This window comes from Candoia aspera, chromosome 7 (genome assembly GCF_035149785.1).
Source record: "Candoia aspera isolate rCanAsp1 chromosome 7, rCanAsp1.hap2, whole genome shotgun sequence".
Lineage (NCBI taxonomy): Eukaryota > Metazoa > Chordata > Lepidosauria > Squamata > Boidae > Candoia > Candoia aspera.
The window spans coordinates 49,859,979-50,004,157 of NC_086159.1; the positions used below are offsets into that span (position 1 = coordinate 49,859,979).

Consider the following 144,179-nt stretch of genomic DNA (forward strand, 5'->3'; position numbering starts at 1 on the left):
GAGAAATTACCACTTGTCCAGTTTTGATGTAGTATCAAAGAATATCCACAATTATCTGAAAAGGCTATCCAAGTATTTCTTCCTTTTCCAAAAAACGTATCTGTATGAAGCCAGATTTTCTTCATATACTTCAACTAAAACAACATGTCGCAATAGATTAAATGCAGAACCAGATATGAGAATCCAACTGTCTTCTATTAAGCCAGATATCGAAGATATTTGCAAAAATTTAAAACAATGTGACTCTTCTCATTAATGTTTTTATTTGTTAAAAATAAAGGGTTTTTTCATGAGAAATATTTTATTCATGTTAATATCTAATGGCTTTAATAATGTTATTTTTACATGATTCAATAAATAAATATTCTACAAATGCATCAATTTTAATATTTAATAAAGTAAATCTCAATAAATATAATCCATACAAACAAAAGCTCTTTTGGGGTCCTCCATAATTTTTAAAGTGGGAAGCAATCCTGAGAGGAGAAAAAAAGAGTTTAAGAAACACTGAATTACAGAAAATTGGTAGCAGTTGAGGAGAGAAATAGAGTTAGTACTCTTGGACAAATTAGCTTTAATGGGATTTGAACTAGATATTTGAGTCTTGAGTGCATTATTCAATTCAAGACAAGGGGACAAAAAACAATTTTAGTTGAGTCTCTTTGAGATTTGATTTTTTAAAAAAAATGTCTATTGACTATAACAAGGAAGCTTCCATCTTTGGCAGATATCAATGAAAGTAACAGGGATGGTAGACATTTTGAGAAAATTATCCTTATCATCCTTCAACTGATTACCTTCGAAATTTACCTCTTTGAAATATTCCTCCTTGCACCTCAGAGATAGCAGGAATGAGAGAAGGATAGAGCAGCAGACCCAGATTTTCCAACAGAAAGCCTAAGATATGCAGGAAGAAGTGTCCTATTCTAATTCAGAAACATAAACATTCATAAAGTATTTAAAAGTACTGCCTTTACCACTTACTTTTCTGGAGCACCAGGTTTGAGAAGACACTGAAGTATGACCACTGCCTTTGACCTTGAAGGATGATGTGCTTTTTTGCCTCTGATCAGTGGGTTTCTCAGTGCCAAGAAGATTGACACAGCTGATTGGCAAGCTTGGCCTCTCTGGGGAGAACAACTTCATCACTGACTTCAGTTGGATACCAAGCTGGGTAGGCACATTGGCAAAACTTGGTATCTTTAAGGAGCACTCAGATGAATTAGCACTGACTTGCCTTTATGGGAAGGTGTAGCTTGTTGCCTCTGATCACTGAGGTTTGGGGAGAGACTGATTGTTGGCATAACTAGTTGCAAGCTTTGCTCTTCCGAGGAAGGACCCTCTTGTAATTGGAAAAATGTAATTATGTTAAGGATGTGGACTGCTGCACTAGTCTATATTAGTTGGCTCATTAGGAGAAGCAGTAGAAGCTTGTGGACAGAGTGAGATATAAAGCCACAGAGATAGATAGGTGCCAGAAAAGGAGGCTGGCACAAAAAAGTAACATTTGTAACCTTGCTATTCCTTTTGTCAGCACTTGTAAATGTGAATCTGGCACCCATACATTCCTAGCCAAGCAACCTTAACTGCCACAGTCATGAATAATGTAAAAGTAAGGTTTGACTCACTGGTATGTACCAAACTGCTCAGTCTTAGGACCATATTTAAGTTGTTGAATGCTGGGCTTTGTTGGCAAGATTAGCATAGAAATGTAGTTTTCCAGCAGCATAAAAGAAAGCAATGTTAAGACTTGTGGCTGGCCACATTAACAGAGCTAAAGGTATGTCTGAGCAATTCTTTAGATTTGATTCCAAAAAAGTGCTAAGGAGCACCCAGAGACATGAACATAACACCTTCTGCAACTCTTTAAATCAGCTGCCCCTTTTTCTGGGATCACACAATTACCTTCCACAACTTGGTGGATAGCTTTAAATATGCAGCTGCTTTAAAGAGTGGAAGGCAGGCACCATGTTTATTAATTAAATTTATATCCCACCTAAAGCTCAAGGTGCTGTACTTAGTGTTTTCTTCTCCTATGAGGTAGATTGGGTTGAGGGAAAATGACTAGGCCAAAGTCACCCATTAGGATGCCACAGACTAGAACCAGAGTCTCCCCAATTTTTGTTTCAACATGTTAACATCTCACAACTGGCTTTCTGTCTTCATGCCCTACAATGTCTGAAGCACCTTTCTGAAATCAAATCCTATGTACTGTACAGAACAGAAAAAAATGGATGAAACCCAAAATATAATTAGTGTTACTACTATAAAAGAGCTTCATTAGGCACAGAGTTGAATGAGGTGATCACTGATTGTGCCTAGTAATGGGTTGGTTTCAATAAAAGAGTATTGGGGTTTCATTATTTTTTTCCCTTTAACATGGCTGATACTGTAAGTCCCATATAGAGATCAACTTTACTATTTCTTTTTGGAGTGTATGATTTGATTTGGTCAAAAGGAGACAAGTAAAGTTATTAAAAAGGAAATACAGGATTCCAGTTTTCAATGAGATCTAAATGCTATCCATGATATTCTTGTGAATGGGTATTTAGACTAATTTAATCAGGTCATATATGTCTTTCACATGCTTTTGCTGAAACAGCTTCCCTTCTTTACACTTGCCAGGTTTAATGTGTCCTCGATAATGTAAAAGTCTAATTATATGAATATACCACATGAATAAGTATTATAGCACTGTGGCAGAGTGAAGTTGAGACAGTGGAACATATTTTTTGAAACTGTTCCCTATATAAAGAAATATGCCCTGCTTTTATTGCCCCCATTATTATGCGTATATTAAATGGGATGAGGAATCCTGCCATTCTTTCTCTCCTAATAGATCATTTTTCCAATATTTCTTTAAAAATAACTAAGTATTGTCTGACTGCCAATGGTGTAAGGCAAGGGTTGGTTAATATACTGAAATCTACTGAGTTTGCATATTAGAAGTGTATTCTTTTAACATTCCCATCAAAGAAATTATTGGTAGGGCAGAGAAATATAGTTGCAAAATGGTTCTTTTTAAATTTTAAAACTTTTCTATGCTGCATAATTTAATGGTTTAGGTAGCCTTTTGATTGCCAAGGTTTTTGATTTGTATTCTTATTATATTATCATTGAGCATTGGCTAATAAAAGGATAATAATAAGTAAAATCAAGTCAAGCTCAGTTTTTGAAGACCTCATAGATACATGTATGTAAATTTTTTAGCAACAATATGGAAGCAATTTCTATTTACTTTTCCCAGGATATTTTTTACCAGCTTCCCAGTCTGGCCTATAGACTGATATTTCCTGGTGGACAAACATGCAAAGAATAAAGCTCCTACTTATCTTTTGGAGATCATCCAAAACTGGCAATAAGCAAACAAAAATTGTTTTATCCATATATTGTATTTATGCTTTCAAGAATTGCCCCATGTAAATTATTTTAAGGCCTCATTTTAAGCATTTAGAACAGTTAATGCTACAACAAAACATAATAAATTATTGCAATGTTATATAGATATCCTGCATAGGCATAAATTGAGGAACATTTTAGTATGAATTAGAGGATAGTATTGTATTAATATACAGTTTGGTGTAGTGGTTAAGGTACATGGCTAGAAACTGGGAGACCATGAGTTCTAGTTCCACCTTAGGCACAAAGCCAGCTGGGTGATCTTGGGTCAGTCACTCTCTCTCTCAGCCCTTAGAAGCAGGCAATGGTAACCCTATTCTGAAAAACCTTGCCAAGAAAACTGCAATAACCAGGAGTCAAAAATTGACTTGAAGGATATAGAGATAGATACAATCTTTTGAAATATTAAAATAAAGGATAATATTATTTTAAAATAAAAAAATAGAGCTCCAGGACTTGGAAAGCTGCATGGGCTTCTTTGTGTTGGGTGCATCATAATCCAAAGAAGAGATGGATGCCAGGAATATGCTTTTTATGTCCTCCTATTGACATTCCTAATATGCTTGTCAACTCAAGTTGGTTTCACAACAACAACAAAAGTCATTTGTATTACATTTGCTTTGATGGATTGATTAAGTGAAGTATGATCATGGACCTTTTAAAAAAATCAGAATGGGCATATTTTACCACTTAAGTTTTGATATGATCAAGACCAGGTGATTGATTTTTGAGCAACAAACACTGGGCTATTTTCATCAGTCAGGCAATACCTAATATGTGCACATCTTCAAGTGATTACTGGAATTGTTACCCTACAGCCTTAAGAATAGAAAAATCAGTGTCCAAATCAAATCAACACTGGTCAAGTAAAGCCTACAGTCAAAAGGATTTAATATGGACATGTGACACATGAGTTAATTAAACTGATATGAATTAAACCAGATTTGATTTCAATAATCTCATCAGTCCTATTTGAATTATCAAATCACCATACATGTCTGCATATATTTGACTCCATTTGTCAATTTAATACATAATACAATTTAATACATAATAGATAAAGATTAGTTCAATTACAATGCTTAATTATTTCTCTCCAGGAAGAATGTGTTAGCCAGGGATGATGAGAGTTGTATTGTAACAGATCTGAATGGCACCAGATTAACCACAGTTAGCCTACTTCCTGGTATCAAGCAAACAATACTTTTAGCTATTATCTCAGAAGCACTAAAGCAACAACTTGCACAAGGCTTAGATTGCAGAGACAGAAGATAAGGTAGCTCATAGCTAAAGTTTTTATCTTATATTTACACCTTATGTCACATTAAACTCTGCTCTCACTCTCAACTTTCCTTTTTTGTTCAATAGGAATTAGCTATTTCATCTATCTGTAGAAGAAACAGGAAGAGAAAGGTCATTCTGCAGACTCAGCTGAAGACCAACCAGCAATTTTTATTTCCATTCTTTGTAATCATGATAAAAAATACTAACAATATTCACTGTAAGTATGATATTAGATCCTGTTTTCCTTTTACTTGTTTTACATTTCTCTCCTCATCCCCTTTTCCTATCCTATGTCTTTCAGGTTGTGCACAAGAATACTGGGATTTTATTTGTCCTCATCTCTTATCACTATCTGGTAGCCTTTCGAGCAAAAGAGGAAGATCTAAATCAGTGTTTCTCATGCTGCCTGGGAAATTCTGGGAGTTGAAGTCCATACTTCTTAAAGTTGCCAAGTTTGAGAAATACAAGTTTGAGAAATACTGATTAAATGCTGAAAATTATCTTTAGATGTTATTATGCTCATGTTTTTCTGAATATATGTATTTATTTCTATTATTGAATATTTTACTGTATCTGGCCTTATGGCTGTAATAAACAATTTGATTTTATTTGTTTAAAATAAATATTGCAAATAAAATACTGTCCCAGCACCCCCACTCCAGAAACAATGTAGGTAAACATTCATGGGGCCCAAGGATTTGAATTCTTTGTTTGCTGTTGTTTTATCACCATTCATTTCGAAGTGTAACTCCTCCTAAAAATATGTATCATCTTTATCTCCCCCTCCCCTCAGGCCTCACCTTATTCTCTTAGGCTTTTACATGTAAATTTCCATTTTTAATTTAGCTTTGGCCTTGCACGGGCACATTCTGCAGACTTGATTGGTTTGTTTTTCCGTATATGGTGCTTTTTTATGGATGTACAATTTTCTTTTCTCCAAAGTGAAATGTTTTTCTGTAAAGTCCTGTGAAGCTGTTTTGACATAACTTCCTAGGATTTGAAAGCTTTTCATTTCCTCCCCACTGTGAGTAGCAATGATCATGTATCAAATACTGAGCGATCAAGAGAGGTGCGCTTGGGGTCTTGGCAGTTTTCATATTAGGTATTTGCATACTCCAGTGCTGCAATCAGACACATAATGAGTTAGAACTGAACTTCTGATGCATTCCTCATTAGAAAGAGGTTGAAAAATAATTCATATTAATCAAACAGCACCAAAAATTCTTTCTTCATCTCCTTCCCTCTTAGTATTTGAGAACAATAACAACACGTAAAGTGTTTTTCACCATATCATAAGTATTTCATTACTTTTAACTGAAATAGCACATTATTCAGTATGAAAGCCCTGAAGATTTAAAAAGTAAGTACAGTAGTGGAGAAGGTTATTTAAACAGACATGTCTGGCTCTACAGTTTTGGATTGTTGAAACCCGTAAAAATCCAGCTGAACATAAGTAAATTGAGGCCTAGAACCAAGGCAGACAACTCCTTTAAATATTTCTGGTCCACAAGAAGAGCAGGCACTGAAATGAGCAGGTCATTTCAGGGATGGAATTTGGAAGGATGGATTCAAGTAAGAACCTTCATTTTTGAGGAAGGTTGTTGAGACAGTGATGGCAGATAAACCATAGAGCATCCTAGATGGTGGATTATCTGAACACTTTTTAGTCAGAATTCAGGACTCGGGTTGGGACAGAACAGTACTAGGTGCTCTCCTTGATGATCTCTTTCAGGATCTGGATGAGGTGAGTGTACCTCTCCTGGTCATTTCAGATCTCTCCGTGGTCTTTGATACCATTGAACATGGTATCTTACTGGATGTCTTTATGTCTGCCTTTCAAGTCAAGCAACAGACACCAGAAAGATTCCAAGAACGTTACTTTGTTGTTGTGAGATCTAATAACAGAATCCTGAAAGCTACTCCAGGTTTCTTTCTGTCCCATCTTTACTAAACAAAATCAAGGCAGAGTTATTTTGAACTTCTCATGCTTACTTTAGTCTCTGGACTCTGAAATTTCTTGTCCAAGCCCCTCCTTAATGGCTCTTTCCTACATTCTCCAAGATCAGTTCTAAGTTTTTTTTATCCTTATGGGATTGGTAGGCAACCACTACACTTGAAGGAGCAGATTCATGGTTTGGGAATCCTTTTAGACTTGAAGCTCCTGTTAGTACAGCAGTAGAAGCTGAAGCTAGAGGAGCCTTTGCTCAGCTTTGGCTGGTGTACCAGTAGCAGTGTCACCTGGTACAAGGCAAACTCAGTATAGCAATCCATGCCCTTAATACCATACAGTTATATTATTGCAATGTGCTTCACATGGGGCTGCCTTGAAAGACCACTCACATGCAGCAGTAAGTCCAAAATACAGTAGTCTGTGCGATAGCATCTGTCGTTGAAAGGATATTACACCTACACACTGGCTACCAGTTAGTGTCCAGGTGCTATTTAAAGTGCTAGGTTTGATCTATAAAGCTCTTTAGGACTTGGTAGCTGGATACTATAGGACTACTTGATCTAATCAGAATTAGCCAAACTTATTGGGTTATCAAGAGAGAAATTGTCCCTAGTGCCCCACTTTAAGGAACTAAAGAAAGCTGAGACCAGGAAGCACAGCTTCTTGATAACAGTGCTGGTTTGCTGGAACAGTCTCCTTGTAGCGATCAGGCTGGCTCCTCTTAACTGCGTCCAGAAAAATATAAAAGGAGAACTGTTCCAGAAGGCATTCTAGCCACATTGGGTCATCTCTACTTTTATTTTTGAGTTGTTATTTTATTGTTACTCAGTTTTTATGACCACTATGGATATTTTAAATTCTTTTTCTGTATATCTTGTTAACCATCAAAAGTCATTTGATTAAGATGGGGTACAAATTAAACAAATAAAAATAATCAATAAATAGTTTTGTAGCAGCAAGTGTTCAGAAAGACATTCATTAATTAACATTACTTTCAAAAAATGCTTTATTTAGTTTACGTCTAATACATTGCAATCAAAGTGATAAAACATTACACATAGGCAAGTATTGTGCTGAATCAGACACAACTTCAGATAAATGTTGACTTCTCCCAGGGACTCATTTGAGCATCTTCTATTTTTATTATTCTCTTTGAGTATAAGTAAGTAACATCCATTGGTACATCCTGGTATCTGTGGTGGGATGAGTAGAATGGGATGATTTACAAAAGGCAAGAGGGCAGTCATGGAAGTACAGTTTGACTGAAACCATACCACTTTTGTATATATGTGGTCACATAGATGTACAAAGGGGCAGGCCTTGCTGTGATTCCCCATCCTGTCTTTGCTGACCTTCCCTGTGGACACTTTTGCTGGTAGATCCATGTATTGATCTGGTAAGTGCAAATAAAGTTAACATGAGGAAATTGCCTAACTAATAAAATTCTACAATATCCTGAATCATATAGCAGAGTTGTAAGGCTCAGAGACTGTCCATCGAAAAAGCCTACTTAGCACAGAAAAAGATGCAGTCAGCTGCTTCTAATTTAGGATTCAGTAAGATTAGGTCTTCACTTACATGTCACAAGACAGCCCTTTATTAGATGAGTGTTTGGTTTAATTCCCCAGCTTGGTGTCTAACACATATATTGAGTGTTCAAGTTTCAGAATTCTAATGGGTGCCAGGTTAAGACATGCTGCATTCAACAGTGTTCTTACACATGAAACTACTAATTACAGCTTTTATTAATACTGTCAAATATTAACCAAAAGTTGTGATTCCCATTAAGCTAATGACAAGCATCTTACCTTTTTATTCTAGTTCTACACAGGAATACTTTATCTCTGTATCTTCACACTATTCTTAAGACTACAATATTCCTTTTTGACTGACAAGTGAAAACGCTTAATGCAGATCTGGTGAATGTTCGTCTCTTGTGGTTTCCAGATCTTGTACATTTGTTTTACTGGCAACAATAGCATTTGACCCATATTTTCACAAGACTATACTATACAACCTGTGTAGTGCTTTTTGATGCTATTTCCAGCTCAGCTGGAATTCTACTATAGCAGGGTGTATAAGCACTTTCTAGGACATCTGGAATAGAAATTCACAGCAAACTAGAAATCTTTTTTTTCCAATCAATTGTTTAATATGGAATCCAATAATTCTTCATTAAATATCATGTGAAATATACAACTCATTGCTTGAAAAAGTTAATAACTGGATAAGACAGAATATTTCAATAGGCAATACATCTGAATTGCAATTCTCAGATATTCATTAGGCCTCTACCACGTCCTATACATTTTGAAGTATTCATGAAGGACATACAGATTGCTCATGGCAGTCAATTCATATATAAACTAAACTGCCTCCGCAAGTTACAAAATATTTCCAAAAGTCTTTTCCTTTTTTGACTTATTCTTCTGTTTAGCAGTTTCCACTAACTGAAAGGACAAATTGCCTTGCTATTTAAGAGTGACGTTGTTGTACTTGAGTCTTTTCTATGGTATGGTATTGAATTGCTGAATCATTTTTAATGCTAGCGAGGAACTCTGTCTTGTCAGCAGCACTTCTTGCAGAATTCTGTAATGCTGCATTGCTTCCTTTCATCAGCAGGTAGCCTTTATGTTGCTCATTACTTAAAGGTGGGGCATATTATAAAAGGTACATCTTCCTGTTATGGCAGTAATTCAAGATGTTATGCTCTGCATGGTCACTTGATAGCAAATTCAAATTAGCTCAATTTACTTCTGAATAAATTGAGTTATAATTTGGTGAGAAAAGATACGAAAATGAGCCATAGGCCATTGGTGGCCACTAAACCCCACCCATCCCTTGCTAATTATGCTACCAATATTTAGTAACAATTCATCAAAAAGAAGAGGTATGATTTCACAGAAATTTCTGTAATACAATATTTAAGCTTTGTGTAGGCTTAGGACACCTAAAACAAAACAAAAAAAGCAAAAAAAATCCAGACTACTACAAACTGAAAAATAACAGATCCAGCCTTGGCAATTTGAATGACATGATGTCATTGGCCTGCCCTTGGAGGTCCTCAGACACCAATGAAAATCTATGGCCCCAAAATGTGTATTTTTAGAAAAATATTTATGGCTTTTGAAAATTAATTCAAAAGCCATAAATCAATTCTCCATGGCATAAAAGTTAAGATTCCTCTCTTAATTTGCATGAAATACAAGTAGTAAATAAATTCTTGTGTTTGTTTTCACCTTTGCCCCCACTATGCTATTCCATCCAATTCAGGATAATCCTTCATTTGAGATCTTGCATCTTGGGTTGGGAAGAATAGGAAGAAGGATAACTGCAGGATGTGGAGAAAGAGATACAGCAAAAGGGTCTGGACACTGGAACAAATGTCTGAGTTGTTCTGGCACAGCTAGATGCCAGGGTACTGTTTGTCGGAGAAGTATGAAAATGGATGTGCATGAACAGATTATGTCTAGGCAGACAGATGGAAGACTTTATGAAAAGAATATTGAATCACTATAGTTTCATTATAATTTTGGCTATTCCATATCTCTCCTTGTTGTTCCACTATAATGTTCACAATGGAGATTAGCAACCTGCAGTTCTCAAATAATGTTGAGCCAAAACTCCTAGAATTCTACACTATTGGTCATGCTGGTTGGCATGCCTGGGAATTCTACTTCAACATCTGGAGGACCATACATTCTCCACCTCTGCTTTAGAGCCACTACAGAGGAACTGCAAATGACAACAGGATTTATTGCCATATGGACATCATTTTTGCTTCCATCTATTTCAGTCGACATTCTATGCAATCACCTTCAAAACAAAAACAACAGCTTGCAAAACATTTACATAGTAGCTCTGAAGCCAGCTCAGTGTTGCCCCCAGCACTGTTGGGAGTAACAACCTGCAAAAGATTGCTGTACAATTCTGTAATTTACAAGAAGGAGCATGTCACAGATACATCCTCACAGATACATTCTGTGTAAATCACCTGACAATTGTAAACCGCCCATAGTCGCTGGGAATCAGGCAGCATATAAATTTAATAAATAAGTTGTTGTTGTTGTTGTTGTTATGCTAACTCCAATGAGGGATCATCATCATCATCATCATCCTAACTCTAATGAAAGTACAACATCATCCTAACAACAATGAGGGTACAACAGACTCTGCCCCAAGCCAACACAGGGTCATTAATTTCCATAAAAAAGAAACAATTTCTAAAAAGCCCTTGATCAAATTCCTACCTACCTTGAAACAAATCATTCTGAGAAATCAGAATTGCATGGCAGTTGTTCCCCCAGGTTTTTTCAAGCAAGGGTCTTCAGAAGAACAAGGTCAGTATGCAGTACACCTCTTCCTCTCACCCAAGGTCTAGCTTACAGCATTTTAAGGGTCTGAAGTAGAATCAATCAGCAGAAGCAGTGTTTGATATTTGGCTGGGTAAGGAAGAATTAGAATGTGTCAATTTTACTGTGTTTTTTACAATAATTCTGAAGTATATTGAGCATGTAAGTATCCTAAGTAGCAAGAGCATTCTGAAACGAGAGTTGGCTCTGTTATATCATATTTACTGACCATCTGCACTTGCTGTCAAGAATCCATAGCCAAGATAACCACAGATGCTTAGATGCTAGGCTGCATCCTATTTATATATGATCTCTCCATCAAGTTGAAAATGCCAAGAATATTCATATTTGTTCAGACACATCTTACCTGTTTCCTAGCCTGACACTGAGTATACCCATGCGAGATATCCCTTTTGAGGTCACAGACTTCAAAGTGTTCTGTTTGGGACAATACCATTATGTGCCTCAGGTATCATCAGTTTGGATTAGATTTTCAGCTACAAGATATTTATTGATATTGAGAAAAAGTTCTAAGGAAATAATTGGATAAACAGAACGGGGATAAGTAAACCTAGTAGGCATCTTTGGAATTTGGAGAACATATTATAATTTTCTCACACAATTGCAGTCATGAGGAAGCTTGGATATAGTACTCACAAAATTGCTCTTCCCAAGGGCCTGGCCAGTCACAAATCACCCATTTACTAGGCAAATTGATGTGACCTGTCTTTATTTTTATTCTCCCCCCCCCCCATATGTTTCTTTATTACTCCAACATATCTTTGTCTTTTTCTGAGCAGCTGGAAAATATACTTTCAAATAAAACAACAGCCCGCAATTCTACACCTTTCCTACTTACTAAGAATATCTTGTAAATATCAGATTTATTAAACGCCAAATGAAATGGAGTGTTTTTAACATTCTCGATGCTCCATCTTTTTTGTATCACAGTGATCACCACCTGACCACATAACACTGCATGTTCAGCAATGGGGTGACTTCAAATCAGAGTGAATATGAGCACCAATTACTATATAGTTTCCACTCCTATTTCAGTATGTCCTGAGGGATATGCATATATAAAAAATAACAGATCCAGCCTTGCCAATTTGAATGACATGATGTCATTGACCTGCCCTTGGAGGTCCTCTATGCATAGATTGGACAAAGTCAAATTTTATTAATATGATCAAAGGTCAGCAATAATAGATTTGACAAAACATTACAGGTTTCTTGGCCTTATGAGAGTTTGCTTCTGGATGATGCTGGTGCATTATCTTACAAGTCAGTTTGGTCTAGTGGTTAAGGTGCTGGGCTAGAAACCAGGAGACTGTGAGTTCTAGTCCTGTCTTAGGCATGAAAGCCGGCTGGGTGACCTTGGGCCAGTCACTCTCTCTCAGCCCAACTCACCTCACAGGGTTGTTGTTTTGGGGAAAAGAGGAGGAGGGAGGAGTATTAGGTATGTTTGCTGCCTTCAATTATTTATAAAAATAATAAAAGCGGGATTAAAATGAAATGAAATGAAATAAAATATGGCAACAATAATTTTTATTGTTGCCGTTTGATAAGGCTCATGTTTATTCAGCAATTTAAGGGAATCAATATATATTAATACCAGGATGGGCCAATAATCTATTGGCCGCATATGCACCAATGTGTAAATACAGAACTGGATTTTGTTGGAAGGTAACATTTTGTTTTACTGGCATGTTTTTAATTGTATTTTAAGCTGATGTGCTTGCATGCCTTTTATTTTTATTACCATTAGCTACCTTGAGCATCTTTCTGATAGAACTGTGGCATATTCACTAAAAGTCGATGTATCTGATATTTAACTAGTATTATGGGCAGTGACAAATTTGATAAATAAATAAATAAAAATAAAATATCCCGTCAGTGTGCCTGAAAATTCTCATACATGTGAGATGGGTAAAGTGGGGTTCCACCGAAATAAATGTAGATACTGGTGCTTTCTAAATTATATAAGCATGATGTGGAGTTCTAGCTGAGCAATGAGGTGGCCATGTTTGCAGATGACACCAAACCATTCAGAGCAGTAAAATCTAAGAGAGATGCTGAACAGTTCTTAAAGGTTCTTTCCGAACGGATGAGTGGGCTTTAAAACAGCAAATGCAGTTGAATGCAAACAAAAGTAAAGTGAGGCATGATGGCACAAGAAATATGAAAGCACACACACACACTAACACCAGCTGCATATGTTATACAAGAGGTACCTAACCACAGGTGGGATTTTCACTGGTTTGGTACAATACCTTTTTCTCAGCTGCGGTGGAAGGAAGATATAGGTAGGACCCCGCCCAGAATGACTTGTGCCCTTTCGTTGTTGGGCAAGTGAAAAACACTAGGTACATCTTCCTCTCCTGCTCATTTTAAAGACATTTGTGGTATCCTTATTCTCTGATTACCTACCAGGCTGTACAGACTAATTTTACATCTCCCCACTGTTCTTTGACTTCAGCTCCTCTCATAATATATAATGTTGCCAAGTGCAGTAGTATGCAAAATCCACCAGGTATTTTCTGTCAGCTAGAGCCAATAAGGCTTGACACAGTTCAAGCCTAACTATTCTACTGCTGTTGTTAACCTCCAGTTAATCAAAACCTTCAGTTGTACAGGTTTTTGTGGCCACAGCTTTTCATTTTAGCTTTTAAGAAGGCCAATACGGATATTGGTTTTATAGTAGATGTGTAACTTTTATCTCTGTCTTTTAATAATATAGTCGTTGTCCTTGTAGATGTTTTATGTTGCTAATTTTATAACCTATAGGTATTAACCTATATATTAATAGTATCTGCAATATAAACCCGTGGTCCTTTAGCTCTGTTCAAAAGATATGAAAAATGAGCCAAGCTCTCTACCTTCAAAGGAAGTGGGGATGAGTTCCCCAGGTCTATCACTTGTATTATTGTCTACTTTTTAAAAATGACCACCTGTAGTAAAGGACTGTCCTCAGTTGAAAATGTTGAGGTTTCCTTAGTCCAAGGGAGAGCTGCCACAGTTAGGAGCTGTCTACTACATATGATTGCTCTCTCCATGTAAAAAGTAACATAAATAATAGTTCTAGCACGCTCATTCCTACGCCATTTTCTGTTCATGAACAGACTGTATCTGATTTTCATAATGCACAATAAGGGCTTTTATATGTATATATAGATGTCTGTGTCTGTGAATCTATACATACTTATACACGCATACACAGAAATATGCATATACCGTCTTTTCCAATGTCTTCAATTTTTTTCCCTTCTGTATTGATAGACTCATGTTATTCATGAAAAAACTTCAGAATACTTCCTGGTGTTGGAGTTCAGACTACTGTTTCCCTAACAGAAAAAAAAAACAGCATTAATATTTCATTCTGTCTTTGCACACTTGTAATTTCTTGAAAATAAACCTCAGGGTAACCAAAATAAAAGTAAAAAAGTAAAAGCAGAAACAGCCAAAATACAAATTATGGATGGAAAAATAATGCAACTTGTTCCAAAGTAAATTTAGTGTCAGACAGTAAATCCCATGAAAGAGAATCTGACTCTCAATGATTGGGCACAGGACTGCAAATTTAGAATGATGGAAATTGACCAACTGTAACATGCCATGACATTCCACCTTTGTTCCCCTTTTAAATATCTTAAATCCATGTAGTAATTCCAAAAAGGTCAGAAAATTGAATAATCACTAATATGTACAAATATTAGCTATTATTTATAGAAATTATGAAAAAATAGTATTTATAATATATAATATGACATTATATGAATACGATATTCATATAACAATAATTAGCTGTAATAATATGGAAAGTTTGTCCATTCATTCCAAAGTATCAGCTTGTGAGGGACAAGAACATTATATCACTTCTATATTTGGGCAATGCAACATGATGCTAATTTAAACTATGGCTGTAAAGAAACTGCTGCAACCAAAGAAATGTATTATCTTCTTTTGCTGCTAAGACTGCAACTTTTTTTCATAACGTGAAAGTTTGAACATTCTCTTATTATTGTAAAACTTGACAACATTTAATTAATATGTGCATGTCATTTGAAAAAAAGATGCAGCATATTTGCATAGAAATAACTATGGCAAACTGAAATCTTAAATATGAGCCATTTTAATCACTGTCTTAGACACCATGGTAATTACTTCTCATTGACATATTTGAAGAGCTTCCTTGCAGCAATTGAATACGTTTATGCCAATTGAGATTTCCTCTAATGAGATGAGATGCATGGGCATATTTTTCAATGCCCCCTAATAATTAGTAGAAATTCATTACTCAGTGTTTGCTTAAGACCTAACAAAGTAAGTTTGTAATTACTTATAGCTTAGAGCTAGGTAAATATTTGATGTGATGGTTGTGAATCAGCTGCTAGTGATAGAAGGGCCAGCCAATCACATTTTTCTTTAGCCTTTATTCTAAGCATTACCCACAAAGAGAAGGACTAATCTATCTCCCCTTGTCATTCCATACTATCAACAGATGGTAGAAGAGACAATGCCCATAGGAAACAAAAACTCAGCTAATGAATGCTCTGGAGAATAGATCTCCATAGGCAATTGTTTTAGCAAAATATTAAGAGGTCAAACTATTTACAATATCTTGGGAAACTTAATGGAGCAGAACAGAAGATTCCCAAATTTGTTTTAAAACTATCAAGTATAAATATTGAAGGAAAAGAAATATGGTAGAGCAGGGAAGAAATTGTGGTTTTAGAATGTATATTTATTCCTTCTCTTGCTGTGTTCTCATATAAAGGGCAGTGTATTATGGTGTTGTTATTGTTACATGAATGTCTTGCAGTGGATAGTCTAGTAATTGAGACAAAACATATATCTATGTTTTTCACTGGTAGCTAGAAATACATTCCTGAGTAGTTCAATGCTATTGGAATTCAAAATGAAAAATGTACGGAAGATATTCCATCTTCATCAATGTTTCATAGAGGTGTGCAAGAAATTATGATTAGTTTTGTTTCTTGATGTCTAAGAATAATATAAGGAACTGCTTTAATGTGGAGAAGACCAAGAGTCAATTAAGTCATAACGTTCAAACAGCAGATCTCCAACATATCAAGCAGATACATTGCTAGATTTGCTGCTGAGAATGGGGAATATGATTTAAGTTTTAGCCCTCGAAACTGAGGTAAAAAAACAGGTCTGTTCAAATCATTCCTAATTCAATTTGAATTGAACATTCAAGATTCAAAGAGAGTATGATTCTATGTGAGACTGGGTTGAAATTTAACAGCCAACCAATTTAATTGAAGATTTGACTTGGAAATATCTGCATATCTCCACAAGACATAACTGGAAAGTATCAAAATACCGCCAGCTGTTTCTATATAGTAGTTTCTTTTGAAGATATTAACCCAGCCAAGTATCTGTCAGTTATTTCCAAGACTTTTACCTCAATATTTTTTCCTCCAGCTCCTCTTCCAAAGCAGAGATGTAAATAATGAAGAAAAGAGTATCCAGAATGTCCAACAAAGAGCATAAGTTGTGCAGAAAGTATTGTACTCAATTTTTTTATTGTTCTCCTTGCTTTTCTGGGGTCTGAGATTTACACGATCCCTTGATAGCCCTTGTGGAGTGGTGAGCTTTTCTGGCTCTGATCTCTAGATGTTTCAGGGGTGCAGGAGGGCTGGGATAGCTGTGTCAAGCTTGTGGCTTGTTGGCAGTATTCAATATTAGTTAACAGAAGCAACAGAAGCCATCAGGTGCAATGCGACGAAAGGCCACTGAGTTAGGCAAGCCGTAGAAAAAGAGAAAGTCACATCCATTGCCTTGCCACCCTAAAAAAGGAACTATTGCTTAGACCAGTGGATCGTTGTCAGGAACTGGCATGTTTGACCAAACATCACATACCAGGTGATCAGCCTTGAGCACATGTTCATGCTTACAGCTGGGTTAAGCAGTCCCTAAAATATAAGCTCTATTAATCCAAGTTCTATTGATGTTGTAAAGAACATGGGGTTACACATGTTGCTTCTACCCTTGATGATACAATGGACTTTAAATCACCAGCCTTGTCCTTGGTTGACTTAGACAGAAGCCACTTGACAGTATGGGAATGTGGTAACACATATAGCAATACATAAAACAAAGCATTGACTTGTACACAACATTTCTCATAACCTGTTCATACTTCATGACTGAACATAATAACCATGGAAATCGGAGGGATTGGTAGAGTGGTATTTCAGAGCAAACAAAAGGATCAAAACCTGAGCAGATGTTGTATAAAAGTTTAATTGTTTTAATATATTTTCTCCAAACAAAATTTCAGATTTCTCCTGCCTTTCTGATTTTCATTTTACTTATTTATTTTTACTATAATGTACTACATTAAATGTGATAATGCTGGCTGCCATAGCCTCACAGTGGTTTACACTAAAGAATAAAATAGACTTAATGAAAATGTTACAAAAACATTAATGTACACTTTCAACCATCAATTTTAATCCTTACTGTGAATTGTCTCACGTACTTCAGTGATTAAACATTGAGGTAAGAAGATAAGGAGCCAGGCAAACCAAGGCAACATGTTCCCTTCCTCCATGGTAAGATAAAGACTCATATCTACACACCAGACCTCAAAAGAGTGGGTTTCTACAAACTCCAAGGGAAAGTCGATCAGATTCATAGGCTTGAAATCCTGAAGGAGAAAAATTCCTGGGAAGGATGGAATTTCTATGAAATGAGACATTGGAGGTACAATTGCAAACAATCCCCACAATAAGTATAAATAAGAGAAATTTTGGCACAGTTTTCCAGGGCTGATCATTTTTTTGTCAGCAAGAGAGTTCAGTTCTTCCTCTGCCACCCTTGCCAGACCTGGCACTCCCATTGCCATGGCTTGGCAGATGGCCAGAAGAGAGTTGACAGGCACTGAACTGGGAATATGTTGAAATGGGAGATATACCTGCTCACCACACAGCCCTCCAAAGCTTGTCAGGTCTGTTTTGAGCTGCGTTTAAACACAGGTTGATTTCTCTTTTGGAACAATGCTAGATCAATGTTTAATGATAACATTAGAAGGCTGCTGGCAGCTGTGAGGGTAGTGGGTTGATGGTCATTGCAAAATGTCCCCATGCCAGTCAGCCATTTACCAAGAACCCCCACCCCACAGACTGGGTTTTGACAGATGACTTATACCCATGTTTTTAGCCATCTATCAAAACTTGCCTGCTCCCCCACGTTAGGGAAAGCTACTGCTGGCAGGAAACTCATCACTTTCCTTAATTTGTCCCACATTAAAGTACCACTTGCAAGCCTTGTTACTGAGGCAAATTAGAGCTCAGCTATCAAAGCAATGAATTTGTGCTGACATACTGTTCTGCCAACTCAGGGACTGCAGGAAGGCACATTAATGCAGCCGTGAGCAAGAGCCCATAGAAGTCAGATGTTTTGCTTTTTCTGCTGATCTCAAGAAAAGAAAGGACGAAAGCAAAAGGTTCATAGAACTTTGTCTTTCTACAGTCAAAGGAAATAGCTATGGTAAATAGCAGTTTTTAAGGCCAACTGTGCAAGCACATCTTTTGATTCAAGGATAACTAATGCAATTGACACCAAAAGTTTACTCAAAAAGCCATTGTTTTAGGCTTATTGAAATCAATCCCCAGTCCATACTGACAGTTTTGCTTAATTTTAGTAAATGATTTGGTATGCTTTATTAAGAGCCAGTATATTTCTGAAGTTTTCCTTAAAAAGACAAATAATTATTAATGTTCCCTTCCAGGCTTAAATTGGTCATACTTTAGTTCTTTGGGGTTATGCATTATATATAAAATGTCCATTTGTTAGCAAGGAGCCTCCATAACCAGTGTGATAGTTACTATTGGCAAGACAAGGATTTATGAAGGATGGCATTGCTGTCGGCAATACTGTTTATCTGCATGACACTGCATGTCACTTTTGAACTTCAGCTTGACATCCTTAAAATTATATTTTCATCAATCTGAAAGATCAAGCTTCCTCAGCTGGCTCACTTGGGTCAACATTTTGCAAGTGACTGGATTTACTATTTGAACTATAAACCTTTTGTGAATAATTTTATGCACTGATGTCTGATAGCCCTGAGGCACAGATCATGGTTTTGGAGCCAAAGAAGAGAACTCAAAGCAACATAATCTCCCTTTCTGCATATAGAATGACTTATCCCAAAGAGATTCCTCATAAGGTTGATTTTTAACTTGCTTGTTCAAGGATTGATTTGCTGGATTTTAGGCACTTTCAACAGCATGCTGGGAATATTTCCATACTTTATTTTTTTTTAAAAAAACGCTACTCATAAATTTAAATTTTCAAGCTGTCTGAGCTGCCTAACAAGTTTAATTGATACCAGGAATAATTTTTAAGTGAGGAAGTTTTAGGACTGATTCCCAGCTATCACCATTTATATGCTCAGCTGTGACAGGAATTTCAGATGAAGAAACAGTATATGAAAAATGCTGTTTGCTACAGATGACTGTAGTGATCAGTGAGTTTCAATGTTGTAATACCTGCTGCTTAAAGATGGATGAGAAGGATGACACAGTTGGATATTTCATTTTGAAAACCATGATACTGACATGCTGAGCTAGAACTTGTTATAGAAGTTTTTGCTGGAGATGGTGCTTTGAAGAGGAGCTATACTCAGGGGAGACCCAAGATAGTTTATTGCCAGAAACACAAATGGCACCCTCTCCCCAGCCCACATGCAGCTACTGATTGCACTGGAAGTTCTTCAACATCAGTGCTGGGACAGCTATAGCAAAAAATTCATTTAGGGAAGGCTGGAAAAATGTGATACCACCAATACTACTACCACCAATACTACTATTACTATTCTACCTTTCATCCAGAAGCCCAAGGTGATTTATATGGGGATCTCCTATCCCAAAGTCACCCTGTGAGTTTTCATAACTTAGGGTGGACTTGAACCCAGTTTCCCCAATCTTAGCCCAATGCTTCCACCAATACATTATGCTGTCTACAATGAGAAACATCTAGGGAATTAATGAAGGCTGCCACTACTGCTGTACCCTAAAATCTCCACCATGAGTTAGTTGCTATATTCTGCTTAAGGGTAGGACTAGCCCTGCAGGACTAACAGATCTATGCTGCAAAAACTCTGGATGATCACTAGGGGGCAACATAGGTTTTCTGTATCTCTTTGCTACCATCTAGTTCACCTGGATTTTTAAAGATCAGGTCTGATAGCTGCCTCTTCTTCTTCTTCTTCTTCTTCTTCTTCTTCTTCTTCTTCTTCTTCTTCTTCTTCTTCTTCTTCTTCTTCTTCTTCTCCTTCTTCTTCTCTTCCTCCTCCTCCTCCTCCTCCTCCTCCCTCCTCAAATGTTCCTCATATTTAAACTAAGACATATTGGTTAGGGATTTAGCTGCTTTTCCCATTCAGCAATGATCAAAGGTGGAAACTATAGAGATATCAGCCTGACTTATTTAAAATCATAATTTAAATAAATTATCATTGAAACAAATCACACTACTCTCCAAGATACAAGAAACCACTGCTGAAATAAAATCCCTGTCCCACAAAACTCATGACAAATTTCTGTGCTTTATGGAGAAGAAACCACAAAACACAGGGATAGGGATCTTTCTTTACCATTTTCATATTAGAAATATAATATACTCAATCTTTAAAAAGGGCAACTGGCAAGAACCTGCCAATTATTGTCCAATTAATCTGCTAGATATTCTTCTAAGCTCTATGCCAGACATCTTCTGAATAAATTAGAAGATCGGGAGGAAAAAACAAAACTCTTTCATCTAGAACAGGAAGGGTTTCAAAAAGAACATAGCACAGTACGTAGATCACCGTGCCACTTTGAAGGCCCTTGTTCAGAAATATACCAGTGTGCATACAAAACAACTCTATGCCACTTTTATTGATCTTACCTCTGCCTTTGATTCCATTGACAGGTCTCAATTATGGGAGAAACTAGCTAGGACAGATATCAATAAGCACCTTCTTAAACTAATTATTGAACTACAGCTATAGAGATATAAGACAGAACTAGAGTAAGAATGACTGTAATCTTGTCAGACCCTATTTTATTGGAGAGATGAGTAAACAGGGCTGTTTACTTGCTCCCTTCATATTTAACTTCTATATTAATGATATTGTAGTGGCCATGAAGTCACAAAAATATTGAATGTAAAGTTTCAATATTAATGCATGCTGATGACATAGCTCTTATTTCCTGTAAGAAAATTGGCCTCAGAAGCTTACTGGCCAGACTAGCTGTACTGTGAAAGGGAAAAACTGAAGATAAATTATAATAAAACAAAGATAGTTTTTCACAGAAGTAATATTAAGCACAGATGGACAATTAATGCCCAACAAATAGAGCAATGCCCCTCTTTTAAATACCTGGGATCACCTTCCATAAGCCCATTTTATGGAAAACACATTTATCTACTGTCTTAGCAACTGCCCAGCATACAGTAGGTGCTATTCGGACATTTTTATATTCTAAAGGATGGCAATTGGTAGCCTCTGCACTTAAAATATTCCAAGGCAAGGTGATAGCCCAGATGTTGTATGGGGATAAGATCTGGAGGTTGGATTGGAAGGTCAGTGCCCAATTGGAAGTAGTCCAAAACAACTTCATAAGAAAGATCTTGGGCTTCCCCCAGGGTACCTTTGCTGCCTATTTAAAGATGGAGGTAGGGTTACCTTCCATTGAAGGGGCATTATAAGAAACCAGAAAGCCTTCAAGAATCCCATCTTGCCAGACTCTGTTTTCTCCATTACACAGCTGGGAACCAATGGCCTAAACTTTTGTCACCCATCCTACAAATGTATTCTCTACCACCTTTGGGAGAACTTAGATCTTGGAACAGAGAAATATTAGAGATTGGCTTTTTGAAAGGGATGCCAATAAGGATGCCACTGCAGTACAATCATCTAAATTTTCATCCTGGTACCATCATTATAAAAAACATAGAAGCCTCTCCCAGTACCTGGTTAACATAACCAGTGCTTCACTGAGAAGGGCTTTAACTTCCCTCCGCCTGCAGACTATGCCCTCCACATATCTCAAAGGGAGATTTTGTAAGCTCCCTGTCAAACACCTCTGTCCTTGTGTTGGTCAAGTGGAGGACCTTATCCATTATGTCTTCCACCATCCCATTTGCAATAAGATCAGGGCCAAATTATTAATGGCAGGTGAACTCAAGGCCTCCAACCTTGAAAAACTGAACCATCTTCTTGCAGACATGTTCCCAATTGTCAGCAACCAAGTTGCTACTTTTGCTCTGCTGTCATTTAAACTTAGAAAGAAATACTTAAGTTCTTAGTTGTAGCTTTGGCTTTATTTTGCTGTAATCTTTTTACAGTGAATACTTCTTTTATTATTTTCTTTTATAATTTCACTATTGTATTGTTATTTTATTGTATTGTAGGGCACGTCATATGTTCTGACCTGTGGTTACAACAATAAACTTATTCATTTACCTACAATATTAGAAATAGGATTCTTTTACATTAGTAGCCACAGTCCAGAATGCAGAATTAATACTGGGAGTCTCCCATTATTGTCCACAGGAAAAAAATTCCCCCTTGTGTTCATAAGGTTTTGTATCCTATAAGCTAGTTTTTCGCAACCTTGTCCACTTTAAGATGTGTGGCTGGGGAATTCTGGGAGTTCATCCATACATTTTAAAGTGGCCAAGGTTGAGAAACACTGCTATAAGCAATCATAGGAAGCTGTATGTGGAGCTCAGCCAGGCTCTCTTAGAATGTGGGGCTGGGCTAGAGAGCTTTCTCAATTGTCTGGGACTGATGTGGACTTCCAGCACAAGAAAAGATGAAAAGCTGCGCATCAGCCTTCTCGGAAGGCAAACTAATGCTGACTATAGTCCAAGGAAATGAGGAACAGTAATTCAGTTTTAATGTCTTAGTATACTGTCATTTAATAAATATATGATCATCACACACATTTTTATTGTCATGGTGGTTAATCTAAGTGTAAATTGCTTTTATGATAGTTATCAGCATTCCATCCTCAGAAAGAACAAGCATGCTGGGCATATATTTGTGTTTTATAAATATTAACAGATGCAATATAATTTTTCCAGAAACTATTTGTCATATTTTTGAGCTAAATCATTGATATAACCTTGCTGCTTTACTATGTTCAGAACAGATATTCTTATGCTGAAGAAAACTTTTCTTCCCTAGCATCTTGCCTCTTTGCATACAGAAATATTTCCTGCCTATATAATTAAATTATTTCCTAAATTATTGTCATATAATCAACCTTTAATTAAGCCAGTTAGACTAGTTATCAGAATATTAGTTCTCAAAAGTACTTTGAAAAGTTTTGGCTGGGGTCTTCCCCTCCACCTCACCCCCACACAAATATATACCAAATTGCTTTTCTGAATAGCTGATTTCAGTAAAATGACTCGGCATTTCTATTTCGGTTATCACTACATTATCTCTTTATATTGTTCAAAAGACATTGAAACTCATTAACAGGTATGTTAGAAAAGCAAAGGCTTGAAATTACTACATATTATGTTGATTCATTGAAATTTAAATATTTAACATTTATCAATTAAAAAGGACAAAAACAGAGTTTTTAACATTCCTTTTCTAAGATGTGCATTATTAATCTTTTGTTTACCATGTTTTCATCATTCTTGTATAATAGTTGATGAAAAACAATACATTCCAAAGATCATCACAATGAAAGAGTTACAGCTCTAAAAATAGAAAACTATGTGTTTTTAAATAAATTGATGAATGGCAAAGAGACATACAACTCTCAAATCTGGTTGGGCTCTTCCATGAATCTACTGCAGATGCAGGCAAACTTTTACAACCACTGCCATGGAAGGGGGACCTTGTGCAATCACAAAATTATTCTGGAGTTGGCAGCACCTAAATCAATTGAATTGAATTGAATTGAATTGAATTGAATTGAATTGAATTGAATTGAATTGAATTGAATTGAATTGAATTAAAATGTCTACCATGGGAGTGTGGCATTTATCAAAATAGTCATTTATCATAAGACCAAGAAGGAGAGAGAGTTCCCTGAGCCCCCTTTTAATTCTTCAAGATATGCCCTACTGCTTCAGATTACCTTTATATTTATTTTCTGATGGGTGAGCCTACTTCCAAACAAAACACTGGATTGTAGAGCCATTGTATTTTATAAGAATAATTATTACTGTTCTGTGGGGTCTAGAGGGATCCTTCTAAATACTGGAAGTTGATGCTTTGCTTTGGAGTACTTTACATTACTGTTCATACTGTTCAAAACTCTAGGAATGAGGTTAAAGTCAGGTTGGTTCTGGTTGACTCTTCCTGATTTATTGCCTTTGGCATGGAAGTGAACAAAAATCAGTAACATTATGCACTTCCTAAATGTTCAGATATGGCAGTGATATCATCCTTAAAAGTACAAAAAAATCCAGATCAGCTCAATATAGCAATAATATGTAAAGATGTATTAAGTAAAAGGTAGACAGTGGAGGACAGGAAGGCCTGGCGTCCTATGGTCCATGGGGTCATGAAGGGTTGGACATGACTTAACGACTGAACAACAACAACAACAAAAAGAAGACAGGAGAAGATACTGAGCAGCAGTTATAACATCCTATGCAAAACTTTAGATAATCAATATACTGAGGAAACTACTCTATACCTTGAGATTTACTCAAAGTATGTTGATCTGACATAATTTAAATGGCCTTATTTGGTCCAGCAAGGAGCCAAGGAGAACTAAGAGCAAAGGATACTTCCATACTGCCACTGATTTCACTTCCATAGCCCTCAGAGACAGTTTGAAGGCAATCATGATTGTCTTCAGTTCTGCTGGCTTGAAATAGCAAAAACAAAAAGCAATAATCACTGGAACTGAATCACTACAAGTCCTACAGCAACATTCTCTGTACAAGAGAAATTAAGAAGAAGGCCAAGTTCCCAGGCAGTCTGGCACTGCTGATAATTGTCATAGTTGAAAGCTACCAATCTGGAGGATATCCAGATTGGAGAATGCTGACAAAGAAGACTTTGTCTCAGTAAGAGTCTGGTCTCAGTCCTCTTTTCCATCTCATTATAGTATCTTACATTTTGAAAATTGCCTATCAAAAGAACTTTAAGGTAGAATATATTTATATGAACTCTAGCTGAATCAGAATATAAGATTTGGCTCTAAATAATTTAGATCTAGATAATTGTGCAATTAATTGAGATATTTGCTGGGGGGAGGGGTTGCCTTTCAATATGTACTTTAAGAAAGGATAAGGAAGCGCAGTATAAGATTATCTGGGCTATCCAAAAGAAAATGAAATGTTATGTTCCTGGAATTTGCCCAGTGATCTGAATTCAGAATAAAAATGAACCAATCTGTTGAATGTCTTCAGGTTCCAATAGCTCTGAGAAGTCATTGCAGAAGTTTGTACCTTTATCAATAACTATGAGCAGTCATTTTCTGAATATGGAAGAAGCTTCCTGGAGAAAAAAAATCTTTTTCCCCTCCACAAAGAGACAGAATTAACATTTTTCTTCAAGTCCATGAACCCATGCTATGAGAAAGCTTAGTAGTTTGCAAATAGTTTTTCAATGTCACATTTCAGTTACAGAGTTATGGAACAAAGCTAATTGCTGTCTGGAGTGGATGCAATTTTATTCACAGCAAGATAAATTGGATTTCTAAACTGTGATTTCCATTGTGTTACCTCCATGTATCACAAGAGCTATCCTGATGTGCACAGCAGTAGAGCTGCTTACTTAGACAGAGCAATACAGTCTTATGCTGAATTCATCATCTTGCCATATGATCCAGGGAAGTCAAAAGAAAATTCTAAGTTTAATTATACACTGCCACCTATGAAGGGGTTAATGAGGACACCAGATATTCAGGTTCAGGTTCATGATATCAGAAAAGGGGAGTAACCTTTTATTATATGAGACATGGAAATAAAACATTACCTTTAAAAAAATTAGATACTTTTCTAAGCAATCCATGTAGTTTCTAAGTTTGGACTACTTGTAGATTTTGGGTTTAGAAAAGACAGAGGAACTAGGGACCAAATTGCCAATATCCTCTGGATAATGGAAAAAAACAGGGAGTTTCAGAAAAAACATCTATTTCTGTTTTATTGACTGTTCTAAAGCCTTTGACTGTGTGGACCATAACAAATTGTGGCAAGTTCTTAGTGGTATGGGGATACCAAGTCATCTTGTCTGCCTCCTGAGAAATCTGTATAACGACCAAGTAGCAATGGTAAGAGCAGACCACGGAACAAAAGACTGGTTTAAGATTGGGAAAGGAGTGTGGCAGGGTTGTATACTCTCACCCTACCTATTCAACTTATATGCAGAACACATCATGCAATGTGCTGGGCTTGAGGAATCCAAGGCTGGGGTTAAAATCACTGGAAGAAACATTAAGAATCTCAGATATGCAGATGATACCACTTTGATGGCTGAAATTGAAGAGGAACTGAGGAGTCTTATGATGAAGGTGAAAGAAGAAAGTACAAAAGCTGGCTTGCAGCTAAACCTGAAAAAAACCAAGATTATGGCAACCAGCTTGATTGATAACTGGCAAATAGAGGGAGAAAATGTAGAGGCAGTGAAACACTTCATATTTCTAGGTGCGAAGATTACTGCAGATGCTGACTGCAGTCAGGAAATCAGAAGACGCTTAATCCTGGGGAGAAGAGCAATGACAAATCTCGATAAAATAGTTAAGAGCAGAGACATCACACTGACAACAAAGGTCCACATAGTTAAAGCAATGGTGTTCCCCGTAGTAACATATGGCTGAGAGAGCTGGACCATAGGGAAGGCTGAGAGAAGGAAGATCGATGCTTTTGAACTGTGATGTTGGAGGAAAATTCTGAGAGTGCCTTGGACTGCAAGAAGATCAAACCAGTCCATCCTCCAGGAAATAAAGCCAGTCTGCTCACTTGAGGGAATGATATTAAAGGCAAAACTGAAATACTTTGGCCACATAATGAGAAGCCAGGACACCCTGGAGAAGATGATGCTAGGGAAAGTGGAGGGCAAAAGGAAGAGGGCCCGACCAAGGGCAAGATGGATAGATGATATTCTAGAGGTGACGGATTCATCCTTGGGGGAGCTGGGGGTATGATGACTGACAGGAAGCTCTGGCATGGGCTGACCCATGAAGTCATGAAGAGTTGGAAGCGACTGAACGAATAAACAACAGATTTTGACTCTTGAGTATGGAAGAATATGAAATAAAACAAAAATTTCAGCTCAGTTTTTTTCCCATTTGTTTTAGATCTTATAATATCCTTCAGAAAACAAGTTGAAGAGCAATTTGTGCCAGTTCATGTTTCTCAAAATGCAAGAAATGCTATTAAATATCTCACCAGTCTTAGCACAAGTTACTCATAAAGACCATTGCTTTCAATCCCACTTCCTTCCAAAAATCAAATATGAAGGGATTTTTCCCAGAATAAAGCTACTCTATGTGTCATAGGCCTTACTTTCAAGTAAGTATATATGGGGTTGCAGATTTAATATTACAAATAACACTACCTGTTTCTACCGAGACAAGAGAATCATTCGAAATGATGGTTTTGTAGATGGAAAGGAAGACATTGGAACTTATCCGTAATGGTAAAATTTAAGGGATTGTAACACATGCTTAGGATCATGTAACAAAAGAGTGAAGGCTTTTATTTTAAATTATAAATAAAGCAGCAGAGCAGAACAACATTCCACATAAAAGGAAAAATACAGATCCACTTCTGTGGTCGAATGAAGTATATATTTCTCATGCTATAAATTGCAATGCTATTCTAGTGATTCAGGGTACTGAAGAAATCTCTTTCAATATTAAAGAAAAAAGTATGCCAAGATCAATATGGCTATTTATGCAAAAAGTGAAATGGTTGGAATTGCACAGATCAAAATGTTAGCATCACAGAAAATAGATCCTTTCAACTTTGTTGCCTGGTCTAGGTAGTACTAAATAAAAGCTTCCATAACTATATTACTAGACTAATCTGCAAGAAATCAAATAGGAACAACTTTTCAGTTCTGTTCAATTACAATTACCCCCCACTCTCAAGTGGCTTCACCCTGTTTTTCATTGCAGCTTGCTTAAACCTGCCCTAGATGTCTCTTCTCATGTTTCATCTCCCAGAGTTCCTCAGAAAACCAATTAAGACTCTAGATTAGCATTCAAGACCATTTAGAAGCAATTCTGTTAAGAGCCCTTGCCAACTCTATATTCTAGAGCAGGGGTTCTTAAACTGTTTGACCCAAGTACCCTTTTTCCAAGTCAACAATGTCATTACCTTCCTGCCCACTCCCAAAACCAGACTCTGTTGATTTATAGAAGCATCTCTGCAGTGGCAGACCCAGATTGGATCCTCAACTCACAAACAAGCAGTTACAAATTGTTCCATTACCCTGAGGATACACCCAAATTACCCTCTTGGAGTAGTTCCCCTCAATTTAAGAACTACTGTTCTTGATTATCAATCAATTGCTGGGAAAGTACCCAAATACTATCTTGTAATCAGCTGGATCATCAGGCCTCTGAAGCACACCAATCTAGTTGTTCTCATCTCCCTGTGGAGCTTTGTGGCACCAGTCAGCTCCATAGTTATGAGAATGTGATTTGTCAAGTGTGTAGTTCCCACATGTCCCATTGCCAATCACAAGCCAGCATACTGTTGTATGATTCCCACCAACCTGGAGTCAGTGTGCTGACATACACTCAGGATGCTTTATGTGAATTAATGAACATTAATCGCGGGAAAAATGAGGTCTTAGATTTACGCAGTATGATTCAAGGTTAAGAAAAGGTGAGGATTAATTGGAATAAATTAACAAATCTAAATCAAAGAGGCAAGCAGTCCTTCCTGATCTCTGGCCACAGATATATGGAATGCAACAGTTGTATTAATAATTTAATTAATATCATGCATACAATTAACTATTGAAGATCATTGATAATTTTAAATATTAATATTTTAATTATAAATATTAATTATAAATATATAGTATGCTAGATCCTTGAGTTGAAAGCTTATGATTTAATCCTATTTTACTGGAATTCATCCTCTCATTTATGATAATTCATTAACAAACTACTGCAAGCAAAAGCTTATCTTGTTATTTGTGTAAAACCTTGATTATAGTTTGACCTCTTCATATCCTTCAGAGTGCCTCCTTGCCTGGGTATCTAAAATGTTTCCATGTGAACTCTTCCAAGCTATAATGTACATATTTGAATTTGATCAAAAGACTTCTCCCTGAATGTGAATTTCCCCTTCAGCAGAACTTAAAGTCCACTTCACTTCCTTTGTTTTAATTATATATTCTACTGTATAATGGCATCAGGGACTTTAAATGTGTATTGAACATCAAACTTTCCAACCTGTAGCCTCAGGTACACATGCATTCCTCCCAAACTCTTTGGGTTTATCCCTTAGATAACCTCCATGTCTTGCCACCAAACTGAATTTTTGTGGTGTGACAGAGGGAAAGTTTACTAACTACATGGAAAAATAATCAAAGAATTATAGACCATATGGGCTGGAAGGATCACATAGATCTTGAAATCCAGCCCACCTTCCATCCTGTAGCCTCAGGTCTGCTATATCACTCTGGCCATCCCACTTCCATTTAAAAACTAGATCACCATTAAATATTATCTTCTCACATGTGGACCAGTGTTCAAGCATCTTTGAGATTATTTTGAATTGTGATGTTATTGTCTAAATTGTACTCAATCTGTTTGGTGTCACCTACAAATTAAATACAAATTAAATAACCTTCCATTCCATCCTCAGCAGTACTTGATACAAAACAATTTATAAAGAACATTCAGGTGTGTTTGTTCAATCTGTTGCAAATTGGATTTCAATCTCTTTTACACTTTTTTTTTCTTTAGTCATCGTAAGGCATACAGAGAATGTGAACTTTATTACTCTCTTAAGTAGGAGTTAATGAGAAGGATGACAGATAAGACCAAGGTGTAAAGACCAAAACAGAAATAGGGTGTGTAAATCCCAAGGGCTTCTGGAAGATGAGATTTAAGAACTCTAGCCTTTCATCTTATAGGCTATATCTAAACCTGGCTATGAAACACACTGGCATCTTTACTCTTTGTGCAGTGATGAAGTTATTGTGGTATAGTCGTTACATTGTTGAATTAGGGATTGAGAGATCAAGAACACAGCCATGGAATCCATTAACTATCATTTATTCTATCTCACAGATTTGTTGTGAGTAAAAATTTAGGGTTGGTGTATACTATTCATGTTGCTTCAAGCACCTGGAAGAACCCAGTTATAAATCTGACTACCTAACAAATAAATATTGTTTCTTTATTAACTCCTCCAGTTAGTTTATTTTATTACAAAATTTTAAACGCAAACAAAATCCTCTGCAATGTCCAGCTTATCAGCCCACATTTGCCAATTTCAGCTAAAAACTATATTGGGCGTTTCTCCCCAGCCCATAAATGTGTTCATATAGGACATACACTACATACATGTTTGTATGTGACCCATTTGCATGCATGTATACAAACATACACACATACATACACACACCTGCCAAAGATATACTGTAAAAAAAAAGGCAGGACAAAAAAAACAGTTGAATTAATAACTACTGATTAAAATTAATTGACTATAAAATAAGGTACTTCACTTACAACATTAATTGATCTACATCTGCATATGCCATTCTCTCTCTCTTGTAAACACACATACCCATCTTACACAGACAGACATATAAGTTCACAACCATACACTCACATCATTCATCTCCCTCCTTCAGCAGAAAAGAAAGGGAAAGAAAGTGGTAAACAAAAGTAAATAGAGACAAAGAGACGAGAAGAATCAACAAGGCAAGGAAGGAAAGGAAAGAGAGGAGCCTTCTTTAAACATTACAGAAACGGTTATTTATATTCATCAAGAGAACAGCTTCACTCAGGGACATAAGTTTGCAGCAGGGATGCGTATTATTACTTGCACTTCTTGATCATTCTCTTGGTTTTAACAGTATCTGTTCTTATCAGAGAATGTCAAATCTCATTTGAAGGTTTTGAAAAATAACTATGAAGTTGCTGGAGATATGGCTAACCAGCAATTGGCATGAAAATCTTTTTGGCCATACCCTGCAGCTTGATTCATTTTAGAAAATGGTTGATGGATACCACATTGTGATTGTAATGTAATGATCATTATTTTTATATATGTTTATTTTTCAAATAAAATAATGGACAGGCAAGAATGCCAAAATACAGTGTTAGCCATATTCTTCCATGCAGCAAGGGTCCAAAGCTCTTACATGCAGAGTAAATTTCCACTTCATTGCAAGGATATTCTTAAGATTCTAACCCTTTATAAACTTCCTTGAGAGTAAATAGCATAAAAGAGACATGTTATACATTTACTGTGCTTTTGATGAGATGCAAAGTCCTTTCATGACCTAGCTTCCCATTTTCAATAATTTGATATGTTTAGGAAGTAGTGTATGTCTTATATGAGTTTATGTTATTTGCTGTATTAAAAAATGAACTTGATTTAAAGATTGATTCAATTTTGTATATTGTAGTGTTCTGACAATATTGTAGAAGACTTATGTGTACATTCATGAAAACATTGGGGAAGTCTTGTATTTTAAATTAGGCTCTTTATGACATTGTACAGGGAATTTTTTGAAATATGTACCATAATTGTAATTGCAGCTCAAGTTATAAAAGCAGGGAGCTGGAGATTCTAGCTCGGCAAGGCTAAATATTGGATTATTGTGCAAAATATTATTTTACAGAGTTGCACTATTTTATATCACATTACTTTACAGAATGTAATCGCCAATATTCTAGTGGAGAAGTGCTGCTGTCTTTTCATCCCAGGCTGTGTTCCCTTAATTTGTCGGAAGGTCATATGCCATTTGTAGCAAAAGGTGGATGGGGCAAGAACCTGATAGATCTGATCATGCTTTTTCTCTCTTTCCAAACCATTTTTTTCTTTTTTTTCTTTTTTTGGTGGGATTCAAATATTCTCTTCTCTCTCTCCCCACCACTCTTTGCAAGCAGCAGTCTGCTAAAGAAGAGACAAATTGCTTTTACTAAATCTCTGCATTGTTCATTTGCAGAAGTCATTTGAAATAAGCCCATAGGCCATACTGTATATTACCTAGGGCTAAAAGTTCCCCATTCTTTCTTTATATCGATGTGATTATAATTCAACATGTGTAATATGTAAATAACATCAGGAGGCAAATTTACATGTTAACACTGCTTTGATCTTAACACATTTATTCAGTCTTTCATAAATAATGTTCTCCAGATACATTAGATTTCAGGTCCATAGGCCCTAGCATGCAGCATATTGGGGTAGAATTTCTTGTTGATATTTCTGAGTTACTTTTATATGTTTTATGATTGTGGCTTGTCCTTTAGGGTAAACGTGGGAGGACAGCACTGGGCCAAGGTACTATTTTGCTAACTGGAGTAAAGAATCCTCTACTGAATCTAAGGCACTGGGGTAAATTGGGGGTGGGGGATACAGTTTTGCTTTTTGATTTAAACAGAGTAAGAGACTGAGATAGAACTACAGGCAAACGTTAATGTTGTTCCCTCTAGAACTTGATCCAAGCAGCACTCTTGACTCATCTCTGAGAATCTGTTTCTGATAACTTTACTTATGGACATTTTTGAACAGTTAAGTTTGCATAGGCAAAATCCTGTAGCTGCAGAGTCAGTGACAGTTTTCTATTATATTTTCTATCACACTGAAGGGACTGTGGCAATGTAACATGAGAAATTGTCTTGAAAATACAATCTGCGTAGAGTATACAAAGGTATACTAAAGCTATATTGATTTTCAAAGAAGCATTTCATTTTGTTAAACATCCAAGCAAAGCACCCTTTTAAAGCAACTGTGGGATACAAAAGAGTGCTCAGTTTCTCAACAGTGGAAAGTAGCCACTTCACTTGTCGAGAATGGCTTCTGCACATGTATAAAAGCTTCTGTCAGTGAGACAGATTGGCTGATTAAAATGGATTGGCCTCACCATGACCTTGCATCAGGGCAGAACTATGTCTATCCATGAGATGATTTACCACATTAAGGCAAAGCAACCCTTAAGAGATACATTTTTTTAAAAAAAATGTAAGATATATGCAACGGCACTATTTTTGGTGCAGAATTTTGAGCAGACACACAGTGCTGGCTCTGTTGCTTTTTGTTAAAAAGAATAACAGGGTCTTCTTTTCAATCATAGCAGAACTGGCAGCCTGAGGACACTTTCAGTGCTGATGCTGCTTATTTTATGGGACCATATATCAAATTTCATATAAGATGCCTGAAAAGGGAGGTTAAAACTTGGCAGACCTCTATAGCTGAATTGTGTCAAGCATAACCTCAAAATGGGTATTTATTTAACACTGCTCAAGAAATATTTTGTTTCAAATTAGATTTGACAACATCTTGGTCTAAAGGTCATTCCTTTGCCATTAGTAATGTTGTGACAAAAAGATATTCAGCGGATGGATTTTCTCTTTTCACTGAAAGAGATCAAAATACATAGATATTATAAAGCATCACGCTGCTGTGCATTTGTAGACATCCTAACATAGTTGCAATAGTTGTATGTCAGAGCCATAAACAGGCAAACATGATTTTAGTATCCAGGTGCTGATTGTCAGGCTGTCTGGCAAGACCTCAGCAGAATTTCCCAGGCAATTTAGTCAGGCTTAACCAGGCTGTAGACCCTTAAGCCAAGGCTAGTATTTTGATACACAGCCCAGAATGGCTAGGCAACAGTGTTTATTGCATGCTAGAAAGAAGCCACAAAACCAGTTGATTGTTCTGCATCAACATGAAGATCCAAGTCCCTCTTTATAGTGTAGTTTAATTCTAGCACTTCTTTCTCTAATTCTTCCCCTGGTTTACTCTAATATTTGCTCTGTACTTCTTGATTCTGAAGCTGGGAAACAGTTGGTTTAATTGTTCTATATATAATAATTTCTATAAATTTATATTTATATTTCTATAAATTTATAAATAATTTCTATAAATTAATTTCTATAAATAATAATTTCTCAGTACATCTCTGTACTCAGAAACTATGACTATCACCTTTACTGTCATACAGAGTTACAGAAATGAATGCCTGAATGCAGACTTCATATTCAATATTGCTAATATATTATTATTATTATTATTATTAATATCACAGATAGGCATAGGAACATACTGCTTTTTTCTCCCCCTTTGGTCTGAATAGAAAGAGGCTAACCGACTACATTTTTTTAGAGATCACTTGATCATCCATGACCTCACCCACTTCTATATCTGCTGGTTGGTGCTGGAGATTATTGGAGTTGCAGTCTAAAACAGCTGGAGTGTCAAGTTGGCTTAGGTATTTATTATCTCTTGTTGATATTGCTCTTTGTAGGTAAAATACCATATAATTCAGTAGTGTGATATTGATATTGGACTTCACTGTCAAATATAACTAAAGATTCCAAGATGTAAAGCACTTTATTCCTAGGAAACCTGAAAACTGAACTTGTGTTATATATATATATATATATACACACAGAAAAAAAGAAAGAAAGAAAGATTGTACTTAAGATTACTTCAACAGCATAAGTCAAAATAAACTGAGAAACATTAAATTCAGGGGGAAACTGTCTCTAAGGAGCTATGACATGCTGAAAAGCCTTGGGAGACAGTCCTATACATTGTTTAATCTGCTTATTTCCTATTCTATGAGCCTTTCCACATTTATGTTTATTTTTGTTGATTCAGTGGATTGATCGTCCTGTTTCCAGCAGATAATTACCTTTGGTTTATTTCCATCCCATCCGCCAATAACTTCTTTTCTGCGTTATTAATATTGATTTTTGAAATGCAAAACTAGCTTTAATATTCCAAAAATACTAACCGTGTCATAACTCATCCTTCATTAGTAAACAGATTATGGGTTTCTAACTCAGTTTCCTTTTCTTGTTAATAATAATAGCCAAGGGCAACACAATTAAAACGTAAGCAGGCTCCTTTCATATCCCACTGTGAGGAGGAGGAGGAGGAGGACAAGGGGGACAAGGAGGAGGCAGCATATAAAGCTGCCTCCTCCTCGTCCCTCATCTTGTTTCCATGTGAAAAGAGAACCTGGGCAGGTGGTTGGTTGAAGAACAGAGGCTGCCTTTACCAAGTCAGCAAGGGCAAATTATTCACACTGACATGAACTGGCAGTACAAAGCATTTTAAAAAGAACTAAAAACCTTTTCTTCACCCTGTTTCAAAGAATTTGAATTTCTGTTAGCTGAGATGTAGATCTCATATGTCTCACTGGGCCACCTTCTCATCTTGCGTATGAATTCCTTTTTGCACATCACTGCAGTTTCATAATGTGTTGAAGTAATCTTCAAGGAAGTTTGTGTGTGTATGCATTCACAATTCCCTTGAATCTGGAGTTGTAGGGCAACCATATTTGTTATTCTACAGAAAACCTTCTATCTAAAGCACTATTCAATCCAAGCCTCATTTAACAAATCAGAGAAAGTGGGATGGGGCCTTGCTTTTTCTCCAGGGGCATCCATGGGAGGGAGATGTCAAAAAAGTCAAGATGGAAGCTGTGACTGCATGATCAAAGCCCAGCTCCTTTTTACATGTGTTGCTTTGATTGTGCAGTTGTGGTCACCATCTTGACTTTTTTGCCCCCCTCCATAGTTGTCTCTATTTTTCTTATCACCAGATAGAACCAGAACAGCAGACCAAGCAGGCTCTTTGGCAGACTTCTCTCTGCTTCCTTAGAAGTGATTCTTCTTCAGTGTTTCTTAATTTTTTTGCTCTCAGGACCCCTTCCCACTTTTAACAACTATGGAGGACCCCAAAAGAGCCTTGGTTTGTATGGGTTATATTTATTGATATTTACTGTATTAAAAATTAAAATGGATGCATTTGTAGAATATTTATTTATTTATTTATTGAATCATGTAAAAAGAACAATATTAGACCCATTAGATATTAACATAAGTAAAATATTTTTCATGAAACAATCCTATATTTTTTTAACAAATAAAAAATAATGATGTTCAATATCTGGCAAATAATTTTGATTTTGAGGACTCCTGAGGGGGTGTTGCGGACCCCCAGAGGTCCTCAGACCACACTTTAAGAAACACTGATTTAAGGTATAGTAACTATTTCTGAGTGTTTAGCCACTGAAATTAGCCTACTTTTGTCTGATGTATTATTTTTGTGATGCATTTTCTCCTGGCAATGCACAAATAGCCACTTTACTGATATATCATGTTATATCTTCTATATCTATTTTGCAAAATAGAACAAAAGCACTTAAATTATGTATAAAGGGGGGGCATTTGCTACAAAAGTGTTTTTTATTATTAAACCCTTGAAAAATTATTACCATACTTCATTTTATTACTTGGCTTGTTTTAAATGGGGCAGTTTTAATACTCTAAGAAAACTAATGGTTTATAGCTTAAAACTGGAGATACATCTGTATTTTTGTCCTATAAAATATGCATGCATGATTTTCAGCCCCATTTAACCAATGTGTTTTCTGAAAGACTTTACAATGGTAAATGCAACAAACCTCAGTGAGGAGAGGGTGTAATATGTAAAGCATGATTAATGGCAGTTGTAGTCCTCTCTCTCTCAGAACATTTAAAATATGAAAACTAAATCAATATTGGACAGGTGTATGGACTCTGCATTACCATACAGTTCACACAGTTGTATCCATTAGGACTAGGTACAGAACTTAAAATTGTGTGGGAGAATTAAACTGTCAAAACATCATAAACTAGTAACAATGTATTTACCAAAAAGACATGTACAAGTTAAAGGAATTGCCTGGACAGTAAACAGAACTTGGATATCTCCTGCTAGGAAGATGCATTTTAATACAGACCTTAATAATGGAAGGATTTGAAGGAGCCCTATACTAAACTAGGCAAGGTTTGGGTTCTTTAAGAATGAGCAAGACAGCAGTCCTATAATCATGCCTCCACAATACAGTACAGTAATTGGAAAAAGATACTATACGTTAGTTGAATTTTTATTTCTCAGGGCCCTTAAAAGACTACAAATGTTTGAAACAGATAAAGTTCAGTTAAACACTGGTTGTTTAAAATGATAACAAGCAAAGAAGGTACCAAGTTGATCTTTCTAAATAATGTTCTACCAGATCCTTTAATTAGAGCAGTGTTTAACACTTGAAACACTGAATTAGAGGAACCAAGATCCATCTCAGTTCATCTGCAAGCCAAGTGCTTGACCAAGTGGTCCAAATTTAGCAGCCAGGTCATTTGCATTTGCTGGTCTAAACCTACATGCTTGAATTTTGCACAATACAGTATTTTCTTTAAAAATCTGCGTGTGAAATTCAAGACATGCCACAATTTAGGCTATCCAAATCTGTTTCAATAATTCTTTTTTAATTTTTTTTCAGAATATATTATATTTTACAGGAGTATTATATTGTTCTGTGTAGTTCACTCTGAATCTTTCTCTCCCTCACAAACACACTTTCACTGTTCTCTGTTTAATTCAGTAGCCTACTTTGCATTACTCTCATGTACTTTATCTTTTATACATGTCTGTTACAGTTGCGCGCAAATAAACGTCACATACAAATGAGCCAACAGCTACACATCAATACAGCACCTCTATTACCAGTATGGCAACATTACTACATCCACTTCTAAGCACCATATTTTAGGAGTCAGAGAAATTGGAACAGATTCAAAGGAGGACAATAAGAATTATTACACGTCTGAAATTAACTCCTATGAAAGTCCTAAATCACATAAAAGGTCATTCAATCTCCCTCCCTCCCTCTCTCATCAAAGCCAAAGCCTACTTTCTCTTGTTTCAGATTGCAGGACATAAATTAAAGCCTCTGTGTTCATGGGCTGCCACAGAACCTTGCTGTTTTCATCATGATGCTCATTATAGTAGCATCATGTTATTGTGCCGCAAACTCCACCCCTTTCATACATGTATGCAATATCACCATGCACATATAAAGGAGGCAGGGCTTGTTCCATATTGGTGCAGTTTTGCATTTCTTCGCATTGCCTTTTTTCCTATCCCCCACCCCCACTTCCAGGCACCTCTGTCTAAGTTACAGGATGGCAGATTCCAACTGAATCTTAGAAAACATCTACTGATAGCGGTTTGAACAAATTAGCCAGAGAGATAGCAGACTCCTCTTCATCAACTGCATTTAAATGGTGGTTAGATAGCCATCCTTCAGACATGCATTGATTTTAATCCCTGCAGTGACTAGGGGTTTGGACTTTATAGCCAAAATATCCCTTCTAACTCTATGATTATCCCTGCCTTCCTTGAGGGCCTTTTGTCTCTCTGGATTTCCATGTAGCTTTGATGTTTAGTACCTGTGCCTTGAATCATTACAACATATACTTAAATTTCTGCTGTGACTGATACTGAGAGGCAACCTGCTTTAAATATATTTATTTATTAACATCCACATGTGCTGTAGATTCGTATGAATCATTTTTTATTTCCACATAGTTTTATAACTTGGATGGTATTATCATCAGAATCATAGTAGTTCTTAAATTAGAAGTAAATGATGAACTTCAAGGATTATCCTGAGCTCTGGACAGCATTTCCTGCAATTTGACATACTATAGTGTCTGTATTGCCTGTCATTAAACTATAAACTATCAAGTATAGGAAGGCTCTTAGTTGGGGTTTCCATAAACAGTTCTCCTGAATTCCTCACTAAACTCTTAACCCTACAACAGGATTGTCAGGGTCAGCCTCGCTCCGAATAAGACACAGACTCACTTAATAGGGATTAAGGATTTCCGGTTTATTGAAATGGTTCTGACAGAAAGAAAAACGGGAACGGGGGTGCGGTGGTGAGGTGCCCTGTATATATCCTCTTGTGGGGTCCCATGCTCCTCCACCCTTCATTGTCCCCAATCCCCCTTGATGGGTTTCTTGATGGCTGTGTGGGCGTTTTCCCGGCGGCTGTCCTTGTCCTCTTGGGTCAGGTGTGTCCTCCAGGGCACCAGGTGAGGCTTATCGCTGCTTATCTGAAGTCCTTCTATTCAGCTGCATATGATTCCATGGGTGTAGGTGCTTTGGGTGCTTGGTTTAAGCGCTGATTTAATTATCTCCTTCCTCTCTCTCTTAATGATCATGATCCATGTTGTGAGGCTCTTTGTGCCTTGCAACGGGGTCATGACATGCTGACCCCCGAAGATGTCTTTAGGGTGCTGGTTTCTCTTGGTATGCCTCGTGGAAACGTCTAGTCAGTTGTTTTGCTAAGACGTGTTGTGCTTGGACTCACTCTGGGTGTGGGAAATGCTGCCATTTAACGAGGTATTGTAGAGTACCCCTTTGCCTTCTTGAGTCCAGTATCTCCTGTACCTCAAAATGCTGTTGTTTATCTATCATGATGGGTGGGGGCGGTGGGTCTTCCGTGTGCCATTTGGATGGGCTTGTTGGTTTCAGCAAGGCACAGTGGAATACCGGATGGATCCGTCGTAGATTGTGTGGCAGTTCCAGTTTGAATGTCACCGGATTGATAATTTCTGTTATTTTGAAGGGTCCAATGAATTTCGGTGCCAGTTTCTTCGAGGGTTGTGAGGTTTTTATGAACTTAGTGGAGAGGTAGACCCTATCTCCTACTTTGTAGTTCGGTGCCTCCGCCCTGTGATTGTCCGCAAATTTATTGTACGTGGTTTGTGCATCTGCGAGGGCCGTTTGGATGATTGGCCAGGTTGTGCTGCCCAGTCATCTGGTGAGCAGGGTGGGGCATCTGGTTGAGGTAGTTCTGGTATCGGTACAAAGTCCCTTCCATAGACCACCTTAAATGGGGTGTGGCCAGTGCTCTGGTGCACTGCATTGTTGTAGGCTACCTCTGCAAAGGGTAGCAGGTCCACCCAGTTGTCCTGTTGGTAATTTATAAATGTCCTCAGGAATTGTTCCAGGGTTGAGTTTAGGATCTCTGTAGATCCATCTTTGTGTGGATGCCATGCAGTGGACAGTGCCTGTTTGGTGCCAATGAGTTTTAAAAATTCCCTCCAAAATTTTGATGTGAACTGTGTGCCCCTATCGGTCACCAACCTAACCTATAGGGGGCGCCGTGGATCCTGTATATGTGTGTCAGGAACAGGCATGCCAGCTGTTGCACAGTGGGGATGGTTGCGCAAGGAATAAAGTGTGCCTGTTTTGAAAAGTAGTCTTTTACCACCCAGATGACTGTTTTCCTTTGGCTGGGTGGGAGGTCTACAATAAAATCCATGGAAATTTCTTCCCAGGGGCGAGAGGGGCTGGCTACTGGCTGCAGCAGCCCTTGAGGTTTCCCCCCCTTCCGTTTGGAGGTGGCACATGTGGGGCAGGTGGCTACGTAGTCTTTAATGTCTTTTCTCAGGGTTGGCCACCAAAATTGCCGTCTCGTTAGATGTAGGGTTTTTACGAACACAAAATGCCCCGCAGTCTTTTCATTGTGTGAGCGGTTTAAAACTTCCCCCCGCAATGACTCTGGTACGTACAAGACTTTCTCTTTCCAGGCTAGGCTGTGCTTGATAGATACAAGGTGTTGGTTGTTTTGTAACCATGTATCTGTTTGTAGTGCTTGTGCGAGTCTTTGTTGCCAGTTGGGTGAAATTGAACGGCGGCTCCATTCGTTTTCTTGCGTTCGTGCTGGCGTGCGTTGATTCCTCGTATGGCTGCGTGTGACAGCTGGGCAGCCCAGTTGTTGGTTGGTCCATACCGTCCCCACGATGTCTGAGGCTTGCGTGTCGTCCTGTGGCCGTTGGGAGAGGGCATCCGCCAGGAAGTTCTTCCTGCCCGGTATAAATTTCAGCGTGAAATTGAACCGGCTGAAGAACTGTGCCCAGCACACCTGCTTTGGGCTGAGGCGTTTAGGCGTGCTGAGAGCCTCCAGGTTCTTGTGGTCTGTCCAGACCTCGAAGGGGCAGGCTGCCCCTTCCAGCAGGTGCCTCCACGTTTCCAGAGCTGCTTTCACTGCGAACACCTCCTTTTCCCATACGTGCCATCTCCGCTCCGTTTCGGAGAATTTGCAAGAAAGGTACGCGCAGGGTTTCAGCTGGCTGTCAGCGTCCCTTTGTAGCAGGAGAGCTCCGATGGAGAAGTCAGAGGCGTCTACCTGCACCACGAAGGGCTTGGTGGGGTCGGGATGTTGTAGTACTGGCTCTGTCATGAGTAAGGATGGCGAGCAGGGGGCTCCCATCCAGACTGTCAAGCGCATGCGTAGCACTGAGGAATTGTTCAGCCATTCAAAGAGAACAGATCGGGACCGCCTTAACCCTTGGGGGTTATATGTCTGGGTTTTTCCCACGCTTCTTCAGTTTGTTAGGATTCCTGTTAAGTACTAGTAATAAATATTAGAGACCAGTTCCTTGTCTCAGTGTGTTTCCTGGTTGTTAGGACAGGCTCAGCTGTAAACAGGTTTTTTAGTCTCTTGAACGCCGTTTGACAGTCAGCTGTCCAGTTTAGCAGCGCCCCCGGGTTTCTCGATTTGCGCGTGTCCCCCAAACCCTTGGTCTTTAGGAGGTTGGTCAGGGGTAGTACAATCTCTGCCAGCCCTGGGATGAACCCCCTGTAAAAATTCGTGAATCTGAGGAAACTTTGAAGTTGCCTTCTCGTGTGTGGGTGCTCCCACGCCAGTATTGCTTGGACCTTGCTCGGGTCCATTTCAATCCCTTTTTCTGAAATCCTGTACCCTAAATAGTCAATTTGTTGTTTGTGAAACTCGCACTTGGAGAGCTTGGCAAACAGCTCTGCCTTGTGAAGTTTCTTGAGCACTTCCCTTAACAGCTGTTCGTGCTCATGCTCTGTTTCAGTATATATTAGCACATCATCGAGGTAAACCAGCACCCCCTTAAAAAGGTGGTCATGCAGGACCTCGTTGATTAATTGCATAAATACACCCGGTGCCCCTGCCAGTCCAAAAGGTAGCACCTTGTATTGAAATGACCCCAATGGGCAGTTGAAGGCCATTTTCCACTCATCCCCCTCCCATATCCTTATGCGGTAATAGGCTTCCCTTAGGTCAAGTTTAGAGAATACCTTGCCCTTTGCCAGGTGGGACAATATGTCCTTTATTAGGGGCAGGGGGCTTTTATTGGATACAGATGCTGCGTTCAGGCCCCGGTAATCTGTGCAGAGTTGTAGTGACCCGTCCTTTTTTTCGCGAAAGAGGACTGGTGCTCCTACTGGGGAGTTTGCAGGCTCGATAAAACCAATCGCCAAGTTCTTATCTATAAAGTCCCTTAATGCTGCCAGCTCCCTCGGGGTCATGGCATATATTTTGGGTTTGGGTAGAGGTACCCCCGGGACCAGTTCAATGGAGCAGTCTGTTTTTCTGTGAGGGGGGAGTCTGTCTGCTTCCTTCTCGCAGAAGACGTCTGCAAAATCCGCATAGTTTGGTGGCAGGCCATCCAGCAACGTCGTTGCTCTGTGCTCCGAGGTCACCGTTGCCCTTCCCATTGCTGCCCGGGGGACCCTGTCCCCTGTGGGTGCTTGGTAGCACCCATCAGCAAACTTGATCTCTCTGGTTCTCCAGTTGATGACTGGGTTTTGCTGCACGAGCCATGGGATTCCTAGTATCAGTAGGGGTTGCCCCACCGGTGCCACGATGAAAGCCAATTTTTCCTCGTGGCTGCCGAGCCATAGCACGGTTTCGCTGGTGTGTTGGGTGACCGGGCCCCCTTCCGCTGCTGTTCCATCAAGCTGGGTAAACACCAAATGGTGCTGAAGTGGATAGCAGCGGAGGTTAAGCGTGGCTACCAGGTCTGGGTGCATTAGGTTTTTTGAGCAGCCAGAGTCAATCAGTGCCCAGACCTTTTCAGTCTTTTCCCCATGGGTGAGGGTGACACGGACATAGAGGGTGGGGCACTCTTCACTCACCCCTCCATCGGTGCGCCTGTTGCTCTTCTCCACCTGTCCTTTGGCGCCCCTTAGGCCAGGTGGCTGGCGTTTCCCGTCGGTTCGTTGGGATTGCTTCCCTCCTCCTCTGAGCTGTAGGGGAAATGTCTGCCTCAATACTCCCCCCTCGCTGCTGGTCACTTTCTTGGTGCTGGGGTTGGTGCGGCTGGTGCCCTTCGCGTGCTCTCCCTGGGTGTCTGTTTGGGGCAGGTTGCCGCCTTATGATCGTCCCTGCCGCACGTGAAGCACTGCCCTTTTGCGAAGCGCCGGTCCCGTTCCTCCTTCCACAGTTGGGATCTCGCCTTCCCCGGCCTTGCAGCTGTCCGTGGTGGTCTCGCTGCCTCCGCCTGCTGTGCTTCCCTCTGGGCTTGGCGGAACGTGTCGTGGGCGTCCTCTGCGTCCCCTACCAGCCGGATCCACTTGGTCAGGGAGTTGGGGTTGTTGCAGCAGAGTGCCCACTGGAGCACATTCAAGTTAAGTCCTTCTTTGAATTTCTCAATCAGGGTCGATTGAGACCATACTTCCACCTTTCCGGCTAGGGCTTGGAATTCCATGGCATACTCTGCCACGGAGCGCTGTCCTTGCCGTAGCGTTTTTAGAGTCCTTTTTGCTCTTTCTTGCTCCAGGGGGTCCCTGAAGTGCAGTTCCAGCGCTCGAAGGAATTCTGTGCTGTCCTGCAGCGCCCAGGCGCCTGATTGGCACAATTGGACATACCAATCAGCGGCCCGTCCTTTTAATTTTATGGCGAGGGCATTGACTTTGCCCCGTTCAGTCCTGAAACAGGGACCCCATTCTTCGAGGTAGTACCTCGCATTTGTTAAGAAAAAGGAGAGTTTCGAGGGGTCCCCATCAAACTTTATGCCAAAGTCCTTGGCTGCCATTCTGGCCTGGCTCCAGGTCACATCTGGGCCATGCAGCATGCTGTGTGGGGGCTGGTGTGGGTCAAATTGGCTCCGGGCGTCTGGTGGTGTCGGTGTCGTCTCTCTCTGGGTCCCCTCATAAGTAGGTCTGCTCATCGACAGGGTGGGAGGGTGGGATGTTGTCCCTCTGGTGGCCTCTTGGAACCGGGCTCCGCCGTAGCCACCGCCATCCGCTGGGTCGCCGCTCCGCCTTTCGTCCGGGTGCGCCTCCAGTCGTCGGGTGGGCTCCTTGGACTGGGCTCCGCCGTAGCCGCCACCGCCCGCTGGGTCACCGCTCCGCCTCTCGTCCAGGTGTGCCTCCAGTTGTCGGGTGGGCTCCTTGGACCAGGCCCCACCATAGCCGCCGCCGCCCGCGAGGTCGTCCCGCCGTCTCTCGTCCGGCTGCGCCTCCACAATGCTGCCGCCGCAGGGTTCCTGCGCCGCCGTCAGCTGCTGGAGCAGCAGCCGTATCGCTTGCACCCCATCCTCCAGCGCGTCCAGCCTCGCCGCCATCCGCAGACTCCCGCCGGTGCACTCGGCTCTCCGCTCGCTCTCGCATCCGGCCGTCGTGGATGACGGTCCGTCCTTTGGTCCCGCCGGGGTCTCGGGCGAACCTAGAGGGGATCCCATCTCGCGCGCCGCGGCCCGCTGGCCCCGGGGCGCCTGGGTGTCTCCCCCTCCACTCCTCTTCCTCCGAGCTGGATCCCATACTTACCTGAGTGTTGCGCCGCCGGGACCTCAGGCACATCCCTCCCGAGGGGAGGGGAGGGGAGCTTCTCCGCCGGGTGCCTTGTGGTTGCGCTGCCATGCTCCGTGGCTCTTCATACCTAGATAGGTCCCTCACAAGCTGGTTGGATTGGTGCTAGGTAAAAAAAATTTTGTGGGTTCCTGTTTTTATGTCAGGGTCAGCCTCGCTCCGAATAAGACACAGACTCACTTAATAGGGATTAAGGATTTCCGGTTTATTGAAACGGTTCTGACAGAAAGAAAAATGAGAACGGGGGTGCGGTGGTGAGGTGCCCTGTATATACCCTCTTGTGGGGTCCCGTGCTCCTCCACCCTTCATTGTCCCCAATCCCCCTTGATGGGTTTCTTGATGGCTGTGTGGGCATTTTCCCGGTGGCTGTCCTTGTCCTCTTGGGTCAGGTGTGTCCTCCAGGGCACCAGGTGCGGCTTATCGCTGCTTATCTGAAGTCCTTCTATTCAGCTGCATATGATTCCATGGGTGTAGGTGCTTTGGGTGCTTGGTTTAAGCGCTGATTTAATTATCTCCTTCCTCTCTCTCTTAATGATCATGATCCATGTTGTGAGGCTCTTTGTGCCTTGCAACGGGGTCATGACAAGGATGGACATAAGCTAATTAATTCACTGTAAATACAAACTAACAGTCATCAAAATTAGGTAGGGATACAACATTTAATACAGAATAGATTTCATAGCTCCCAGGCTTGCCATTAATGTCTCTTTCTACCTAAGACAAAGAAATCTGAGATGTATGTTGTTTAGAAAGAAAAAAAAATATGATTGAATTGAATTTCTGTTGAAGAATTTTAGACAGAAGCATGGTTCCTTTAGCCCAGTACAGATTCTGTGTCCTATTGAGTTCAGTACAGTTTTCTGGTAAATTGGGATAGTCAGTCTCCATTGGCTGGGTTACACATAGTCTCTCGACTATGCAGTTTTTGCAGCCCCTATCTCAGTTTTTCTTGGCAGATTTATCAAATTTTGGCACCTTGTTTGCCATCATTTTGAGAAGGGAAAGACACCTCCCAAAGACCCCCAAAAATGCTTAACAAAATTAAAAGGGCAACAAATCCATCCCACCAGTCCCAGTAAACACAAAACATTCCAGTCCCACCCATACCTGTGACATGGCCCCATCTTTTCCATTACCAACCTCCTTTTCCACAAGAAAACTTTCCATTGCAAGGTTGAAAAAGAAGATGGAAGGAGAAAGGGACATACTGGAATGCACCAAAGGAGGCTATTCTGACTCAACTCCAGAAAGAATTTACAAAGACTTTGGACGAGATATTTTTCAATCTGCAGGAGCATAAACAAAGCCACTCTTTTCTGAGGCTTAAAGAACCCCCAGCTTTTGAAAGGCTCATTCAACTACTTCAAAGCTGCTCTTAGTTGTCTCCTCACATATGTGCACCTGCAGCCACCTTGCTTCATATGGAGGAAAACAAAGAGAAATTACTCCAGATGCTCACACATAAGGAGCAGTTTCTGAAGCAGTTAAGCAAGCTCTTCAGTTAGAGTGGTTGCTTTAATAATTAAAAAAAAGTTCCATTCATATTTCCATGTGTTGTGAAACAACTCTTTTGAAGGAAGCCTTGGAGCTGGAAGTACTTGTTTCTCTCAGATTCAGAGCAATTGAGAAAAAAAAATTAAAAAGGAATAACTGATGAATGAGTCAGTGGATAACCCTCTAACTTTTGCCCCAGCCATTACAAGTCTTCTTAAATAACAATTTCTCCACTACATACTTTTATCTCCTTAAATTGGTCTGATAGATCCTGTTTTTTTTCATTTGTAATATTTTTCAATAATCAAAGTGTTTATGGTATATACTTGATTTTTTTGAATCCCTGGAACAATTTAATATTTGTAAATTATATTTAACTGTACTTTTTATTGGTAAATATTCTAATTAGACTAGATTGTTTGAAGAACAGTACAATTTAAACTGCTTTGAATAACTTGACTCAGTAACTCGCAAAATAAGTCATGTTATCATAATTTGCTGTTGCCTTGAAAATACAATCAATATTCACAGCAACATGTGCATGAAACTTGGTACAAAGGTTGCAGGTAGGCACTGGAAATCTCAGCTTTGAATATGCAGTTATTTTTTGAGAATTTGTGACCTGCTTTGACTTATTAAAAGCTATCTGGCTGCTTTATCATTAGCATTATATTTTTCTCCATTGCACAGCTGTACACTTTCCTCAGTTGTTTGTGGAAAGCTCAAAATGTTGGACTCTTCAAGTTTAGATGGCGACATTCTCTAATTCTTTAAGTACTAGAAAAAATATTGCATATTTTCTCACCGACGAGATAGCAAGAAACACAGAAAGCTATCTTGTGCCAAGTTAGACCACTGTTCTATCTAATATGATAGCAGTTAGAATAGAGGTAAACAACCTTGTTTTGTTTTTTTAGAAATGGACTATACTTCTTTGTTTAGCCTCTGAGGGCTGCAGTGAATGTTACAATGTACAATGATGGGACAGTCGGGAGAAGCTGGAGGTTTGGGTACTGTGAAATCAAAAAGGCTATTGAGAAACCTATTCTAAGTCCTACAGGGTTTTAAAAAACATAAGCACTAAGGTTACCAGAAATCAGCACTTTGTTGCTAATTTTTAATGGTACTATCCTGTGTAATTCTGGGGCCTGCTAAAATAGGACTGTGAATTGCATGTGGCTTATAAACCACTGACTGCTCAATCTTACTCTAAATTAGCATTGGTTCCCAGGCTTTCAGGCAGCATGATTTCTCAATCTTCTATTTGCATGTGCTCTGCCTCTGGGACTTGGCTTCTCCTATAAGTCAGAGTGTGGTGTAGCTAAATAGAGAAAAATGTTTTCTCTTTGTGAATCACATTGTGAAGCATTGGTAGTTTTATCTATCATCTATCATCTATCCAGTGTAGATGTGCAAGTGGCTGAGAGGGAAGAGTTCTTTTTAGCTCAGAACAGAGACATTGCTAGCAAAGTCCTGGCTGTTGCTAAAGCACCTTTGTTGAAATTCTTAAAAGAGGTGGCACATATAATCATCATATTTAATAAACGATAGGAATTCTGTTCCATTTCTAGAGTAATCTGACAATATCATCCAGGAATGGGGCTTCTAAGTCTTCCTTCTAGCAAGACTTCTTGTGGCTTTGAAAACAACATAAAAATAAGGGCAGTTAGATTCAGCCTTCCCCATTATTCCATTTCAGTTCTAAATAAAGCTGGGCTTACCTTTTAATTTGTTCTGATTTTCTTCTAAAAGGTACAAGAATGTTGGGAGGAAAAGTGGTATCTCCATAAAGTCACAGCCACTGCTGGATATGCAGGTGGAAGCCATGGCCAGGAGGACCTTTGCTCAGGTATGGCTCGTGCACCATTTGAAGCCCTACCTGAAACAGGAGGACTTAACTGCAACAAGTCATGCTGTTATCACCCCAGAAATGTTTGTTTTTGTTTATAACAACCTTGTCAATTTAATCCTGTGATTCCAATTTTATCCACAGGAAACTGAGGTCATCAGAAGGATGGGATATAAATTGTTCAGTAAATACTAAATAAGCGAAAATAAATGTAGGCTGTACACGCACAAACTATTCCAAGAATAAACTTCTTGAGCTCGGTGGAGAAGAGTTCCAGACTGGTCTGTATTCTGAAGCAATAATCTGGAGTCTTCTTGGCCAAGGAAAGTCATCTCATATTTGCAGTGTATGGAAAGGCCAACATATCATTATAAAATCCAGGTGCTCAACCTTACTTGTAATTTAGTCATAAATGAAGAAAAGAGAAATGTGAGGCCTTTGAGTAAGTGCTGCAAGTGATGTCACAGGATCCATCAGCACGAAGGACTTTATCCTACTGTGCAGGAAAGGTTAACCTGAGAAAAGTATTGCATCAACAGAAATGTTAATGAGTTTATATGTGGCAGCAGGTAAGCAGCAACACAGCACAAGGAAGCTATTGTGATAGGCAGTTAATTACAATGGAAGTCATGTCTTGATAATGACTAGGATTCACAGCACATCTCTTTCCAGTCACAGTACAATTTCTCCAGCTCTGTTTATGATAATCTATGGGATTATTTGACAGCAAGATGACATTTTGACTTTGCAACAAATTTATTCCATAGACAGGGCAATTACTCACTGGTATTGTGACATTCAATTAGGTGTAGAACTGCTCTGCAATTTATTATTATATTTTTTTTAGTGGGAGATAAACAAATATTGGGTCTATTTCTTATTAGTACATAGGGCCCTTTCCTTTTCAGCTTTCTTACTCAAAAAGCTTTGTTCTCTGTAACATCATGTGTTAATATGCAAGAGAAATTGCCTTGTAATATATATTTCTTTTCTTAAAGACACACAAGCCCACACCAATCCAACTGAATTGTGGTTGTTGTAGGTAGCATTAAAAAATACAGATAAAATATCACAATCTTCTTCAAAGACATTACCATGCTGGGAGTTCATATGCAGCTGAGAGGTAGGGGTCTTCTGTGCTTTAAGCGACTCTAAGAATTCATAAATTATACACATCATTTAAAATACTGCACAAAAGGAACACATGCAACTTGTATGTCAGAGTTGGCTTCCGGCTATGATCACAGCAGCAGATTATCACTGGGAAGGTACCATATAGAGAAAAAAGATTAGCCTGATAGATAGAAATGTTTAGATGGCACAGAAGGTTAGTGTTGCTGACTCTTTTTGTCTATAAAAGAGAAAAGGAAGTATGTAAGGGTGTGTGAGTGTGTGTGTGTGTGTGCTTGTGTGTGTGTTTAAGAGACTGAAGTGGAAACAGCATCAAGGAAATTCTTAGCAAGAGTAATGCTTCTGGAACTACTACAAATTCTGGAACTACTACATTGTTAGCCGCCCAGAGTCACTAGTTTGAGATGGGCGGCAATATAAATTGAATAAATAAATATAAATTGAATAAATAAATATAACTAGCATATTATAGAACAACTTCTGGAAATAACTCCATAGATCGCATGAGGCTTGCATGACAAGAAAGCAATATAAACGGACACCAGACATACTGAACTGTTCCAATAGAATAGTGAAGAAAAAGGTGCTATCTGCATACATTTCCATCTCCTGTGTTATATAAAGTATTGGTAATTTTGGGAGAAGGGGCTACTGGCATAACAACTTTAACTTGTTATCCTTCTGGAATTCCATCTCAGTCTTCTCAGCTAATACTGCCCTTACTTTTGGCCTTGTTACCATTTTGAAAATCCTGCAAGACTAGCAATGAACTGGAGTACATAGTGTAGACTGACTGCTTGGAGACTTGTGGAATAGTTTTTCTATATTAAAGATGAAGCTACATTTTAAAAAACCTTAATATGGACATTACTTTCATTTAGTTGTATGGGTAGGAAATAGGAAAGCAGGTAAAGCATGCAACAGTTTGTTCTTTATCGCATCTGATTGTAAGTGCTTAAGGAAGCTCCCTGTCTTTTGCTCTGCTCTTAATAACTATCTCCAGATCCATAATTCAGATCAATTTATCCTCTTTCCTTTACGCTTTTTCAATGTCCAACTTTCACAGTCATACGTTATCACTGTTTTAAACTTCCTGGTACATGTTGTCACAGTACTTCTGTTTTGATTCATGATGTCATGTTTTCCAATTCTTATTTATTTGTTGTGTAAGTGAAGCAAGTATGTGTATGATATGCATTCTTGTCTCACTCCCTTTCCTGCTCTGAACCACTCTATTTCTCTAAATTGAGTTATTATAATAGCTATTTGTCCACTGTAGAGGTTCCCCAGAAGACGAATCATATGTTCTGATATTAGTATTAATATAGTCCACATTTTTACATGTTCTACATAAACAGAGACCATGCTCTAGTCAATAAAACAAGGATAAACCTCTTTATATTATTTTGTTCTCTCCTTTATACATCTTAATTATTTGATGTCATGTCCTACTGCTAATCATTTGTCATCTTTCTTTTCATGTACAGTTCTATTGTTTTTTGTAAGTTCTTAAGCAAGAAAATCCTTGTGAGGAATTAGCACACATTCTTTTGCATTTCCCTTCTTTGATAGAAGTATGTACAGCATTTTTTTCCAATCTCTAGGCCATGTAGTTTTGTTCTGAATTTGTTGACATACACCTGAACACACTTTTACTGCCTTTTGTCCTATAACTTTAAACCATATTTCCATGTGCTTTCCTATTTGACATCTGGTCTGGTGCCTGTTATATCTCACTTTCTAATGGAGTAGGTGCCTGAACATATTTTTTTTTCCTCTGCAAATGGTTCTCTACTATCCAATTTATTGAAAGTTTTATAGTCTTTCATCATCATTTAATCTCATTTGCCTCTTTTAGATTGCCTTTGAATACAACCGTCTTAGCCATACATTTCACTGTGAAATCTCCGTTCTTTAAAATATCTCTTATTTTCCTTTTCTTGTTTCCTTCTAACATGTTCCATAGACATCTTTCATTGACATATCTTTTATTGTTCTTTCTTACCAAGAATTGGAAGTCTGTATTCAATTATCCTATATTCTTCCCCCTTTATATTTCGTCTTTCTTTAGCTATCATGATACTTTATTCTGAAAGTCACTTGAAACATTTCTTGAGATTTTGGGAATATTGCTTTCCACTTTGGTTTTCCATGAATTCTTGTATTTCTTCTCATAGTTCTTCAGGTTCTCTTTTGCATAAATTAAGCATACTGAATCTTTTCCTAGGTAATCTTTCCATACCTATCCTCTGATTGCATGTTTTCCAGGTCGAATCTTGCTATGACACCTACTTGCTTTTATTTTCTATATTGTTTATACCAGGAATTCCCAGTCTGTTCCACAACCCATACCTGGAAATGCCCTGCCTGATTGAATTATACTTCTTCCTCTTCTATTTCCTGTTCAGGTTCCAATAATGTGCATCTAGTGATAACCATGGACAGAGGCTGTTGTTATGTTGCTTGACACAAGAGTTGACAATAAAGAATTACCTTCACAAAATTCTATTAACCTATCTTCTGCATTAATGTGTGTAACAAATCCAAAAATTCCTGTAATTCCAGGTTCATCCATTTTTCCAATTTTGCCATTCTAATCTAGGTATCATACTGGGGAATACATGTGTGAATGTATATGCATCTGTATCTGTGTGTCTATGTCATATCATCCACCAGTGTTGCAAAACTAACTCTGCTTATATGATGGCCCTGAATATTTTGATGCAGTGATCTGCATGAAAACAAGTTTGAGAAGTGCTGATTTATGGAATTCAGCATCCACTTGAACAGTAGCACAACTTCCAATCCATATTTCTACATTTAGAAGTTCAACAGATACTGTACGCTACCAAATGTATATTCTGCTCAGCAATTTCATGCTGGCATTCTTGAGAAATCAAGAAAAGTTTGGCAATTAGGTATGGGTACACACACACAATAAATAAATAAAAATACTGTAACAGGCAACTGGAAGTAATTGAATGTCCATGTTTAATACTGGAAAAAGTAATTTGGGAAATGGGGCATTTCACTTAAAATTCTGATTAGTCATAGTGGGAATCAATCATCTAACATACATACATATTTAAGAATGCAGTATAGTAGCACTGAATCACTATATTTTTTGAAGATCATGCTGTTCTGTCCCAAAGATTTAAATGGAAAATTTGACTAAATGCCTATCAGGAGAATTTGAAAGTAGTTTTCTTAGGCAGGGTTGTTATACTTGTTCTTCGAAAATTAACCTCACAAGCTCATAATGTGATGTCAAAACATGGGGCATTGTAATTACCTTTTAACAAATTGGGAACAGGACAGAAGCTTCCACAGAACTGAAGGCTGCCATCAGAATGATGAAAGCAGGATCATACTGTTGCAAGGTGAGAAGTGTGTACAAAAGGCAGAGCTTGCAGACCACTGGTGTGATGCTGCTTTTGTCATTTGCCCCCTTTCACTTCCCCACCACACCCACAAACACTTCTGAAACAGGGGCTGAGGAAGGTATATGCTCACTCCATTGGAGCTTATTCTAATGCTGAACTCAGTTGATGCCAACATTCAGCCTCCATATCTTTCTGCAAGGGAAAACTTTTACTTCCCTAACCTAAACATTCTCATTGTAAATGCATCAGCAGATCCAGAGTCAGCCAAATATATTCTACTTGTATTCTCCAGATCATTATTATGAGGAAGTAAATATTTCATTTTTGAACTCTCTAGGTGCTGAACAATGCAGCGGAATTGTGTTTAATTTCTAATCTATTTTAACATTAGAGTTATGTAAATTGGATTAAAATGCAGATTTAAATAAAAATGGAAATGCCTGCTGAAATAATTCATGGATTGCTTTTCACTGTAGCTTAATTTCAGTGATACTCTAGCTCCCTCTGCTGTACTGATAACTATTCCCAAATGCAAAGGCAAGAATTACAGACTTTATTCCCTAGTTCTTTCCCCTTCAGTAAAATCATTAGGAAACAGTACAGGTTCATATTATAGAGAGGCTTCTCAAAATTATAAATACTTTGGAAGATGCTTGTTATCTTCCAAGGTTAAAGCACATGCTGGCCACTAGTTATTTCTGTGACTGTACAAACAAAATCCATCCTTTTTAAAACCTTGGCATGTTTCAGAGATCACCGTCGGTGGCAGCATGTAGTCATCTCTCAAAAAAGTAAAGCAGGGTCAGACCTGCTTAATGTTTGGATGTCAGACCCCCCCCCCCCACAAAAAAAATCCTGGTCTATAAACTAGGCTGGGAATTTGGACGAAGTATTCTGTAAGAAGATTGTGTCAGGCCAGTTCCCTAGTATTACCAAGCAAACTAGACGGATATGGCTATATCAGTGTTTCTCAACCTTAGCAACTTTAAGATGTGTGGATTTCAACTCCCCAAAATCCCCAGCCAGCTGAGTTGAAGTCCACATATGTTAAAGTTACTAAGGTTGAGAAACACTGGCCTACATAGTCTCCAAGAGTTGAGCTCAGTTCATTTTTACCTATAATTATGGTCCTTCAGATCCAACTCATCATGCCATTACCAAGACAGGGTTATAACTCTATATGGTATAGACATTTTCTGAAAAGTAGATTGCTGTTTTGCCACACTGATCCTCAAGAACAGCTTTCAAACACATGCCAAGGCAACCCAACCCTGTCATTAGGCAGCCACTCCAGATGGTGAGGTGTGGGGGTGGGTTGGGACATGATAGCAGTAGATCCACCCCAACCTGTCTCCTGAACATCCCAACTCATTCCTTCCACTGTACTACACTGCACTACATTATACCCCAAAGCTAGCCTTCCATGCTCAGGTATGATTAGCGATATTAGCCCATTCCCAGGACATAGCATTCACCTCAAGCCAGTCAATTTTTGGAACGGGGTGCCATTTTGTTCACTACCTCAGGCAACAAAATGTTTGGGGGCATTTTGACTATGTTGGCTGGGAATAAAGGAAGTCCAGCACATCTGAAGGTATCGGACTGGAGAGAGTTCTGGATAGACTTGTCTAGGTACCTTGGAAACTTTTATGTATAAGAATATTTCTACTAGAAATCACAACAGAAAAAATGCCTCAAACAAGGACAAGAGTACCTGAAGGGAAAAATCAGGGTGCAGTTCTTTAGCATACACTTGATATCATGAATCACTGCAACATGTTATTACACAAGGAATCAGATGAAGAACAGTTATGTGTGACTTTCCTATGCCTCCTGAAAATGCAGCCACACTGGGGGAAAAAAATTAAGAGGAAACTGGAAAATAACTCAGGGTCAGAGGCATATTAACAGGCATGATTATGCCTCTGCAAACTAAGCTGCCTATGCCAAAAGAGGGGTCTTCTTAAGAATTTAGTGTGCAATTTTCTCCGTATGTGCAGAAAATATTTTCTAACTGCTTTACTTTTGATACTGAGTCACTCTACAGCCAGCAGCTATGCAATAGTGTCATTGATAAAGTTACTGCTTGAAAACAAGATTTTAAAAACCTTGACATGAAACACTGGTGGGCGTCGGGTGGGGGGAAGAGTTTAGTGGTTTGTGATTAGATAATTATGGATGTAACTCTAGAATGCCTTAGAGAATGCTCCACGATGGGATAGTAAATGTGCAGGTATGCAGATGGTGATGTAAAATGTTTGCCATTCCCCCCACCAAGATCCCCGGTTACGTCTACTGGTCCCATCAGATCCAGCAGGAACGGCAGGCCACAGGTCCCCTCTACTATGGAATGTCAGCTGACAGGACCCAGGAAGACGGCCTTTTCTGCCATGGTGACTGCCCGTTGGAACATCATTCCCCAGGAACTTAAGACTGGCCCCTTTAGGTAGGGCCTAAAGACATGGCTGGGCCACCGTGTTTGGTGGTCGAGTTGGACTGGTGAGCCTCTTCAATGGTTACACTAAATAGGATGTATTGATTGTATTTTCCTGCTGATTGTGACTATGTTTTTGTGTTTTGAGTTTTTAACAGTGGTTTTAGTATAGCTGTATCTTTGCCGTTTTTATTTACATTTTTTATTGTTCTCGCTGTTGTATTTAATTGCCATGAGCCGCTGTAATGTCCCATTTCAAAGACATGTTCAAAGGCATTTTCAAAAGGAGAAGCCAACCTAACTTGGCAAGTTCTTGGATTTTTTTTAATGCAAAAGATAATTGTCAGGCAGATAGATCTGAGCACACATGGTCTTCTTTAGTTCAGAGGCACTCGCTGGAAGAAACAATTATTGGAATAGGAGGCATGTGCTCAGACAGACGGCCGGACTGGATAAGAACTCAGTGTGAATCCCAAATCCAGAACGGATCAGAACAATTTACTCGGAGGGAAATGGAGCAGTTCCAATTTGTTATGTCTCCAAAAACTTCCACAAAGCTATTTGCCAAACAAAAAACAAAAAACAACCCCCCCACCCCACTCCCCCGTGATGGAGTTTGCTGTTATAAAATACTTCAGAGAGAAGGGGATGGGGAAAGAATGGAGAGAAATCAATGGAGTCAGTGAGCATACTTTCTGATTCTTCCACTCTTAACAGTATTTTGAAAGAAACATTGTTCTTTGACACCATCCTTTTCTTTCATTCGTACGTGTGCACGCATTCCCCTCCAACATATGAATCTATCTGCCTGAAATCTTATATAGAATTTCTTCACTACAGGATTTCTTTTTGCTGCAAATTTCAATATAGTCTGCCTCAAAACAAACGTTATGGGATTTTTTTTTAAATTAAAGGAGTGTTATTTAAAAACTCATCCACCAGTATTTATAACATTTGGCTTCCTCCATCTCTTAGTGGTGACCTAGAGCTCCTGCAATTTTCATCCAATTCTAGTGAAAAGTAACAATGTTATTGGGGTGTTCAGATTGGCTACAATTCAGTTTGGGATTGTGCTTCAATTTGGGCAAAGAGATCCAAGTTAAAAAAATATATAACAAATAAATTACACCACACAAAGGTTGCAGGACAGGAATGGGTAAAAATGGCTAGTCACGGCACGCTGTATTCGGGATGCATTCTGAATATGTTACAAAACAAGAATTTTGTGATTTTTTGTTTGTTTGTTTGTTTATGGAAGATATTGACTTATTCCACAGCTCTGGATTAGAAGATCTTCACATTCTGTTAAATGACAGAAACACACTACCTAGCCACTTGGAATAAAGCATATATAATTAAAAATGGCCTTTATTCAACCAAGGATGAAAAAACAATTTCAAAACTAATTGGTAGTGGAATATACACAGAGGCATCTGCAAGTTCTGATGCATTTCCCAGAATGAGTAAAGCTCAGCTGTGCTGCAAAACTCCTCCCCTTTTGTATACATGCAAAAGCAAACAAACAAAAGGTGTTGAGCTGGCAGCAAGATGCTACTTTCATAATCTGTCCCCCTTTGAGTCTACCCATGGATGCCTCAGTTCATAAATACCCATTTTGCTCATTGAAAAAAATAGATATTACTAGATCAATTAATTAAATGAAACACAGAATGAAAATTAAACAAATTGGATATATTCTCTCCAGGGACTCCAATTATCCTCAATGTGGTAGTTTGAACCTACAGGTGAACAGTTTTCATTCATAGATTTTGGTAGTAACGGTGACGGTTCTGAAAACCTCTATATGCGTACTTTGCATCCAGTTTGCTGTGGGGCACTCTGTCAAATGGTTCATGATCATTGAAACAGGATTCAAAGACTTCATCTACAGCTTTCTCTGCCATCTCTTTAGTGATATTTCTAACAGCCAACATGGAGCGAACAGCTTTCATCCTTACGCACGTCTGAAACAGGTGATAAAAAACAAGGTCAAGGCATATGCAATGACATCTAATCAACTGAAGCTTTTATATTAGTATTAAAAAGGTAATAATTATAAGCTCCATGGATAGCTTCAAATGTACTGCTATCTAAGTCAAAAGCTTTCTTTTTCATTTTCCACATTAAATGTATCACTTGGAAGATACCATAATGTACAATTCAACAGTCAATAACAAATAATTTATGAGGATAATTTATTAGTTTAAAAAAATAAGCATTTATAATGCCTTTGCAGTAACTTTAGCGCAATGAAGAAATCCAGATTTTCATTATGCCGAGAAGGACTTCCATTACTTGAAATACAGATACCTAGATTTCATGATAACATAACATAGCCTTTTTCAAAGGAGTAGCCAGAAATAGTTGTAATATATTTATTAGTTCATAAATTTTGTGGATCACCAAAGTAGTCCTGTTTATCTGATTACTGCCAAGCTGCAATGAACAATTATTTTACCCAAGTCAAATAAACAAGTAGTCTTAAGTCTTTCTAACCATGAAAATAATATTCCATAATCTGGAATGTACACATTAACATTGAGAAAGATAATCCAAGATTAGCTAAATTAAGAATAATCGATCTGGCCAATGAACAGTAGGTTTCCCACCCTTAATCTCTCTTCTTTTAGATGAAGGTTGAATGAAAAGTAATGCCTCCACCTCCATAACTTTAGTTTAAATAGGAATATTTTAATAAATAAAACCAAAAAAATCCTTGAAAGCTATTTTGTTACCTGTATTTACTTCTCCATATAATCACCACCATTCACTACACCTTTATGCCGATGGACAAGCTTTTAAAAGCCATCACAAAAGGACTTTACATTTTGTTCTTCAACCAGGTCCTGATAATCCTTTCTACTTCCTCCACCTTTGCCACTTCGAAAAAACAATTAAGCAAAATATGGAAGCACAAGGAACTGTTGACTCAAGACAAAGCTAGGCTTCACACTACATGAGTCACCCAAGAGGCAATTGCAAAGGTGGACCTCACTGTCTTACCCCATCCGCCACACAGGCCAGACTTGCTGCCATGCAACTTCTACCTTTTCCCAAAATTGAAGAGATCCTTTGTAAGCATCTGCGAGGACCTGACAGAAGAACCAAAGTGTGGAGTTGTTTCTTAAAGAAGGCTTTAAGAAGCATGTCCATCACTGACAAAAGTGTTCAGATAATGTGATTATGTGGAGAAATAAATTCAGGTAACAAAACAGCTTGTTTTGAGGATTATTTTGCTGTTCCATCTACTTCAACATCCCTATTTCAACTAAAGTTATGGAGCTGGAGGTATTATTTTTTATTCAACCATCATATATAAAAACAAGCAGCATACTGAGAGAGACAAAAAGCCTCTTATCTTTGTCATCCCTATTGATACTACATTCCTTCGTAAGATTCTTTTTGAGGTGAGCCTCAAATTCCAGAAGAAACTACCCCAAATGAAGACTTCAGTTTGTGAACCCAAATCTCTTCTTTTACAGTTCATTATTAACTTACCTGCTGATGCTGCTTCAGTCCAAATCTGAACCGCATCACTTCATTTATGAGAGAACAATCTCCACTGAGATTAGACGCCCGAATCTATAAAAGATACACAAACTGAATAGAATATTTACAGGAATGTTAACATAGTAACACATTTAAAACTTTTTGTCCTCAAGGCCGCAACTAGGGTCTGTGTCACCCAGGACAAACATGGTTTCCACGCCCATTTTGGCGCCCCCCAGCACTCATTTTGGCGCCCCCCCCCAGCGTGGTGCCCAGGGCACATGCCCCACTTGCCCTACACCCAGTTGCAGCCCTGTTTGTCCTAAAGGCTTCAAATCTGTACTTCATTTCCAATTTGTTGTATAATTGCTTAAAAGAGGTTCAACAATCAAGTGGTTTGAATAATTGAATTATCTTGGTTATTCATATAGCCATTCTCTAGAGGTGCTATTAAAGCATCACTGCTGAAAGACTATCACCTTGATCCCATTTTAGAAATATAGAACGTGATCTTGCTCATCTAGCTGGGCAGTATTTCTCAACCTTGGCAACTTGAAGATGTATGGACTTCAACTCCCAGAATTCCCCAGCTGGCCACACATCTTCAATTTGCCAAGGTTGAGAAGCACTGAGCTGGGTAGTAGTGTTTAGCTGAACTTGGCTGATCTCAGAAACCTAAAGAGGGTAAGATTTTATTAGTACTTGGCTGGGAGATACCAGGAAACTCCAAGGCTCTAGAAAGTGTTTAAAAACACCCAAAAAAGGTAATGTCTAACTATTCCCACACTGCTGCCAATAAAATAGATGAACATATCCATGAAGTCAATTGGAGCTGAGTTTCTGACTAAACAGAGAGTTTATTTTCTCCAACCAGTTATAATACTACCCATACTGGCTTAAATGGCACCTCTAAAGAACTGATGGACATTTGTCAGTCAGTAAACTTCTTTTTATCTCAGTACGTGGCAATATCTGATCTATCCTTTCTGAGTTTTGAAGATAAACAGGCTTACTCCTTGAATGGGAGATCACCAGATAATACCAGAATTATTTTATCAGAAAGAAAAGTTGAAAAAAAATCCCAGGATGCAAAGGCAAATTACTACTGTATTTTTGCCAGGGAAACTACATGGATACATCAGTGAAGTCACAAGGTACCAAGTTCAACTCAAAGGAGATTTTTAAAAAATTGTATACCCTGTCTTTATTATTTTTATAATTAACTCAAGGCGGCAAACATACCAAATACTCCTTCCTCCTCCTATTTTCCCCACAACAACCCTGTGAGATGAGTTGGGCTGAGAGAGACTGGTCCAAGGTCACCCAGCCGTCTTTCATGCCTAAGGCGGGACTAGAACAGTCTCCTGGTTTCTAGCCCAGTGCCTTAACTACTAGGCTCTAGATATCTTAACTATCAGTGTAAAAAGACCATGCTGCTGCCAGATTTCAGGATTGTGTGTGTGTGTGTTACATGATAACCTTCTAATTATGTTTTATAATCTTTAAACCTCTTTCCTAAACTATGTGAGGCAGCATGCTCTTACTAATGCACTGGAGCCAAGACAAGACAAGGGGGAAAAACTATTGTTCTCTGTATTAAAGATAAATTAGCTGATGTTTTCAATTGTTTGAAAACACTGTTTATTGCTATACTAATTTAAATAATTGAGTGTAGATATTATGGGTTATAGGTTGTTTTATGTGTTTGCTTTTAAAAGCTTAGTTGCAGTGAGGGGTAGGGAGATATGCTGCTTAGGAAGATGCAAAACATGTTGCAGTTTCACAGACTATCTCCCCTGTCACATTTCTAGATTGTTCTAGAGGAAAGAAGGACACAAGAACAAACAAACGATTATGTTCCTATCGTATCCACGGAAAATAAGTACATGCTACTCATGTAATAAACTATTCATGTTACCCAAGTCCTCTCTTCATTCTCTCTCTCTCTCCCCTCCCCCATGCCGACTCTGCTGTAGGAATACACATACACAAACACACATTCACACATATATAGAATAAAAATTTGCTTCAAACAATCCAGAAAAAAATGGTGCATAACATAGTAATATTTTGCTTTAGTACTTCATATATTTGTATGAAAGTTAAAATAAATGAAATGATAGGATTTTTTTTTTCATTCATAGTTGTCTATTCTCTTTTTAGGAATAGGAAAAATGAAAACCTATTTTCAGTCAATTGAATTTCTTGTACAAATTGCCCAGTACATTTTATTTTTAAAACCAAACAAACCCATCAAAATTTCTAAATTAGAACTGTGAAATTACAGAATTATGACGACTTCATATTCCAAACACTGTGGAACTTTAATATCATGACTATAAGAATTCATCTCTCCTTGCTTATACTGAAAACAATGTATTAGGAATGGAACTGGCTAAGCCTGTAGGATGGAAGGTTGGAAGCCTGCAACCTCCTTTCCCAGAGGTTCCCTGGATATTTAGACTCTGGGCCTGCCTCAGGCTTCAGTGTAGCAACGTGATAGTCCCACTGCTATCACCTAATGTCCAGGGAGTGCTTCACCTACTAACTTCCTCCTTAACCCCAGCACATGAGAGAGATAAGGTTCTCCCACCCCGTGCTGCTTTTCTGACAATTAAAGAATCCAAAAGAAAAGAAAATGAAATAATTTGAATAATGCTACCTCTTGGCTGTATTTCAGAGTAGTGTAACTACAGATTTCATCCCCTCCTCCTTGTTAAATTCTCTTTCTCCAGACTAGAGGGAGGAACTGGAGAATCTCCATGGGCACATGGACAACAACCATGCCTCACTTGTGGGTGCAGACTGAGGATATCTACAGTCTGTGAATGTCGGAGCCTACCTAGAATACAGACTGACATTCATAACAGGAGTTAAGCAAAGAAACGTAAAATATGACAGTAAGTTTACAAAACTCTACTAATTTGTTTGAAAGTATGCTTCATTTAGATCAATGGGACTTACTTCTGGGTAAACATGCACAAGACTGTGTTGTAAGTGAAACTGTGTTGATACGATGTTTATGCCATGTGTGTTTCTGGCATCCTTATTAAAATATATTTGTAAAATTAAATTTTTCAAACTTACCTCTGAACAGGCTAAGTGCTTTATATTATTAAACCAATCGACATGAGCACGGCAGTGATCAAATGCATGGATAAGTTCATGTGCAACCACTCTGTTCATTTGAGATTGACTATGTATATTGTTTTGGCACAGAACAATCTGCAAACAAAGTTAACCAGAAAATTCCAAAGACATTTTAATAATGTCTACAAGTTGCATGCATTTTAGTTTTAGAGCTTTCACAGCATACTGTACTTTCAGGATTTTCCTGTTCTTTATGCAGCATTTTTCAACTATTCACTAGATGTGGTACGAGAACTTGGGGGAACTATTCATCTGGTTTCCCCTTTTTCCTCTTCTGGGTATGAAGAACTTCCCAGAGACTAAATACACATATTAAAAAACAAACAAACTAAAAACTAAAAATCAGCTGATATCATTACTGTCTGCCATTTCTATCATGATCTGTACTTACCAAAAATACTGAACAAAAACTATGCAGCCCCCAGTGTCTGCTTACACACTGAGAAGCACTGTTACCAGAGTTGGTTGGGACAGCCCATCACAAGGAATATCATTGAATTTTACTGAATATTTATCACTGAGCTCTGTGTCTGTCCCCAGTTGATTCATTTCCTGCTATTGTTATCCAGAAATAACACCATCTAAACTTAATATAATGAAACTAGCTGACAAAAAGATGAGAAAAAAACTACTGAGTATTTTAACCAAATAGGAAAAAAAAATCAGAGGCTTTATCAGCAATACTGTATAAAATGTTACTTGAGATCGACATAAGAAATTCTAATAAACTCTAATATTCAACACTGACTACATAACTCAACTATTTTGTCTTACTAACATAGCAGAGCATAAAAAGCTGCAAACATTAGAGGAAAAAAATCACTCTTTACCTGTGATACTGAAGAATCAAATCCTCCACCAACATGTTTATCACAATTTTCACATGAAATGTGTCGGTTATTGGTGACGGTGCTAAAACAATTGAAGAGTTACACATATAACAGGAGATTTCAAAGAAATATAATACGTAGCATTCATATAACAATCTCTGGACATAAATTATCTCACCAGCCAGAATTCTTCATAGCATCAAGAAGCAGTTTAGCCTGTGGACCTAGAATAAACATTGACACAATAACTCATTTCTAAAAAAAATCTGTTGCTCAGAGAAAATACAGAACGCATCTTTCAATTACCACAGAAAGTGTTTACAGCATCATTAAATTTACTGAAATATCATACATCCAGAAACACTTTATAGATATCATGATCAGAGCACAAAAATGGACTTTATCAACTTAAGAGATACTATTAGTAAAATACTGAGTTTTTACTCAGATTTAAATCTCAGTAATTAAAGGGTGTTTAATAACATTTAAGTGTGCGTATGACTTCTGCAGTCCAGGAACACAGAAAGTAACTCTGTGAAATATCAAATGAATGTTCCGCTTTGATAAAAACTTTGAAAAAAATACTCTTCTGATGCAGAACACCCACTTCTAGGTACCACAGTAGAGCTATGACACCAGAGCACCCACTTTGCTGACTCTGACAATCTTCTGTGCAGGTACTGAACGAAATCAACACTTTTTTTGCTGAAGGGTATCGACTTGCCTCAATGCTTAGACTGGAACGTAGAACATCCTCCTTTTCCATAACACACTGAAACTTTATTTCTGCGTTCGGAGATAGATAGGTACTGTAGATATAGATATTTCTATAACGATATATATTTTCATGGCATTCTGGTCGGTCACAATACTGGTATTACTTAACTTTAGATGGGGCAATCTTCAAGGTCAGAATTATAACTTACTTCGCAGTAAAATTTAAGGAAAGGTGTTAAAGACCGTGTGTTTGGGTGTATATGTTGGGGGGCGGGGGGGGCGTAATGAACACCTAGAGCTATTTATCTGAGGCAGAAGGCAATGTATCATCCCTTCCTCACTGGCAAGATACATTCTCACGACCAGGCAGACGAGGGAGACTTACTGGTGTCCAGGGCAACCTTCAGCATCGACTGGCATCTATGCTGGGAGCCAAAGATTCCGGATATTATTTTTCCCTTCAACGAGGGCTTCTTCCCTTGGCCGAGAGTTCGATCGGGAAACCGGCTGTAGCCGAAGTCCTCCTCCTCTTCGCCAGAGCCGCGACTCTCCGGAGCCTGCTCAGATGTCATCGTTCATTCAAGCCCGGTCGACCGAGCAGAGATCGCCGTTCACATGGCCTCGACGGCCACCGTACCGTCCCACGAAGCCAGGCAAAGGGCATCTTCCGCTGAAACCATAGAGATACGCCGCGCGCCTTTCCCGCTGCCAATCTGGGACGACACGTGAGTTAAAGTGGGATGAGCTCCATAGGACTGTTTTATGCCTCTTTTCCAAATCATATAGACACAGATAAAACTCTCCTGCCGTGGCATCTTTCTAACTTCTGTATCTATGAAGCGGGGTAGGGGGAGTGAGATAGTCATCCGCGTGGGGGTGCGTGACTAGTCATGCGCCACAACGCGCATGCGGGTTGCGGAGGGGGCTGTCGACGCTCTTTCCCTCTGTTTCTACCAAACTCGAACCATAGGAGTTGGAAGTCTTTTCTGCTAGAGAGACTTCCTTGGCGACGCATCTCTCCTCGCTTGGCGCGCTGGGTGTTGTGGGAAAAGAAAGCGGGACGGGCCTCGGAGGGCAGCTAAAGAGCGACACGGGTTCGCAGTCGCGCAGGTTGGGGCTGCCTCGCTACTGTTGCCGCGGTGGGCGGGACTGGGGAAGAAGGCAAAAGCCCTCCGAAGTTGGGGAAGTGGCCCCTTTCTTGGGTGCTTATGAAAAGCCGGGGTCCCTTGCGGAACCGGCGCGACTTGTTTGCCGTTCTGACCCAGTCGGAGAAGTTGATGTCCTCTCTTCATTTTGGAGGCGATGCTCAGCATTCCCAAGACGTGCCATGTTGGGAAGAGGGTTTTTTTTTATTTATTTTTGCACTGTGGGAATAATACATCAGGGAGGGATCTTGCTTTCCCCAACTCCTGCATGCCCCTACACAGATCTCCTCTTCTTGCTGTTTCTTTTCATCTTTCCTTTGGAAAGGAAAGTCCTGCCAAATTCGTGGGTTTCATGTGGTCACAGAATATGACTTATATTTAAGAGCAAATTGAGCCTGTGGTGTTGTTCTAATTATTTTCCATTTGCGTGAAAAGCAAAAAAGTGAGTGTGTTCCACATCAGTAAAAACAAAAAGCGCAAGGGTACTTGTATGGGCAGCATTTGTGCTGCTCCTGGTTTGATCCCTGCCTGGGTGACTGATTGATTTCCAAGTGGACTGGAAATTTGGTCAGCTGTAGTATGACAGTTGGCAGAGGAGCTTTGCAGAGCTTTGACTAGGCCCAGTTTCTGTTGGCAGGACCTCACTTTCTAGTACCAGGGCCCTTTATAAGATGCTAGGCTGTTCTATCACAGCAGATTTTAATTGATCTAAAGGGAAAACACAACAGCAGCTGTAATTCACAGAGGATTTTGTGATTTTGAACCTGGATGATTCAGTCTGCTTGCATTATTTTTACAAATAAAGTGTAAAAATAATGCAAGCAGTAATAATCACTGGTAAGCTGATTTTTCCACAGTAATTATATGTGATTTGCATAGTACTGTGCCAGAAAGCGTGTGTGTGTGTGTGTGTGTATTAAGTTAGAATTTGCTTGTGCCTGTTACAGACCTGCCTGTTTTCCAATACATCCATCAGATGACTTCACCAAATAAAGCAATTGAGTTACAGTTGCAAATACGACAAAATGCCGAGGAACTTCAAGATTTTGTGAAAGATTTAGAATGCTGGGAGAAGGATATTAAAGAAAAAGATCATGATTTAAGGCTTCAGAGTGGAATTGCAGATAAAGTAAGATCAGTGTTTTGATAATAGGATGAATAGAGACACCTTAAAATGGAAATGTGCTCTGTTAACTACATCTTCTGATTTTAAATAGAATTACAAACAAATCACTATATAATTGACTTGGGCTTCAGTTATAGCCCCTCTGTGCCAGAGACCTAGGGGCTATGGATAGACAGAATTTCTTGTTATAGGTCTAAAGAGAATCTCAGAAAAGAAAAGAAAAAACTTACTTCTTTCAAACCCCTGTGGAAATAGCTACAATCCTTCCTCGCAGTCTCTGCATTGAAAGAAGGAAAAGAAATCAGACAAAATTAGGGAGGGGTGGAACAGGGGAAATTTTAGATCCTAAAGTTTGTCTCTATACCTTAGATGAGTCCTTCAGGTTTGTTGTTGTTTATTCGTTTAGTCGCTTCCGACTCTTCGTGACTTCATGGACCAGCCCACGCCAGAGCTTCCTGTCGGTCGTCAACACCCCCAGCTCCCCCAGGGACGAGTCCGTCACCTCTAGAATATCCATCCAACTTGCCCTTGGTCGGCCCCTTTTCCTTTTGCCTTCCACTCTCCCTAGCATCAGCATCTTCTCCAGGGTGTCCTGTCTTCTCATTATGTGGCCAAAGTATTTCAGTTTTGCCTTTAATATCCTTCAGGTAGTTTAGAATATTTCTACTTGTCACAGTTGAAGGGGGGGAGCTTTAAAAGTATGTGAGATGCAAAACCTTCTGTCAGGACAGTGCTCAAATTGTCAGTGTTTCAAGTCAATGAAGTAGAATTACCCTGTTAGTTTTACCATTTTGTATTAACCCATTAGTTTGGGGAGTTCTATTGAAGTGTTTGGAAGTCCTTTATTGTAGGTGGATATGATCATCCCCATGGAGAGCCAATTTTTGTTTTGGACCCTTGTCTTCTAAAAAAGCCAGCCCTGATTTTTCCCTGTTACATTGTGGTTTTATAAGTTGATGTCATATCTTAATTATCAGATGTTTTCTGAAAGTATACTGCTGTATTTTCTGTTATTAGGATTTACCCCCAATTAGGAATGAAGCATACAAAAAGAAAAAGAGCAAAGTTAAAACAGTCTCAAAAAAAACAACGGAAGAAAACAAAAAGAACAAGATAAAATCTTATGATTATGAAGCTTGGGGAAAGCTGGATGTGGTAGGTAAAATATTTTTTATTAAATATATTTATCAAAATGCAAGGCAAGATTGTAGGATTCTGTTTTGTGGATATTTATACATACCAATGTAAAATATCAGTTTTATGTTGTAAACGATGGTGACAATACTGAGGATACCAATTTTAAATGTTACAATGCTTCATTAAAACTGGTAGCCAAAATTTAAAAAAAATACTTATTTTATAAAAAGTATAGATAACAATAATGTGCAGTGTGTATTCATTTTGTTTTAATGCTTAAATGTTAGTTTAAGGCTTGGGAGATAATTTTGTATCTGTTGCAAATTACTGTGATGTTCCACTGAAAAGACTATATAAATCTGACAATAATATAATATATAATAATATATAATATGATTTTAATATAAAAATACTGTATGTATGAAGTTTGTGATTATACTTGTTTTCTAGAAATTATGAAATTTATTTCCTCCATTAGGCAGGAGTTTGATGGAATAGTTGGAAATTGTATTGAAAGGCTTTGATTTTGCCACTGATAGAAATATTTTAATATATATCTTCAGGGTTATCTTTGTATATCATATATTCACTTACGTTGCTTCCTTATTACGTTATTTACTCATTCTTTAAATTTGTTTTATTTTGCCCTTACAAGTGCCTTTAAATATATCCTTTCAGGATAAGATACTTGAGGAACTTGATCAGGAAGATACAACTCATGACTCAGTGTCAGATTCTGAAGAAGATGGAATTCGTATAGATACAGAAAAAGCTCTTGCTGAGAAAGAAAAGGTTATTTTAATATTTTAAAAGACCCTCATTTTTTCTTCTAACGCTCACTAGGGAGCATGATAAATTAACCTACATAAATATGTGTATTCTCAAGCTCTATGATTGAGAAGGATTTCAAGTTTTTATGCTGTAAGGTGAATTTTTTGAAACCAAGTCTTAGTTTTCCATAATATTTTTATCCATATTGTGATTTGATTGACTGTGTCTGTGGTTATATTGAGCATCTTAAAACTTTTTCAAAATTGTAATATGTAGTTTTCTAGCTCAATTTACAGAGCACTTTTCAAGGAAAACTGTCTTTAGAAAATATTACAGTGCAATAGTCAACATGATTTAATATTTTTATACATCTATGTCTTGTTTCTTCTACTATGGCTTTTGTAGATCCTGAAATTTATTTACTTGAAATTATAAAAAACAATTCCTTCTTGGAACTATATAGGTGATTATCAAAAATGGTTGAGAAGTCTTTACTGCCACCTGATCTGTCTGCTAAAATAAAGTTTGAAAACTAATATGCATTCATATGCATCTTAATGTTTAAAAAAGTAAGCGTTTTTGTAAGTAAAAAGTAAGACCGTTTTTTTCCAGTTTTCTCTCCAGTCCTCTTTATTTTATCTTTAAAAAAGACCCATGAGTTAGGTTACAGTGAGAAAGGTTCTTAGTGAGTGTTATTCTTTCTTTTCGAAAGAGATTGGTCTCTCTTTTATTCATTTATTTCATTAGTTCAATTTATAATATTTGGATACCACTAATTGAAGATAAGAGTTCTTAAAGTGGTTCAGATGAAATGTCATAAAATTAGATTTATAGACACAAATTGCCATCTCAATTACTATAATGATGTGGGGAATATAACATCATTTTTATTTTTATTTAACAGAAAGATTTTGTAGACCATGGAATATTGCGGCTGAATTGGACTCTTCTGTTAAATTTTAAGTATTTAATTTGACTAGCACTTGAACATAATTCTGTTGATTTGAAAAGAGGGACAAGTATTGTTTCAAAGAGATGAGAGAAGAATAAAATAAGAGTTTGCAGTATATTCATCTTAGTGCCTATTACATTTGTTTTAACAGGGCAATACTTATTTTAAACAAGGTAATTATGATGCTGCAGTAGAATGCTACACAAAAGGAATGAATGCAGATCCTTACAATCCAGCTTTGCCTACAAATAGGGCATCTGCCTTTTTTCGACTGAAAAAGTAAGAGTTTGTTGAATTCCTTCATATTTCACTTTAAATACAACCAATATGTATTAACTGTAATTATATAATTATAATTTTATTGTGATAGGCTTACCATATCATTACCTGACAGAAAGTTTCTCTTATTGCCAGTTTCAACCTTTTAATTAATTTTTTTTTACATTTATGATGTTAATATAAAGGTAATGTACATGTTAAATTCTTTGAACGTTTAACTTTGAACATTTTAATTTTGAACAAGGAATAAGATCATTTTTAACTCCTCCTGTTGGAGGGCTGTGCGAAATAGAGAGCTACGTGAAGAATGCAGAATGCACTGCAAACCAAGGAAAAGGAAAACTAATACATTTGTTTAAAACGTATGTGCTTTAAGAGGAATCTTACTTCATTCCTAATGCATTTCTATTGCATATCAAATTTTTATTATGCTTCACCTTAACAAGGCTCATGGTAGTGCATATGTTTGTGTCTAATTTTAGTCTTAAAACAATTCTGTGAAGTGAGGTAGTAGACTAAGTGATAATGATTGGCTCCAATGTGTCTAATGCCTGAATAGAGTTTGAACAATTTGTGCTTGTTTTCTGTTATCCTTTGATCTGGACTCTGGACAAAGAAACTTTTCTGTCAAATAGACAAAATCTGGAGAGTTCACTCTAGGAAAGCACTCTTCACTCTTAGTTTCTTAGTTGTGACTTTGTTACTTGGAATAGTGTTAGATAAAGGAAAGGAACCAAATTTCAGACCACTTCTTTGTTTTCTGCTATTTTTCTTTCCATGCTATTTTTACGTTTTGAAAAATAAGGATCTTTTGCTAATCCTGTGTTGATTTTGCCTGGTCATGGATTGTTTTAAACACTTCACAATCTTTAGCATCATGTCCTGAAATCTTTTCCATAAGAATAGCATCACTTCTGTAACTGACACTGCTGTTTGGTAAAGTAACTCCTGATTTTTCAAAATCAGGAGTTTTTTTACTTTGACATTTATGATTGCACAGATTATGTGATGATCAGCACAAGATTGGAATGAAAAACAGTAATAAGTTGGTATTTGGGAACTCTGAGGGACGCAGTTTACTCATGAGCCACAGAGAGCCCTCCAAGCCATTTTCTGCAGCCTTCAGTAATACTTTTCCGTAAGCCCCATGGGGCATACATCTGTTGGTAGGTGACGACTGTTCCAAAGCACTCAGCTTCTCTTCCTGCCCATTCCAGTAAAGTGAGAGTAAACTAAACAGATGGGATATTGCTGGCAGCCTAGAATTTAAAACACCTCACTTCCATACACACCAGGACGGCAGTTGCCAGAAGTAAGGCAACACTTTTCCAGTCTTGCCAGGCAGTGTAGATTCTCCCTTAAGCTGAGAAGGAATAACTCCATGCCTAAGCAGGACAGACAGGGATGGCAGCACTCCTAGTCCCATGCTGAGGCGCCATCACAGCTGGCTTCTGATTTATAATAGGTTCTCTTTCTTATATGTATATTTAATTTGGCATTTTCTAGAATGTGCCTAATGATGAAAATGTACCAATTAGGTTGCCTACTCACTTTCTTAGTTTGGTTTGCTGCATTAATTTATGCACGTCAATCATTTAATTCCATCAGTCCTTGATCAGCACAGAAAAACAGACAAGTTTATGGGAATTAAGCATGTAGACCACATTAGTAAGACATGTGATATAAACAGGGATCAATTGTCTTTGTAGTTCAATAAACAAACAAGAGTGATTGATACATAAATCTTACAAACTTTGGTTCCCATCATCACCACACAGATTCTACAGGTACATGTTATCCTGCTTAAAAAACGTTTCTAAACACCTTCATTAAAAGGCATTGATACCTGTGTTCGGTTACTAAAACATTTTTAGACTTAAACCCCATAGAAATATTTTGGCAGGACCTAAAATGAGCAGTTCATGCTGGACAGTGTTACTGACTTGAAACACTCTGCATTGAAGAAATTAACTACACAGTCATGTGAGAGACTGACTGTCAATTGTAGGACATGTTTGGTTATTGCAATTACTGCAACTAAAAGTCATATCATTGGTTACTGAATGGTTGGTTACAATGCTGGATGCCATTGTTTATGATAATAAATGAAACAACCTAAGATGTTGTTTGGTCATTTAGACTCTTTTTATATATCAGTATGAACTCCATGAGGTTTCATTAACATTCAGTGGCAAAGTTTTGAAAATCCAGAAGAGGACAAACACTTTTTCAAAGAACTGTATGTGATTCACTATTTTCCGGTTGTTGGGGGGTTTTTTTTAGATCTCTGCATGCATCTGCTTGTTTAAGGAGAGAATTAATTAATTTATTTATTTATTTATTTATTTATTTTTCAAATTTCAATCATTAGTATCAAATTATACTAAAATTATTTGTACTCTTCCCCAAGATTTTGTTTCTTCTATCTATTCATCCTTATTCTTTGAACCAAAACCTAAATAATGAAATTCAAAGAATTGTACACACCTAGAATACTGATTATGTGCCATAAAGTCATTATTGACTTTTAGCAGTCACATGGATTTTTTCCATGACAATCTGTCCCTAATCTGGTCTTTCAGGCCTTCCAACAGTGCACCCATTGTCACTGTAACTCACCTTTACCAACATTAGAGCACACCTAGAATATAACTAATTCTAATTTGTGTATTAATCACGGAAGTTTAAATTGGTTAATTAGAAATACAGACCACATGAAATTCACCAAAGTCCCTTAGGTATGCACAGTAGTGAAGTATATGGCCAAAGCGAGGCTATAAGGAAAGTTAGCCTTTATGTCCACACAGAGTCACTGATTCTAAATTGATATTATTGGAACCTGAATAAAAATGTTAAAATTTAGAAATCTGTCCACTCATTCTTTCCTAGCAGGGTATTCTACATATTCCCCCTAGACATGCTTAGTTATCTTATGCATTTGGTTTAAACCTTTGCAAATTTAGAGGTCCTTCTAAGCATTCTGTTTTCTCTTTAATTACTCAGTAACCTCATTTTATTTCAAATTGTGTCTACAACCCATTAAAGGAATTGATTCATCATTAAAGGAATTGATTGCAAACTAAATTGGAGTGCTAGCACCCTATCAGTGTTTGGCTGGTGCCCTCCGTCCCAAAATTGGACAGCCAGTGTTAGACTTTTTTTGCTGTGCCCAGAGTCCTTCCAACACAGTACACCATGTCTGCAACAGCCTTGGTAGTTTGAAGTTAAGAAACTTTTTTGAGCGTTTCTCCAATTCTTCACTGATGGTTTTGAGAGTTAATATGGTAGAATGGCTATGATGTTGGAACTAAGAGACCCAGGTTCAAATCTACCTCCATGACAACTTGCTAGATAACTTTGTACAAGGTTTCTCAGCCCTAGGTGTTGGGAAAAATTGGAGGAAGATATCCAATGCATACTGTCTAGAACTACTGAAAGAAACGTAGGCTGTAAATCTAGCAGATAAATCGTACTTCAAAATTCATATCTGGACTTGTGCTTTTATTAGTATGTATTTAATGAATGTGTATTTTTAATAAACATGTATTTTTAATAGTCATACAATATCATTTCAGGTTTTCTGTGGCTGAATCTGATTGCAATTTAGCACTTGCCTTAAACAAAAATTATACAAAGGCTTATAGCAGAAGAGGGGCAGCTCGCTTTGTTTTGGGAAATTTTAAGGGTGCCAAAGAAGGTACACATGTCTCTGTGTGTTGTATAATGCATTCCCTTTTTTGAGTTGTGTTATGCAAAACTTTTGATTTATAGAGTGTGTATTTGAGATGATCAGTACTACTTTCCATACACTACTGTTTCTCCCATCTCAGCATAGATGAGTTTGGCCAATATCAGTGTTTTTACAGTCTGTCTAAGGAGTTTTTTCCTGTGTTATTATGGGAAATATCTGTAGTTTAAAAACCCAAATACAAACATATATGCTTTATCTGGTCTTTGTAGGGGGCATTATTGGTTTAGTATCCATTATTGGATATTAAAAGTGCCTTGTTATTTGTTACAATTATGTTTTATTCCTTCTTTAGGTAGAAGGAAGGTTATGTTAATGAACTGTTAACATAAAATAAACTGCCTTTTTCCTTCAAAATTAAAACAAGTAAATGCAAGCGCTTGTTTCTAATATTATAAACTGTATCAGGAATAATCTAGCTTATCTAGTTCATATCTTTGCATTGAGGCATGTTATATTTTGTATAAAAAGCACTACTGGTATGATAAATGAGCCCTATCTCTTTATTTCTTCAAATCATACAATCATGGTCTACACAATCATGGTTTTTGAAAACTCTACATTTATATCTTCATGCAGATTATGAAAACGTTTTGGAAGTGGATCCAAACAACTTTGAAGCAAAAAATGAACTTCGGAAAATTGAACAGGTAAAGAACTTCAGCTTAATCAATTTGCCAGTTGACCACGATTTTCTTTATTGCTAACTATTTGAACTATGTATATTTTTATATTAGGCTCTCTTGTTAAAAGAAAATGGCCAGATTGAAGAAACAGATACCTTTAGGAAAGTGGAAATTACAGAAGAAGAAATGAAACAACTGGAGGAAGAGCAGCTAAAGCAAAAGGCTGTGGCAGAAAAAGATTTGGTAAACAGCAATGCAAGAATATTTTTCAGGCACATAAATTGAGTACTTTAAGTCTAAGGAGTCATTTCTTGGCCCGTGGAAAAGTAGCCAGGCTGTTCATGGATTACACTCACATCATTGATGACTACATTTGCCCAGTATTGTTAAACTGAATTTTTCTGTGCTTGCTTTGCATGTCAGTAACTTGGCCCAGATGACACATTGTTTACACTTGGCTTAAGACATCTCAGTGTGATGCTTTCCAGATAATTTACCTTATAATTCCAGCAGTCATGCTAACTGTGGTTTAAGGGCATTGTAGTCCAGAACAGCTGGAGACATGTTGCTTACTGCCTGATACCAAGCATACTGAATTCTATATAGCTGTCTGAAAATTATCCCCATGATCAATTCTTCCTGCTTTACCTCTTGCAAATCAAAGTATTGAGAAAAGTATTATTTTCAGTATTACATGTCTGCATATATTTAGATTACCACATTATTATTTTTCTTTCTTTTTCCAAATGTGGCAGGGTAATGGGTATTTCAAAGAAGGTAAATATGAAATAGCAATAGAATGCTACACACGTGGAATAGCAGCAGATGGCACCAATGCACTTCTTCCAGCAAATAGAGCTATGGCCTATCTAAAAATTCAAAAGTGAGTTGCGTGAATTTACCATTTCTTATCTATGCATTTTTGTGAAATTCTCTTTTAAATGCTTACTGATTTTTATTAAACCAAGGACACTCAATGTTTTATTGTGACATTGAGAATTGCTTAAATTAGGAGTCCTAGACAAATTATTTCTCATATGCATTCTTGATATATATAACTCGACAAATTTACATGTTTCACTAGTGGTGTTAATTCAGGTCAAAGTTATGCACTGATTTGCCTTGAGTCTTTATTTTTCACTAACATTCCAAAGCACAACTAGTAAAAATTGAGATTTTTGGGATCCTAGCAAGTTCATTGCTTTTAGTATCATATATCTTACCATTATATTAACTAGAAGATTTTTGAAGCATCTAAATGATAAACACGTATTAGTCCTGCCCTAATTGATCTACTGAGATGATTTCACATACATTCTAGTATATACTTCTCTTTCATACCTAAGATATAAATATGAAAACCTTGATTGGAATAGGTGAGAATTACTGTAGTCTGTAAGGATCCAAAACCATATTAAATTATTATGCTACAATAAATAATATTTTTTTTAAACAAACAACTCTTAACAATAAGATACGAAGAAGCAGAAGAAGATTGCACTCAGGCTGTGTTACTCGATTCTTCATATTCTAAAGCCTATGCCAGAAGAGGCATGGCTAGATCTGCCCTGGGAAAACTAAAAGAAGCTATGCAAGGTGGGATTGTGAATAAAAGTGTGCATGTTTAATGTTGTCTCTTTCTCTGTCCAACCCTTTCAAGGAAGCAGCTCCAATCCAACAATAACATTCCAATATTCAAAATGCTGTGGTTTTAAAGCTGTTTTATATAGAGTAGCAGATACGTGTTTTATGAACCAATGTTTTTTGTTGTTGCTAAGAATTAAAGAACAGATTACGGATTATGCTGCTTTTAAGAAAATCCTATACATTTTACTCAGAGAAATGCTTTGGAAGTCCTGTTGGAGTCCATGAAACTGCCAAGAGCTTACCTTTGATAGATGTAACTCTACAGTTGTAAATAAAGGTGTATATTGGAAGAGATGCTTTTGGATTACTTGTATCTTTCATAAAAATATAGTGAAAGCCTAAACCTTTTGTGTGTGGGGGGGTATTTATATGCTTTTGTTAGATTTTGAAACTGTCTTGAAGCTGGAACCTGGAAATAAGCAAGCAATAAATGAACTAACCAAGCTTAAAAATGTAAGTATGTTTATGCTTATGTATTTTAATGCTTTCTTGCAGCAGCAATGAATTGTTTTTAATCTGAGTATTTTGTGGATATTAACCTCTTTAGATTTCCATGGATGTTTATCTGACTAATCTTTCTTTTAAGGAGTTAATCGCAAAAGGTTTTTTGTCAGACACGGAATATTCTGGACTACCACAGAATGAATCAGAAGTACAAAATCTGGTAAAACCCATTGATAAACCCTTGCATCTGAGATCAACTGTAAGTATTAATGATGAAAGGTGCAAGTTTTTAAATCTTCCTAGTAAGCACATTTTTTTCATGCAGTATTTCTGCAAGGATAAGCAATGTGGCTTAACAGTCCAAGTTATCGTTCTGACTCCTCTTCGGTCTCTCTCGTGCATTTACAAGCAACCAAATTCTTCATAGCAGTAATGTTGTATATAATAATGAGGCATACAAGGGAATAGTGGGGTCAGTGGGTAACAGACAGAATGCTTCTTGATATTAAAACTGAATAAATAACCCAGGATTCAATTTCACTTATCCAGTTTCAAAGCATGCTATTGAATGCAACCCATAATTTATGAATTAAAATAAGTCAATTGCAAATCATGGGCTCCAAGAAAGCAATCATAACTCTCTTGGATTTGTGATGTGGGTGGGGTCATCAGAATCCACAGATGGGCAATATGTTTATTAGAACTAAACAAAATGACCCAAAAGAGCGTGCAAGCTTTTGAAGTACCTAAACTTCTTCATCAGGCAGGATGTTGCATGAATGGGAAGGAAAAGAAAACAAAAATTAAAAATTAGTCACAATATTTAATCCATAAAGTCTGCAGTTCAAAATACCAATATTAAGTTTGTGGACTCAGTGCAATCTATATTGGGTATTGTTGGTAACAGATTACACTCAGTCATCAGGAACAAAGCAAATGGTTGCTAGCTGATTTTAAAACTGTAGTTGCTAGTTCTCATGTATTGACTGACAAGTCAGGAATCAGCCAACACACATACACACAAACGGAATTCTAGTTCATTCTGTCTCCTGCTGTTCTTTATCTCCGTGTCCTTTTGCACATTCAAATAATGATAAACTACCATTTTAGTGTTATATTCACGTCACTGAGAAATCAGATACAAAAAGTACAGTTAACTATTTGAATGGAGTTAAATTGCAGTTGTTTGTATTCTGCTTTCCACTTCGGTGGTGAGATTGATAGATAGGAGGCAAAATTCCCCATGGGATATTTCTACTGAAAACAAAATATTCTTCGTTTTCGTTAAGACAGATATAATTATTCTTTAGAAATGTTGCTCATCTGTATGTAAAAGTATGCCTCTATAATAATTAATTCATTGCATGGTTATTTTTGTTTATTTAGAAACCTTTAAGAAGAGTAAACATTGAGGAAGTCAGTAATGATATGCTAAGTGCAAATTCGATGGCCACCAGAGAGCCTGAGCCTATTCAATCTGTTTTTGCAAACCCAAATGCAACACAGGAATTAGTATCTGCAAAGAATCAAAGCAAGAATTTATCTTCTCCATCTGGTACTCCCAAAGCAAAGCTGCTGAAAATAGAAGAAATTGGTGATGCTTTGTTGACTGAGTAAGTTCCGTGGGTTCAAAGGCTTTGTAAAATTGAAATAAATAGCCTATGCATGGATTTGTACCAAGAGCTTATTGTGATTTTCTTACTACTTTTTACAACCCTTTAAAATTATACATGAGTTTAAGGATCTAGTTCAATGTTACAGCTGCTTGTTTGCATACGCACTTTGGTTTTCATGTTTGTTAAGCAGAATTACACAAGGAGACTTTGCATAATTTTGTACACAAATGCAGAGACAGTTTAAAGTTTTCATTCTTTCGGAGATTCTAATGTACCTTTGATAAATATATATATATTTGTAGTAAATTTGCATTTACTACAAATCTTGAAAATAAGCTCCAAATTGAATTGGTAGACAAATTATAGTAGAGGAAAGGACAAGACTGTAACAATTGTTGAGTGTCTTTGTACATTAAGCATTTTTAAAAAAGGAAACTTACAGCGGAAAAGAACACCATAGTAATCATTTAACAATAGTAAGGAGATTTAAAATGCATCTAAGTTCATGTTATTTAATCTTGTATTGTGCTTGTCTTCCCATTATATATATCTTTTTATTTTTCTTTAAGTTTTCAATGTATGAGTACAGGGGATACGCAGCTAATGTACCCCTTTAATAAATTCTAGAGGTGGGGAAGCAGTTGCTGTTGGATTTCAGTAACAACTATAATGTATTAATGTTGAGCAAGATTTGCTATTATGTTCCATTCAGTGAAAATGTCTCCAGGGGTCCAGTTGCAGCAGGACATGCTACCCGGTACTGTAAACAGGGAATTGTATATATTTCCTAACAGAAAATTCTCTATTCTCTATCTTAATGTTTTTAGATCTATTAGCACAAATACTGTGAAAGAGAAACCATCACTGCAATCCTGTGCTATAAAAAAGCAAGCTGAGACAGAAAACTACATTCTTTCATCTTTGTCTGAATTTTCTGTGCCTCCAGTCCCTGTGAATTCTTTCCAACTTGAATCAGATTTCAGAAAATTAAAAGGTTACCCTGATCAGTTGTATACATATTTAAAGGTAAGATAATTGATTCTTTATGGCCACTATTTAGTTTCTACCAAATTTGATTTTGAGAGCCAGTTTGGTGTAGTGGTTAAGGCATCAGGCTAGAAACTGGGAGACTGTGAGTTCTAGTCCTGCCTTAGGCACAAAGCCAGCTGGGGGACCTTGGGCTAGTCACGCTCTCTCAGCCCTAGGAAGCAGGCAAGGGCAAACCACTTCCGAAACACCTTGCCAAGAAAACTGCAGGGACTTGTCATGGCAGTTGCCAGGAGTCAAGACTGACTCACAGGCATTAAAAAAAAAAAAAGATCTTACTAAGTATAGTTAAATAGTGCAAGTGCTAATAGCATCTTTTTTCGAGATAAAATTACTGTATTCTGTTTTATTTATTATATTGTTCTTGAACTGTAGAATTATTGGGATTCTACTCTTGGAAAGTTGAATGCTTCATTTTAAATTCTTTATAATCTAGAGCAAGTTTATTGCACCAGTCAGTAAGTGCCCAGTTCTAGCTTAGAGGCTGCAGAGCTATTTACAGTCTACAAAGGCAATTTCATGGAGTCCATTTTGGAGAGTCCTATGTTCCTTCTCTTCTAGCTTGGAGAAATGGGAGGCTGTGCAGTTCCTCAGTGACTTGAGATTCTTGTTCTCCTACTGTCACGAGTGCCGTTGAGCTGAAGACATCAGCGCAATGGCACACATGACAATAGCAAGGAAACAGGGGAAGGGGCTCAAGATAAGTAGCCATCAACTCACAAAGACTGAAGGACAAGAAACAATGGCTAAACGGATCGCGAGGCACACCCAAGCTGTTAGCGCTAACGCAACGGAGATCGCCCAGCTGACAGCAATCACCGGAGGAATAGAGAAACCGATGATGGGCGATCCCGGAACGCCAGCGGGGCCTCGCAACCCCTCACCTACCGGCAGGACAACGTGTTGGACAAAGGGGGGTGACGTAACCGCGAGTGAGGGGGCGCTGACCGGCGCGGGGTATTTAAACCCCGCACCGGCGCGCTCCTGTCACTCTCAGCTTTTTTCCTATACTGTACCTACACTGTGAATAAATCAGAGCCTGTTCCACAGAACCAGTGTCTGAGAATTATTCAGAGGTAGGCAGCGCATGACACCTACCTAGCCCCAAATTCCTGAATTAGTGTCTTTACCTGGGTTCAAACACTCCAATTCCCAACATAATTACCTCAGCCTATGTAGCTGCTGTTTGTGTCCTTGGAACTGAAACCTGAAACTATTGTATTAAAACTACTGCAATGGATATAAGAGATAATTAAATATCACACATGCATACTCAAAGCAAGTTCCATTTGTTAGAGATCTCAGGCTGAGGGGAAGCAAAAAATAAAGCTGATTATTTTTCTTGAACTAAACTCAGCTGCAGTTGTTTATTTATAAAATTTAAACCCTGCCTCAGTCCAGTTGGACTTTTAAGTGGTTTACGCTGTATATAATAAGTACAATAATAGCATTATAATAATATAAAAATAAACAATAAATATACACAATTTTGTATGCTTCCTTGTTTTGCTGATATGTGTTGCCAGTATGCATGCCTAGCCTGAAGTCGTATTAATTAAGAAGCATAAATTCCATGTGACAGTTGAAAGAGGCCTTCCAGTGTGCAGAGGCTCACCTATACACTCTCCTATGATTTTGAGTATCCCGCATGCAAGACATTGGTTTTCCTGTCACTGGGAATTACTAAATTGCAGCCAGTGTATAAATTTTAAATCTTTTTCAAGTGTTACATCTTTAGGAAATCCTTTATTTATTATACTGTTTCCATCTTCTTCCCAAATAACCCATGATAATGTGCATACTTGCACCTCCTTTTGATCCAAGCAGTAATCATGCAACATTCATTAGCTTCACAGAGGGTTATTCATCCATGCTTACCTAGGGTGTCAACTCTTTGAGGTAGGCCAGGTCAAGAAAAAAACATTGCAGATATTCCAGGAATGCTATTTTATTCTAATAACAGAATCTTGAAAGCCAATCCAAGTTTTTTACAGTTCTATCTTACACTACAGAAAATCAAGGCAGGGTTATTTTGAGTTTATTTCTAACACTTTCTTCAAATTATGAATCTCTTGTCCAAGTCCATCCTTAATGACTCTTTCATACCTTCCCCAAGATCAACTCTAAATTCCTTTACAATGAGTATGAATTTGAATCCAGGTGTCACACATCCAGTTCATGGTCAGGCCTTCAGAGCTTTATTTCAGCTTCATGTGAACTGTGAAATATGCCTCAGCATGTGGTCAACATTTTTTTCTGCTAACTGTAGAAGGGAGTAGAGCACTCATCACTCAAAGGCATGCAGTGTGTTTTACTGTGAAAGGTGATTGCCATTACTAACTTCACTAAGAAACTCTGAGAACCTCCCAATATAAGTAACCTGCTATAGTTTGAATACTATTTGTTATAACACATTCTGCTTGAGTTTTCTTTTAGTAGGCATTGTGTAAGAACATGAATTCCATAAGTATTAAGTATTTGCTCTGATTTTTATATATTCCATTTGTTTTTGTTCTTCCAAAGCAAATTGATCCTTCCCTTTATCCTAATCTCTTCCAAAATTCATTGGATCCAGATGTTTTTTGCCAAATCTTGAAAATTCTACAGGATTTTTATACTAAGTAAGTTTGAAGCTATGTTCTTAGACTAATTTACTATTGTACTTTTGGTTGGATTGTGCCTATAGCTGATAGCCATTTTTAATTTTTCTGCAGCATATTTCTTGAGACAAATTTGTTCTGTCTGATACTAACGATATGCCAATATCTTAAATTCATACTCTTTGGATAATAAGCAACAGATACAATAAATTATTAAGTAATTTAAGATGTTTTTAAAAAGGCACGGGTAACAACAGCAAAACTCTTTTCCAGGGTTGAAACACTTCAGTGTGACTTTTACAGTTCTTGGATAGCAATCCAGAGATTACCCATAAGTACAGTTGCCATGGCAATTGTTTCTTCATTCACATCTGACAAGATTGCATCCCAGAGACACTCAGAACCTCTGAATAACACGTTAAAGTAAAAAATGAAAGCATTCTTGTATCCCAGACTAGTAACTAGGGGAAGGAGGAAGCATCTTTATGCTATGTTTCAGAGCATTCTGGATTTCTAGAAAGCACAAGATTCTCCCCAAATAGTGGTCTGGAGTGGAGCATTCACTCCCTTTTGAAAGATGTAAACGTCTTCCCTTCCATCAAGTTCTCTGTGAATGTTGGAACATTCAGCAGAGGCAGGCTGATGACCTTCATTAATACTAGTTAACCAAGGCCAGCCAAACTACTAATACCCTTTTTAATTCAAGATGCCAAAATTTAAACTTTGGTAATATATAAGAGAATAATTATGCTACATGAATTTTTACCAGTATCTTTGGGAGGGGTGGTTGCTTTTAAGAGGAAGTTGAATATATTTAGTATTGTTTAGTATCCACTTGCAATTATGTTTCATACCTTTATACAAAAGGAGAAAACATTTGCTGTGAACAAGGAAATAAAGATTAGATGACTATTTATTTAATATAAGTAGAATGTTTCCATTACCATGGATCTATAATCTGGAACAGAAATAGTAGTTGTGCTACTGCAAATACAGTGGAATGCCATATTTGCAGTTTAAAGACAATATCAGGACATTCTTTTATTCAAACAATTGCAATTTGGGGAATGCATAAGCTAGCAAAAAAGTTCATCAGTGTACTTTTGCTTTTCAGGATAGGACTTTATTTTATTTTAGCAACAATTATATATTTGATTTGTAGCTGCTTTTAGAGTATACTGCTGTATGTATTCTATGAATGTTTTTAAATATACATTCAATTTTTCATTTTTTAGCCAATATTGATTGTGATTTATTTATGCCATGAATATTTCCAAATAAAAATATTTGTAGGTATGCATTAATATCTTATCTTACCAGGAAAGAAGAACCTTTACTTATCCTTGAAATTCTATGCAAATTATCAGCATCCAAAAGATTTGATATGGCAGTTATGTTTATGTCAGAATCAGAGAAAAAAAGTAAGTAAAACACATTCCTGGGTTATTATTAAAATCTACTGGCTTGGTAGTTTAGTATAAATATGGCCATGTCACTGTTCCAGCTACATTAACATCATTTATTATTACATTTTTTCTACAGAAAGTTCTCTCTTCTGTCCCTGAAGAAATTTTGAAAGTAACTTTTCAGAACGAACTATAAAATGATTTGTTGGGTCTATGAAATTCTCTAGCTCCCGTATCTCTTTGAGTGTCTTTTCTTTCTCTTTAAATTGGAAATAAAAAAGAAATGAAACAAAGGACCAAAAAGGAAAGATGGCCAAAGCCATCTTCCCACTCTTTTTCTCTACCCCATTTTTTAATCCATGTTTCTTGCTTTCTGTTTCATGCTACTGCAACTATACTTGTTTCTATACTGGTTGCTGATGGCCAGTTAAATTCAGTGAGCCTCTTGTCTCTGGTTTTCATTTTCATCTGATTCAACAGTCCATAGATACCCTGAGCAACAATAAATGGCTCAGCCATCTTAGCCCATATTCCATCTAGATAATACTAACCATAGTGAAACATTAATGTGATTTATCCTTCATTTAGTTAAACTTCTTTCTAAATAAATGAATAAAATATGCAGCTGCATTTAAAAGTTTAGATACTCTTGGTCAAATTACATGTTTCAGTGAATCCTAAAGTGAACATAAGCTGACCCAACCTCTACATAGGAGGGCTAAACATAATTTCTTCCTGCAAATTTGAAAGCATGCTTATTTATGTGCAGTTGTTTGCAGATTCAAATAAGAAAATAGTGAATATGGCAGTTGTGGAGGTTTGGACATCGTTCCAATGATTAGATGCTTTTTTTTTTTTTTACTGTGAAGCTGTTAATCATAAAGATGACTAGGCCTACAATTAGCAGGTGAAAATTTCACAGTTGAACAACTATTCTGACTCCTATAATCTCCTCAGTTGTGATTCTTCTGTCTTTCAACAACTGTTGGGCCCTCAAAGCAGCTGTCTAAGCATTTGAAAATGAAACAATTTGTTCAGGAATAAACGAAAGAAAAAAATTCAAAATACTTCCAGTTCGCAGCACCAACTGTGAGAAACATTGTTAAGAAATGGAAGTTATATGGAACTGCTGAAGTCAAAGAAAGATGTTAAGAGACCAAGAAAAAATTCTTCTAGAATTTGCCTGTAAGCAAGTCAGATATGCCAAGTAGCTATGCCACTGTTGAAAAGTTTAGCTGCAGCTGGATTAATTGTCCCCAGTACAGCCTCATTTATAACTACAACCATCTTCATGGAAGAGTTATTGGAAGGACATTTGTTTTGGGGGCTCGTGGCAAATATTGTGAAGATAAAAGGAAGAATGGATTCAGCTAAATATCAGTATTTCCTAGATGACAAGGTCATACAGTCAAGTGAAAAAACTACAACAGAAAAGAGCTTGCGTAATTCCAAAAGGCAGTGTTCTGGAACATACCATCAAATCGACCATGAAGTAGTTACAGGACAGAAAGGTAAAGGTTTTGGAAAGGCTTTTACAGATCCAGAGTTCAATCCTGAAAGTCTGTGGGGAGATCTCTACAAGGAGACCTAAGATGTTTCTGAGCTAGAAGAATTCTGCAAGAAACAGTGGGGAAAAAATCCAAAAAGCAAGATAGAGAAAAACTGTACTACTACAGAAAACGTTAAGAAGCTGTTGTTTCTGTCAGAGATTTACAAAATTTGTGATTGAAAGAGTGTCCAAACTTCTGCACCTGCCATGGTCTCTGTGTCTTTATTTTGCAGTTTAAACAACTGCACATAAGTAGTAAATATGCATCAAATTTGCAGGAAGATGTTATGTTTAAGTTTGTGACATTATCATTTAGGGATTCATTGAAACATAGCACTGAGTTTCCTAAATAGTGGGACTTACTGACTTGTTAATATCTCTCTAATGCTAATACCTACTTGATTGCCTCTAATTACCAATCTCTGGTAATGGTTTGTTCCTATGCATAGTTTGTTCCTATGCAGTGTTAAGCATACTTAAACACAATGTGATGAGGGGTTAGGGAAAGTTACATCTGTACAGCAATGGATTGTACTGGCCATAAAGTCAAGCTCCTGCAAGTGGTTTTGGTACAGTTCATTCCAAGTTCCATCATGACTCTTAGTTCAATATGGCCTTTAAGACTTTTTAAATATATAAATTGCTTGATGTTACCATATCATTAACTAAATGCTAAATGTATTTTTCTTAAAACAGAATGTAATGATATATTTCTCTCATTATAGCTGTGCGTTCATTATTTGATCATTTGGAACAATCTCATTTGAAAGATTCTACAATTAAACAACTCAAGATAAAATACAGTGTTTGAGTCAAAGGACTTTTTGTATCTGTGTATATAAATACAGCGGATTATATACTTTTTTGGAAGGACAGTTCCATATGGGCAATTATGACAAAGAGAATTTCAAGTTCATTCTGCTTTTCTGTTATGAGTTGACCCACCATGGCTTGCCTCAATCTTACTTATTTTTTCGTTTTGAACATCCTGAAGAAACAAGATTGACAGCTGTTAAAATACTTAATAAATTCCATTCTTTGTTTATTAATTGTGTGTTAAAAATTATGTATTTTTGTTCTTATAAATAAATTCACAGATGTTAAATTCTTTCAATCTTTTTTGTTCATTTACAAGACTTCCAATATTTCTTGGCTGATTTTCAGGCCTAGACAAGTGAAAAATCACTTACTTTGATTCTTTAGTCTTGGTGTATTTTAAGAACATTTGCTTGCTGTTAAAATTTCACTAGTCATTGTTTTGATTATGTCAGTCTTTTAAGACAGCTATCATCTTGATCGTACACTTGATTGTAATGCTTTAGGTTTGTGTTACTTACACAAGGAGCGAGATTTTCCATCTGAGTACCTTGGAAGTTGCAGAACATATAGTATATAGGAAGTGCTCCACAAACTTTCAGCTGATCTCTTCTATGGAAAATGGACAAAGCGTAATATATGTTTTTTCTTTGTATTTTATGTCAAAAGTGATTGAATATGTAATTACAAAACTTCATATATAACCACATTTTATTACCTCATCTTCCTTTAGTACTTCAAATATCGTAACACATTAAGACTTAGATGATTTTTTAAAAATATTTTGCTGATATAAATAGCTCATTCCAAGCAAAGGATGGATATAAGCATAAGCACGAAGAATACTAGCTGATGCAAGAACTGCCAATGCTTTTAACAGAGTTCTATATTTATATAGCATCCCAAAATACAAGTTCTCTGGGCAGCTTACAAACAATCTTAAAATGTGTAAGATTATTTCTCACACACACGCAGTATTTTTCTATTCCATCTGTAAATTTATATTCCTTAACTGGAAACCCTATCAGACCCTATTATTTCTCAAAATGTTCCCTGTAACCTTTCATCCACATTGTTTCCATCACAGTCACATAAGCTAATTCCAGTTTGCCCCAGTATTAAATTTATTATCATTTATTATTACTTTTAAGGAAGAAAGACTCTCTTAACCAATCAAAGGCTGTCATGACTAATTAGGGATTATGAATCAGTATTTTTTCTTCCAACAGAAAAGACAGTATGTCAGATAGAAAAAGAGCTTATTTCTAAATGTCACCAGCTACATGACTGAACACCTGATAGAAAATGGTTGTATCCCTGTTATGCTCCAATGAGGCAAGATGTCTCTTACTAACCTCATTGAAGGGATTAGTGTTGAACAGCTAGAATTCAGCTGTACTGAACATGACTAATATGATTTGCAACACAGCAAATTCATTATGATGGTCCAATGTATTAATTCCTAAAAGGCTAAATTCAGTTAATTCAATGCACAGTTGAAACAGTCAAAAGACGACATAGATCATTTTGCTGTTTAAATAATAAAACCTAGCAATAATATTTATACATTAGCAGAAGCACTAGCTGCTGGCACTCATGAAAAGCTTTGCGGTGGAATGGTTTTGATACAAACTCAAATAATCTGGTTGATATTTTACACGTCATGAAAATATTTCCTGCTTATATGTAATACTGTAGGATGAGCTACAGTAGAGGGCATCATTTTTTAAACTATATGGCTAAATGTGATATTTGTATATTAAATATATGCATCTCTGGCTCTTAGGATTTGTGGCAATTTACAGTAATACACAATAAAAGCAAAATAAATAAGAATATAGCCATTCATAAAACAAATATTTCAATAACACCAATATGACCACCATACCATCTGTAGGCACTAAGAAGATAGATCACAAAAGCCATATGAAAGCTCAATTTTTATTACTTGGCAGAATGATGTCATGGTCTTTGCCAGCATAGCCTTCATGAAGTGAAGGCCATGACTGAGGAACACTGACCCCAATCTCCCATTAATCTAACCTTTCTTATATTGGGTTGAGAAGGCCTCTCCAACTGGGTGAATGTGCTGGACAGAATGATTCTATCTAGACAAAAAGTCCTGGAAGGACCTAGGAACCAAGATATGCAGGGATCTAAAAGTCAAAAACAACCAATGGTCTCCAGCTGAAGCCACACTACTTTCCCAACCATCTTCCTTAAAGGGGCAATTTGTCTAAAATGCTGGGTCCATGGAAGTTCTCTTCATACCAGCACCTCCTTAAAGGCATCAGGAACAATCTCCTCACCCCACCAAAAAAAGCATTAATTACTTCCCAGATCCAGCTGCTGCTTTGGGGGGTTACTGATTGGAACTATTAATAAAATCTATTTCTGTATCAGTTCCTTATATATTCATGTTCCTTGTAGGAATGACTCAACCACACAAAATCCATTTTTTAGACTACAGTAGTTTTGTTCTGGGATTGGAATGATGTTTAATTATGTAGGTTACAATTCTCACAGAATTCCCTAGATCAATTATTTTAGATAACTAAAACGCTGGCTTTGATTTTGCTACATGTTCTGATGCTACGCATTGTTACTTTACATTGTTGCTGCTGCTGCTGCCTGTAATATAAGGGGAAAATAACACTGAAATTTGTATAGAGTTATAAGTAATTATTACATAGTACAATCACCAATTCTTTTCTGGTAATTAGGAATTTTGGTGAAGCTGTTACAATCCTATTGTCACTTTGGGTTTTGCTATTAAAGTGGATGAACAAGTGGCTAAACTGGAAAACTATCATGGACTGTTAAAAAAATGTGTAATGTGCCATTCTAATGAGAACATGTAGGGATTAGCAAACTAAGCCTTCAAAGCTATTTAAAATTTTAACACTATTCAAAATGTATGGAGACAGGCATGGATGTGCATTTTAACTAAGCCCCACATTTCTAAAAGTCACCACCTTTTCTTGGAGAAACATACTTAAAGGGAGCAATCAGAAAAAAGAAGTGATAGCAGATACAGTTCTAAGACCCCAAACCCAGAAATTGCTGTTTATTCCTTGAGACCATTCTGCCTCAGAAAATAATAAGAAAGAAAAATAATACCTTAGAATAATAGCCACCCTAACCCTGAGAAAGAAGTTCTGCCTTTGGTACAAACTTAAACCTGGAAAATTCAAACTTCCTTTGTTAACTAGCCACTGAAGCTTCATCAGTAAAAAATTATGGATGAGTTTTCCTTAATAAATGTAAAAACAAACTCATTACTTTTCTGAAAATATGTTTTATGAATATGTAAAGTAATATCCCATGGCAAGGGACATTTTTCAAAGCATTAATTATACCCCAAACATTTAAAAAGATTTAGTATTCAACTATGGGCCAAAATGTCTATACATTCTTTATACACTTCTATGAGAAAATCATTCTAGTGTTTTAGCATTCCTCAAACTATCAATAATTTGTTTAATTCCATCCATCTGGATCAGCACAGAAAATAGCTTTTATCAGGGGAAAAAAAGTGCTTGATAAAAAGTCTAATTTTCCATCAAATCCTTATTTTATTAAGGATTTTCTTAAAAAAAAAAGATATCTCACATTTCCAAAATAGTTATTATCCTGGATTATTAGACTAAATCTCTGAAAGTATTGCTTCTTGAACTGATGTACGAAAACTTTACCTGTTTTTTTTTCTCCTGATTCCCAAAATATCTGCTGTAAACATGTTAATGAAAAATCTGTCTTAACAGAAAACAATTTATAGATTTTCTACATAGCACTTTCCATTTCATTATCTAGAGAAGGATGAGTAGCAATCAATCAATCAAAATTTATTTACAGCCCAAGACCAAACACTGGATTAATAGCAAACTGAGACAATAGAAACTTCAATTTATCTTCTGGCAATGCCCTTTTTTTCCCTGTGTGGAATATAGAGAAGGAATATACGCCTACTGTATATGCCTTACACACTTTATACTCAGTTAACTAAAGAATTATGAATATTCCTTCAAATTAAAACAGGCTTGAAACTCAAAACCCATTTTCTTTTTAAATTATGGTAAATTAACCAATAAGCTGCCATTTTAATTTTAGAGGAGGCTCCAGTTTCAAAGGAACAAGATCAAGGATGTGGTAGTACATTTATATGATATGCTAATTCATTCTAAGATGAAGAATTAAAAGATAATCTAGATGAGATTAGTTTTGATATAAATAAGAAAGTTATAAAGTCCAACATATTAGATAGGTTGCATATCAACTAAACCCACCTCACACAAATAAGCCTTCAGTGCTAAGCAAATTGCAAACTGACTTCTTAAGTGAAGAACTGTCTAAACCTGGATGAAAAATTTCATTAAAATCAAGAGTGATTTATCAAAAACACTTGGTCTTTTTATTTTTATTTTTCAGAAGTCCTGCTAGAAATTGAAAAATAGAACCCAATATTTAACATTTTTTTTTTTTTTGTATTCCAATGAGCATTCATTCATTCCTACCACAATGCTCAGGAAACTAACCAATTCACAACATGCAGTGTGTTGGCAGAATGCTGGGAAAGCCTTTAGCCCAGGAGAGATCAGAAAAGTCACACACACCAGGCATATCTATAAAAATAATTTATTTACAGAAAGCAAAACAAAAGCAAAAACATATTTAAAGGACTTAGCTCTCATTGAGAGCTGCCTGGCTTGCTACATGCCTGCACAGAAGAGAAAGAGGAACTGAAACAAGTCCGGGCAGGTTCCTCCCCCCAGGTGCAATAATTAACATTCAAAAAGGGGGCAGTTGAATTCAACCTCTGCACCCGGCCAAAATGATTAGATACAATAGCACCTTAATCTGTTAGTAGGAAAACCATTAACAGTCCCCTTTTTATACTATAGATTAAGATGCAAACCAATCTTCTTTGACAACTTTGTATGTCTTTCCATTCACACTATTTTACCATTATCTCCCCTTTGGTTTAACAGAAAGCTACCATCCTTCTTCCTGTGTTTTTCCAAACCTAGGTTGTTATAATTCCAAGGCTTTTTAATGTGAAATGGCTTTTCATGCAGGCTTCAAAATCAAGCCTTTGTTTTTCTGTTGATGTGAAGAGCAGCAAATCATCAACATAAATGCACAGATACATACAGCCTTGTTTGTCCTTCTTCATATATACACAGGGATCTGCTTTTCCTTTTTCAAAACCAAAACTCTGCAGTTTTTCATCTACTTTTTGGTTCCAGGATCTAGCAGCTTGTTTTAACCCATAGATTGACTTCTGCAGTTCACAGACTAGATTCTCCCCTTTTTCATAGCCAGGGGGTTGCTGCATGTATAATCTGTGGTCTAAATCACCATAGAGAAATGCAGTTTGAATGTCATAGTGGTGAACTGACATTCCTTTCAGTGCAGCAACTTTTAACAGTAATCTAATTGATTCACTTTAGTAACTGGTACAAAAGTCTTGTCAAAGTCTAAATCTTTCCTTTGAGTGAACCCTTTTGCAACCAACCTTGCTTTATATTTTTGGATTTTGCCATCAGCATCCCTTTTCAGTTTGAAAACCCACCTACAACCCAGACAGCATTCATTGGGAGATAGATTTACCAGTTTCCATGTTTTATTTTCTTTCAAGGATGCTAATTCCTGTTGCATAGCAGAATGCCAATCTGCAATCTTGTGCAATCTCAGGTGGTAAAGCATTCACTTGTTCTAAAGACTCAGGTTCTGTGAATATGTGAAAAGCCTTTACTGTTTCAGCCTGAAAACATGATGGAGGAACGCCTTTATTACTCCTCTGAGATCTGCGAGGTAATACAGGGCTTAAATTTTGACTCCTATCACTTTCCTGAGAAGCATCTGTCTCATCAGACAGATGTTCAGTTTGCTTTTCTGGTTTAATGTCCTCATCAGGCAAAAGATCACCATCAGCAAGTCCTTGCTGTTCTCTTGTGGTGGTCAGATCAACTGGAGAGCTAGAATTTAATCTCCCCCAGTTTTGTTCAGCAAAAGAAGCGCTTTTGCTAATTATTAATTTCTCTCCCATTATGAACCTGTAGCTCCTCTGGCTTTGTTCATAGCCAACAAAGACGGCTTTCTTTGTTGTGGGGCCTCCTTTCCTTCTCTGTTGTTTTGGAATATGAACCCAAGCAGTGCTACCAAACACTCTAAGATGGTTTACCTTTGGTTTCACACCATAAAACAAATGGAATGGAGTGTCCTGAATCACAGAGTTATACAATCTGTTTTGTACATAACAGGCAGTAGATATGGCCTCTCCCCAATAATTAAAAGATAATTAAGAATCTTTTAGCATGCATTTCATCGCATTTTGCAAGGTTCTGCCCTTTCTTTCAGCAACACCATTTTGCTGAGGGGTGTAAGGGTTAGAAAGAATTTGTTCTATCCCCTTTTGCACTAGGAACCTTCTGACTTTGTGAGAAAGGTATTCTCCTCTATCACATTGGAGTGCAGATACAGGCCTAGGGAATTTTCCATTTGCCCATGTCACAAAACTTTTAAATTTCTCAAATGCCTCATCTTTATGTTTTAAGATGTAGATAAATGTGTATCTTGAGAAATCATCAATGATGGTCATTGCATACCTTGCTTGTCCAAGACTTGGAGCAAAAGGACCAATAATGTCAGTGTACAATTTCCAAAGGTCTAGTTGTAACTCTGTCACTGTGCTTACTCACAGGAGCTTTTAGTGTTTTGCATTCTTTGCAAACTGCACAGTCTAAGTATTTATCACAGGGTTTTATCTTTAGGTCAGCACACAGCTGTGGCATTTGTGCTATATACTTGAAATTAGCATGACCAAACCTCCTGTGCATCAGGTGTACACATTGGTCATGATATGGCGTGTTGCCAACTGCAGCCTTGCAGCTTGGCTTCCTTGCATTTTGCACAATGTACAAGGAGTCTTTTAACATACCAGTAGTACACAATTTCCCATGTTTTCATATCTCACAACCATTTTTCTTAAATGTTATGATATACCCTGTTGCAGCCAATTGTGCCACAGATAAAAGGTTTGATTGTAAATTTGGCACATACAACACACCTTTTACAGTTTCTCCTAAGCAGGATAAATACAAGTCACCTTGTCCCATAATTTTGGTCACAGACCCATCAGCCAAAGATACACTTTTTAGACAGTGACACAAAAGAGCTTTTACAATTACCAATTGTCCCCAGAATCTAACACCCATACATCAGAATTACCCTTCTCAGCAACCTGTGCAATTTGGTTTGTCTGAAGAGCCTTCTTCTGTGTTGCCCTTGTGTTCTTCTTCTCTGTCTTTCTAGTCTTGGGTCTCATGGCACAGTCTCTTTGCAAATGTCCAGCTGAACCACAAGTGAAGCATCGCTGGCTGGCTAGCGCTGTGGCCTCAGGTTCCTTTCCCTTCTTTTCCCTCATTTTCTGGTATTGCAGCTTTCCAGAAGAGATGGGGGGGGATCTTTCCTCTCTCTTCTCCCATTCAGCGAGTAAGCGCTGTGTAACATACGATGGGGTGAGGTCTGCTTCAGGCATAGCCTCCAGGGTACAAATCAGCGTGTCCCACGTTTCATTCAGTGAGGACAGGAGGATATATGATTTTGTGAGAGGTGTAAATTCCATTCCTCTCTCCTGCAACTCACCAAACAGCTGCTGAATATAATACAGGTGCTCAGGAAGGCTATCTCCTTCTGCAAGGTAGGCTCTGTACAGCTTTTTCGTCAGAGTAACTTTACTCCCTGCTGTTGCCTTTACATATAAGTCTCTCAAAGCGTCCCAAAGTTGCTTTGCAGACTGCATGCCTCGCACGTGGACTAGCTGATTGTCTTCAACTCCCAGGATAATGGTGGCTCTAGCCTGCTCATCCTGTCTCAGCCATTCAGCACTGGGATTTTGTGGGGTTTGCTCACCAATTGGCAGCCAAAGATTCTCTCTGCGAAGATACATCTCCATCTTCAGGGCCCAATTCAAATAGTTGGTCTCTGATAGGCGCTCCAGAGGCATCGCTGAGGGCTGGGAGGTAGCCATGGCTTCTTCCTTCTTTTGCAAGTCACCTCAGCTGGCTTCTTTGTCCTGTAGACCGGCAGTTGCTGGAAAATCTCCAGGTGGCTCCAAAGAAAATCTTCACAGGTCTTTGCTACCTGCCTTTAAATTGTGCATGAGGTGTGGAGCTGATCTCTCTTTTCTCTCTGGGTTTTACTGGGCTTACTGGGCTGCTCACTGGGTCCATAACCTGTTGGCAGAATGCTGGGAAAGCCTTTAGCCCAGGAGAGATCAGAAAAGTCACACACACCAGGCATATCTATAAAAATAATTTATTTACAGAAAGCAAAACAAAAGCAAAAACATATTTAAAGGACTTAGCTCTCATTGAGAGCTACCTGGCTTGCTACATGCCTGCACAGAAGAGAAAGAGGAACTGAAACAAGTCCGGGCAGGTTCCTCCCCCCAGGTGCAATAATTAACATTCAAAAAGGGGGCAGTTGAATTCAACCTCTGCACCCGGCCAAAATGATTTGATGCAATAGCACCTTAATCTGTTAGTAGGAAAACCATTAACACAGTGATACAATAAAACACCCATGGTAAAAATATATATAACAAATTGTAAAAAATACATCAACATAGAATATTAAACTATCTACCATACATTGATGTCATCTCAGTTGTTACAGTTTCTCTGGAACAACTCAGTCTTTAAAAGTTTCTGGAAGGATCAGAAATCATCCTCCATTAAATGCGGAACTTTGTATAATCAGAAAAGATCTTTAATGGGTTCTTATTTGAACCCGTTTATTTAATCACTGAAAAATCTCTATTTGTGATGTAAATCTCAAAAACCTAACAATAAACAGCTGTCTTTCCAGGTCCCATGTGAGTAGGGGCAGGTTGGAATCTGAGAAGTCCTCTGTTTTGTAATTGAAAGTCTATTGATAAGTTAAGTATGTTATACAAGAAAATCTTGAAAATAGCTGTAGAACGTGCCTTTTCCATATTTTTGGCAATCCTGATTTTACTTTTGTGCTTCCAATACAAAGGCCTGGTCTATAACATTTTGATGAGTTTTCTGAAGAGTTGTCATCAGAAGCTATTTGTTAGTCATTTAACTGAGAGATACTATTTCTTATTTTACTATAATTGTGAGTGTATTATTGTGGTGGATTCTGGTGCTGCCCCTGGTTCCCAGGGAGAAAACACATTCCAGACAGAGGCTTCACAGTCTGAACTCTGTTGCTGGGAAGGTTAAGAGGTTCTAGGTAGCCCTAGAGCCCTTCTAGGTTATTTCCCCTTAGGTTAGTTGAGTGGCTTTAGTCTGGCAAGATTCTGTCTATATGGCAAGAACAACAGAGAACTAGAGTTGGAGATACTGGCTCAGTGTGGTTCTTGGCCTGGTTCCTGACAATTATATGTAGTACACTGATTGAATATACTACAAATTAGAGCATTCTTATTAATTTTGACGTGTCTTCTTTCTATAGGCATTGAGACAAGCTACTATTTCCCACTTACATTAAACAAATCCTCATTTTTTTCAATTATATTAAAGGAGACATGCAGCTTTCTAGATAAAATAAGGAAGAAGGTAACAGGATAGAGAGAGCTGCAACTGATATATCCTTGTTATAGGATCAAATAATGCTTAAAGTCCAAAGCATCTGGTAAGCATAATAACCTGGAAGACATTTGTCACAAAACAGAGGTTCAGTTGTACACAACTGTTCTTCCCCTACATATAAAACCTTTTTATTTATGCCTTAGCTGGCTGGGGAATTCTGTAAATCTGCACACTTTAAAGTTGCCGAAGTTGAGAAACACTGCCTTAGACTTTCTTTTTCAAAGGAACTGCATATTTTCCATTTTCTCATTAGTCGAGTATCTGATTAGTTTCTAGTTCCCAACATATTCAGGCTAGATATGCTCTAGTGAAATTTGAAATTCAGCCACTTGGAGGAGGAGGGTGTGAATGCAAAAAGTGGCACTATCTACAGAAATGTCTCTGAGAGTTGATAAGGAAATGTAAGCAATAAAAGTGCCTTATTACAATTGTAAAAAATATATGACAAAGGGTATTAAAACCTTCCCAAAGGTGAAACCTCAGAGAGACTAGATCCTAAGAAGGTGGTCATGCCACCCAACTCAGAAGGAATTATCTATTGTTGCCTCTGAAGAGAAGAGAGAGGCTCCTGGCAACAGGAAGCATGTAAGATACCATTTTTTCTTCTGTATAATTTTCCTTTAACACATTGTTTAACTAAGAACTATTGTTTTTTTGGCTTATTAAATTATTCACTTCCATTTTCACCTCACCCATCTGTTTATTGCCTCCAAACTCTAAAACTTGCTGCTCCGAATTTGCTGAGGAAAAGCACCAGGTTGGGGAAGACTGCTATAAACTTTTGAGCTACATTACAGAAGTATGGGATTCACGGATGAGACTTGGCTTTTCTTCCAGATAATTTAGCATGTTTTCAAACAAAGTGTTTCCCATTTTCAGTATGTATTTTCCTAAAATCATTTTAATTGTTTCTGCTTTAATTCCCCACCTGCTCCTGAATCAACAGAAATAGATTAAAGTGTATCATGCTTACTGATGTGAATTAATTAAACCTGAGAACACTAATAGGTTTGCAAATGAGCACAGGAACCATCTATCTTTCCTAAGCACGTTCAGTTCTTCCCAAGTTTCTAAAGTGCTTGAGGAGCTAGGGAAGTACATTGACTGAAATATCCTGGTTTGATTATATTTGTAAAACCTTCCTGGTAGGAATTAGCATAATATAGTCTTTAACAGTGTGATCCTATTTTTGAATTATGCCCACTGTACTGGAATAGATTCATCACCCAATTGTGTCTGCCAAAGAACATAATGTTAAGCCAGGGAAACATTGCTATGGCCACAGAATTATATGTATTTCCCCACATTCTGTCAGGTTCTCAGCTTTGACCTTTAAAAACTTCACTTCCTAAAGGTTTCAGAAAAAGAAAAGGAAACTGTGATTTATTAACTGAAGGCAGAAGAAGAAGCAAAAAATGTTTATGACCAAACAGAAGATTTAGCTAGGCAAGACCAGAAAACCTAAAGAGCAGTTCTACATTCAATTTGTGGAATTTACTTATTAAATTATTTTCAAGAAAATGTGTAACCATGGGACTGTGCATATATCTGAAGGATCATTTTGCTTCAGTAAGATTTGAGCAAAGTAGCCCTTGGTAGTATCCCCACAAATAACTGCAGAGCACAATGGCTGCAATACTTTTCTCTGTTGAAGCAAAGTGGGCAATGAAAGCAGACTTCTTGACTCAAAACTTTGAGGATGCCAAAGAACATGCTTTTCTGAGGCTCTTTGCCTCATCAAGGAGAGTAACACATCTCCACAAAACAGAGCACCTTAATGAAACATATCAACCACAATCAACACAGGCCTAACTGACCAATATTAAAGTTTAACGTGTTACAGTCACATTCCTAATTAAATTGTTTATTTCGATGACTCCGTGAGTGAACAGCTGACATGGACCATAAAATCTGTAATACAAAGTTAAACATAGTATGCTTACTATTTATGTACAGTTGTTTACAGATTCAAAATAAGAAAGATGCAGAAGTTTGGAATCCCTTGTAGTTAGTGCACAGCTTTAAAAAAGCTGATGTTATTAACCCACCCAGCCCCCGACACCCCAAAGGTGAATGACTCAGTAGGCCTATGGCTAGCCAGTTAGGTGAAGAAAATTCCACAGGTGAACAAATATTCTGAACCCTGTAACCTCTCCAGCTGTGATTGTTCTGTCTGCTTCCAACAACTATGAGCTCCTCAAAACAGCTGCCTGAGCATCTGAAAATAAAATCACATTTACAAGGCAGGGAAAGGCTGTAAAATAATCTCTAAATGCTCCCATATAGGAATTTCAGTTGTGAATTACGCTGTTAAGAAATGTTACAAATTGGGCTTCCTGTGGGGAATGGCAGGCTGAGCGGTACTGCTTTTTTAAGCAGCACCAACAGCGCAGCATTTCTGGCTGCAGGCTGGGTCCCTGCAGCCTGAAGAATTCTCCGGGTAAGGAGAATCCAGGAAATCATCCCTTTTGTTCTCCAGACAGCATTTTCTTGTGGGTGGTGGTGGTTGTGGAACGGAGACCCTGCAATCAATCCGTGATTGAGAATGCTGGGAGGCATGGATGTCATCAAGTTCGGGGCTCCTGTGAGAATGGCTTTTGTTTACATCTTTCTTCTCCTGATGACACACTGTGGAGAGACATGGAAGAAATGAAAGCGATCTTTAAAGAACTCTACTGAACAGCATTTCGTTCTGTTGTACATAGGGTCACCATGAGTCATAAACGACTCAATGGCAACTAACAACAACAACAACATCTTGATGTCACCCAAGCCTTGGACCGTCTACTAGAACTCATGGAGTCTAAAGCCTACCAACAACTTGAAAAAGAAGACAAGAGTGAAACTACTTTGACAGTAGCGCTCCTTCTGTAAAGAAGAAAATGAGGAGTAACGTTTCTAAGCCAAAAAGTGAAGGGAGAAAAATTGGACTGTGGAGAGTTAACTTTGATTCTGAAGAAAGAAGAGTTTCGGGTGCAAAGGGGAAGATACAATTGGCTGTGTTCCTGGGAAATGAAGGCCAAGAATGAAGGCTAGGTGCCCAATTTGAGACTTGTAAGGGGAAAGCTTTGTATAAAATGCTGAGATATATAAATGCCTTAGTCTATTCTGAAGTCAGGTAATTGTTTAAATGTGTTTATCAGGATGGTCTCTGAAAGGTTTAGACTGATGTTTCTGTTTTGGTGATAATGATTTTACCTTGGGTAAAAAGACATTAACCAAATGTAGATAATTTATCTTTTGTTATTTTAGTAGGCAGAGGAGTAAAATTTTTGTGAAGTAGGATAATATTTGAGTATTTGCTTATTAGGTGAATAATTATGTTAGAAAAGGTGTTTTTTTTTAGAGGGAGAGAGAGTTTGTTTTAGAGGCGAATGTCATATAGCGATGGAAATGCTTTATAGACATAATGTTTATCTTAGTTTAAATTAGAGTAACAGATTGATAATGAGTTATATATATCTTTGTTGTAGAAAGTCAGAAGCCACCAGGTAATAGCCTTTTCTGTATTTTCACACTTTTTTTAGTTTTTTTTCTTGTAGTATTCCTTGTTTCATTCTTTTTAGTTTTTATTTATTTTATGTATATGTTGAAAACATTAATAAAGCTTTATATATAAAAAAAGAAATGTTACAAATTGTAGTTGGGGAATTAACAGACTGACAGCCATATGGGAATAATAATTCAGATCCAGTACAATCAGTTCAGATAACAAGAAGTCAGATCCTAATTTGGTGAGTGGTCCAAGCCCTACAACATGCCATCAGGTACAGAGGGCAGCAGTGAAGACTGGTATGTCTGTTCAAGAGAAGAGGCTATCTGGTTTTTAAGTAGGTAATTTCAGCTGTACAAGAGTGTTTCCTGGGCCTTCTCCCTTGTTGAAAACAATGGACTACTTTCTGAGTTGGGTTCCTTTGTTTCCTTCTTCCTCATTTGTTCTGCAAGCAGACATTCAGGGACCTTGGACTGAATATTGTGGACTTCAATGATTCTAGACTAATGGACTGAAGCTGAACAGGCTGGCTCTTCACAGTTGTTTTCAACCAACAGCTACAAGCTACAGGCAAGAGACACTCTGTCTGCAAATCTTTGTCTACATAATTTACAGTCCCTCATTCTCAGCAGTGTCTGTATCTGCTATGTTAACTGATTTATGACCAAGCTAATAAAACAGTTGGAAACATGCTAATTGTCTCTTGTTTGTTTACCACTCAGCCTAGTGGAGGACGCTAGACTTCAATATTATTGACATCTGTGGCAAAATCTCAAGCATTCAGTACAGGCAAGGAGACCTAACGTATTTCTGCAAGCAAAATCTGGCTACTGGAAATGTCTGGAATCTGTTACTTCTTAGCAAGGTGTTACAAAGTATGCACTGAAAGGGTCTTTGAATTTATGCACTTGCCATGATCACTGTTTTCTTATTTTAAAACTGTAAAAAAAATATATGTAAATAGCATGTATATCTTTAGATTTGTAGAAAGTTGTGTTTAACACAGCATGGAAAGGTTGTGCCAGCTTCTGTTTACTTGGGGATTCATTGAAATGTACAGCTTGACCAAGGGTGCCTAAATGTTTGCTATACTGTATATTAGAGGGAAGCAGCTCTGGAACATAATCTGTTTGGTTCATTCTTTACAAGTCTAAATCTTAAATATATGTTGTCAACAAAGATGAAAAAAATAATAAAGATATTTTTCATTAACATAAAATTCTTTTTAAAGAATTTCTATATCAACATCAAAATAATTACCCAATTCAAGACCAGAATGTTTATACTTATTTGCATTGTTTCAAATAAAAGTTGAGAAAAACTGTCATATTAACATATTATACCATATTCATTAACTCATTACTTCTTACTCTATTATAGAAAACTGCAGGTAATCTAGGTCAAAATGAACCCTTGTCATGGTCCCAGATCAAACGTTCTCAGAATACTTGATTGGACTTGCATGCATGTTTCAGTCAACATGTGTCTTCTTGTGAGTTCAAGGAAAGGCAGGGGGAAACAGCTTGGAGTGTGAAATCATTTTGTCTGGACTATCTTGGACTGCCAAGCTCATTTACAAAGAACGTTGGAGGCAGCTGCACATGTTTATACTAACTGGCATGAGAGAGACGGGGCATACCTGGGGAGGGGAAGGAATTTGAAGTCACTGAAGATATTTAATGGGGGAAAAGCGCAGGCTTTTCCATTCACAACTTTTTCTTCTGTACTGAATGCTACGCACCATTAAAGAGAATTCTAAATAACTATTTATGAGTCGTATTTAATGGGAGTTGAGTAGTCCAGTCATCACAACCCTACAGAAATAACTCCAGTAGAAATTTTATGAATGAATATGAGAATGAAATTTATAACTGAAAGTGCTTTATAGTTGGATGGTTTCACAAATTAAACTGACATTATAAAATCCAGATATTATCTGGATTTTTTGTACCAGAAATTTAGTGTATGGAAAAGTTTAGTACTTCTAAGATTCTGTGTGTTCCAATTTAATATAGCAAATCATTTGATTTTATAGTGGGCTGGCCTTTTATGCCCTTGAAATGAAGAAAGAATCAGATTTTTTAATGTTCTGTTTTGCAAAAGAAACTATAGACTTTGAGACACACTGAATGAAAATGCCAATATCCTAAGTAAAGTTTTCCATTGCTTCTGGCATCTGATTCGATACACTTCTTGTGTATAAATAAAGCTAATCAAAGGCCTGTGAAAGTAAAGAAAATATTACAAATGTGTTTAAGTCTTCAAATAAACATTGGTTATTGAAGGACATATACATTTATAAAAATGATATTGAAAGAAAAATGTGTATATAAATATATCTAAGTAGATATGATTTTTAAATATAATTTGAGACCGATGTGTAGCTCCTTGCAGGATCAACTTCACTAAATCACAGAACTGTAGAATTTGAAGTAACCACAAGAAGAATCTAGTCCAAGCCTCTCTAATGTTCAATGAAACCATTTAAACTATCGACAAGAGGTGGCTATCCAGCCTCTTAAAAAATTCCAGAGATCGAGAACCCATAACCACAATTAAACTATTCCATTATTGTACAAATATTATAGGAAGTTGTTCCATATATTTAAATGAAATCTAGATAGCTGCAGCTTATTTCTAGTACTAGTTTCTGTGGCTATGGAAAATAGTTCATGTCTATCTTTCCCGTAGCTTTCCTTTGGGCACCTTAACATGGCTATCATGTGTTCCCTAAGTCATATTTTCTTCAGACTGAGTTGCAATTAATTCAATTGTGGCTTGTCATGTTAAGCATCCTATGCACCTGTATTTTGAATGTCTATGTTATATGAATGAAATGACTCTCATCTGAACTGTTTTTAAATGAACATAAATATTTCCTTTGTTTTCTACAGGGAAAATTGTATTTTTAAAAATAATAATTCATTTATTTGTTCATTCCTTATAAAATGAAATGAGAAGTAATCGGGAAACAAATCCCTGTCTGGAGAACTTGTTGATTTAATATCTCTCTCTGAACGGTAGATGTGAAAAAGAGAAAAGACCAATCATCAGCACAATACAAGCTAAGCAAATGTTTGACTTATTGATTATAAAGAAGTGCTGCTATTAGTGGCAATTACTTCTTCCTGATGCGTTGTTTTTCAGCTCATGTGAAATATTATTTGAGTGCAGAAATAACCACTTAATTTCCCTCAAGAAAATAGCTTACATACGAGAAAGATTTATTCAAAATGTAATTTGTAATAACTATTCCATTGCTGAGGAGAACAAAATGGTTAAGCAGAGTATTTTAATTTTCAACAATGCCTAACAATCTACAGCCCTTGCTATGTTTTTAAAACCTGACAGAAGCTGCATGAGTCACAGGACTGGTCCTGTCACTTGGCAGAATGAGACAGCTGCCTCAAGCAGATGGTATGGAATACCATGGAACAGAAGCAAGTCGATCTTGCTGCTGCTGCTCTTCTTGTTGTTATTGTTGTTGTTTTACTTCCAGGGATGGAAAAAGACATCCATGGAAATTTTGCTTCGCTAAGAAAAGAATTTGGCCAGGTTTGGATGTTATTCACTTTGACCAGACAGCAAGGAATGAGGGAGGGAAAGAATTCTTATGAAGCACATCTTAGATTGGTCCTGTGGAGTCAGTAACACCATGCATGAATTGATGTAATGTAGGCTTTGCTGGTTTTTATCAGCCTACTGTAGGAAGCATTTAATGGCTTATTTCATCACTACCTGTTCTTCCTCTGCCTCTGCTACTTCCTTTTTATAAAACACAATTTTTGAAACTTGCTACCTACTTCAAAGCAAAAAATTACTCTCCTAAAAAAACAATTGTGGTTTACAATTGTTGCTATGGCTCAAAAATATCGGCACTGCTATAGCAGTTAGGAGAATGCAAGTTTTCCCCTCTCTATTTCATTAAGAAAAGCACTGTTGTTTTACTGTGTGTCCATTGACAGTTGCCAAAATGGCTCTTATAGGCATAGATGAACTCAAAATGCCTGTAAGAAGCCTTTGTGAAGGAGGCATGCAAACGTCTCATTATTAGATGGCTCTTAAGCATTCTGGTTTCTTTTTATGGCTTGCCGGGCAGTTGTTTCCCTCCCTCATTTTAAAAATGAGATTTAACTCTAATAAAGGAGCAGAAGTCATGGTTACCCCACCATCTATTGTCTATAAAAACAGCTTTTAGAACTGTAGAGAAAAAGAATAAAGAGAACCAGTCTTATGTTCAACTTTGCACAAATGTTGTAATAACATAGAGACAACATGCCTAGTATTTAAAGGCCTCATTGTAGGAATATAGGAAATCCTGAAGATCTGTGACTTTTGCCAAATAGCATGTGCCTGCTCACTCATTGAGTAAATTTACTGCTTTCTTAGAAAATGATAGGTATTAAGTTGGCATCTTAATTGTTCTGGCACCTTGCATTCAAATCCCAGTAGAATTCTTCATTTTCTAAATCCATGGTGTTAAAATAAGTGAAACCCCTAGGAACCTCTGAATGACATTATTTTTCTTCTATTCTTTCAATAAATAGAACCTCAGTGACATACTGTATACTTAGTATGTTCTGTACTTAATTAACAATTAGCATTCTGCAAAATTCTTGGGTATTGATTGCCAGTCAAGGGTCAGTGATCAACTGGGAGTCAGATCCCTAGCCAAATAAATAAATGCTGACAATCTGGTCCTATTCAGGGTAAAGAAAGATCCACACAGATATCTTTTCTTGCACCTAACTGTAGCATGAATATACCCCAATAATCTCTTTTTTCTGCCAAGTCCTAATGCTACTGCATTGTCTCATCCCCAACTCATTCTTGTGTCATCCTAAAGCCATTTGTAACTGTTCTGGTATTCAAATACTGATTTTTTTTTTAAAGCAGGCAACAACATGTAACAGTTTAGCTGTGAGTAAAATCTGATGCACTTCATTTAATCAGTGTTGCAGCCAGTTAAGCTCTCTTGGCCACTTGGATGTAAGCGCAGCGATCCTCTTCTCCTCCAGTCTTCATCCTCTTCTTCTCCAGGCCCTTCTTCCTTGGGAGCAGGAGAATTGGGTTCTTTCAAACTTGAATCAGACTAAACATATGCTGACCATAAATGGCAGCAGGGAGGTGCTACACAGTGAAGTGGGAGAGAGACAGCTGGCAATTGCCTAGTGCTATTAAACCCTTGTACCAAAGAAGCCTGACTAGTAGTTGGGGATTAACAGATAGGGTAATTCACCAGTCCCTGCCCTTGATGTGCCCTTTACATTCTCAATAAGGATAGCATCATCTGATGGTTTTGTGCTTGTGGCAGGATAGGGATTGCCAAGGGAAGGGGGACACCACTGGTGGATTGCATTTTAACTCAATCCTAAGTCACCAAGGGAGTCAGCCTCTAAAAAGTTCATTGCTACTTGATACTAGGGACGAATGAGGTAATATATACGACTACTGTTCTGCTAGTCCTTATACTGCAGATTTTTCCTTCAAGAAAGCAGTCGAAACTGTAGAATCTACAATATCACACACATCATTATGTCCTTGTACACATGGTATGAATTATACAACTTTTGCCAGTTGCATGATAACCTAGATCAATGTTTCTCAACCTTGGCAATTTTGAGAGCCATGCTGGCTGGGGAATTCTGGGAGTTGTAATTCACACATCTGAAAGTTGCCAAGGTTGAGAAACACTGACCTAGATGATATACAGCAGTGGTTCTTAAACTGGGGGGGTGGGGGTAAATTGGATATTTCCTGGGGGTAATACAGTGATTTGTAATTGCTAATTTGTGAGTTGAGGATCTGGTTTGGGACTGCTGCTGCTGAGACACTTGTGTAAAACAATAGAATCTTTGGGGTTCAGGGGTGGGCGGGGGAAAAGAGTCAGTTTGGTCTAGTGGTTAAGGTGCTGGGCTTGAAACCAGGAGCCTGAGAGTTCTAGTCCCCTCTTAGGCATGAAAGCCAGCTGGGTGACCCTAGGCCAGTCACTCTCCCGCAGCCCATCTCACATCACAGGGTTATTGTTGTGGGGAAAATAGGAGGAGGAAGGAGTATTAGGTATGTTTGCTTCCTTGAGTTATTTATAAAAATAATAAAGGCAGGATCAAAATAAAAAAGTAGAAAAATAAAATAAAAAAGGTATTATTCAAGATCAGAAAAGAAGTAATTGAGTCCAACAGTTTAAGAACTATTGAGGTACAGTATATAATTTGCATCATTGTCATGATGATGCGCATGAGGTCAGTTGTCCCTCCTGGCAGAAGGCTGGTAAATAAATGAATAAATATCCTTGCTTTTTAAAAAAAATTTTTTTATTGTAACTGGGTTCTTGTAGACCAGACTTCCAAAATCTTCAGTAATACAGTGCCATCCCACGGGAGAACACTTTGTCCATAATCCAATTAAGAATATAAAAAGACCCCTATAGTTTCACCCAAAAGCCTGCTCGTGCATTACCCTGAAAGACGAGAAAATAACTCAGGCTCACTTTTTTAAAATAAGGGCTTGAGCAGCTCGATTGGAAGCTTGCTTCTTTCCTTTCCATCTCCTGTTAGCTGAACTGCCAGCAAATCAGAAGAAAGGTAATTTCATGTCAGTTTAGAAATCTAGCACTGGAGAAAATTATAGAGTAATATAAAGCAATTATTTCAGCATTTTGAATGTGGGAGAGTCATGGCGTTGACTTTATACATTTAATATGTTCTCCAGCCTGCAGCTCTTTAACTATGGATAAATTCTAAAAGCAGAAATTAGTACTTGCTAAGAATGCAGCAATAGAAATGGAACAAATTGGCTGGACTTAAATTAGCTAAGAGATGAAATATTAAGGAAAACTAGTTGATACAATTGCTTTAGAATACCCTAACCTTATATTACCAAACATGCACCTTTTTCATTTGCATCCTTCTCTGCAGACTGCTCTTCTAAATGCCTGCACAGGTTATAACTTAACAAAAACTTAAAACCTAATTTATTTACCACTCTCTTACTAATTCTTCTTACCATATCACAGTTACATTTAGATCATCATCACAACACATCATGGGAACTCTAATGAAATTACCACCATGCATCATTTTGTTTTACCCATAGAAAATCTGCCTTACCTAGTTATACTGTTCTGTTGGTTTTGTTTGCAAGAAAATAGAGATCTTCTCATGACTTTGATGGATAATCAAGGAGAAATTTAGCCATAAGAGATTGAGAAATAAGGCAGATTCTCTTTTGTTATTGTTATTACTGGGCAGGAAATGAAAGCCTCACCTACATTCAAGTCTAGTCAGTACTTTAAATGGGGTAGGCAACCTGAAATCTTTCACATATGTCTTCAGCCTAATTTCACATGATCTTTAGTTTAATTTGAAAACATTATGCAAGATATTAAATATCTAATAAGTCTGGTTTTTCCCTTCTTGGTCTTGGTTCCTTGCTGCTTAGCAAATAAATAAGAGGATATTAGAGGGAAAAAAATGTCCCTACTCACTATTGATTCTAGCTCCACCCACTAATTGCTTTGGCCTACTCAGCAAGTGCTCTCTATCAGATCATCCTAAAACAATTATCCCAACAGGAAAAAGGTTGCTGACACCTGATTTACGCTAATCTGTCTATCTATCACCCTTCCTCCCTTCCTCTCTCCCTTCCCTGTTGGAGAAGACTCCTGAGAATATCATGGACAGCTAAGAAAACAAGCAAATGGAACATTGAATAAATCAACCCAGAGTTGTCACATGAGGCACAAATGACCAGGCTCCAATTATCATACATTGGACATGTTATACGAAGACCTAGGTCTCTGGAAAACACTCAAATGCTAGGAAAGGTGGAAGGAAAGAGAAGAGGAGGACATCAGTAGCAAGGTGGATGGACACAATGACAGTGGCAATGGTGCACCATTGGAAGACCTGAGGGATCAGATTAAGAGTCAACACTGACTTGATGGCACATAGTTAATCAATCTATCTATCTATATCTCCTCCTTGAAATTTAGAAATGATTGTCAATATATTATATTGTATTCTTTTGTGTAATGAATCATTTGATATAAACAGCATACATGGAAAAAGAGGAGGAAGAAAACAAAAGTCTCCATTTTTGTTCCATTCTGACTATATGCAGTTGAAGGATATACAATCCCTTCTTTCTAAAGCAGTCATATGAATTCCATAAGCCTACATGACAGCAATAATGAGGGAATGTTTCTGTAAAGGAGATGTACTCAGTCCACTTCAAGCCGTGGAAACAAATCATTATTTTGACAGCTGGAGCAGCAATGCTGAGATACTAAGAGCTACTTTCCACATCATTAGACACAGCTTTCCCTACCTTATTTGCAGCTCTCAGTGAAAAGGTGTGGTTTTTTTTCCCCATTCATGGTGCTTTGTTTCTCATTTATTTTTCAGTGTATTAATCATATATATTTTGACACTTTGTGGAAAAATCAGTTTTGCCAAGATTATATCTGCCAAACCGGTTGGCAGCAGGCTCTCAAAATCATTTACAGCCAACAATTTCAGGAATCAGTGAAATTCCCTCTTTAAAAACAACACCTCCTTAAAAATATAGCCTTCCTCATAATATCATCTGCTGTTGAAACATTCCCTCTTTCTTTTTAAGAAGTAACCCTAAGTCACTTCTACAATCTTAAAAGTGTCAGGAAAGCCACTGCAGCATGGCTGTACTATATACAACTGACTTAGCTGTTGCATCACATTAAGGCATTTTAACCACAGGTTCATATATAAATTGTGGTGTACAAACACAGGCCCAGTCCTTTTGCACATGTGTTGTGATGCTGCATGCATGTCTAAAAGGGACAGGGCTTGTGAGGTGATGCAGTGATAGTGTTTTCATCATGCTGACTAAAGATGCCCTTGAATGGCCAGGTGTAGATGCTGTGCTGTCTTATAAACCAGAGGTGGTTGCAACATGATTTTCAATAATGTTCAATTCATATTGAAAATTACAAAATTAAATGTTAACATTGGAATTCAAATTTCTGTAGGTTTAGAATATAGATTTTCTGCTGTCATCTTTCAAACCCAACATTAAAATTGTCTTCTAAAATCTGGCTAGCAATCTGAATTCTTTTGAATTACACTGATTTTGGCTTAAGCACAGTCTATTCCTATTGGCATAAATGGATCAGAAATTAACTAAAATAAAAGAAGTCAGAGATATCTACAGAGAGGTGGAACAAATATTCAGGATGGTGGCCACAACCATGTGACCAAAGCCCCACCCCTCTTTTACAGCTTGATTTCTTCCTCCAGATATCTCTGGAAGAATTACTTGGACTTATATGAGATTGTCTGGCCCTTAAAATTGATGTCAAAGCACCTGTTTCTTGGAGTACCAGTATAATCTATCAAGCAGAGAGACAGGCTTTTCAGCAGTGGTTTATTAAAATATCTTCTTAGAGAAATATCCATGTTTCCATTTAAAATGGATCCTGAAAAGTGTTTGTTCTTCAGTCTACTTTCTCTGGAAATGTAGTATGTTGGAGATTTTAACTGCTGCTGTTTTTAGACTGAGGGTGGGATAGTGTAATTAAATGCTGCCTTAATTCCGGGAGCCACCTGGGGAGAACTTATTCTGAAGGGCAGACTAAAAATAAAATTAAATAAATACAAATTGAAACAAAAGCAGTAAACTGAAATTGGTAACTGGGTTTCTGGCAATAAATCTTTTTAGCAACAACCTACAGATTTCTACAAGACTTAATTAAATCTGTGAGACTTGAACAAGCTTCATTTACAGCGATATCTATGTGATCTCTCTCTTTCTCTCTTTTTATAACTCCCCTATGTGTTACCTGAAATTTACTAAGAGGAAACTTCAGTTAATTAAAAGGATAAGACATGCCAAACATAGTTCATGAACATGATGGTCAAACACATTATAACTAATGAGAAGATGTTAGATGGAAGGCAAAAGCTCACTTTTCTATCTATCTATCTATCTATCTATCTATCTATCTATTTATTTATTCAAATAGGTTAAATCTATCCATGGCCTCTGTTGAAGATACACATCTATGAATGATGTTGTAATCTTAGATCCTATGAGCTATAGGTTATAAGAATGTTCTCAACATTTTGCTATTTGAGAGATTCCTTCAGTTCTAAATAATATCCAGAAATTTACAAGTACACTAGAGTGGTTTTATTTATCCCCTACAGAAACTGGTACTCTGAAATGTTTTGGCTTTGTTGAACAAATGGCTCATCACACAAATGAACAAATGGCTCATCACACAAATCAGCCCCCAGTTCTCACTCAAGGCACAGATGACCAGGCTCAAATTATCCTATTTTGGACATATTATGCAAAGACCTAGCTCTCTAGTACTGGGAGGTGGAAGGAAAGAGAAGAGGATGACCAGCAGCAAGGTGGATGGTTAATGTAGCTCAGCTACATTAATGTAGATTCCTAAAGCCAACTTGGTGCCCCTGTGAGGAATTAGTCTTTTTCTCTCATAATCTGGAACCAATAGCATTGATCTCATCCAACACAATCAGAGGGTGATTTGCAGAAGGCTATCCTAACAACTTATCCCTAAAAGATTTATTTGGCCTAGGTATGTATTTCAGTAACATACAAACAATATTGTCAAGAAATACACTGCAGACTAGCACATGGTAGAGCAGCCATGAAAGCCTTGGAAAAGATATTCAGATGCCGTAATGTGTTTATACCTACAAAGATCAGAATCATGCAAGCCATGGTATTCCTTGTGGCACTCTATGGAAACAAAAGTTGGACTTTGAAGAAGCAGGATAGAAAGAGCATCGACACTTGTGAACTTTGGTGTTGGAGAAGACTCCTGAGAATAACATTGCCATGGGGAGCTCAGAGGATGAGAAGACCAATGATGAGCAGCCAGTTCTGGAGTTGCTGGATGAACTGATGCCTGAAGAGCTACAGGCAGAGGAGGCAGGGCTGTCCAGTAACCAGGAGGCACAGAGTTCACTTGACCACTCTTGTCCTGCTGTTTTGGATTGGAAGTCTTGCTGAACTTTTGGGGACTTGTTTCTCTACTGTGTGTGTGTGTGCATTTGTACTCATAATTCCTTTGTTTATTTACTTCACAAAATTTATCAGTAAAGTTTGCAACCACCTCTCCTGTGTGCTTGGCTTGGGACAGGACAACCGTGGTCAGCCAAGAAAACAAATAAATGGCTCATCACACAAATCAGCCCACAGTTCTCACTCAAGGCACAGATGACCAGGCTCAAATTATCCTATTCCGGACATATTATGCAAAGACCTAGCTCTCTAGTACTGGGAGGTGGAAGGAAAGAGAAGAGGATGACCAGCAGCAAGGTGGATGGACTCAGTTACAGTGTCAATGGGTGCACCATTGGAAGACCTGAAAGACCAGGTTAGGGACAGATCATCATGGAGGAAATCTATCTATGTGGTTGCTAAGAGTTCACACTGACTTGAGGCATGTAATCTATCTGTCTGTCTGTCTGTCTGTCTGTCTGTCTGTCTATCAAAATGTATTTCAGTAACATACAAATAATATTTATTATTCAATTTATTTATTATTCAAATTTAATTACCGCCCATCTCCCCCAAAAGAGGGACTCTGGGTGGTTTAATAAAATCAAACTATGATAATAAAAGTCAAAATCTCATAAAACTAGATACATTACAATTATTATTAAATAATGCAATAAATAAATATAAAATCCAAGAGGGTATAAAATTCCAAGCTGGTGGGAGGGACTCTAGGGTTCGAGCCATCCCCAAGAATGGTTACCCACTTTCCCGCCCCAGGAGAGAAGGCAGAACCAAGTCTTCAGGGCCTTCCAGAAGGTCAGGAGTGAAGGGACCTTCCTCACCTCCAGAGACAAGATGTTCCAAAGGGCGGGGGCCACTACAGAGAAGGCCCATTTCCTGAACCTCGCCAGAAGAAATTCTCTTACAGACGAGGTCCATAAAATGCCCAATATACGCAGGTATTCCCTAGCTTTCTTCATCTGGAGTGCACTAGAAGTTGGGTTTGCCTTTTAATAGGACATTTCACCTTGATTTACTTCTAGCTTTATTCTGAGTCAATGGGGCGTGGTGGCTGAGTGGTTAAGACACCAGGCTTGTCAACCAGAAGGTTGCAAATTTGGTGGTTCAAGACCTGAACGCAGCATGACAGAGTGAGCTCCTGCGCTCACCCCAGCTCTTGCCAACCTAGCAATTCGAAAGCATGCAAATGCGAGCAGATAAATAGGTACTGCTCTGGTGGGAAGGTAACAGCATCTCCATGATTGTCATGTTGGTCACATGTCCCCAGAAGTGTCTTCAGACAACGCTGGCTCTTCGGCCATGAAATGGAGATCAGCACCACCCCCTTGTGTCAGACACAACTAAATGGGAACCTTTACCTTTACTTTTTATTCTGAGTCATGCCTTGGATATCTCAGAAGCCAAACCACATCCCCGGTCAACACCAAAGCATATCTTACAGGGGCCACTGGAATCTCTCTAAATGTTTTTTCCTTCCTATTTGTTTCTTAGGAAAAATTCTAATAAATACCTTTCTAGAAGTCTCTAGACAAGAGTCATTAATCAGTTACTTGTTAAGGATACTGAGGAACAATGGTGAAAAGTTATTTACAATATGTCTTTGCTATTGGCTAGACTAAGGCCAAATAAATCTAAATACAAAGCTGTCGTTGCATAAAAGTATATCTTGAAGAAGATAATATCCTATCATGTTTATCATTTGAAGAGGAGCACAGAGGGAAGGAAGAAACTGATTGTTTGCCAACATTGCTATTGCTCTATGTCTCATTTTTTCTAATCTTCAATTTATTTCCTCTCATTTCTGCAACAGTTTGTAATTTAAAACAAAACATGAAAAATGCAGCATATTTTCAAGAGTGCTGCTCTTGATAATTTGTACAGAATTTCCTGTAAGATGTGCATTAGGTATTACTTCCATGAATAAATTAAAAATTACACATTTCTGAATATCAAAATATAACTGTACTGGTTTGGGCAGTGCTAATTATGTTCATATTTAGATGCAAATTTTACCACATTCCTGACCTAATGTAATCCCCTCCTCCCATTTGTCAGAATGAAGCAGCCCAGATGCTCTGCTCCAATGCTCTGAAATAGATGGCTATTTTTCCTTATTAAAGTACTCTGAAGGAACAACTCATTCAGACTTTGTTGAGGTGGAGCATCCCATCAAAACACTTTATTTCAAAGCCTATATATAGTACGTCTATTCAGTAGTAAATCCTAAAGAGCTTCAGCATCCTCAGTAGGTGCCACAAAATTATTTTCCATTCTTGCCTTTAACATGGTTTTTTCTCCTAGAAACTGAATGCCTCAGACTGAAATATATTTTATCTCAGAACTGAACAGTTCTTTCACTTTAGACTTTTAGGAATGAATTTCCTAGAATGTATGTATGAATAAAGGAAATTATGGAATAATAGTCTGGTTTTGCTTGAACCAAGTTCTTACTGTTCCTATTTCTCTTTGGCCCTCACAGAATACTAGGGCTGGAAGAAGTATTAGTCCACTGAGTCCAACCCCCTAATGGGTGGACTCAGTGAACTAATATTAGTCCTTTTTAAATTTATAACAAAACAACATGAATAAGATATTCTGTTAACTGACAGTAATATTGTTAATCTAAAAAAAATATTCAAATCAAGAAATATTTAGTATTAATTAGATTAAATTCATACTAACACTCAAAATTCCAAAGAAAATATATAATTGGATTGTTTAGAAAAGTACTAATTATATTTTAATTATAATTGCAAATCAACTCTCAAAGATATTATATATTAAAAAGAAGGATAGTATACAATCTAAGGAAACAATTTACCGCAGGTTAAACACTTTTAATAGGCATTGATCGCAAAAGGCAAGAATTAAACATGTTCACAGATTTCTCCTCTGAAACTAATGGGATTTAAAAGCATATACAATTGATTGAATTATCTTTCGTCTATCACTGGTTTAAGCATTACTGAGAAATTACTAAAGATGTTGGATGAAAAGTGGGGAAAAGTGAAATGGATTTTGGAACACACATTTTTAAAACATTTTTAAAAACCAAATGTTTCAATGTTCCAAACTTGGATAAAAAAGACTGGTGAACAAGTTTTCCTAACATCTTAGCTATCAGTTTTCCACCTAAGCTGGATTCTTCCTGTTCCAAATATTCAGGTGCATTCTTGCCTGTGAGGAGAATCGATCTAGCTTCCCTATAATTTTATTCTATTATTGTTCTATTGCTGTATTAATAGAATAATTATTGTTCTATTATTAGAATAATTTTATTCTATTATTGTTCTATTGCTGTATTGCTTTACTGTATTAGTATATTAATTTGGTTACACTACTTTTGTTGCAATACATTTATATGAGCTATTTTTTGTGAGGCTTGGTGAAAAGAAGTATAAAAATAGTGTATCTTCTTGAATGACATATCCTTGAGGTAACTGGCATCACAACATAGCTAACTTCAGCTCCACCTTCTGGAAGTTCATATAAAAATGTATTTTAGAAAAACCTTCTCGGGCTCTAAACAAACAAAGAATCCTTGCACTTTGAAAAAAGCTGTTCCTTTTCCTAAATAAACAATAGAACAATGAATATTGAAAAAGAAAAGGTTTCCATAATTTACAAGAAATATTATACAGTGAATGGGAATTAACCTGCAGCCAAAAATGCAGGGCCATATTTCTGGAAAGCACGCACTGAATTTACCACATACACCCAATAAGTCATGTCCATTTATTTCCAAATAACAGTAACACAGAGCAGATCTTGGCTGTTGATTTATTACATCTGGATAAATAAAAGCAGGCTTTCAAACGCTCTTACATACTTGCCTTTCCTGGAACAGAAAGATAAAGATGGCTGTGTAAGCAGCTGATAAGCCAGTTAAGCATTTTTATGGCAGAAAGCCTACTTTATCTTTTTCAAATCCACAGACTTTTAATAAGAATATGACAACACTGTTTGAATATTTCCCTTATCCATATAATTCACTTTTCAGTAATGAGTCAAAATTATTTATGCATGCAGGCTAACAGATACGTTTCCATGTAAAGTAAATAGTGCACAATTAGTGAAAGAAGATATATTAATTTTAATGCAAGAGCCCATATATGTTATGAGGACATGAATCGAGCAAACTAACACTCACATATTTTGCTGTCTCTATGTAGTTTTTGACAATGCACCAAAATGAAGCAAGTTCAGTGATGACCTCACAGAAGCTAGACATATGAAATCCTACATATGATACTAGCCCTTACATAGTTATGTTTTGTGGGTTGGTTGGATATGATCCTTCCTAGGTGTATCAGATATGAGTCAGCCTGAAGTAGCTTATTTATAAGTTCTAGAAGCCAGTGGAAGAAAAATCCCTATATGGGGAACATATAAGTGCAGCTATTTCATTTGACTTAGATTTCTCTCTGTCCATGGCCATTGGCCTATTAATAAGAGAAGGTTTCATGTTGATTTTAACATCTACATGAAATAACTGGAAAGTCATCTGGAGGTTTGGGCTGAAGTCTCACCAGTTGTCAGCACCTGATCATTCGAGCATTAACACATACACTGTCAAGAAGCTGGATCTCTTTGAACTGTTTTAATGAAGCGTAATGAACGGTACAGAAGGCAAGCTGCGAATAAAGATTTCCCGCTCAAACCTAATTTAAAACTACATTCCCTTAGCTAGTCCCCTTTCCCACAAAGCATGCCCCCCCCCATCCAGTTGGTATTCCTGGCGTATCTCAACCCCGCATCCTTGATGTGCTCCATAGCCATAATAAACCACTTTATACTCCAACTTCACACAGCCCTCCCATCTGGCAACATGAGAGAATGAAATGATGGGAGATGCCCTGATAAGGGTTTCTGTGAAACCTTTGATCGGGGGATCTGACACCAATATTTAGTTAATATTCAGATCTACCTCACTATTCCATTTATTCATCCCAGGATCATAACGTGTAAAATCCATACAAAATTACAATAATATTCCACATGTGGGACAATAGTTCAGTAGCTCCACTGGTGCCAAGTATTGTTACCTGAATATTAGTGGGTCTGAACCAACTACACTGGATATTGAGGCATTTATTAACACAAAATAAAGTATTGTTTTAAGATTAAATTAAATGTAACTATACTAAATTATTTGCAAGATCACCATCACCCCATCTGCTAATAACTGAGGCCTTTCTCACTTACCATCTTTGACAATAGTTAAGAAGCTCAAGATAGGAGCCTTTTTTTGTACTGACTAACACTACTGCAGCGGTTTGTCATTTCAGATTCATTAGCACCATTCACGTAATACTTTCAGGAAAGCCCTGAAAGTTTGTCTGTTGTCTTTGGACGATTTTATTATGTAGCTCTTATCCGCAATTGTGTTTCACATTTTTGTACTGTTTAGTTAGTATGTACAGTATTGGTTATAGATTGGCCTAACCAATGTTTCAGAGACACTGAGGTTCAAAGGAGAGTTTTGTCATAAGATCATATCAATCTAATTTTCATTTCATGGGAATGCTCTTTGTAGATTAATTAATTAAAAAAAAAGAACTCCAAAGACTCCAATGTTTTTATGCTTCTTTAAGCCCTTGGTCTCATGTCAACAAGACATAGTGCTTCAGCAGCAAATAACAAATGAGTCTGATTTATCAATATTAGCACATAGAGCATTTCCAGTGGCAGCTGGTAAAGCTATATAGATCATGTGATATGCTGCAGATCTTTGGATTGGCCAACTATTCCCAAAGCAACCATGCCAAGCCTCAAACATCAACAGTTGCTCTTACCCTTCAAGGCATGGATCCAGAGAAGTGCTTCAGTTCTGAGAGAAGTACCTTATTTAATTATCATTACAGCCCTAGTAGCTGCTACTCAAAAGGCACAACAGCAAATGAGATCAGTCATGCAGCACTATAGCTAGTTCTACATGAGTAATTTCCTCTGGAGAGCAATTGAAATCTTTGGAGTGTCTTCTTCCAGCCCATTTTATTCCAAGCTCCGTACCTTAGCCTGTGGAAAATCTCACATTAAACTTTTGGTGACCAGTCTGGCATGATTTCTTAGCACTGGACATGCACAGTAATGCCAGAGATACTACTAGGCTTTTGCCAAGACATGGCAGAAAAGCATCAGTAAAAATTGTAGTTTATATTCTAGATTACTAATGTAAAGTTCTGTGGGCTCCTGATTACAAGCTCCAGATTTTACATGAGAAAGTCCCACACTGGACTTGCCTGGGGTTTTCTCCTTTTTTTTTTTTTTTTGGTCTTGAGTCCAAAGTTTTGACAGTATTATACAAGTGGACTTATAACACCTGACTGAATATGGTACATTTCATATTGCATCGAACCCATTCAGAGAGGTAGTTTGGTATAGTGTTTAAAGCACCAGTCTATAAACCAGGAGACTGTGAGTTCTACCTTCGGCATGAAGCCAGCTGGGTGACCTTGGGCCAGTCATTCTCTTTCAGCCCTAGGAAGCAGGCAATGGCAAACCACTTTGACATCTTGCCAAGAAAACTACAGGGAGTCCAGGCAGTCACCAGGAGTCAACACAGACTCAAAGGCATTAAAAAAAACACATTCAGAATAAATGTGAGCCATACAAAATGTGTTATGAGAATGTATTTACCACACTGCAAATTAATGGAAGATGAATAACAAACTTGCTAGGAGTTTATTTCTTCCAAAGAATCTGACCTGACATGACTGTGCTGGTAATGGAAACTATCTGAAATTCATCCTCAAAGCTGATCCCAGTGTATGAACGATGCAGGATACAGAGATTATCAGCCTTTTTTCCCCCCACTTAAACAGTCCAAGCTTGAAAATGTTAATATAGGTACTGTGACTTTGGCACAGCCAGTCACTGAACCCAAAATTTGGAAGAAACCCAATTTAGTGACTTATTAGCTAGACCATCTGTCTTCACTTCCCCGAAAGCTGCTCAAAGGGTTTTTTAAAAAAACAAAACAAAACAAAAAATTAAAGATCATAGGAATATCTTCACAGGAATATTTTGACAGGAATGTCAATGTATGTATGTATGTATATGTATATATTGACAGGTTCTCTTGAAAATCCTATAAAACTTTTGAAGGATGATCAGGAATCTGAACTTGATAAATCTTTCAGTGTCATATATCTTTTAAATATATTTCAGTGACATATCAGGAATTGACCATGAAGTTAATAAGTGATATTATGCTCCACTAAAAGTATAATTTTTCTGTTGCTAGAATTTAAAGCAAATTGGACCATATATACTGGCTAATATCTAATTATTCTAATATCTAATATCTAAATATTCATTTGGTTGAACATTTTTAAGAAATTGGGAAGAACAACCAATGTTTCCTAAGGAATACTGCTTTTGATCATTTTTGTCCATTTTTTTCTAATGTATATGCATTAATATATTATGAATCAATTCCTTCTGATAATTGCCATATCTGTTATTACAAAACACAAGAAAAATAAACTAATAAACTTTTTTTCCTTAATAGGACCATTGGATCAATTCTATTTAAAGGTGCGAGAAAGGTTTTTGCTGAAAATCTGAAAAAACAAAGAGCTTTGCAAAACTGTTTGATGAAAGATACATTTATTCAAAACCTTTATTTATTGGCTGTATTAACCATGTTTTTTTCTAATAGGTTACCTTCATCTGTGCAAATATAATTTAAGACAGAAATATTGAATATGGATAATAAAAGTAAAGGAATAAATGTGTGGTTGGGTAGGAATTTGATCCTACCTAACAATGACTAAACTACTAAGGATCTCTTTGACAATGTTTGGGATCTCCTCCCCATTTTATCATCATAGCATGGCATAGGTTTGAGTGAGTATCTGCCCCAAAGTCATTGGCAGAAGTGGTTCAGCTTTATTCTGTCAAATTCAGGTCCACCACTATGCCATGCAAGATTTCAAGACCTAGAATAGATGTCACTGTGATAAACAAAGGTAACTTTCAGTCCTTGGACCATCCATGAAGTTGTCCTATGCCATCAGTTCTACCTTCCCAGAGTGGTCCCTACCATGCCAGCTTACCTTTGTTTTTATTTTTGGAGTGCACGTATTTTCAAATAATAATTGGGCTGCTGCTTCACAACGTTTTATTTTCTAAGAATACCTATGTGAAGCCAGAAATATTTTTAAAATTGCTTAAAAATAAATATGATGCTGGAAGCTAGTTATTTCCTTAACAGAATTCCATCTTCACAGAGTCTACTTAAAAGACTCTTTTAAATTAAAAATATGAGCTAATGCAGAGAATTTAGAGGACACCCTGTTCTCCTTCCTGATATAGATCCTGGCTTATCTTTATAAGGCCACAATAATTGTGCATGAATGAATGTGATGACTCTTCATGCAGCCACAATAATTGTGATTTATTCAAATACTGGGAAACAACTTCATGACATTTGGAGCTATCCAATGTCCTGTTTTTAATACTTCCCTCCTCTAAGAGGAGGATGTGATAACACCATTGAAGTAACAGAAATGTTTACTTTCCTGTGCAATCTACACTTCTGAGTTCTCCCTGTGGTCTCTTGCTTGGTTTTTTGAGTTCAACCAAGATTGTCTAGGTGCTACCACCTGTTGTGAACAAAGCTAAGTTTCCTCTCTACCAACAGGATGTATACATTTGAGTTAGCAGATAGATTTGGACCAAAGAATACCCAGAATCTCTAGTTTTGTTTCAACTTTCATGCATAAAGGGGTATCAATAAACAGAGAGGTTTTCTGACTGGAAGCATAACAAAAATATCAGCCCAGTTGTGTGTGAGAGGAGAGCCTCTGGTATCAAGGAAAAATAAATAGCCAGAAGTACTGTATAAGCCAGCTCAGGCTTTTTGTTGTTTATTCGTTCTGACTCTTCATTCAGTCGCTTCTGACTCTTGGGCTGACTCTCCAGCCCAAGCCAGAGCTTCCTGTCAGTTGTCAACACCCCCAGCTCCCCCAGGGGTGAGTTCATCACCTCTAGAATATCATCTATCCATCTTGCCCTTCGTTGGCCCCTCTTCTTTTTGCCTTCCACTTTCCCTAACATCAGTATCTTCTCCAGGGTGTCCTGTCTTCTCATTATGTGGCCAAAGTGTTTCAGTTTTGCCTTTAATATCATTCCCTCAAGTGAGCAGACTGGCTTTATTTCCTGGAGTATGGACTGGTTTGATTTTCTTGCAGTTCAAGGCACTCTCAGAATTTTCCTCCAACACCACAGTTCAAAAGCATCGATCTTCCTTCGCTCAGCCTTCCTTATGGTCCAGCTCTCGCAGCCATATGTTACTACAGGGAATACCATTGCTTTAACTATGCGGACCTTTGTTGTCAGTGTGATGTCTCTGCTCTTAACTATTTTATCAAGATTTGTCATTGCTCTTCCCCCAAGGATTAAATGTCTTCTGATTTCCTGGCTGCAGTCAGCATCTGCAGTAATCTTTGCACCTAGAAATACAAAGTCTTTCACTGCCTCTATGTTTTCTCCCTCTATTTGCCAGTTATCAATCAAGCTGGTTGCCATAATCTTGTTTGGGTTTTTTTGAGGTTTAGCTGCAAGCCAGCTTTTGCACTTTCTTCTTTCACCTTCATCATAAGGCTCCTCAGTTCCTTTTCATCTTCAGCCATCAAAGTGGTATCATCTGCATATCTGAGATTGTTAATGTTTCTTCCAGCAATTTTAACTCCAGCCTTGGATTCCTCAAGCCCAGCACGTCACATGATGTGCTCTGTGTACAAGTTGAATAAGTAGGGTGAGAGTATACAACCCTGCCATACTCCTTTCCCAATCTTAAACCAGTTCATTGTTCCGTGGTCCTTACCATTGCTACTTAGTCATTATACAGATTCCTCAGGAGGCAGACAAGATGACTTGGTATCCCCATACCACTAAGAACTTGTGGCAAGTTCAGCTCAGGTTAGGCACTTTTATATTCTACTCATTAAGTATGAGCTATTTTTTTTTCATTAATAGGATTTAAATGTGTGTGTGTGTGTGTTTGCTACTGCCTATATCTATTTTTTTTTTCAATTTCATTTCCAATATATTGGTATCATTTCCATACAAATTTTCAAAATATTCCATCCAAAGCAGTTTCACTTAGTTAAATAGAGAATGTATAGATTAGGTTACCAACTTTAGTTATACCCATTGCAAATGCAGCATTCCTTGCTAACAGTAAGGACAATATTGATCAGTCTTGGCATGTTTTGACCAGTATGCCACAAGGGCAATCCATGCTCAGTTTCACTCCAAGTGTGCTCACATTTTCTGTGTAAACTAGAATTCTAGTCTAGAGACTTGCAAGCCAGCATACTGTTGCCCAGAATCCACCAGCTAGGAGGCATATGCAGCGTACTGCCATATTCAGGTTGTGGCAATTTTTATTTGTTTACCAGTAAGTGTCAGTAGAAGGCCCCTTCAGGTCAATTTGTTCAATGTGGCAAGATTTCATGTTCTCTCCCCACCTTTAGCTCTCATGTGAGACAACTGAATGCTAGTGTTGGGGTAATATTAAAAGCAGATACAGATACAATTTATGAATATGGCTGATTTGATCTTGAATACTCCTGTGACTGTATGCTGTCTATCCATAAGGTCAATGGAGGCTCAACAATTTTATTACTTATTAGTTAATATTTTCATTATTATTTTCAGACATAAAATTATCTGTTTGTGAAAATATTAATCATGATAGAAGTCTAAGCAGTGGGAGGCTCACGGAGGAGTCAGATTAATAATTAAGGATGCAATCCAGCAAGCATAGCACAGTTAAATCATAGTCAAACCATATATGCCTTAAATCTTCTTTGCTGAGATCAGTGGAACTTAAAAGTATTTAATTGTTATAAATACTAAGCCAATATATTTTATATAGGAATGACACTTGAAATTCTTGATATTATAAAAGACCTGGCACACAAACAATATTAAGTTTTTACCAATGGCACATGACAGTCAAATTAACATGGTTAGCTGAACAAGGTCATATTGACTTCACAACTTTCTCTGTAAAATGATATTTTTCTGACTCCTGCCACAAAATCTGGAATAATAATTAATTAATTAATTAATTAATTAATTATTTCCAGTCTCTAATAACTGCAGAGTGTTGCAGATTAAAGTATTTGAAAACAAAATATTAGGGGAAAAGATAAGAAAGTAGTGGGGAATAGACCCAGTGTCATGATCACCATTGCGATGTTCTCTCCATCGTAACAGTTCGCATGCCAGAGTATTGATGCGTGTTCCTGGCTGGGAGGGTGCTGCTGATAAATCTTGTACGGGGAGATGTGTAGGGCTGTGCCAGGAAGGAATGTGTTTGGGTTATCTCTTAAATGTCAAGGTCTTTTTGCCCGTTGATCAGCAGAGCTCGTTAGGAGCACCTGGGAATGTGGGATTGTTCTATATGCAAGGGGGGGGATCGTTGTTGGAAACGGAGCAATTTAGTTTGAGTTTAGGCGCGCTTTTCTCATTCTCAGCTTTCTTTCTGTTTGCACCTTATTCTAAATAAACCAGACCTTAAACTTAGATTTGGAGTCTGAGCTTTTTATTTGAGTAGGGCAATTGTTACACCCAGTTTCTAGATTGCTAATTTGGCCCTTTCCCTATATAATATTTCATCACATTCAGTCATGACAATGATCTATTAGAAGGCCAAAGTACTATCACTGGTAGACACAGTTAATATTTCAGCATTGCCTGCAATAAAATATGACAGTTCCTCTTGTTACATTGCCTTTTATCTTTAATCTTCTTTGCTGACATTTATTAAAATTCCAATTTATCTGAGAAGTGAGCACTGGAATTGTCTTGTAAGATCACACTGATGTATTTCCAAATGCAAAATTTTCTGATGTAATCACCCATGCTTAATTTGCTCACATTTACTAGCAGGATGTGGGAATGGTGTACGGTCAACATCATGACACTTCTGCATACTGTGTGTGTGCTTAGTGGGAGTGGTCAGATTGTAATACACTTCTCAGTGGTGTATCACTTCACCTTGATGAAGTACTGGTGGGGCCAAGGTACCTCACAAACAGAAGTTTCTGAGCATGTGCAGAAGCCAGTGTTCTTCAGAAAAGTAAACAGCCGATCTACTGATTAGAAGAAAGCTAACTCTTCACTTGGCAAAGGTAGCTTCTCTTGAAACTCAGTCAAAGCTCACTATCTCTTCAAAGATCTGCCCAGGTTAGTGTTCAGCATGTTTTCCAGGGAATGGAAGAACAGAGAGAGACAGAGAGAGACAAAAAGTTGTGCACAGTAGAAGACACTGTCCTTGGAGAAGGTTGATGAATGTTAAGAGCGCTTCCCCTTTCTCTATTGTTTACAGTGGATTTCCGATTACAGGACCATTTTAGGCTCTGCAGTGTAAATCCTTTGCCCTAAAGAGTTTACTTCCTTTAATCCTTGTTAATTTCTTGCTTATTCTTTACAAAAATAGAAGGTACATTCACGGAATTCATTTTGTATGACTTAAAGCAGTATCTGCTTCTATTTTCTACCACCAATATTAGGTACTCTTGAAATAATAGTTTCTTTAAACATGTTTCCTTCTTCAATGCATCAATCTTGACTCCCACACAGAAATTAACTATTTAATTAATGGGTTCAAATTATCCCTATCTTTTTCTTACTAACTACAAATTAAGGGGCAGAAAATAATTGCATTTTTAATGAAAAAATATTTCTGGTTGTTTACTGTTCTGAATGGGTAGAAGTGATACCAAGTTTGGAGGTACACACAGTTAAGTGAGTTTATGAGCAGAAAAGGTCTCAGTGCACCTCCTCCTTCCCTCTCTCCCTCCCTTCCCCAAACACATTTTAAAATGGAAAATGGAGACTAGGAGCAGATATTATCTTAGAACCCATCATTTAGAAGTAATCCTTAGCTTACTGACATTACCATAATGAAGGTAGAGATGATCATTCAAAACACTCTGGTTTTTTAAATTACTTCCTGTGGCGCTGCCTTAATCAGGCCCCTTCAACTCACTATATGACATCGATTCTGCAGGTCTATCACTGAGTTTTCATCTCTCAGGCAACAGACCTTGCCAAAAGATTAAAAGGTAGAATAGTAATTCATACTATGGGACCCAGAGGGAGGAAAGGAGAGATAGATGAAGGAAGGAAGGAAGGAAGGAAGGAAGGAAGGAAGGAAGGAAGGAAGGAAGGAAGGAAGGAAGGAAGGAAGGAAGGAAGATGATAGAGAGCACAGTTTCATACCTTTAATCCAATGTAGCATAAGCTACTCCATTATTTCCTATTTCCAACCACCTGTGGCATATACTGTACGGAATTTAGAGGACAGAGGGAGATTCCTCTGAATAAAGCAGTGCTTTTAGCTAAGCAAACACAAGTTCTAACTGTAGAAATCTGATTTCCTTGTGCTGTGTTACAGGCACACTATTTACTTTTCTGTCTTTTGTTTTTAATTTCTGCAACTTCATAGTTCACGTTCCAATATGAATTGATGCAGATTCAAAAATTGTCAGATAACATAGGCACCCAAAAAGCTCAGTGGAACAATGGTGGAAAAAGTAAAGGGTCTCTTAAGGAAGGAAGGCAGGCAGGCAGTTACTACTATTAGGGGGAGGGAAAACAGAAGGAGACTGAAGTTACTCACATGGTAATGTGATTTCTATACTGCTGATGGAGCACTGCAGTATAGCTTCCAGAAGATCAATAACTGGATAATACTAGTTACACCTTCTCTGGGATCATTTACACATGTTACAAACACACACACACACACACACACACCTTTTCTTCATGTTTTATTAACATCAAGCTACAAAATAGAGTTTGTTCCCACAGTATCGGCACCTAAGTATCTTGGAAATAAGAAGATATTTTGATAAATCTGGAATTATCAGATTTGAGAGATAGCTAGCAATATTGTCATCTATATGTATAGACTAAAGTATTTTTCAAGGGTGAAGTATTTTAATAAAACCTCGTATCAGGAAATCAATTTGTCACCTACATATATATCTGAATAAACCTCATTCAGTGAAGGGTCACCACCAACCTGATAGCTTCATTAAACTGAAATCAGGACTTTCTTATTTAGCCTTCAAGTCACAGACATTCATTTTCTTTCTACAAGTAATGACAACGTATCGTAAGATCAGACACACAAAAAGATTCAAATAAAAAAGGCATCTCAGCACAATAATACAAAAAGATAATTATTTCCCTTGTAGGCATGGTTAATATTTTAGTAATTCAGACTATGCAGTGCAGTTATATCACTGTCTTCAGTGATCACTGGGGAAGTTTGCAACACCCAAAAACCATTGCAACCACCACACCACCAGCACCACACAATGAAAGAACAAGAATGCTGCAAAAGTTGTCTTGCAGTTGATGTGTGTTGGCACCTCACTGTGGCTGCCATAATGTAAGAATCCCTAGCTATCACACTTCATTAGACATTGTCAGGGTCAGTCTCGCTTCGCAATAAGACACAGACTCACTTAATGGGTATTAAGGATTTCTGGTTTATTGGAATGATGGCTGACAGAACGAAAAACGGGAACGGGGGTGGTGATGTGGAGGTGCCCCTTTTATACCCTCTTGTAGTGCCCCGGGCTCCTCCACCCTGCATTGTCCCGATCCCTCTTGATGGGACCCTTGATGGCTGCCTGGGCGTTTTCCCGGTGTCTTCCTTTGTCCCCCGGATTCGGTTGTGTCCTCCAGGGCACCAGGTGCGGCTTATCTCCATTCTTCCGACATCCTTCTTTTCAGCTGTCTATGGGTCCATGGGTGTGGGTGCTTTTGGGTGCTTGTGTTAATCCCTGGTTTAATTATCTCCTTCCTCTATTTCTTAATGATCATGATCTACGTTGTGAGGCTCTTTGTGCCTTGCAACGAGGTCATGACAGACATGCTGACAGGGAATTATGAAAATTTTATTTCAATGCACTCTGGAGCAAGATGTGAGCTTTTGCACATGACATTGGCCAAAGAAACAGAATGAAATGATGATCACCCACATATTGCCTGATAATCTCCCTCTCTACACTTGCTGTAATGGTTTCAGATATGTTGAAAAAAATCCAAAGATGTAGTCCTTGAAAACTTCAGGATTCATGTGGAGTTTGCCTTGCCAGTGCAGCCTCAGGACATCATGGCTTCCATGACAACATGGCACAGTCTCAGTATGGAGTACTGGTTAACTGAAGTCCGAGCTCAGATCCACTCTTGGCCATGGAAGCTCACTGGGTGACTTTAGATCAGCCACACTTTCTCTCAACCCAACTGACCTCACAAGGTTATTGTGAGAATAAAATTGAAGGAATGGGTGCTATTTATGCCACTTTAAATTCCTGAGGAAATATTGCATATTAATCTAATACATAAATAAATATGCTTTGGGATTGTTTTTAATGATGAAAAATTAGATAATTAATTAATGAGATCCTAGCAAATCACATCCCTATTTCTTTTTTCTTGTAATGGGTTCAGATGAACAACTTCCTAAACTAATTAATTTGCAAATTGTGTTGTATCATTTCACATTACCTGCATAATATTGTATTATAATTAATTAATTCATAATATCATAAGTGTAGACTTGATAGTTCCCTACTCCAAAGGTTTTATAATAGGTGAAAAGAAAAGGTGAAAAATGCATTAACAAATTGAGGTTATAGGCTTATAAAAAGTTTTTTTTTCAGTATAAGTATGAAAATGTGTTGAAAATCCATCAATACTTGCAGTACTCTAAATACAATGGCAGTACTCTAAAGATAGATTTCATTCAACATTGTATGTGTGTGTGTGTGTGTGTGTGTGTATGTGTGTGTGTGTGTGTGTGTGTGTGTATAAAGAGAGAGAGAGAGAATGAGCTACTCTGGTGTAGTGGTTAAGGCACCAGGCTAGAAACTGGGAGACCGTGAATTCTAGTCCTGCCTTAGGCACGAAGCCAGCTGGGTGCTTTTGGGCCGGTCACTTTCTCTCAGCCCTAGGAAGGAGGCTACGGCAAACCACTTCTGAAAAACCTTGCCAAAAAGACTGCAGGGACTTGTCCAGGCAGTCTCCAAGAATCAGGCGCCATTGAACAGAATATATATATACTGTGTGTGTGTGTGTGTGTGTGTGTGTGTGTGTATTCATTCTTCAACCTAGACTATAGCATTGCATTGAATATTTACATATTCCCATTTTCTTATCTGGAAATTAAAAAAATATAACACCAAAATTCTTGTGGGTAAGTTTCTCTTCCTACTCTTTACACAGAGTAACAAGCTCTATGATTATTCAGTAATTAATCCCTTCTACTCAGGCCTTGTAAGCTACATGGCATAAACAGTCTCCCTATGACTGAGCCTCTACCTTTTCTCCTAAATGAAAGCCTTCCAAAATGTATAGTGGCAACACTTCTTGCTTTGCTGAAACCAAAAGACAATCATAGAAGACAAGCCAATGATTTTCTTCATCTGGAATTCCACAGTCATGATTGGTTTCCAGTTCTCTGCTGTCTGTGCAAATGTCACACAGGAAATTATCATAAGATATTCCAGACAGAGGATGTAATTCAATAATTTCAGAATGCATGCGCTTTATTAATTTTAAGCTTGATAATTCAACAGATTCTGCAGGGAAGGGAGGTGAAGACAGCAAATGCTGCCTGATCCACTTGTATTTCATCCCCCCTCCCCCCTTTTGGGTGCCTTTGAGTAATGCTACCAATTCTGAATTTTACAAGTTTTTTTAAACAAGCAAGCAAAAACCACAGTTGTCCTCAGATGATGTCTGTCATCCTGATGATAAGAATTATTGCTATCATTACAAATAATGCAGAAAGCTTCAGATCACTACTGAGAGACCATAGTTACAAGTTCACAAATCAAGAATGTTGCAGGAGATTGTGACACATTAAAGTTCAACTGAAGGCTCCTTTGTTGAATCCTCTTCTGACTTTGGCATTTTCCATTGATGAAAAAAGAGAGGAGAGGAGAGGAAAAAAGATGCAATTTGGTGCCAGTATACCTTGTACATTTCTGAAGAACTTCATAATGCTTCAAGAAAGTTTGCAAGGAAAAAAGGATGTCTGAGATTTCCTGATATGTGCACTTTGGTAGCAGATTAAAGATGCTGGCCAAGACTTCATATACACTTTCAGGAATTGATAAAATCATAATGGGGTTGTCTGGATATTGTAGCTGTGTGAAGCTTGATTTGTTATGAAAAGGGTGATTTATTTTAAGGAAGATTTGGTTCAATTCTTCCTTCAAATCAAATCTTGGTGGTGATTTCAGACATCATATGGAATCTGAGGTAGTTCAGGCTTTCTTATAAGTCTGCAAAGATGAAGCATGTCTTTGATGTGATTCTTAAAGCAGTGGCTGAAGCCCTAAAAGCAATGGGCTGCTTTCACGAAGAGTGGAGTGGTGCGGTGCTTGCATGCACAAAGTGGAAAGCACTTCTTCCAAATCATTTGTGAAGCATGTACAACTCTAATACAATATATTTCTTCACATCTTTACAGTTCTTTATGTACTCTGAAACCAGCCAGCAATAAGGAGATTTGTGATTAAACTTGTATTATGGAAGTGTGGTTTGCTAAAATAAAAGTTTTATCTAATATCCTTTTTTTTTTAAAAAAAAAGTTCTATTGTATTTATTTATTTATTTATTATTCAAATTTCTATCACCACCCATCTCCTCCCAAAAGGGGGACTCTTTTTATAGTAATAATGCTTGATTAAAAAATGAAGAAAGCTTATGAGAAAGGTGATCATGAAACAGGAATAAGTTATTATTAAAATCAACTGCCTCCATGACATGATCATAACCTACAGCACATGTAATATCTGGAGCTATTTCTGAGAAACAAAAGTAAAAAAACAAAGCTTGCCCTCTTTTCTCAAACTGATACTTCAGAGGTTCTCCATTTCAAAATATGAAACACAACTTCCAGTTTGTCATGCTGTATTGAAATTTTTTATAAGTTGGTTTTAAGCTCCTTGGATTTGTGTGCTCCATTATTGCAGACCCGTGACATGATAGAACCTCCTCAGTTATATTCACTTTATATGTTGACTTTCTAAAGCACATTTTTTAAGACAAAAGTGGGAAGGGAAAATAACCAATTCAGAGTCAACTGATGTCATAAGGGGATATAAAGGAACTAATGTGCAAGAGGCTTCACAAAATTAAGACAATAATTCAAAACCAATATATTTATAGGGTACTGCAAATGTTGAAATGGCAACAGTTAATTCAGGGCACACTATGCATTCACTCCACTGTCTGTTCAGATGATGCACATGAGGGTAGAACTCATCAGATGCGCAAGGTACACATTGCAGTTTAAAGTCAGTGAACAGCCATATTTAAGAACAGCATGACTGTCTGTGAAAGGAAGCCAACACTGTAGGTTTGTATATGCAAAAGTATCAGCAGCTGGTAAATTTAACTGGCTTTATTCAGGACAAAAGACTCAAGGAACAAAAAAACATGACAATAAGGAATTATTAAAAGAAGAAAACCAAAGTTTACAGCATGGGCAAGCAGTTATGAATGCCCGTTTGGTATCAGGTGGGAAAAAAATCTACATTATTTCGTACCTATTTGCAAGGAAAGAATTTCCTCTGTTCAGTGCTAAGCACTGTATGTCAGCTTTATCTTCTCTGCTTTGCCTGAATGTCAGGAAATTAATGGAATACACTCCGAGCATGTGTAGCAGGTCAGAGCTCACTTGACTCAGATTAAAGCTGCGTAGCCCCGTCTTCTTGGTGAAATGAGAATGCAAATGTGTTTCATCTATTCTAACCATAATCCTTTATTAAGAAGATAATATTTCATTCAAAAAACAGTGGCTACCCTGAAAGATAATAATGGCATATTGAGCAAGATGAGCTTGTCTGCTTTTAACAAAGAAACACACAGATTGCTTTTGCATTGTTGTATTCTGCAAAGCCTGTTTCTTACTTGTATTGTCTTGAAGGATGTATTATTAAAAAAAGCCCCTTATTAGGAGAAGGAATCTCAAGCTGTGGTATTCATTTTCTTGACACTATCTAAAACTTTGGCCAGCCTCCAAAAAAAAAAAAAATCCCAACCCCAACAACACATCCACACAAAGCAGTCAGATTGATGATGTACTTTCTTGAACAATATTTCCCCCCTACAAGGGATTTTCAAAATGATGTGTGACCTGGCCAAGGGGTGGAGGAGGCAGTAACTTGTTTTTTGGAGGTGGGGAAGAAGTGAAAAATACCATCAGAAAGAATCAGGTTTTTTGAAGCAGTTGAAGTTAGCTCTTTGAATCCAAGCCATGAATTGGAAACAAGCAGTGGACAAATAGAAGTCATTAACACTGTAATATGGCAGCCACTGATAAGGCAATCCTGTGTATGTTTCCTTAGAATCAAGCCCCATTGACTTTAGTGCAGCATGCTCCTAGATTATTAGGTAAAAGGGTGGTAGTCCAGATTAGATTAATTCTGTACCCTTGTGTTTGACTTTGCACTTATCATTATGGAACAACAATGTATCTACCAACATTTTCTCAAAGGATTAGGTATAATAGTTTTGCCCCACCTGACATTTGAGGGGTACAATTTCTAGAGCTACCAGCTGGCTGGGTATTCTATGATTTGCAAAAGTCTAGATAACATCAGCCTGGGAAAGTTTATACAACATAGGAATCCTAATTTTTTTTTTTCTTCTATTGATTAACAAACAAGCCATCTCACTCACTGCAGGGTAATTCATTTTCAGCAACTATTCCATATGCATGAATTGCTACAATATATACTTTCTTCCTATCCTTCATTTCCCTTTAGTTCATATCAACACTTCTAAAATAAAAAAAGTTTCCTGTGAAATATTGTTTCAATATTCATCTGCTGAATGTGGTGCTGATCTAAAGTCCATGTTTTATTGTTATGAAGAAATCCATCAAATTACCTAACAGAGTTCAATGTTTAAAAAATAAAAGCCATCTGGCCTCATATAAAAGCATGAAAAAAGGCAACTATGATTCACCACTCAAATGGAGCTGAGGAAGCCTCTGTAGTGCTCACCTCGCTTCCTGTGCCCTCACCCCAATCTAAACTCAAAATGACATCTCTCACTTGGTATGATGTTATTTTATAATGCTGCTTCCTCAATTAATTACTTTCTCCATTAATGAGCATTGTGCTATGTTATGATAACATTGAAATTATGATGTCCATCAGGTCTGCACTACGCAATCAGTTTTGCCCAAGATGATGCAGCAATTACTGCCTTTAGCTTTACATTCTTTTTTCCCCCTCCCAACAGTCAGGGGAAATACAGAAGAACAAAAGACTCCAGCAAACTCCTCCCTTGATATTTAACCTCAGATAGAGGAAAGCTATTCTTTTTCAAAATTTTGGCTAGCCAGGCCCCATAGATTTATGAGGAGATCATGAGTTCTAGTCCCACCTTAGGCATGAAACCCAGCTGGGTGACCTTGGGCCAGTCACTCTCTCTCAGCCCAACTCACCTCACAGGGTTGTTGTGGGGAAAATGGGAGGAAGAAGGAGTATTAAGTATGTTCGCCTCCTTGAGTTATTTATAAAAATAATAAAGGTGGGATAGAAAATAAAATAAAATTAAAAAAAAAACCAACCAGCTTTGGTGTATTGGTCAATTATGGTGCACTCGTATCTAATGGGAACTTCTAAAAGCTTGCATTGTTACCAATGCTCAGTACACCTAGAGTCATAGAAACAGAATTGGAAGAGACCATGTAGGACATTAAAAATTATCCTATTCTGAGTGCAGGGATCTACATTAAAGCATCTTTCATAGATGGCTAGCCAGTTTCTGCTGGAATATATCCAGTGAAGGGAAGTTCACCATATTCCTTGGTCATTGGATCTATTATCAGCCTGCTGCTATTATTAAAAAGCTTTTCCTAAAATTTAACCAGACTACCTTCCTGTAATTTAAGATCATTATTCCACGTCCCACACTCAAGGATGATAGAGAACAGGTCTTAACTTTCTCTGGGGGTCATATCCCTTCAGGTATTTGAACGGTTCTGTTCTATTCACCTTTGGCCATCTTTTCTCAAGACCAATCATAAATAGATCTTATAATTACCAGACAAAGGCCAGTTAGCTGCTAATTATAGGAATTATAGAACAAAACATCTGGAGCACAGCTGGTTGGGGAAAGCTTATCTGTGCCATCATAGAAACACCTTGGAGATTTCCACCCCAAAGAACAATAAGTGTTGATTGACTGACTAATTTTAATATGATTTAGCAGTGAGTGTTCTGTTACCTAGTTCCATACAAAGAAATCAGCCTCAGGCTATATTATAATATGATTTAGTGAACAAAGATGCCACTGAGAATATAGATGCTATTGTGACATCAAAGCAATTCTGGCTTACAACCATTATCTATCATTAATGTTGAGATAGTTATTCTCTCTATTCATCAGAAACAAACCTACCTGTACTGGGGTTGACAGGCACAAATGTATGAATGGATCATTTCTGCTGTTCTCCAAAATTCATTCTATTATCTCCAGAGACGTCTCAGAAACTGAATGAAGTATTTTTGGCTGATGTTTACCCTTAATGACAGACCATTAACAACACAAACAATCCTGACAATGAACAAAAAACTGTATCCTATAGTCTATAAACATTGCCACACTCTCCGATAACCATGTTTATATCTGAATAGCTGTTAATAGTTACTAGCTGTCATATAGCTGGTAATTAAGGTTCAAGTTATCTTTAAGTAGGGGACGCAGTGACACTGCAGGTTAAACCTCTGAGCTTGCCAATCGGAAGGTTGGCGGTTCGAATCCGCGTGACGGGGTGAGCTCCCGTTTCTAGTCCCAGCTCTTGCCAACCTAGCAGTTTGAAAACATGCAAATGTGAGTAGATTAATAGGTACCACTTCGGCGGGCAGGTAACGGCGTTCCATGTAGTCATGCCAGCCACATGACCAAGGAAGTGTCTACGGACAAACGCCGGCTCTTCGGCTTTGAAACGGAGATGAGCACCGCCCCCTAGAGTCGGACACGACTGGACTTAATGTCAAGGGAAACCTTTACCTTTACCTATCTTTAAATATTAATACAGGTCTATGGTATAGGGCTACTATACTATATGGTATAGTATAAACCAGCTTAAGTTTGTCAAACCATGAATAATAAATAATAAATAAAGCCAGCTGGGTGACCTTGGGCCAGTCACTCTCTCTCAGCCCAACTCGCCTCACAAGGTTGCTGTTGTGGGGAAAAGGAGGAGGAAGGTGTATTAGGTATGTTCGCCGCCTTGAGTTATTTATAAAAATAATAAAGGTGGGATAGAAAATAAATACAATAAAAAATAAATAAATAATAAAGCTCTGTATGCTAATAGGCATTTAGATAAAGAGATACCAAAAGATATATGAAAGAATGTAATGATATTTACCCATAAGGTGCTGGAACAATTTTAGATCATGGGAGTTGCTGATCAAGGATGAAAGAAATTAGCAGTATAATAAAATATTACAGTATTATAATATATTACAATATGATAATTACTCTATCACCTAATGTATTATTGAGACCAGGCTGGGAGAAGGGGGAGGGTCCTCACTCAGAAATGTGCACACCTGGTTCCAGGTTTGGCATAAGCCATGGACCCTGGCAAGGGCAGGGGTAACTTTTGTCATCCACAAGACTCTGTTGGCAAAAGTTGATTGTCCTGATTGCAGGGTTGGCAGTGGAGTTTCCCAGTTAGTAGTTCTGGGAGATTTTGAGCTGCCTTCCATTGGTGAGGGATCTGGAGTAGTCCAGGAGTTCATAGTTACCATGACAACCATGGAGCTGATCCAACTTACCAAGGGGCAAACACATATGAAAGGTCATACAGTAAACTTGATCTTTGTTTGGGACAGATGCAGCATGATCTGAAAGTGGCCCCTTGTTGTGGACAGATTGGCCTCTGTTTGCTATGGAATTTGATATAGCAGCTCCATTCCCCAGTGGGAAGGACTCATTAGATTGGTCAGCCCTGAGACACTAATAAGAGCCCAAGGGCTTTTTCCTTGCACACAGATTCACTGCTTCTCTTTAGTTTACTAATGTACTCAAGGAGATGAAGCAGCACAGGAGATCTCTAGAGCACTGCTGCATACCCTCTTGACTATGAGCTCATGTGGTGATTCAGGTAGCAAAAAAGAAATATTTTGCTTCCCTGATTGCCATCCAGTAGCCTTCTTAAAGAGACCAGAATTGTATGAAAGGCTGCTGTGAAGAATTTTCACAACATTTAGCAGGGAAAAAAAACACTCAGATTCAAAAGGAGTTGGGTTCCAGCTGGATAGTATTCATGAAGAGGACTATTTCTGTCTCCTCTAAAGGAGGCTGTGATGAAGAAGCCTTGGTTCAATCTGACAGTTCTAGACAACATTAGACCTGTCTCCAACTGGAGAAAGCAGATTATTTGGACCCTTAGCAGTCAGGGTTCAGGCCAGGACATACAATGGAGACTTACTGATGGCCTCTGAAGAGGGGAGCACAATCATCCTGACCCTGCTTAATCTCTTGGTAGCTTTTAATACAATTGACCATGGCATCCTTCTGGGTCATCTCTGAGGAATTGGATTGGTTGGGGGTACTTTTTACAGTGATTTTCCTTCCTGAATGGGTGGTTCCAGTTTGTGGTATTGAGAGAGAAATGATCCAGAAATTTCTCCTTTGAGGTATGCCTCAGAGATCCCTTCTCTCTCCACTTCTTTTCATTATCTAGATGAAACCACTGGAAGCAATTGTTTTTTGGAACAGGATCCAGTATCATTGATATGCTGATGATGCCCACTACACATCCTAGCCTCAGTCCAAGTAAGTGATGCAGTGGAAATGCTGATCCAGTGTCTAGAGGCTGTCATGGTGTGGAATGGATAGAACCAACTAAGACTGAATCCCTCAAAACTCTGGGTTTATGAACTTACTGGGTTTATGAACCTAATGATTTCATCTTTATCTCTGTCTTCTCCTGGTCAGAGTTGGTCCATATTTTTCAAATTCTCCTGGACTCAGATCTTCAGTTTGAACAGTAGGTGGCAGCTGTGGCTAGGAAGACTTTTGTACAGTACATCTAGTGTGCCAATTGCAACCATTCTTGGATCAGGAGACCCTACTCATGGTCATTCACACCCAAGTCACCTCCCACTTGGATTACTGAAATGCTCTACATGGAGCTGCCCTTGAAGAACATCCAGAAGCTGGTACAGAATGCAGTGGCCCAGGCAGTAATGGGTATGCCCTGATATACTCAAGTGACCCCTTTGCTTCAGGAACTGCACTGGTTGCCAGTGGACTTCTGGATGCAAATCAAGTTGGTGGTTGTCATTTTTAAGGTCCTACATGGCTCTGGTCTGGTTTACATCTTCTGGCATTCATCCAACCAGATCTCATTGGGTCAACTACTGCCAGATACTGTCCCTCTAGTGTTGTCATCTAATGGGGCATCAGACATGGGCTTTTTGAATTGCTGACCCAGTTTTCTGGAACTCCCTCCCAGTGGCATTTTGGTCCACTTTGTTCCTTTTCTGCTTCAAGAAGTTTGTAAAATGTTTCTTTTCCAACAGGCACAGGAGCAAGGTGCTTTATAATATGGAAGTAGAATATGTGGTGCACATAGCTTATTTATAAGGATTTTGCTCTTCTACACATTTGTGGTTTGGGGTATTGTTAGCCATCTAGAGCATCCTGGAAAGAGTAGCATATTAGTATAATAAACAAACAAACAAACCTCCTTAAGATGGATGGAAAGAGTTACCCCTAGAAAAGAGAAATGTTTTTGACAACTACAGTTGTGGGGTTTTTACTGCAGCTAAAAAAATAGTCTAACATATGAAAACACTTAAAAGTGCTCAAACAACCAAATCAAACCAAACCACTTTAAAAAAATGGGCTTTGCATCATGGCTTGTCTTTCAAGAAATATCTATTAATCATCTTCATCATTATCATCATTAAAAAGCCTGTCATATACTGTCAGTCTACAGCAGAGGAAAGGATAATGACCAGCTCTAAGTTAGGAAAATACCTTTAACATGATTTCATATTGACGGCTCAGCTAACAGTTATGCCCTCCTGAGACTCCATGAACAGATCTGTGCAACTTGGAAGTTTTATTCAAAAGCCCAGAAAAGTATTCTTGGCTTCTGAAACAGTGATTGCAGAAATTTTGTTCTGGGAGCACAGTCTTATGAATCATATACTGATTTTCTGTTAATGCTGTTAATGTATCATTTTGCATACTAGACACAATAGCACCTGGGAGTTACAATGGCCAGGTACATATTAACTCAAGGCAATATAATTTTGACTTCCAGGGAAGTAGGTGTGGTTCCAGACTAAGGGGTTAAATTGCAGTAGCTCTGCAATTTTATAGGGGATCAGGATGATGGATTATCCTATGTATTTGTGTTTTTCTTCTGTTTCTGTTACTTGGTTTTTGGGGGTATTTTTAGTTAATACTTGTTAATGGTAGGAGTTGTCCACATAAAAGTATCCTTTGTTACTGAAAGATAAGAACTAGATGAAAGAATTATATGAAAACTTCCTGTTTTCATCTAAATCTTGTAACCTATTTATAGTTTAGTAAGTTTATACAATGACAGCTTTCAATGCTTCAAACTGAGTGGCAAAGGTCTAATTACATTTGCACAGCAAACTCTGATTGCTAAAAGAAAGCAAGAAGGGAAACTTCCTTTTTCAGGATGTAAACTCAATTCCTACAAAGAAAGATAATGCAGCTCACAAGATGTCAACCTGTTTAGAGTGGACCTTTGTGAATCCACCCACCACCCCATGGGATTTTTTTTCTTTCTATTAAAGTTGACATATCTTTTTTTTAAGTCTTAGTTCTGTGAATTGGCTGTATCATTTGATAGCAGTGAAACTGCATTAATGTGCTTAAAAACCCTTGCCAAGGAGTACACTCGGAAGTCAGTGTTTGCTCCTTGCCTCTCTAAAAGTCATTCCACCGTGCTAAGTCTGAAAGAGTGAGAGAAACTGTAGATTATCCAGAGGTAGAACAACTATCCATGTTGGTCCTCCCATAAGCAGCTAATGCAGTGCCTCCCTCACCTTTTGATCCTTGTTGTATCACGGTAACAGATAACATAGCAATCTGTTGTTTTAAACTGTAATTCAGCTTGACTTACTTACAGAAAACAGATATATAGGGTCAATTAGTTAATAAGCCCATGCCCTTCTTTATTTATTCATTTCTTGGATGTCTACCTCTCCTTTCTTCCAGAACTTCAAAGCAGCAGACATTGCGCATCTCTCCATTTAACCTCATAACACCCTATGAGGAAGCCAAGACTAAGATATTGTGACCAACCCACTAATGAGCTTTATAGTTCAGTGGAAATATGAACATAGTCTCCCTATATCTAGTATGATACTGTCATGGGAAAATAAAGATTTTGTTGAAATGGGGCAATTATTAACTGCTTGTCAGATCAAACTCAAATGATTATGAACTATGAAACCACTCAGAGTCCCTCTGGTGCGAGGAGATGGGTGGTGACAAATTTGATAAATAAATAATGTGGCCCATGGTAAGCTGCAGTCATTGTTGATTGATCTGATTATGTGCCATCAAGTTGTTTTCAACTCCTAGTGACCATATGTAGAAATGGGTAGAAAAAGGTAGAGAATGCTTCCATATGAAGATGCTCAACATTTTGCCCCCTGCAGGACATTCCTCAAAACGTAAGGTAGGGTGTGTTGGCCACTCAGAGCAATGAGAAGAAATAAGGAAATGGGGGAAGAAGGAGAATGTAAATGATATCTTATTCCTTCTTGATCTTATCTTATTGGTGTAATGAAATAAAAAATCGACATGTTTTTATGAATCAAGAACGGAAGCCTTCAAGCTCATATCAGAAAAAAACATGAAAAAGAAATATTGTGGCCACTTTGTGGAATGCTTTGAAAATCTAAGCTTTTTACATCAAAACAGCAGTCTTGAGATTTCTTAAAGACTAAACAATTTATTATTAATAAGCATTTTGGATCATGTTCATGGAGCCTTTCATCTAACTGTGAACTATGAAAGCTTATATGATAATCAGTTCATTAACCTGAAGTTGCCACAAAACTCTTGGTTGTTTTAAAATATTTAAAATAGTTGTTCAACTATTGATTTTCTGGGCTTAAATATCATATAATCAATTATTGCTCAGGTATACTTACCACCATTATTCTGTAATTTGCTACAGTTCCCTGACTATGCAGGGAGAACCTTAACATTTAAGCATCTGACAAACCAGATTTAGAGTATCACATCACAGAAGGGGAGTGCAGAGAAGTCTTAAATCCTGAGAACCAGCATGGGGTTCCTTATCTTCCTAAAAAGGGTTACTACACTTTGTGGGGTCAAGGAGTAATGTCTGCAGATGCAAATATTATTATACCAAAAACACTTTCAAAATTAATAGAAGAAAATATTGTATACTTTCTAACTATGTTATCTTATTCCTAGGGTCACTTAAAGGATAGGGTCTTTGTATATACGACAAGGCCAAATTCTGACTCTTTCCTTCTTGATGACTGCCTTTTTCTTACTAGGAAATCAAACTCCTTCCCTTCCTGAATTCTACTACAGCATTAGAGGCTCTTTTGACACACCATTCCTCAGGCTGGGGAATATATCCTATTAACAAGGTGCAGAACAGCTGCTATTGATTTATGGTGAAAACCAGTGAAAGGATTGGTACTAAGCAGGGAAATTGGTTGGAGGTATTCTTAAATAAGAACAAAATAACATACTCTTTTAATAATTTTCACTTGGATGTCTTCTGGAGCTATTTTGCATACATGATACTTGGGTTATATTTAGAGTCAACACCATTATTTGAGTGACAGGATAACTCGATATACAAATTTTAGCAAATGGAAATTGCAACTGTCTTCCAAAAGATTCATGTTATTATTTCTCAGTCATTTGTTTTGTTGGTTTTGTAGCTGACAGGGAGAAGAATAAGAATGAAGAAGAATGTTTTGCAATTTTTAGCTGTTGCTTTCTCATTCCTATATTTAGTAGTTACAGTAGGCTTTCAACTACCACACATTCTTCCAATACATTTAAATAAAAAGCTATTTGCATGAGTCTGGAATGAGTTGGAAAACAATGCAGTCTGTTTATTGGATAAAGATTTGATTGTAGCATAAACAAACTGAAGACACCTCCAGAAATAGTGATATTTTAAGGAAGAAAAGAGATTCTGGGATTGGAATTGGGGTGGGGGAGGGAAATGTTGAATGCATTAGATAAATTCATTTATAATTCATGCTTCCCCTAGCTGGTAGCCTCCAGATGTGTTGGAATTAAATTTTGGTACTTCCAGTATCAAATTTAAGACTGTTACAACCACGTGGCATCACCGTAGCACATAAACCAACTAAAACTCTTCAAAACATATTAAGCAACCCAAAAGACCCAATAGCCCAAGAAGAAAAAACAGGAGTTATTTACAACATACAATGCAAAGACTGTAACAGCCATTATGTAGGACAGACAGGCAGACTAGCAGAGTGCATCCACAAACACCAGCTAGCAGTCAGAAGACACAATGAGAACTCCTTAATCTCACAACACATGGACAGACTCAACCATAGTTTCAACTGGGAAACGGTGAGCATCCTAAACCAAGCCAAATCCAAAAACGCCAGAGAATTCCTGGAAGCCTGGCACTCAGACAAAGCAGCCACCAACAGGCACATAGAGGTAAACAACATTTACATACCATTCAAAAGAGACAATAGAAAAGCCAAAAGACCAGTACACTCCCTTGCCAGCAATCAACGCCCAGATAGGCAAAAATCAACACTAGGATTGACACCAGATGAACCATCAAACAGCACAATACACCCTAACCAAGGAGCTATTAACTCAGGCAATCAACCAAGCAGCAAACAACAGCCCAATCAAAGAACTCCCAAGGAGAGAACAACACCCCCACCAACTCAAGCAGGGCAAGCCACAGTATATAAACTGAGAGCAAGCCCCACTCCCTCTTTGCACTGAAGATGTTGCCTAGTCTGGCAATGAAATGTCTGCAAGAAAACAGCAAGGCTCAGAGAGCACCAAGGACTCCAGAGATATTCATCCTCCCTTGAATTATATTGTCATAACAGAAGCCATATTGTGAATATTATGAATTGAAGAGTGGAAGAGAAATGCTTAAATAATTATGAAAAATAGAGAGGTACAATACAGAAGATAGGTATAGCTTGTACATTCGCTCAATCCAATATATTGGATCTGCTTAAGATATAACCAGAACAATACATTTAAATGTATTGGATTTGCTTAAGATACAACCAAAGCAAAAAGGCCTAAAGTGACTCTCTTTGCTCAGACAACCAACTGAGCTGCCAACAGCATTCCACCAGCAACTTCTACCTCACTTTTTAATAGTTCTTCTGGCTGCCACTGATAAGCCAGTATAAGTAAGCCATGTGTCTTAGTTTCCATGGTACCATAAAAGCAGAGCAAAGCAGAAAACTCTGTATTTTGCTTTAAACCAATAGCTCTTTTATCACTTCACTTTAAGTGATATAAAACCAACTGATGCTGAACTGAGGATACGCATCAAAAGAAGCTGAAAGGCAGAGTGTTCTGGAGGTCACACAGTGTATCACTTAGCAACTGTTAATGTTGCTAAGATTAGAGAACAAGTAGCTATGCATGGGGAAAATATAACACAATGCACCTATTTTTTCCTCATGCTTTGCAGCAAGGGAAACCTTGCTTTGATGTTTGCTTTAACTGGAATTTTCTACTGAGCTTAATAAAGAGAGGATTCGCTAACATGAAGTCAGGACTGAACTGTATAGAGCTCTGTGGCCCTGCTTTAACCAGCTTTAGCTAGTATCTACTAGAAATATTTAATTGTCCTATCTATGTGGTTGCTAGGAGTCGAAAATGACTTAATCACACATAATCAATCAATCAATATTTCCTATACTGGGCTGATATTTTTCCCCTCTTATTAAGTAGAATCAATAGGTCAGAATAAAAGGAACTTGATCTGTTTGCTATGTACAAGATAAGTCTAATGAATGACACCCCCCCACATACCCCCCCACAAAATCTGCATGTGTCTCATGTTTCATTACATTTTCAGTAAATACCACCTCTATTTGGATGACAAAAGGGAAGAGTTAATTATGATGTACAGTCTTTTGTCTAGACAATGTAAAAGATTGTTCAAGCAAGTTCTGCTTGATGAGCAATTAATACAAGAAACTCCACATGTGGCACAAAGTTGCCTATATTAAGAAAATTAAAATAAGAAATGGAATAAGTGTAAGTTGGTATACTCTTCCCTTGAAGAACCTAAGGGCAATCAAGCGTTCAGGCAAGGAACACAAGACAGATTTATGTGAAACTTCCTAGATGTCTGAATATGGTCTTAAGGGCTAAATTTCTCTAGGACATCCCAGTTAATCATTCTAAGGACGAACTGGATTTTAGCCTCCTTGTCTTCAGTTAAGCCATGTATGAATGACTGAATTAATAGCCTAAGCAATGTCGTTTTTAATCTTTTATCTTTCTATTTCTTGTAGCTGTGTCAGTAAATGAGAGTCTGTACATGCACAAACATAGATACACAAAACCATATGGATATCTTACTGTTGTATAAACAATGTAATAATCAATCTATTTTCCTGGAGTGAGTCACAGCTTGTACAATGTGTTATAAAATTTGCTGACTCCAGCCATAAACACCAAAGAACATTTCTCACACTAAAATAGCAAGTTTGTTCTTTTTTTATAATCCAAACTAATCAGTGAAAAATAGTTTGCCAAGACTGTTTGTGTGTTAACTGGTAACAAATATGAGTGGATTTGAATGGGGGTGGGAATAAGAAATGAATGATTTACAGAGTAAAATACATAGTCAAATTCAACAGTAATCAGCACAAAAAACAGAGTATTAAATATATAAAATAGTATTCCACAAGTGGCATTAAAATCAAAAGACTGGATATTAATACGCCTTTAAAACTGTAAAAAACAGCAGAGCACCAGATCAGCCCCCTTGGAGAAGATTTTTTTCTTTCCATCTGAGAAAGCATTCTCTTTTGTGGACACCCCGCCCCGCAAAAGTACTCTGGAGTGACCCAAGCGTCTTTGCAAGTATATATAGGAAGATATTTTGTTTTAGATGTTCTGATCCCACATAATATAGTTCCTTAAAGTTCAGTACCAACATTTTGAACTGGACTTAATTATGAGTCAGTGAATTAGCTTATATAGCGGGAGGGAGAGACCAGTGGCTTTCTAGATTTTGTTGAACTACGATACCCAGAAACCCCAAACAGAATAGTAAATGGTGAAGAATGCTGAGAGTTGTAGTTGAGCAACATCTGGTAGCCACAGGAACATCTGGTAGCCACAGGAACTTCATCACTTTGTATATACTAGTGTAAATAATCACTTCCAAAATGATATCTACTCCTGGCGTCAGATATACTGAGACAAAGCATTGAGCCCCTACAATTTTAGCATCCAAACATTCCCAAAGAATGCTTTAAATTTCCAGATCCACAAGATAGCTGGATTCATTAAGATTATTTTGTGTTCTTTTTGTCTAATCTAGGGCTGGTTCCTGCTATGGCTCTTTTTTTTTTCTGGCATGAAATACTCTAGTACAGCAGGTCAACAGGCTGGCTTTGCAAAGAGTCTATTAGCATAGTATAAGGGAGGCAGACTTCTGATTCCTTTATGATCTATGGTAGTTTGTGTAAGAGGAATATAAGCTTATCTTTTCAGATGATGAAAAGTACTGTTAAAATTGGACTTGGTGAAGCATAAAATATAAACTAAATGCATCATTTTCGTTCACTGTCCATCCTCTTTTCTAGCTTGCCCACTGCCACACAGACACTAAATGAACATGCAAGCTGTTCAAGGTGGGAGTGAATAGGGATTTGCTGCCAGGGTTGATGACAGGTTGTTTATTGACTGCTGGTGCCAATCCAGCCTGTCCTTCCTACTTGTTTACTGACTAGCAGATTTCAAATCTAGGAAACCATATGATTCTAATTACAAGCTTTTTTCCTAATGAATTGTAAACATGAGAAATAGTAACTCCAACTTGCTGGATAATTTGTCTGACAATTAATAATGACAATTTAGGGGTAGACAATTCAATTAATATCCAGAATATCCTGCATCTTCCCCACGCAACTCCTGTATGGACACCAGAATAATGATACATAGCAAGAAAAGAGAAAAGTGGTCTTAGTTAACCTAACTAAACAATGTTGCAGTATCTGACTTGGGTAGACAGAGAAGTAGCATAATGTTTGGGAAGCCTGTGTCGAGATTAATAGCATTCTCCTGTCTTCTATTAAGAATTGATCTTGATGTGGACCAAGGCAGGCTAGAGTACTTGTCAAATTCTTACAAGATGTCAGCCCTAGCTACTTATTGATAACTTGAAACAGACAGGTCTAAATAAGAGGTTGCAAGCCTTGATGAGATATGAATCTGCTGGGTTTTGCCAACTCAGTCTGGGAATGGCACAGGTAAAAGCCAGAAAATTCTGAAGGATTAGAAAAAAGTCAGTAGACTAAACACAGAGTTTGCAATATCTGTCAAGGAAGCAAAAGATGGCTTACTGGAAGTATCTACTGGGGAAAAAATGGAATGTGGGTACTTGTTTCAGATTTAGGTAACTTCAGACTTTGGTTCTCCTTGAATGATAGTTGGAGGCAGTGGAGGTCTGGGCTCCACTGGTGAGGGTTTGCAAGGGATATCAGGACTCAGCAAAGATCAATGGAACATGAGGTGGATTTTTAGGGATGGATGGAATGATACGTGGAAAGTTACAAGTTGATGTCACATTCAGTAGAGACTGGTCCAATTTTTTAGAAGATTGCTGGGAAACCAAGTAGCATGTTGATACCTACAATGAATCAACTATTGACAGGAACAACCTAGGCTCCCAATGGTAGTTTGCAAAGCATTTGTATCTATCCTTGGTTTGCTGCAGCTATTCTAACAGGATCTGATACGAAGCCTACAATTCTAACAGGAAGTGGTCTGTTGCTGGGACTTATGACATTGGGCAATGCAGGGAAAGAAGCAGGATGGTATGTGAAGTTGATGAAGTATGGTGTCAGCTGGATAGTCATATGCTGTAAATTCTTATAAACAAATTCTTTCAGATTAAGAACTCTAACCAGTTGTCTTGTCTTGTCTTGTTTTTTGGTGCCTTTGAGTCAATGTTGACCCCTGGCAATGCCTGGACATGTCCAAGCAGTTTTCTTGGCAAGATTTCAGAAGTGGTTTGCCATTGCCTGCTTCCTAGGGCTGGGAGAGAGTGACTGGCCCAAGGTCACCCAGCTAGCTTTGTGCGTAAGGAGGGACTAGAATTCTGTTGGCAGATTGCTGGGAAAGCCTTTGGCCCAGGAGAGATCAGAAAAGTCACACATCAGGCATTTCTATAAAAAATAATTTTTATTTACAGAAAGCAAAACATATTTAAAAGGCTTGGCTCTCAGAGCAGCTACATGCCTACACAGAAAGGAAACAGAAACTAAAACAAGTCCAGGCACGTTCTTCCCCCCAGGTGCAAAAATCAACATCTGAAAAGGGGACAGTTGAATTCAACCTCTGCACCCAGCCAAAATGATTAGTTACCATAGTAACCTTAATCTGTAGTAGAAAACATTAACAAATTCATGGTCACCCACTTTCTAGCCTGATGCCTTAATCACTACACCAAATGGGCTACCCCACTGTACTGTTGTACTATTGTTCTAGGATATCAGGGGTTCATCTGAATAAGGGTAGTAGGCTGACAACAGATGTATCTCAATACTCAGACTTTTGAACAAAGCCCACCTTTGGACAAAGCAATGAACTGGGTGCCACAATCAAAAATTAGATGTTTGAATAGTCCATGAAGGTGGAACACATTGTGTAGGAATAGATGAGCTGTCTCTTCAGCTGTTGGTAGGCCTGAATAAGGAATGAAATGTGTCCTGATTGAGAACATGTCAACAGTTCCCAGAGTTGTGGACTTCTAGGGAAGAAATGACAAACCGAAGACAGCTCCACTAAAAGCAGAGCCGACAACAGCCGTGAAATGAAGAGCTGGTGAGTAGACTGGCACTTTGAATCTCTCCGGACAAGGAGAGGACTTGAGATCACCCATCAGTGCTCCAGGCAGTTGCTCCTCATAAGAAGACTACCAGACAGCAGTCTCCAGCAGGTTTAGAGCTCGAGGAGATGAGGGAAAGCCATTTTCTCTCAAACCGTGGTCAGCACCTTTATGGATGCTGGGTTTGCATACTTCCTTTTCTAATCACTTTCAGAAATTGCTTGTTAACTGCTTTTCAGCTATTAGGAACCTTTGGATTGACAAGTTTTACAGCACCAAGTGAGTTTCCTTCAATCCTTAGTGACAGGAGTTTTAAATATAAGTTTAAGGACTTTAAAAAAATGGGGGGGGATAAACAGCAAAAGGGTGATTAGAACATTGATTTTACAAATGGACTAAGAGTCCAGATGGATTTGAAATAAGATTTTGAAATTAATTATAAGAATCCTTCCCATGGGAAAATGCTTTTGTTTTTAATTCTTTAAAAAAAAACATGATAGGATGGGACTTTGAAGGTTGGACACTAGAGGGAACCAGAAGGAACTAAAGATTGCAATTAAAGGAGAAAACCACTTAAATTTGACTTATTTAATAAGTCCATAATACAGAATGGAGCAAAATACTTTAACACTGGACAATATTTTTGAACAATGGACCCAGAAGTTAATTTTAAGAATGCCTGCCTTTATAGATAGACTGTGTTTAAAAGATGTTATGAAGAGGAATGAGTTTTACCAGACAAGTCTGAGACTGATCTGAAAGTGGATTTAAAAATGACAGGCTACAAGAATGATATGGAAAAAGATGCTACTCTGGATATACAAATGAAACCAGCTGATGTCATAATAATTAAAAGTGAAATACAAATAACAAACCAAAAAAGTGACCTGGATAACTTTCCTATACTGAATTTACAAAAGAGACTTGTTAAAGCCTTGAAGAATTTTGTGAGAAGGGACAAAGGAAAAATGAAAAGAAATCAAGTTCTAGACAATATCTGAAGGAATTAAAGATCAAGATTGTTAAAAGTAAAAGGAAGGAATAGAAAGTTGTTTATCTGATCAAGGTTAAAATAGATATGTTGTTATCTTTGGTATCCCTTAATGGACTTTTGCTGCTCATGACTGAATGACAAGGCTTTAAGGATTAGTTTATAGAATAAGAGATGAGATATGGGAAGAAGAGATCATTTGTTGTATTTTAAGAAAAGGTGATTGTTGTTGTTGTTAGTTGCTGTCGAGTCCTTTATGACTCATGGCGACCCTGTGTATAACAGAACAAAATGCTGTTTGGTTTTGCGCCATACTCCTGACTGTTCCAATGTTTGCATCCAGTGTTGCTGTAATTGTGATAAGTTACTAAAATTATTAATACTTGTTGTGATGAAGGGGGAAGTCTTTTCTATACATATTTTTCTTTTTCTTTACTATATTCTTTTTTCCCTTTCTTTTCTATTTTGCTTTCTATTTTTGTTTCATTTCTGCACTTCCTATTTTTTCTTTTTCTTTTTTTTGGTTTGTATTAGTTTTTATCTTTTTAATTGCAATGTTTAATAAAATTACTATTTTAAAAAAACAACTCCCAGGGTTGTATCCCCTCCCCCAAAATTAGTAAGTCCATGATGAAATACAGGGATACTGCATACCATGGTCTGGGTCAGTGAGGGGGTTCAGAGAAAGCCATAACACAAAAGCAGTATTGCGACATCACATGGCAAACTCTGCACCTTTTGACTCACAACCTCACAACACACATGCCAAAAGTCTGGGATTCCATCACACTGCCTTCATCACTCTTCCTCACTTACCTCTCCTGCAAATGGAGCTATTGTGTGACCTGCAGTGGCTATTCCTCATAGATACAGTGGTCCCGTTTTATGACTCATAATTTTTTTTAGGATTTTGTTTTTCTTG

The 144,179-nt window shown here is 37.7% G+C and overlaps 2 protein-coding genes across 2 annotated transcripts; one reads left to right on the plus strand and one right to left on the minus strand.

Moving 5' to 3' along the window:
• Positions 1–56,554: 56,554 nt before the first annotated feature.
• Positions 56,555–63,685, minus strand: ATP23 (ATP23 metallopeptidase and ATP synthase assembly factor homolog). The gene is made up of 6 exons (XM_063309305.1): positions 63,452–63,685; positions 62,528–62,573; positions 62,350–62,431; positions 61,457–61,594; positions 58,379–58,462; positions 56,555–56,844 (listed from the first exon to the last, which is right to left on the minus strand). The coding sequence occupies exons 1-6, from the start codon at positions 63,636–63,638 to the stop codon at positions 56,641–56,643; spliced, it is 741 nt and encodes a 246-aa protein (XP_063165375.1). The 5' UTR covers positions 63,639–63,685; the 3' UTR covers positions 56,555–56,640.
• A 297-nt stretch (positions 63,686–63,982) lies between these two features.
• Positions 63,983–84,264, plus strand: RPAP3 (RNA polymerase II associated protein 3). Its single transcript, XM_063309304.1, has 17 exons — positions 63,983–64,176; positions 65,159–65,340; positions 66,355–66,492; positions 67,153–67,266; positions 68,349–68,476; positions 72,052–72,173; positions 72,804–72,874; positions 72,962–73,093; positions 73,606–73,733; positions 74,325–74,446; positions 74,880–74,950; positions 75,084–75,200; positions 76,328–76,554; positions 77,385–77,583; positions 80,128–80,225; positions 81,525–81,625; positions 83,885–84,264. The coding sequence occupies exons 2-17, from the start codon at positions 65,188–65,190 to the stop codon at positions 83,968–83,970; spliced, it is 2,007 nt and encodes a 668-aa protein (XP_063165374.1). The 5' UTR covers positions 63,983–64,176; positions 65,159–65,187; the 3' UTR covers positions 83,971–84,264.
• Positions 84,265–144,179: the final 59,915 nt, after the last annotated feature.

Excerpts from the sequence above, each read along its gene's own strand:
- ATP23 (XM_063309305.1), bottom strand. The coding sequence starts at position 63,638 with ATGACATCTGAGCAGGCTCCGGAGAGTCGCGGCTCTGGCGAAGAGGAG. Across the intron at positions 62,574-63,451 it reads GAAGGTTGCCCTGGACACCA|GTCCACAGGCTAAACTGCTT; the intron begins GTAAGTCTCCCT and ends TGTTTATTCTAG. Across the intron at positions 61,595-62,349 it reads TTGATTCTTCAGTATCACAG|ATTGTTCTGTGCCAAAACAA; the intron begins GTAAAGAGTGAT and ends CTTTGTTTGCAG.
- RPAP3 (XM_063309304.1), top strand. The coding sequence starts at position 65,188 with ATGACTTCACCAAATAAAGCAATTGAGTTACAGTTGCAAATACGACAA. Across the intron at positions 72,875-72,961 it reads AACTTCGGAAAATTGAACAG|GCTCTCTTGTTAAAAGAAAA; the intron begins GTAAAGAACTTC and ends TTTTTATATTAG. Across the intron at positions 74,447-74,879 it reads ACTAAAAGAAGCTATGCAAG|ATTTTGAAACTGTCTTGAAG; the intron begins GTGGGATTGTGA and ends TGCTTTTGTTAG.